General features: G+C 40.5%; 6 protein-coding genes across 16 annotated transcripts; 1 reads left to right on the top strand and 5 right to left on the bottom strand.

The window, feature by feature from the left end:
• Nucleotides 1-15089: 15089 nt before the first annotated feature.
• LOC125309670 (B-cell receptor CD22-like) lies at nt 15090-18037 on the bottom strand. 3 transcript variants are annotated; one of them, XR_007196168.1, is made up of 5 exons: nt 17981-18037; nt 16979-17245; nt 16672-16759; nt 16318-16363; nt 15090-15740 (listed from the first exon to the last, which is right to left on the bottom strand). XR_007196168.1 is itself a non-coding variant. In XM_048266729.1 (5 exons), the coding sequence occupies exons 1-5, from the start codon at nt 17528-17530 to the stop codon at nt 15576-15578; spliced, it is 570 nt and encodes a 189-aa protein (XP_048122686.1). In that variant the 5' UTR covers nt 17531-17542; the 3' UTR covers nt 15090-15575. The 3 variants fall into 3 exon arrangements, 2 of the variants coding, with proteins under 2 accessions (XP_048122686.1, XP_048122687.1); XM_048266729.1 differs by lacking the exon at nt 17981-18037 and adding an exon at nt 17527-17542; XM_048266730.1 differs by lacking the exons at nt 16318-16363; nt 17981-18037 and adding an exon at nt 17527-17542.
• A 3227-nt stretch (nt 18038-21264) lies between these two features.
• Nucleotides 21265-23468, bottom strand: LOC125309629. Its single transcript, XM_048266687.1, has 3 exons — nt 23017-23468; nt 22741-22856; nt 21265-21716 (listed from the first exon to the last, which is right to left on the bottom strand). The coding sequence occupies exons 1-3, from the start codon at nt 23417-23419 to the stop codon at nt 21372-21374; spliced, it is 864 nt and encodes a 287-aa protein (XP_048122644.1). The 5' UTR covers nt 23420-23468; the 3' UTR covers nt 21265-21371.
• A 16126-nt stretch (nt 23469-39594) lies between these two features.
• Nucleotides 39595-77436, top strand: rreb1a (ras responsive element binding protein 1a). Of its 4 annotated transcripts, XM_048266721.1 has the most exons (14): nt 39595-39914; nt 51329-51437; nt 52249-52387; nt 55564-55689; nt 56630-56871; nt 59831-59920; nt 60345-60508; nt 64507-64651; nt 65435-65577; nt 68532-68721; nt 68829-71523; nt 71807-71971; nt 72623-73429; nt 74368-77436. In XM_048266721.1, exons 4-14 carry the CDS (start codon nt 55566-55568, stop codon nt 74967-74969), a joined length of 5367 nt encoding a protein of 1788 aa, XP_048122678.1. In that variant the 5' UTR covers nt 39595-39914; nt 51329-51437; nt 52249-52387; nt 55564-55565; the 3' UTR covers nt 74970-77436. The 4 variants fall into 4 exon arrangements, with proteins under 4 accessions (XP_048122678.1, XP_048122677.1, XP_048122676.1 ...); XM_048266720.1 differs by lacking the exon at nt 52249-52387; XM_048266719.1 differs by lacking the exons at nt 51329-51437; nt 52249-52387.
• A 1704-nt stretch (nt 77437-79140) lies between these two features.
• On the bottom strand, nt 79141-81007 carry LOC125309668 (gap junction delta-4 protein). The gene is made up of 2 exons (XM_048266723.1): nt 80763-81007; nt 79141-80384 (listed from the first exon to the last, which is right to left on the bottom strand). The coding sequence occupies exons 1-2, from the start codon at nt 80824-80826 to the stop codon at nt 79198-79200; spliced, it is 1251 nt and encodes a 416-aa protein (XP_048122680.1). The 5' UTR covers nt 80827-81007; the 3' UTR covers nt 79141-79197.
• Nucleotides 81008-83493: 2486 nt separating this feature from the next.
• On the bottom strand, nt 83494-104203 carry ccny (cyclin Y). 4 transcript variants are annotated; one of them, XM_048266725.1, is made up of 11 exons: nt 104186-104203; nt 95795-95869; nt 93205-93239; nt 92694-92717; nt 92146-92246; nt 91997-92032; nt 91503-91560; nt 91189-91308; nt 87717-87883; nt 86392-86554; nt 83494-86116 (listed from the first exon to the last, which is right to left on the bottom strand). In XM_048266725.1, the coding sequence occupies exons 2-11, from the start codon at nt 95859-95861 to the stop codon at nt 86000-86002; spliced, it is 888 nt and encodes a 295-aa protein (XP_048122682.1). In that variant the 5' UTR covers nt 95862-95869; nt 104186-104203; the 3' UTR covers nt 83494-85999. The 4 variants fall into 4 exon arrangements, with proteins under 4 accessions (XP_048122682.1, XP_048122681.1, XP_048122684.1 ...); XM_048266724.1 differs by lacking the exon at nt 104186-104203 and adding an exon at nt 95481-95501; XM_048266727.1 differs by lacking the exons at nt 92694-92717; nt 104186-104203 and adding an exon at nt 95481-95501.
• A 16391-nt stretch (nt 104204-120594) lies between these two features.
• Nucleotides 120595-138156, bottom strand: LOC125309635 (cAMP-responsive element modulator-like). Of its 3 annotated transcripts, none has more exons than XM_048266693.1 (8): nt 137924-138156; nt 137045-137117; nt 136634-136774; nt 136102-136181; nt 133703-133836; nt 132949-133137; nt 130087-130243; nt 120595-121335 (listed from the first exon to the last, which is right to left on the bottom strand). In XM_048266693.1, exons 2-8 carry the CDS (start codon nt 137102-137104, stop codon nt 121191-121193), a joined length of 906 nt encoding a protein of 301 aa, XP_048122650.1. In that variant the 5' UTR covers nt 137105-137117; nt 137924-138156; the 3' UTR covers nt 120595-121190. The 3 variants fall into 3 exon arrangements, with proteins under 3 accessions (XP_048122650.1, XP_048122649.1, XP_048122651.1); XM_048266692.1 differs by having other exon boundaries at nt 137045-137120; XM_048266694.1 differs by lacking the exon at nt 137924-138156 and having other exon boundaries at nt 136634-136796; nt 137045-137087.
• Nucleotides 138157-144179: the final 6023 nt, after the last annotated feature.

Here is a 144179-nt window from a genome sequence, read left to right on the forward strand (position 1 = left end):
AATAATGTCACATTCGCAATAATACCCACTGACGATGGTGAGCCAGATACCTCAAAGAAAAAGAAGGGGTCATTCAATACGAAATATGACGAGTCATATTTAAAATATGGTTTCGCAGAGACCGGTGACTCGCATGCACCAAGTCCTTTATGTGTGGTATTTGGCGATAAGTTGTCAAACGAAGCAATGAAACCATCACAGCTAATTCGACATCTAGAGTCCAAGCATCCTACACTTAAAGACAAACCCCTTGAGTTCTTTGAGCCGTAAGAAACGCGAGCAAGAAGGACAAAAACTAGTCGCGTAAGCAACCACATCGGTGAACGCGCTGGCTGCTAAAAAGCCTCATAGTGGCTAGTCGGATTGCTAAATCTAAGAAGCCCTTTACTATTAGGGAAGAGTTAATTCTGCCTGCTGGTAAAGGCATGTGCAATGAACTCCTGGGGAGGCTGCAGCTAAAAAATAGCTCAGGTACCGCTTTCTGCAAGCACTGTCCATAGGCTTAATTGATGATATGTCAGAGGATATTGAGGCACAGTTGTTAGAGAGGGTGAATGGGTCACCGTGGGTACGCCATCCAAGTTGGTTGGTTGCAGGTCACTGGCCAGAGTGTTTGAGTTGCGAGAGCCGCTGCAGAGATTTCTTACAGAAAAAAAAGTCACCGTTAGCTGCATATTTTAGTGATGAGGGCTGGGTGTCAAAACTCGCTTACCTGTGTGACATATTCGGGTTGCTTAATGACCTCAACCTGTCACTGCAGGGGAGAATGACGACTGTCTTTAAACTGGCAGATAAAGTCGCTGCATTTAAAGCCTAGCTTGATTTGTGGGTACGACGAAAGGATCGGGTGTATTTGATATGTTCTAAACAGTAGTGGGGGTTTTGGGAGAGACTGAGGCAGGGCCCTTTCTCAGCTGGTGCGCCGATCATCTTGTTGCGCTTTCAAATGAGTTTGAGCGCTACTTCCCATCCTCCAAAGATCCATGGCAAACCAATGAGTGGGTTCGCAACCCATTTGTCAATATCCCGAATAGTCCTAACTTGTCAGCGCAGGAGGAAGAGCAGTTAATCGAAATTGCAAATGACAGTGGTCTTAAGAGTGTGTAGGCTATGAGGAAACCTCTTTGGTGGGTTTTTGGATGAAAACCAAAGCAGAATATCCCGAGATAGCCGTAAAAGCGCTGAAAACATTGCTACCATTTCCCACCACATAGATCTATGCGAGGCCAGGTTTTCGCAATGACTGCAACTAAGACCAAATTAGCTAATCGACTGACATTTCAAACACACTGAGGGTGTCACTGTCTTCCATCACCCCCAGATGGAAACAAGCATAGGGCTCCCACTGATTATATTAGTAATGCACGTTTAGTTCCCATGTTTTGTTACCATATTTTGTTAAGCATGTTCACACATGATAGATGTAGCTTCAAGTTGTTAAATTTTCATAGTTCATATTGTTAAATTTTCACTTCACGTTCACGTTTTTCACATTTTTAAGAGTTTGCTACCTTCACTGTTCATACATAACTACTAGGGCTGTAACGATACATCCACCTCACGATTCGGTTTGTATCACGATTTTTGACCCACGGTTCGATATGAACCTCGATTTTCTTTTCTTTTTTTTTTTTTTTTTTTTTGGCTAGACATTTGCAATATAATATAGTAGGCTATACTATATCTGTATTATTTTATATCCTGATATAAAAATATTTTACTGGATGTCTTATATTTATGACAGCACACTTTATGCTGATTAGCCTATAGCCTAGGCCTACTATTTGTATTACCTCTTCAATTCAGCTGTCTGGTTGAAGCCTGGAAATATTGTAAACAAAGTAGCATAGTTGGCTAGCTTATCATAGTCTACTAACTGTACTGTTCAGTTTCCCCATGTGTGTTTAAGTTTCAAAGTAGCCTAATACTTGTTCTCCTTGGGACAAGGACTTTTGGAAATGTTGGTATTGAGATGATCAGTCAACTTAATTGCAAGAGTTTTAAACAAATATGTGCAGCATGCTAATGATGCTAAGCGGATTTAATAATAATTTAGCTAGTCGTCTTCTATGATAGATAGATAGATAGATAGATACTTTATTGATCCCCAGGGGAAATTCAAGGTCTCAGCAGCATACATACAACACAAACACATTCTTTAACAGCAGAAAGAGTAATTAGGTCAGGTAATCTGTAATCCAGGTTACCAGGTGAGCGTCCACACCCATTTGCAAGAGCTTGTCTCCCAATCTGAGGGGCTGGATGGTATTAAAAACACTTGAGAAATCAAAGAACATGATTCTCACAGCACTTTTCCCCTTGTCCAGGTGGGAATGTGTCCTGTGTAGAAGATAAGTGATGGCGTCGTCCACGCCCACTTTCTCCTGATATGCAAACTGTAGCGGGTCTAGTGCATGGCTAAGACCAATCGCTCCATTGTCTTCATCACATGTGATGTAAGAGCGACAGGTCTGTAGTCATTAAGCTCACTAGGGTGTGGCTTCTTAGGGACAGGATTGAGACATGATGTCTTCCACAGTGTTGGAACTTGTCCAATACTATCGTAGACTCAAATTGAAGATGTGCTTCAGTGGCTCCCCCAGTTCAGCAGCACAGGCCTTGAGTAGCCTTGGGCACAGTCTGTCAGGCCCTGCTGCTTTATGCGTCCTTGCTTTCACGATTGTGACTGTTTTATTTGTATTGTGTTGGCCAAGTCGCGCATGTTCATTGAGCAGGAGAGGGAGGGAGAGTGAGAGGGAGGGAGCGAGCGAGAGAGAGAGCCGGGCAAGGAGATGGGGTTTACACCTACTGTATACTGTTTGGTAAAGTTGAACAGTCTACAATGAAAGCAACGAGAGGTATGAAATTATTTATTTAATTATTTTTGGACAACGTAGGCTACCGGTAAGTAAAGCGGGAGATATGTGTTGTTTATGCAGCCGCGTAAGCATGAAACACTAGGGTGTGTTGCGGTTCTGGCTTTTCACACCGCGACACAGTATCGTGGATATAAGTGTCGCGATTTCGGTTTCAAATCGCATATCGCTACAGCCCTAATAACTACATAACTGGAGCTAGTTCTTTTCAAGTAATGCATGCACAACACTGAACATGGAACCCCCAAACCCCTCCCCACCGGTCCGTGAAAAAAAAATGGGAATCAAACCGGTCCATGGTACATAAAAGGTTGGGGACCCCTGCTCTAATGGACTGGTCAGTTCATAGGTGACACCAACCTCACCCGAGACATCCAAACGTCCTTGCACTCTGTAAGGCCCCTTCCAATGAGGTGCCAACTTGAGACGGCTCTCACAAGGTCTCCGACCTCATACGGACGGTGTCTCATGTGAACGTCATAGTGGGTTTTCTGACGCTCTTGTGCCACAGTCTGATTGTCCATGGCTCTCTTGAACGCTGTTTCTAAACCTGCCCTGAGGGAGGCAGCAAAACTCCCCGGGCAAGTATTTCCCCAACTTGTCGCTGTCTGAGGACCAAGGAGCTTATCAGCTGGGATCCTCGCTTCTCTGCCATGGGTGAGGATGAAAGGGGTGAATCCAGTGCTGGCATGCACACTAGTGTTGTAGGCAAAAGCGACCTGTTTCAGAAAAGAGTCCCACTCCCCTTCACAGGAGAGAAGGGTCTTCGCCAATTGGTCAATTAAAGTTCGATTCAGCCTTTCGACCATGCCATTTGAGCGAGGGTTGTATGGTGTAGTGCGAGTCTTTTTTATACCTAGTAGCTGACACATGTTCCTGACTAGTTCAGACTCAAACTGCCTCCTTATATAATGTCTCCATTACCCCATGTTCCATTACATACTCACTAAACAGACAAGAGGCAACTGTCATTGCTGTCTGGTCAGGTATGGCATACAAGTTGACATATTTGGTATAATAGTCTTCTACAGCCAGCACATATCTGTTTCCCCGAGATGTCACAGGCAGCTCTAAAATGTCAGCAGCCACCCGCTGGAAAGGTCTTACCGCCTGCGAGCTCATCAAAGGTGCCTGGTACTTAGGAACAGGTGACTTCCTCCTCTGGCATGCATAGCACTCCTCACACCACTTCCGTATGTCACGGTGCATGCTGGGCCAAAAGCACATGCGGCGTGCTCGTGCCAGGACCTTTTGAAGGCCAGATGACCTACATTACAAGTGGACCGCCATGCAGCTGGCTCAAGAGCTCTGGGACCAATGCAGCTGGAATAACTGTTTGTGCTATCTGCCCAATTCCAGGTTGCTCCAGCATGCGGCATAGCAGTCCATCGACCAAGGTAAGGGCTGGGAACTCACTCCACAACCGCCTCACAGTTAGAGGGGCCTTTTTCACCTTCCACCTCAGGGGCCTCTGGCCACTTTCCACCCATGACATCACTAAGCTGATATCAGTGTCGTTCCTCTGCATGTCCTTGATTGAAGTACCATCCTGAGACAAAGAGTACAACATAGGCAGGTCTGGTGTGGTGTCAGTCTCTGGCTGGGACTGCTGCTCACCTGCTAGTGGATTGACAGGAACCTGAGGTGGGGTGTCCACTATACACGCAACAGGAAAATCGCTGCCAACATCTGTTTGTGTTGCTGCATGAACGTTAATGGGAGGGGCCTGGCTGGCAGTATCACCACTAGTGGGTTTATTATTTGTTTATCACCCGGAGAGAAGAAATACTCTTTTTCTGATTGGCTGGTGGGGTGGCTATTAATTCTGAATAACAGGACACCGTTCCATATCAATGCTTATGAATGGTAAATATAACAACCATAGTAGGACGACGGTTGCATCTTGGTTGCAGGCTTCGCAACAATGGAATCAACTGTAAACAAGCTAACTGTCTATGCTATCGCTGTTATAGGGCCAACGAAAGTTGTACAACAAGCTGAACTAGTGAGCTTCTTTTTAAACGGAACCGCGTGTTTCCTTTGCTTTACAGTGGCAACCGGGTGATAAGCGGGATAACGCCCTTCGAGGTTTGTCCAGTTATACAGAATTAATAGACTCTGGTGGAGGCAACTCCCCTCCGCTGCACGTCTGGGAGTTTTTTGCCCCTCGCCCTCGTCCATTAATTCTGTATAACAGGACACCTCGGCGGCCGTTATCCCTTACATAGTGGACACCATCTGCTGCCCAGTTCCTAGTCCTGTAAAGAGTTCATTCTAAGCATTCCATTTTACACAGGAATTCCCCTCTAACTAGCTGGCTGCAGCCTTTTTATTAAATATGCATAATTTGGATGAATATTATGGATGTTGCCTTTAAATATAGGCTACATTTAATACAGCATAGGCCTACACACAAACGGATAATGGAGTCATAGGCTACATGTTGTAGGCATCTGCACATTGCCCCTAGATTAGTTCATTTATTTGAGTGATAGTATTAACCCCCTACCCCAACCTGATGTGACCCATCTTGGAAGTTATTAAAGTTATTTACTTCAGGGTTTCAATAAGTAAATGTATGTTTTTGAACTTCTCAAAGTATAAGGCAGAAGGAGAGGAGGAAAGGACTGAGGAGGGAAAGCAGCTTAAGTCAGAGAGAGCAAGCGGATCCAGAGTCAGAGGAGGTGGAGCAAACAGATCTGGAGGGAGAGGGAGACCAAGAAGAGAGGAGAGCCAGAAGAATGCAAACAAGCAGAGAGCAGGAACATGACCAAGCAGCAGAAGCAACTCCTCTGTGTAGTGTGCATGATTTAGGTCATAAAGACACAGGGCCCAAACAAGTATAGCTGAAAAACTACCCACATGATAGCTTTGGTACACAGAAGAGGGCATTTCACAGCAGCTGGTTTGTGAAGCATACATGGTTGGAGTACTCCGTCAACCTGAATGCAGCTTTCTGCTTTCCATGTAGATTGTTTGGTAAAAACATCAACCATGATGCTTTGGGCAGTAGCGGTTGCTATAACTGGAAGAACGCACTGTCCATCTTCAGTAAGCATGAGATGGCACAGTCACATAAAGAAAGTATTATTGCATGGCAAAACTACAAGTTAACCAGCCAAGTAGGAGATGTCGCTCAGATGATGCTGACTGGTAATGCCTGGGAGATATCAAATATGAGAAACTATCTAAAGCGAATTGTGGCAGTCATCTCTATGTTAGGTAGTCAGGGAAGCATGAGGTTTTAGGAGGCAGGTAAAGAAAAGGGACATAAAACAGACACTGATAGATGCTCTGCTATACTCTTTACTGTAATAAATGATGAATTAAAGAAGCACTTTAAAGATGTGATAAAAACGCGCTGTGCGCGCACCTTTTTTGGCTATAGTCTGTGCCTTTTTGTAACCCGACACACCAGCCCATTTTGCCATTTTCTGGGCCGGCTCAGATCTCCCACCGCTTCACGCAGCAGCTACAGGAAGTCCGTCTTCATATCTGTTCCTACTTGCTAAATTTGATTGTAGATGGAAATAGAAAAACACGAAAAGCACACTAGTCAGCAAGTCTGGGCACAGTAGAAGGAGCAACCGTCACATTGGGAACTTTTCCGATGTCTGCCAACTGTCTGGGAACAATAGACAGCACTTAATAGGGATGCACGATATATCAGTGGCCGATATATTATTGGCTGATAAGTGTAAAAAAGAAAATGTTGTTATTGTTGTATTGCCCGACTGGCTACTTTAGCTTGGTTGGCTGCTTCTTCCTCAAAATAATGTCAGCGGTGTGGATGTATTTCACCATTCTAACAAGATTTGTGGATCTGCATTGAATCTGTGCAGCCCAAAATCCAGCCTCATGAATGATCCTCCGCCTTAAGCAGAGCGGAGCTCAGCCTACCTAGAGTGAATTGACTTCTTCTGCTGGTGTGTCTGCACTGTACCTGCATTTGGATCGCTTGGGAATTCCTGCTTAAGTTCCAGGCTGGTCGGGGCTAACCCCTTTAAGGTTGTGCTGGAAGTGTGCCTATGTTCCCACAGCCCTATGTTCCCACATTTCTATGTTCCCACCCTAACCATTTCTAACCCTCACCCTAACCCTAATTTTAAAAATGTCCTAGAAATGTGGGAACATAGTAGCCTGGCTAACATCAGACCTCATCTCATTGAGAACGGAATGCTTCGTGCCCGGAGTAGCTTCCCTGTTACTATACCTCAAGAAAGATTCTTTCCACAGAACCAAAAGGGACTGGAATCCTGCTGCTGGAACCCTGTCAGTTTTCTTGATTCTGCACACCCCCTAACACCCCTCTCTCTCTCTCTCCTTGTTGTTGACAAAAAGACATTCAGATATTATTGTAGTTTCATGAATGTATATATTTAAGTTTTACTTCAAATATGTGGATATACAAGAAAGACATAGAAAACATTTTGAAATAATACAAATACAAATTACATAAATACCTGCACAAATATGCAAACTCCATGGACAACTTGTTAAAGCCTAAGATAATAAAACATTTAGAAAGAAATGTAAATACTTTGTGTTTTGATATTTACATAATCATTGTTCTTACACTATTAAACATTTAAACCTTCTCTCAAGCTAAATAATACGAAAACAGCTGCATGGCAGCCACATTGGCACAATCCAAAACATAAATAAATACAACTTATAAAAAAGGTCCTCAGATGGGATGGTAATGACAACTTCACAAATGAGTCCTACAAAATAAGAGTGAAAAGAGTAGAAAATAAAAAAAATAATGGAAATGTTACCATAGATGAATGAAGACAATTTTATTTACAAATCCCTATATGACCAACAGCGGCACATCAAAGGATAGACAGCATGACTTTGCATAAAGATCCACCAGCTCTAACTAGACAAGGAAATAGTTAGAGATTAAAGGGGAACGTTTAGAAATCATTTGGATGGTTAAATGACCTGTTCCGGTGAAAATGGTGACTTTCCCCGCTGCGCCTAGCGTCCCCAGGCGGAAAACCAACCTTGCAACATTGAGACTACCGTCCCGGAAAGAGAAGTGAGAAACAAGAAACTCGTTTTAAATCGTGTTTCTTACCTTGTAACATCCACATTGTTCTACCAAACTTATGCTAACCGTTCGCTAGCTTGTAAACAAATCCATGTGCTTTATCGTTACCTTTTTCCCACAGTTTGAAATAGCATAATGCACAATTTATCCAGCAGAGGGGGAAATCCTGCCAAGTTTCCCTTTAAGTATCCTTCCAGTTGACTGGAGATGGCGTTGGTCATTCCATTTTACATAGATCACTGAATCAGACAATGATTAGTGCCAACAGGCAATCCATAGCAGATAGCTACTGATGCAAGGGATGCACCCATGCAGAACAGCGAAACACTGCAAAACCATAATAGCCTCTGTTATCTCTAAACACATAGTCACACACAGATATACACAGTGACAGTATAAGAAAATAATTAAATGAAAACAGTCATCTCTTTTTTTTTTGTGCCTCACATTTACACACCGATGGCAGAGGCTCCTCAAGGACACTTCGACAGGGTCAGGAGGAGTTGGGCTCAAACCAGCAAAATGCCCCCCCCCACCAAAGAAAAAACAGCCATCTCATATGTGTAAGAACACATAACAAGAACATCAGGACATAAACTACTTAAGCAATATAGCACAAGTGAGAGTGGGGTTGGTCATGGATATTCCCACGGGTGTTGTTCGGCCTGTAGCCACGAGGCCGGAGATACATGGCTACGGCCGAACAACACCCGTGGAAATATCCATGACCAACCCCTCTCACTCGTGCTATATTGCTTAAATATAAACATTATACGTTCTGATTCCAATACTCTGAAGAATGCTCATCTATTTGCATTTCACTTGGGCATAGAGGTCCTCAGTGTCCATTGTGTTCTGATCTCTGGCCTGGGCGTCTGTGCCGGACAGATGGATTTCTGCATACACTAATTCCTGCCCCTGCTTCTGCCCCGTCATCTTACTGCTGCCCCTGAGGGGGCGTCTGGAGAAGTCAATCTCCCCATACAGGATCTGCTCCTGTAGGTCTTCTGGAGTTTTGGAAGTGCTGGTGTTAACAGACTCATTTGTACACGCACCAGAGTCCTGGGTTTAAAGAAGGACAGGGTTCAACAGTGACTTCATGACTATTTGCTCATATAAATTTAATTGATTGTGTGTGTGTGTGTGTGTGTGTGTGTGTGTGTGTGTGTGTGTGTGCGTGCGTGTGAGTGTGAAAGAGTCAGTAAGTGTGCATGCAAGAGAGAGACTGTTAGAATGTTGCAGTGGAAAGACCCACTTACAAACCTGCTGTTGGGTGCACTGCTCATCTTGTAGCGATGTTTTAGATGTTTTCATTCAGAAAACAGACATATTTAATAAAGTTTAGTCAACTTACAAAATACAACTTACCCATCTTTTTACACCTTATCTTTTATGAGTGTGCAGTTAAATTGCTAGATGCTTTGGATAATAACTAAGTCCAATTAGAGGTTCCTGATTTTAGCAGACACTTTAATCCAAAGAGGACAAACAGACTCACAACTGGTTCTGGAGTCGAACCCTATTATCATGCAGTGACACCAGCACTTTCCACTGGGTCTTGAATCCAGAACCTTATGTGTGCAAAAAAGAAGCAATAACTGTGATGACCACTTCAAATGTTTTTTTGGTCTCCTCTCTTCATCAAGTCTGTCTTTTAGAAAAAGATTGAAAAAAAAGAGGTATTGATAAGCATAGAAAACGACTCACCTCAAAGCAAGCCATATCAGCACACAAAACAGAGGCCCTCCCAGACATCCTCCTACAATCAGTGGGAGTGGGACATGTTCTGACATTTGAGGAGAAGTCCGTTTGGTCAGTCCGTAAGTTTTAGTTAAAATCTGTAAGAGACTTTGTCCTTATATCATTTATATAATGTCTTACCCAAAAACAAAGCCTTTTGGATATCTAAAGCATAGGCTTGTGGTTTCATCTTCATCTGCCTGTTTGATTGTAAGGATTTTAATTTGCAGATCCGCTGTCTAATTTTGACTTATTATTGTTAACCGTTCTATCAGCTTGGACCAACATGATTTATTTGTTTTGGTAGAACACTTATTACAGTCTCACTTGCCTTGGATTGTCTGCCTTCAGATACTCACATTATAAACAAACTATCTGTTGACACTCTGCTACAATTTATGGTAAAGGTTAGGGGTTAGGGATTGGATTTGGTTGAATTGTTTCATCAACTATTTAACGTACTGAACTTGAATTTTAACAGATGATCTGTTAAGTCTCTGTGGTCAGAGCATCCAAGTAAAGTTTTAACCTTACTACCGCCAAAAGTGATAATCAAGCAGCCGACTGGAACACTGAACACTTTCTGACAACGCAATCTTAAAACATATAGCCTAGCCTACCTTTAATCTCTTAATTTAGTCAAAGGGTGGCAATACAGGTTTTACAACATGCAGAAAAAATACAAAGACTCAAGTAATGAGATTCTTTGGACATTGACCAGAAGTCATACCATTAAACATAATTAAGTGAAAAAACATACCTTTAATCTCCAGTCTCACTGCATCCGACTTCTTTCCCCCTTGTGGGTGTTCTGCCCTGCAGTAGTACTGTCCTTATCACGGGAGCTGAGATTGAAGGTGAGGGTTTGTCCAGATCCTATAGGGGTGTGCTGGTCTCCTCTAAACCAGGTGTAGTTCTGCACTGGAGGGTTGGCCTCACTGCTGTTACAGTTCAGAGTCACACTACTGCCCCCTGCTGCTGGACCTGAAGGACTCACAGAGGCCACCACATCTGCAGGAGAAACTGGGGAAGGGTATGGCGTTGAGTTTAGAACAAAAAATACATTAAAATATACACTGAAAGTAATTGAATGCAAAGCCGATGACTTCAGCTTGAGAAATCTTTATACAGCAGAAATACAGCGTTTAGTGTTTGCACAGCACTGGTTTGCGGAGTGTTCAAATTCAGTCTGAGATAAGAGGCTGTGCAGGAGATAGTTTTTCCATGGTGACTAGGGGAAGCAGTGAAGGTCAAAAAAGACGTGAGGGATCTGCTGCCATTCTCCTCATCCTGTATGTGAGTGTGTGTTCCCAGTGGGAGGAGACCAGGTGATGGTAGGAGGCTGAGAGGGACAGGGAGCAGCAGCAGTGTAGGTCAGAGTCACTGATGTCCCCTCTGACACCTCAGACATCTGTTGGGGAGGAGAGCTTTAAATTCAACCTTCATTTTGGCATTAAACCCAGTTTGACACAAAAACATCAGAGTCAACATCAGGTCTCGTATATTGAACACTAAACTAACTTAACAAGGGATGTTTATACTGAAGTTATAATATTGCAGCAATAATTAACATAACCCAAGAGGTTAACCTCCTACCTTCAACAATCAGATTAAATGACTTTTTGAACGTTCCTCTAAAGTTGGTCATCTCAACTCTGAAGTACTGTAGGCTTAAATTGTATATGTTTTGATCAGACAGTCAGGCTGTGTCCCTTTGTGAATGGTTATAGGCGCCTTTTCTCAATAGTCAACTGGGCTTACTTCATGCAGAGGTGTTTGTGTGCATGTGCATGTGTGCGTGTGCTTGTTTGTGTTTGTGTTCGTGCGTGTGTACTTGTGTGCAAGTGTGTGAGTGTGTGTGGGCATATGCGTGTGTTTAGGCGTCTGTATGCATGTGGGTTTGTATGTGTGTGTGTGTGTGTGTGTGTGCAAAGTCGTGTCTTCATGGTGTATTTCAGAGAACACTGGAAAACCTACCAGAATATGTTCAGGCATGGCTAATTGCATATTTGATACTTTTAGTGTGGATATATTTGAAATTGTGGTGAGGCTTGCAGCTGCCTGTTTTTTGATTCCCAAGAGTCAAAGTTTTAAAATGGTGTATAACATTACTATGCTACATAGCAATATGGTGCATACAATTGATTTAGAATGTTGGGGGGAGGTGGGGGAGGGGGAGGGGGGTAACCGTCCCGCCGGCGGGACACTGAAAGTTATTACGTTGATCACAAATATTACAAAAAATAGTTTAAACACCCACCTAATGCTAAAAGCAGGAAATGAAAGAAAAAGAGGGTCTTGAAGAAAATCATTGTGTCTATATGTATCTGTTAAATGGTTAAACACACAATGGTTAAACAAAAGTGTACTGACCAACAACCGCAGACAGAATTAATATAAAAAAGACAATTTAATTATGACATAATTTGCATTTTATTCAAGAATTCCTACATCTGAGCAGCACTCAGCAAAAACAGCAAAATCAGTGAAACACATATTCTCTGGCAAACCACTCCCATTTTAACCGTAAACCGTAGAGATTTCAGCCTAGCTCTACACTACAAAATGTGCCTTACAGACCTCAACACCATCACACACTAGTAAGCATGATCCTGTTTGTTAAGGGTGAGGAGGTGCAGAATTTGTCATTCATTATATTACTGTCACCACATAGTGTCTATCATAGATGAGGGAAATAAAAGTACTAAATGTAAAATGCAAAATTCCTGATAACTGTTAGTCCCCATATATAGTTTCTCAGTTATCAGAAATGCAAAATAATAGAATTTTAATCATATGATAAAATATGTGATTAATTGTGATTAACTATAGGAATTCAGCGATAAATCATGATTAAAAATTGTAATCGTTTGACAGCACTATTAAACACACAATGGTTAAACAAAAGTGTACTGACCAACAACCGCAGACAGAATTAATATAAAAAAGACAATTTAATTATGACATAATTTGCATTTTATTCAAGAATTCCTACATCTGAGCAGCACTCAGCAAAAACAGCAAAATCAGTGAAACACATATTCTCTGGCAAACCACTCCCATTTTAACCGTAGACCATTTTCCCTAGTATTCCCATTCCCAAGTAAATCCCATTCACACAAAAGCCATTAAAGAGATTTCAGCCTAGCTCTACACTACAAAATGTGCCTTACAGACCTCAACACCATCACACACTAGTAAGCATGATCCTGTTTGTTAAGGGTGAGGAGGTGCAGAATTTGTCATTCATTATATTACTGTCACCACATAGTGTCTATCATAGATGAGGGAAATAAAAAGTATCCAATGTAAAATGCAAAATTCCTGATAACTGTTAGTCCCCATATATAGTTTCTCAGTTATACAAATTGTAATGGCCGTAGTTCCTAAATGATTCATGAAATAATTTTGCACAACTCCTTGAATTAAAGCTGAAAGTTCACATTCAAACACATTTTTGAATGCTTTGTTTCATATCCAGTCTGGTGGTGTGCAAATAAGGCCTGAACTCTATTTTAATGACAAGAAATTCATCAGGATTAAAACGTAAAGTTATCTCTGCTTATCTTTTCGATTCCCTTACCTTTTTGCAGCACTGATTGGGTTAACTGTGTTAATCTTGTCAAGATTATTAAAAAAACTGTATCTCCACTAAAGCATCACCTCTGAGTTTACATGCAGAGACGCACCAGGACTGACACGGACTCAAATGTCCTCACAGAAATAACCAGGATAGAGAGTGACTCAGAGAGAGACTGACTATTTCAACAACTGAATGGGATGTACAAGGAACTTTAAAGAAGTGAGATGGAAACACTTGTGCTTTCTTGATGGAAAAAAAAACACAGAGAGTTCAGTACCTTCTCATAGCTGTGAACTGATAAAGCTGATTATCTGAGACCAAAGTTTTCAGCGGAAAAAAATAAACACTAACTTGCACTCTTGGCAGAGAATGTTTGGGGTAGAGTCCCCAGCTTCTGCCTTAACATAGTGGTCAGGGAGTTAATATGAGCTAAAAAATGTAGTTTTTTTATCCAAACAGATGCAACAATATTTATACTCCTGAACTCACAATACCAAGGCCCTATACTATGTAGGTTATTGGTGTCCGTAGTGGATCTGGAGAAGAGCATAAACCTTGTTTGGGCTTTATTTTTATTTGGACTTTATCTCTCCTCTTTTACAGCAGAATGCATCTTTCTACATTTTCAAGATATCGCTTTTTCATATACTTCTTCCAAACCATCTATATTTAATCAGAAATAATGAGCGGCCACTCACCAGAATGCTACTCCTTGTCGCCTTGAGAGAAGCAGCACAAAAAAGACTTGTAGTCTTGTATCGTTTCAGAGGTCACAAGTCACTGTTTATCATAAACTTGTTGAGGTCAGATCTCTGACTGTGATGAGAAAAAGATCTGATGGAAAAAGATCATCAAAATGTAGTTCTCACAGTCTTTCTTCATCATGTAAATGCAAAATATTTATAATAGGGTGATATGGAATATGGTTTGATTAGGCTGGTCATCCAGGTTGGTCTTAAGGGTCCCATTAGAAAGGGGGCATTTTATGCAGTGAGAAGTGTATTTTTTCTGCTGTTTTGTATAGACAGTAAATGTTTGGCACACTGTTTATGTGCCCTGGAGGGTGCCTCACTTTTTGCAACCTGTTAAGCGTGTTCTATCTGATTGGGACCTAAAGTGGCCATACATTAATCATGGCATTATAAACTACAACTACCGGTAGCCTTAAAGAACGAGAGGAGAAGAAGGTCTACAGCTTTTCAGCAGATATTTACAGCGTCACAATGTAGAATTACATAAGCAGCATGTATCAGAGTCAATTGATCACTTACGCAGCTGTAAAATGAGCTGACTTCCTTTAAACACTGAAAGAGACAGCCCACATGCCCCAGTCTCTATGTAAGTTTGGGTTACAGTGAAAGTGTGAGGTATCTTTCACACCAATGATAGACTTATCTCCAGTCCCTTATACATCGCCATTGTTAAATCAACACTCCCCTTAAAAAAGCCAAAAGAAAACCTGTGAGAGAGACTGATCTGAAAGTAAAGAGATTCTTAGGCACCATGTGACTAATTTACCACAAACCATATACTCACACTAATGTATTTTTTTATCTTAACTTGAAGGATATCAGCAAACAGAAGTGGTTAACACATTCTTCCTTTGGTTGTGTGCGTAATGCTCATATTTCAGTGCTCTTCGATGTACTCTATAACAAGTAAGAATTATTTTCTCCACTGGAATTTATATCAAATATTATTTTTGTCCTACTACTGTACATTTTTCTTCTGTATTCTGTATGTAATAGAATTCATCATGTATAGAATTTGTTGGAAAAGAAAAACATACAACTTTTACATGTTTAACTTTATTCATATTGAAATGAGGAGGACAATTGCAATAGAAGCAAATTAAATTAAATGAAATGAATAACCTTACATTTAGCATTAATGCAGTCTGCAGAAAGTCAAAAGAATCATTACGGGCAAATGTAGCCACTACATCATTTGCACTTACACATTTATCCAAAGCAACTTACAAATATAAATGAGTTACGAGTCACCCTGGAACTCAGTGTTAAGTGCCTTGCTCAAGGGTACAACATGGTAGCCGGAAATCGAACCCACACATTTTCCTGCCTACTGCTTTCCCAGGTCCTTAGCAACTAGGCCTACACTACCATTGCTCTAAAGCATTAAAGATAAGTGGCACTGATGCATAGGCTACACTTTTTTCAGGTATGACAGTAGCTGCTACACTCGAATGGTCTAATAAAATCTAGATATACCTGTAAGTGATGACATGACATTATGTTGAGATGCTGGTGATCAGTGGATGATTGTTGTTACATTTTATGATAATTGAATGCTTCATCATTAATCAACAGCCAGGCATATTAGAGCACTTTAAAAGCAGTAGAGATGTCAAACCCAGTCTGACACCAGAGGGCCCGTCTGGATCCTCATAGTCGACCTCATCAGGATCAGCTGGAGGTTGAGGAACTCGGACATGAATGGAGCGACCTTGATCATCTGGGTCAGTGGTCTGTTTGAAGAAAAAACTAAAATATAATTAGGATCCTTATATTAAATGTCATCATTTTTATTGAGAGAGACTTCCAGTTAGGGGGATTGTCACAGTGTTGTGCGTGACGCATGATCACAGAAACATAAAAATGAATAATCTCACTGCAAATCGTAGACCACACTCTTACAGTCATTTGTCCTGAATGCTCCACAACGACGTAATTATGACTATTTTAGAAATAAGCTTTTCTTTTTCATTTTGTAAAAATAATGACCATTTTGTTGTGACACTATTGTAAAGAAGTTAGGGTTACAATTTACTTGAAGGGATCTACATATGAGTGACATGACACTGTCATGAACATGTCATAAACATTATAAACAAGACATAAACGTTTAAGACATAATGCTTCTGTCACACGCTTCTGTCAAGTGTTATTCGGGTTTTGTCATGACAAGTTGGGTTAGGGTTATGTCATGTCACTCTTATGTAGAAACCTAAAGTAAAGTGTTACCGTTTTTGACCGAGTGTACAGGTTAGTGGTAGGGTTATGACAGTGTCATGTCACTCTTATCTGTTACTGAAGTTAATTTACCTGGCGATGCCCACCCGGTTTTATCTTCTGATGGGATTTTTGCCACCTAAAAAACAAAAACAAGCATAAAAGACGAACTGCTAAGTAACTGAATACAGAAGAAAAAACTTTGAACAGTTTTCTCTGCCGTCTTTCCAACTTTGTATTTCAATAGAACATTTTGAATGTTTTAAAATACTTGACAGAGCAACCTAAAAAGATATTGGATGTTTTTCATGAACAATTATTTTCTGTAATTTGCATGGTCAAATTATGAATTCATAAAAAAGGGAAGTGTATAATATTCTGAAAACTTGTCTTAATCATTCCATAATGTGAAAACATTTTTCAAAACAATAAGTGCAAAATATTTACCTCACAACATCAATGACCAAGATGGTTATGATAAATGCAGCCAGACACTTTACCGTGATTCCTATAGCCAGGAAACTTTGGCTTTGTTCTGGGAAATAATGTATGATTCATTGATATGGTGATGTTTCAGATAGAAAGTATATCATCAGATTTGCCTGGGAATTTACTAAGAGAACTTTGATTTAGTCAAAGGGTGGCAATACAGGTTTTACAACATGCAGAAAAAATACAAAGACTCAAATAATGAGATTCTTTGGACGTTGACCTGAAGTCATACCATTAAACATAATTAAGTGAAAAAACATACTTTTAATCACCAGTCTCACTGCATCAGACTCCTTTCCCCCTTGTGAATGTTCTGCCCTGCAGTAGTACTGTCCTTCATCACTGGAGCTGAGATTAAAGGTGAGGGTTTGTCCAGATCCTATAGGGGTGTGCAGGTCTCCTCTAAACCAGGTGTAGTTCTGCACTGGAGTGTTGGCCTCACTTGTGTTACAGGTCAGAGTCACACTACTGCCCCCTGCTGCTGGACCTGAAGGACTCACAACAGAGGCCACGACATCTACAGGAGAGACTGGGGAAGGGTATGGCCTTGAGTTTAAAACAAAAAATACTTAAGCAATATAGCACGAGTGAGAGTGGGGTTGGTCATGGATATTCCCACGGGTGTTGTTAGGCCCTAGCCACGAGGCCGGAGGCCGAGTGGCGCAGGCAACAACAGCCGTGGGAATATCCATGACCAATCCCACGATCACGAGTGCTATATTGCTTTTATACAACAATTCTACCACAATCTAAATAATCTGAAAACACCCCAATATTGTTTAAAAAATTTAATTTCGACATCGTTCTTACGCATCAAAAAACAGTTCCCTTTTCAATAGACAGCGTCTTGGTCGCTAGGTAACCAACAATCCAGATCCCTCTTTACGGGTCTTTGTGGTTTACGTGTCTTCTTGAAAGAAATGTTGAAAGTCGGGCTGAAATCACATTCATATCTAGCTTTGCTGCATGCATGTTACAAGGACAGTGGGCCATGTTATGTAAGGGACATGGTACTGCAAAAAAGCGGAAACATAGCCTACATTGCAGAACCACTCAACTTTATTAATTTATGGTGAATAAATGTTACACTACTGTGCACAGCCCCATATGTTTTTCTGACACGATGCTAGCACGTTAGCAGCGGTTAGCTAACTATGCTAACGTTAGTTATCTACAAGTCTCCTCCAAGTGACAATCATATTATAGGCCCTATATCATGCTGGCAATGCTGAGAACAATTAGCATCCTCGTTTATCTTACTTACATTGAGTTGACTGTGTAGCTTAATCCACAGATGTGGTGAAGCACTGTTTCGTTATGGTTTGCTAAGGAGTAACCCATTGCTTAAAATAGTGGAGAGCTGGGATGAGAACATTGTGTCAAATCTTCGCATTGTATCGCGGAGTGATTTATTATTAGCTGTGCAAAGTCTGAGTTGAAATGTCCAGAGATATTCCAACTCATGGAACGTCTCTCGGCCAATCAGAAACAAATAAATAGTTCCATAGAACCCAATTGTTGTATAAATTAAAATATACACTGAAAGTAATTGAATGCAAAGTCGAGGACTTGAGTTTGAGAAATCTTTATACAGCAGAAATACAGCCATCGATTAGAAATGAAAAGTTATTCTTACACCAGACTCTAAGTGTTTGCAAAGCACTGGTTTGCGGAGTGTTCAAATTCAGTCTGAGATAAGAGGCTGCGCAGGAGATAGTTTTTCCATGGTGACTAGGGGAAGCAGTGAAGGTCAAAAAAGACGTGAGGGATCTGCTGCCATTCTCCTCATCCTGTATGTGAGTGTGTGTTCCCAGTGGGAGGAGACCAGGTGATGGTAGGAGGCTGAGAGGGACAGGGAGCAGCAGCAGTGTAGGTCAGAGTCACTGATGTCCCCTCTGACACCTCAGACATCTGTTGGGGAGGAGAGCTTTAAATTCAACCTTCATTTTGGCATTAAACCCAGTTTGACACAAAAACATCAGAGTCAACATCAGGTCTCGTATATTGAACACTAAACTAACTTAACAAGGGATGTTGCTCTGAAGTTATAATATTGCAGCAATAATTAACATAACCCAAGAGGTTAACCTCCTACCTTCAACAATCAGATTAAATGACTTTTTGAACGTTCCTCTAAAGTTGGTCATCTCAACTCTGAAGTACTGTAGGCTTAAATTGTATATGTTTTGATCAGACGTTCAGGCTGTGTCCCTTTGTGAATGGTTATAGGCGCCTTTTCTCAATAGTCAACTGGGCTTACTTCATGCAGAGGTGTTTGTGTGCATGTGCATGTGTGCGTGTGCTTGTTTGTGTTTGTGTTTGTGCGTGCGTGTGTACTTGTGTGCAAGTGTGTGAGTGTGTGTGGGCATATGCGTGTGTTTAGGCGTCTGTATGCATGTGGGTTTGTATGTGTGTGTGTGTGTGTGTGTGTGCAAAGTCGTGTCTTCATGGTGTATTTCAGAGAACACTGGAAAACCTACCAGAATATGTTCAGGCATGGCTAATTGCATATTTGATACTTTAGTGTGGATATATTTGAAATTGTGGTGAGGCTTGCAGCTGCCTGTTTTTTTAATCAAGGGCCAAGCACACAAAGGCAGAGTGAGCTATTTTAAATATGTTGTCAGACCTCTCCCCATGCAACTATATTAATGACATGGATCTGTTTAACAAATATACTGCTCAAAAACATTAAGGGAACACTTCAATCATACACTGGATCGGTACTCTGACACTGTTTGGTTCTGAGCACAAGTAAAACTTTTGTTTTGAAAGAACTGTCAGACATTCTGTGAATGTAGTTTGAGAATGGAGAAAAGGGTGGAAGGTTTCAAAAAATGTGTTTCACAACAATTGTGGAAAACTGTAAGTGTTGCCTCAATTTTTTTGAGCAGTGTATATTGATAATTTGAACTCTGAACCACTGACATCCAACCAATAATAACGCAGAGGTATATCCCCGAGAGTGCTCAGGGATTGGTGATCAGCGATAGTTGTTGGTGCATGTCACCCATGCCTACAAAAGGCCCAAGGACATCCAGCAGGCTTATTGCATTCTGTGGGGAGTATGCTTAAACTTCCTAGAAAAGTGGTTCTCAAACTTTTCACAATGAGTAGCACCTCAGAAAACAATTGGCTCTCCAAGTCCCACCATTATGATGGACATTAAAATTCAGTAGTGTAGACCAAATAAACTACATATTTTACATTGTACATACTGTTTTAAATCATTTTTCCCCCAAGAAAGAAAAGTTAAACTTCATTGATCAAGGATTTTTTTTTTGTATATATTTTGATATAAGTGATTAATGCATCTTTATGAAAGAAAAAAAACAACAACTCAATGGAATGTCTCTTGGCCAATCAGAAACAAATAATTCCAAAGAATCCAATTGTAGTATAATCTTAGAATACTCAACACCAAAGCTTTATTTACTTGCTTATGCGTTGCAGATGTGTCATCAGTGCAGGACCATCTGTTTTCTTTATCTGAAGAGAAACTGAGCTAAATAAAATTTGAAGGATGAGTACAGACTCCCAAAACCCTCATCCTTGCCTGTGGCACATTTGAGTAGAAACAAAGACTCAACTTGGATCGTGTTAAAACCTTGATCTCCATTATCATGCACACATAAAGCAATATGGCAGTAGAATTTTAAACTTTCAGTTTTGGCTAAACCATGAGACAAGTAGTCAGTAAAACCCTCGACAAGCAGCTTGAACAAATGATCTCGGACAACTAAATTCCAAATACACTTTTTAATATATGCATTAAATGACACATACTGGAATGGTTTTGGAGAGCTGTTGAATTGATTCCACATTGATTCTGTGGAAGCTGTAGAATGTGCTTCCGTAGTTGGTGCAACAGTAGTTTTAGAGAGTTTTCACAGGCATTACAGGGTAGTAGCCTCCAAAGGGGGGCATCCACTGTTGATTCTGTGGAGGAAGCCCGGCAGCTGTGGTAGGTTCAACAGTAGTTTCAGAGGGAGTCTCCACAGGCATTACAGGGTAGTAGCCTCCAAAGAAGGGGGGCATCCACTGTTGATTCTGTGGAGGAAACACGGCAGCTGTGGTAGGTTCAACAGTAGTTTCAGAGGGAGTCTCCACAGGCATTACAGGGTAGTAGCCTCCAAAGGGGGGCATCCACTGTTGATTCTGTGGAGGAAGCCCGGCAGCTGTGGTAGGTGCTTCTGTAGTTGGTGCAACAGTAGTTTCAGAGGGAGTCTCCACAGGCATTACAGGGTAGTAGCCTCCAAAGAAGGGGGGCATCCACTGTTGATTCTGTGGAGGAAGCCCGGCAGCTGTGGTAGGTTCAACAGTAGTTTCAGAGGGAGTCTCCACAGGCATTACAGGGTAGTAGCCTCCAAAGGGGGGCATCCACTGTTGATTCTGTGGAGGAAGCCCAGCAGCTGTGGTAGGTGCTTCTGTAGTTGGTGCAACAGTAGTTTCAGGTGCAACAGTAGCCTCCAAAGAAGGGGGTCATCCACTGTTGATTCTGTGGAGGAAGCCAGGGAGCTGTGGTAGGTTCAACAGTAGCCTCCACAGGCATTACAGGGTAGTAGCCTCCAAAGAAGGGGGGCATCCACTGTTGATTCTGTGGAGGAAGCCCAGCAGCTGTGGTAGGTGCTTCTGTAGTTGGTGCAACAGTAGTTTCAGAGGGAGTCTCCACAGGCATTACAGGGTAGTAGCCTCCAAAGAAGGGGGCATCCACTGTTGATTCTGTGGAGGAAGCCCGCAGCTGTGGTAGGTGCTTCTGTAGTTGGTGCAACAGTAGTTTCAGAGGGAGTCTCCACAGGCATTACAGGGTAGTAGCCTCCAAAGAAGGGGGGCATCCACTGTTGATTCTGTGGAGGAAGCCCGGCAGCTGTGGTAGGTGCTTCTGTAGTTGGAGCTGGAGTAGTGGATAAAGCTGGTGAGACTTGGTCTGAGCTTGATGCAGGGCAGGAGAGTTTTACTGGATTTTTGTGCCACAACATCTGCAGCAAGTGGCTATTTCCCTGGAGGAAGACATAAAATAATGCAGTCATACACTAAGTATAAGTATATATACACTCTTGATCCTGTGAGGGAAATTTGGTTTCTGCATTTATCCCAATCCGTGAATAACACTCTGTATAGTGAGGTAAAGCACACACAAATCCCGGCGCAGTGAGCTGCCTGCAACAGCAGCGCTCGGAGAGCATTGAGGGGTTAGGTGCCTTGCTTAAGGGCACTTCAGCCATGCCTACTGGTCAAGGTTCAAACTGGCAACCCTCCGGTTACCTAGCTCAACAAAACTGACACATGTTCCACATTAATTGAAATGCTAAATAATTGCTTGGGGTCCCTTTGCCTAACTTCAGGAACACTTTTGGTTTAAGAGCCTTACATCTACAACCAGTAAGGCCACTCCTATGCACACATATCTGTTTACAAGGGTCCAAATTGTATGCAATTTTGATCATGTTCACGATTAGCTTCCACCCCTCTGGTGTGTTGATTGGACTTCACCCAGGAAAGTCTAACTGATCAAGCTACTGAAATCTATTCATGAAATGTATGCCAACAAAAAAGGCTGAAGGCAACAGAATACTAAAACAGGATACGTCGAGATCACTGTTAAGTGAGCTTGCCTTTTTAATGTGCGAGTGTGAACCTCCTTAATCTTACATTTAAGGTGTCAAGTCAGGGGGTCCCTATATTTGTGATTAAGGACAATAAGGATCTTAATTTTATTCTCAGGTGTTAATTCAGGGATTCCTTGATTAAGGAGGGGGTTAAGGGGAAATCAGGTAAAGGGGGAAAAAGGGGTAAATTCAGTAGGCTTCTCTCCTTAATTGACCTAAATCTACACATATTTCTACTTAAAACCCTTCTGTAATTAAGTAGTTGTTTTAAAAAGTCAAAAATTAAGCATTAAAGGGAGTGAAAATGAGTTGTTTCATAGTGATTGATGGCATCTCTATGGGCTAATGTTACTCCCACTCTGACAATTTAAAAAAAGAGAAAATCCCCTGACGTGACATGAAAACCATAGCCTACCTGTTTTATAACATCACAACCATTAAATGTGGCAACAAACACAAGGCCCACTGCAGTCCTTTTCACAGAGTAGCCACAGTCTCCTGGTAGCTTGCTTAGTGAGAGAGGCGTGCCACCTGTTGAATAGAAAAAAGAAAAAAACTCTCCAGTTATTGATGCAAACACCGCAAGTGAAAGGGTTGCAAGGAATCAGCTGAATTAGGCTACTAATGTCGACAGACAGTTATCGTGTACACTGCAAAAAAAAAAAAAAAAAAACAACAACACTTTTCTTACCTCTGTCTAACTGGAGTGAAGAACATCCAGGGCCTTGTGCAGATAACTCCATGAGGTCATTAGTACATAATAAAGTTGGTTGCATACGACGCCAAGCCTTAAAGTCTTCAGTGGTGCTTTGTCCACCCACCAGGCCAGAATGTGGATCGTCGGCTTGAAAGTTAACGGAGCCATCGTCTGCAGTGTTTTCTTCAACAGATCGTCCCTCATATTCCAGATTTCGACCCAGTGAAATTTCCCCTGTGCCGAAAGTAATTGTCCCAGTGTGAATGTTCTCGGACCTTTCCTTACGATGCAGCTTGTCTCTTTGCACCATTTCGAGGCTTATACCACATGTTTGGCCAATGTAAAGAAATACAAGACACAAAAACAAACCAACACCCCTTTTTGTTTTATGCATCATTTTTATAAAAGTGGTAACCTACAACCAGGGAGCTGGACTAACCTTGGTCTCACAACCCTTTCAGTAGCCTATAAATAGGCCTACTCAATTACCACCAATTGAAATGAGATCAGTGACCAAGCCTCTGATCAGGTTTTAATTGATGATGCAGCTGAACACTTAAATAATCAAGACCTACTATAGGGCTCTGGGCCTACTCTTTAATTTCATTAACAGCTGAACAGATACAGCTGGCCCATTGGTTTTAGGAAGGCTACATCAATTAGGCTAAGTGGACAAGCTGTCGCAGTAAACTTTTTGTCAAGGAGCATACAGTAGTATTTATCTTTATGACTTTGATTCACGTTGTAGAAGACAGTTGTGCAATTGTTCTGACGTAGATTTCCAGTGATCTCTACTCTCTCAAGCAACCTGGTCGTGTCAGTAGTGCCATTGAAAACCACTGAGTTTTTATCAAATTTAGAACCCCCTTTAATCCACATGGCGTAAATTGATCCAGATTTGGTCAGTTTACTCTCAAAATCAGAGATATCAAATGTGCATGGTATCAGTGTGCAAGATGAAAGCATAAATCTTGTCTGGCAGTGACACTGAGTATACATCATCTTTCTTTTTATTGTTATTCCCTAAAATGACAAAAGCAATGTATCATTATATTGAAAAGCCTTCTTTCACCAGTTTAAAAAAATGAAATGTTGAAGAATTAATTTAATGGCTGTCACTGTAGTAGTGCTTAACAGCATAACTCTCAAAAAGAATTTCAAGTTTTTGCCTGAAATTGCACTGTGCCTATTTACAAGGGCATTGTTCCCACCTCTTCTGGGGCCTACCATCAAATGTTGGACCTCTATAGAAAGCTGAGAACCTCTAGTTTTCATAGGAAACAGTCAATATAAATGTGTGATGTACTCACAAAGAGTTACAGAGGCTAGAATATATTTTTTTTCTTTCTGCCGGATTACAAGCATCTCTGAACTGACCACATTTCAGCCCTCTAGGTCTCTTGATATCCCTTAGAAACACAACTGAGCCCTAGCACCAGGTCTTGTGAAGTTGTGTGCAAAAGTAGATCAATATAGAATGAAAATATGAGTGCTTTAGACTATTATTTGCCAAGGTATGCCCATGCGTTTTGTGAAATGGATACTCCCCATAGGACTTTTTGCTATCCAAAATGCATACTGACAATCAAATGCTTACTGCACATGAACCCCTTTGTGTAGAAGCATAATCCTGGTCTCAAATGAAAGGTAACACTTTGAGGTTTCATGCTTGTATTTGGATTATACTTCAGGGGTTCTGATATGGAATGACTACACTAAATATGGAATGATTACAAAAATGTCTCTATTTTTGCATTTACTTTGTTGGTTCAATGAGTGTGTATAAGATAGACTATACATCTGTACAACTAATATTGGATAACACAACATGAAGATTCAATTTCTATGGATTCTTGTGAATATTTCAGTACCCAATATGTTGCATCTACTTATTGTGCTGCAGCTACACTGCAGCCAGAGTTCAGGGTAGCACCAAAACCGGAAGGGGGGGAGGGGGGCATTTTGGATCAAATTTAATTGAGACATAATAAGATTAATCTAAGAATGTAAAGCACTATACAGATTGTACATGAACATTTTTGGATTCCCAAGAGTCATTTTTGGATTCCCAAGAGTCAAAGTTTTAAAATGGTGTATAACATTACTATGCTACATAGCAATATGGTGCATACAATTGATTTAGAATGTTGGGGGGAGGGGGGGGGGGGGGGGGGTAACCGTCCCGCCGGCGGGACACTGAAAGTTATTACGTTGATCACAAATATTACAAAAAATAGTTTAAACACCCACCTAATGCTAAAAGCAGGAAATGAAAGAAAAAGAGGGTCTTGAAGAAAATCATTGTGTCTATATGTATCTGTTAAATGGTTAAACACACAATGGTTAAACAAAAGTGTACTGACCAACAACCGCAGACAGAATTAATATAAAAAAGACAATTTAATTATGACATAATTTGCATTTTATTCAAGAATTCCTACATCTGAGCAGCACTCAGCAAAAACAGCAAAATCAGTGAAACACATATTCTCTGGCAAACCACTCCCATTTTAACCGTAAACCGTAGAGATTTCAGCCTAGCTCTACACTACAAAATGTGCCTTACAGACCTCAACACCATCACACACTAGTAAGCATGATCCTGTTTGTTAAGGGTGAGGAGGTGCAGAATTTGTCATTCATTATATTACTGTCACCACATAGTGTCTATCATAGATGAGGGAAATAAAAGTATTAAATGTAAAATGCTAAATTCCTGATAACTGTTAGTCCCCATATATAGTATATATACAAATTGTAATGGCCGTAGTTCCTAAATGATTCATGAAATAATTTTGCACAACTCCTTGAATTAAAGCTGAAAGTTCACATTCAAACACATTTTTGAATGCTTTGTTTCATATCCAGTCTGGTGGTGTGCAAATAAGGCCTGAGCTCTATTTTAATGACAAGAAATTCATCAGGATTAAAACGTACAGTTATCTCTGCTTATCTTTTAGATTCCCTTACCTTTTTGCAGCACTGATTGGGTTAATTGTGTTAATCTTGTTGAGATTATTGAAAAGCTGTATCTCCACTAAAGCATCACCTCTGAGTTTACATGCAGAGACGCACCAGGATACTTTATCTGACACGGACTCAAATGTCCTCACAGAAATAACCAGGATAGAGAGTGACTCGGAGAGAGACTGACTATTTCAACAACTGAATGGGATGTACAAGGAACTTTGAAGAAGTGAGATGGAAAAACTTGTGCTTGCTTGATGGAAAAAAACACAGAGAGTTCAGTACCTTCTCATAGCTGTGAACTGATAAAGCTGATTATCTGAGACCAAAGTTTTCAGCGGAAAAATGCACTGACTTGCACTCTTGGCAAAATATCTTCCTCTTTGTTGAGAATGTTTGGGGTAGAGTCCCCAGCTTCTGCCTTAACATAGTGGTCAGGGAGCTAACATGAGTTAAAAATCAAGGTCATGGTAACTTTATTGTCCCCGAGGGGCAATTAATTGCATAGCCAGCAGACAGACATAAAGACAAGACACACAACAATACCTAAAAACATAAATACACACAGGATCTAACATTTTTTGAAGATACAGGCTGTTGGTATACCTGCTGGGCATTGCTGCCTGACGCACCTCCACCAGTGCACTCTATGCAAGTGTGTTCCCCTATACACCTATGGGCAGGAACGGGTCATCAGCTGGGGACCACCAGTCACTGATGTTTCGCTCCTTTAACCCCAGTACATCTCTTGGTGGCGGAGCGATGGCTGGTATCTCTACCTGCCACCCCCTGCTGATGCCCTAGGTGTTCTGCCCCCACCCTCTATCTCTCCTCCTCAGCCACAGCCAGAAGCTGCCCCTCTCTGCCTCCTCCGCCAGTTCCTTGATGGCTTTCCGGCTCCCTGCTCCTGTGCAGCCAATGTCTCGCAGCAGGCGAACTGTTGAGGCGCCCACAAAGCCCCTACACCCCACCTCAACAGGGCGTGTAATGGCTTTCCAGCCAGCCTCCAGACACTCTGCTGCCAGGTCTGCATACTTGGAACGTTTGCGTTCATTGGCAGCCTCTATGCCTTGTTCCCACGGGACAGTAAGTTCCACCATCAGGATGGTCTTGTCTGGAACTGACCACAAGATCAGATCTGGCCGGAGCGATGTTTCCACTATCTCCCTTGGAAAATGGAGCTGTCTCCCCAGGTCAACCCTCATGGTCCACTCGCCACCGGGTGAGAGGAGTCTTGGTGTTGCTGTCTGGTGGGTGGGTTTGGGATCTTCCCCAGCTTTAGCAAAGGAGATGTGCCGTCTCACTGGGGCAGGAGGTAGGCTGTTGGCCTGTTGTCTGCCTGCCTCTGCCACCTCTGCCAGCTTTTTCAGCACCAGGTCATGCCGCCACCTGTAGTGGCCTTGTGACAGTGCCGTCTTGCATCCAGAGAGGATGTGCTGGAGGCTTGCGTTGATGGTGTTGCACAGGGGACAGCTTTCTTCCGCGCCAAACCATAGGTTGAGATTTCGGGGGCAAGGCAGAGTGTCATAGGTGGACTTGATTAAGAAGCTGAGTCTGGCTTGGGGGGTCTTCCACAGATCTGCCCATGACATGGGCCTGCCTGTGACGCCTTCCCAAGACATCCAGCCTCCCTGCCGGCTTTGAGACACCGCTTTGACACGTAGACGGTCTTGTTCTGTAATAAATAAAGTAATAAATAAAAATAAATATAGTTAAAACAGTTCTGGCAGATTGTTTATGATGGAAATGGAAGTCGGGATAAAATAGTTTTCTGAGTCTATTGGACCTGCATCTGGGCATGGAGTACCTACGGCCTGAGGGGAGTAGCTTAAACTGGCAGGACAAAGCATGGCTGGGGTCAGCTGCAATAGATTGGGCCTACTTTGCCACTCTTTTGGTGTAGGTGTGAGAGAGAGTGGGGAAGTTGATGCCTGCAATCTTGCTACATGTCCTGACGATACTCTCCAGTCTATTTTTGTTTTTTTATGGACAGAGAACCAAACCAGCAGATAAAACAGAAGGTTAAAACAGACTCAATAAAACAGGAATAAAACATTCTCATAAAAGTAGGGTCAATGTTAAAATTCCTCAGTTTGCGATAAAAGTACATGCGCTGATGGGCTTTGGCACAAACAGCATCAGTGTATGAATTAAAACATAGCTTTCTGTCAATAATTATGCCAAGGTACTTATACTCTTGTACTACCTCAATCACTATCAATGATAGTGGGGGGAAGAGGGGGGGCATTGCTTCCTGAAATCAATAATTAGTTCCTTGGTCTTTGATACATTTATGTTTAAAAAAGAGCGCTTCATTGCCAGATGAAACGCCGTTAACTTTAACCCTTTGGGATCTGGAGGTTAAAACCCTTTAATGCCTAAACCAAGAAATAGTGGACAGAAAATTCTATTTTTTTAAATCTGAAGTCTCAATTAGGCCCTTTAACAAAATATAAAAAATAAATAACAAAAATAATTTGCAAGTGTGTATCATATTTGATACTTTGGGCATTACACACAATTTTTGTTTGTATCATATTGGATACTTTGGGCATTACACACAATTTGGGCAATAACAAGAACTTTGCAATCTGTAAGATCTTTGGATAACCATAACATTCAAATCTTTTTTTTTTTCTTTAAACAACATTTTCCATCCTTTTCTTTCATTTTTAACTTCAAAAACTCTTTCTTTGTATAACATCTGCATCTTTGAACGTTGAAACGACAGTCTTTTCTTTCCTTTACTTTGCCAAATGGTAAGCAAGGAAACAGTTCCTGTATTTGTTTAGGCAGAGGTGGACATTGCATTTTACACCGAACACATAGGAGAAGTGAGGAGTTTCTTTGCAGTGCTTGCACCTTTGTCGTGCCCAGGATGGGAAGTGGTCAACCCCATCTCTCCTAACATCTGGAGGAACACTGCATAGTGGCCTCTTCCGTGGTGGGGTATGTGTTTGTGATGGTGAGGAGTGTGGCAAAGGGGAATGTGATGGAGAGGACAGTGGCCTACCAAGTACCATCTCCTGGTTTTCAAACTGTATTTGTACAGGGCAGAGAGCATATCCAAAAACACCACCCATAAATTTGTTGTAGGTCTCCACAATGGCTGTTCTGGGAACCATAACGTATACGTCTTCCGATCCCAGTGTTTCACCTGGCCTTGGGGAGTCCAATTTATATCTTCCACTTCATCATCTGTCTCTACAAGGCCCTGTATGTCGCTCAAATTGCCATCAAGGAAATTCAGGACATATTCAGTAGAGAACTTCCTTTTAGCCTTTTCCCTTTTAGCCATCTATAAATTAGCCATAGATATCTATGAATTATGAATAAGAGTTATTAATTATTTGTTGGGAATATCACATTTCAATCTGTAAATTGTGTAATTGATTCATTACACTGTATTATGGACTATGGAAGACATAATATACATCCAGAAAAACATAACTATGCCCATTGAAAGATTTACCACTAAATACCTGCTGCATCAATTGTGATGTCAATTGTGATATCCTGCTGCATCAATTGTGCAAACAATTTCTGCTCGAATTTACACCAAACTACATTTTACAATTTTTGGAAATTTTAAGTTTTTTGAACAAAGTCATTTTTAATCTTAAAATATTGATAAATATGTAAAGGTAAATCACACCATAAAATTATCAAATTACCAATATTCTTGACCTTTACATAATCGGCAGGGTACTAATGAGATTCCACCATTTTGAATTTTAACAAACTACATGTCAGAATTGTTGTAGTGCAAAAGGTATCCAACAGGGGGCAGAGGACAAGTATTAGATTGTATACAACAGGGTTTTATGCAAAGTTTATATCTCATGGTGATGCAATGGGTCTCAGAAATGCATGTCTCAAATTTGATACGCACTGCATTAAAGGGATAAAAAGTCAACTAACCAGGCTATTAGCCCTGGGTGGATGTTGTGTGTCATTAAAAATCTGTCAACTCACAATACCAAGGCCCTATATACTATGTAGGTTATTCATGTCCGTAGTGGATCTGTAGAGAGCATAAACCTTGTTTGGGCTTTATTTTTATTTGGACTTTATCGCTCCTCTTTTACAGCAGAATGCATCTTTCTACATTTTCAAGATATCACTTTTTCATACTTTTCCCATACCATCTATATTTAATCAGAAATAATGAGTAACTCAACAGAATGCTACTCCCTGTCGCCTTGAGAGAAGCAGCGCAAAAAGACTTGTAGTCTTGTATCGTTTCAGAGATCACAAGTCACTGTTCATATCATAAACTTGTTGAGGTCAGATCTCTGACTGTGATGAGAAAAATAACTTCCCCATATCTGAGAATTTGGGTGGACATATTTGGTGAACTACTGTATAGGATGCACATGCACTGAGGAAAAAAGATCATCAAAATGTAGTTCTCAAGCTCTTTCTTCATCATGTAAATGCAAAATATTTATAATAGTCAGAGGGCCAATTCTAAAAAGGGCTTTCGTTAAGACTTTTGCGGACATGTTTTAGTACAAGCTGTCTTTTTTTAGTTAGAAGACACCCATAGGTAAGATATCAGGGAGGGTGGTTGTCAAGCTGATTTTTTTCTGTGTGACTTGTACAAGCAATTTCAGACCAATGTTTTGGTTTTCTGCTCAACACGACATACCAACAATACTGTACATATGGACCCTTTCAACAAGGTAAACAAAAACAATGCTTGAACGTTCTATTTGGGCCCCAATCTACTTCCTCTGCATTAAGATAACATATGGAATGTTAAAACGGAAGTCTTGTGGGGCCAACTATGATGCTGATAATGGAACTCTCTTGAAAGGGTCCATACATACAAATGGTATCAAATGAAAGCTAACACTCATGGGCTGTCTGTAGAAGTGTCAGAATGAACATTGATTGTACAGTGTAAGAGACAACAAAACAAGAACATGAAAAAAAAAACATCTCCGCCTAAAGAGAACCAGTTTTCAAAATGAATATCAGCTTGGAAATATAACATAGTAACTCTATAACTCTATCAATCAATACCCCTATATATGGGAATGAGTCAAGCCAAGTTTAAAGCTTGTACACAGTACAATGCTGCACAACTTATAATACTTTAATGTCAAGGCGGACATGTAGAACTGTAGATGGTGGTCTGTGGTACTACTATTTGACATAACTGCTCTCTCACTTCTTTAGGGTTAGTAGTAATTATGTAAACAAGTTTAGTATGTATATATACTTTTTTGATCCCCTGAGGGAAATTTGGTCTCTGCATTTAACCCAATCGGTGAATTAGTGAAACACAAACAGCACACAGTGAACACACAGTGAGGTGAAGCACACACTAATCCCAGCGCAGTGAGCTGCCTGCTTCAACGGCGGCGCTCGGGGAGCAGTGAGGGGTTAGGTGCCTTGCTCAAGGGCACTTCAGCTGCGGCCCACTGGTCAGGGCTCAAACCGGCAACCCTCCGGTTCCAAGTCCAGAGTGCTAACCAGTGGGCCACGGCTACCCACTAGTCATATGGCAAAGGTATGTTTTTTCCCCATCCAAGCAGTGGCACTCAAGTAGGCAGCCAACAGAAGACACCCAGGGACCATGTCCATGTGCTTAGTCTGAGTCCTGGTCAGGGACACAAAAGAAGTCATAGTCAGAGACCAGAAGTCATCCCATTAAACATAATTAAGTGAAAAAACATAATCACCAATCTCACTGCATCAGACTCCTTTCCCCCTTGTGGATGTTCTGCCCTGCAGTAGTACAGTCTTTCATCACTGGAGCTGAGATTAAAGGTGAGGGTCTGTCCAGATCCTATAGGGGTGTGCTGGTCTACTCCAAACCAGGTGTAGTTCTGCACTGGAGGGTTGGCCTCACTGCTGTTACAGATCAGAGTCACACTACTGCCCCCCTGCTGCTGGACCTGAAGGACTCACAGAGGACACCACATCTGCAGGAGAGACTGGGGGAGGTAGGGTGTTTAGAACTAGAAATACATAAAAATAAACAATACATGTATTACATAGATAATTTTGATAGATATCTTTACAACAGCAATACAGTCATTGATTAGAAATAACAAGTGATTCTTACACCGGACTCTGAGTCTTTGCACAGTACTGTTTTGCAGAGTGCTCTTCTGAAGTAAGAAGCTGTGCAGAGGATATTTCTCCCATGGTGACTACGGGAAGCAGTGAAGGTCAAAAAAGACATGAGAGATCTGTTGCCATTCTCCTCATCCTGTATGTGAGTGTGTGTGTTCCCAGTGGGAGGAGACCAGGTGATGGTAGAAGGCTGAGAGGGACAGGGAGCAGCAGCAGGTCAGAGTCACTGATGTCCCCTCTGACATGTCTGATACCCGTGGATTATGTGGATGGAGTGAATGACATGTGTCTCCAGCAACGCAACGCACGCAGCTGTGTGTAGGAGCCATGACTTGTTCTACAACTACACAATCAACTTTACTCACCTCATTTTCACGCATGTATGATATCATGTCCTCCGAATGCATTACACTAATGTCGAGTAGACATGGACATTTATACCGGGCTAGGATGTGCTGCTTTCACATCTACGGTGTCATTTTCTTAATAAACTAATACGACGTTTTAATGGGCATATCCCATAGCATATTGTTCAAAACATCATCAGAGTAGGCCTAGGCTAGCCTAAGATAAATTGTTCAAACCATATTGTTTCAAAATATTAAAAACTAATAATAGCCAAAAATACTAAATCGCAATGCATGCTGGGAAACAAAACTCAACATGAAATAAAGTACATGAAACATAACTAGAATGCATTGACATTATATCCACTCATTTTCTTGGACCTGTGATCAAACAGGGACAGCCTATAAATGTAAGCCTATCTTCCTGGAACATTGCAGATAAAGAAACATTTTAAGATGAAACTTTAAGATGAAATAAATAGATTCCAGATGTTTCTATTCTATATCATTGTTTTATTAATAAACAGTAAGGCTCTGGTGAGGCAGAGAGCTTCTGCTCCTCGTTAGAAATCTCATCGGATATGTGCACTCTGCTGTTTCCACAAGGAGCTGCTGTAACATCGGGGACAGCTATGCGTGACACTTTTAAACGCGAGCATGCGTCAAATAAATTACAATGACATTTAAACAATATCAACATTTTAGAGCGGACCTCAATCTGTCAAAAAAGTGAGCACAAGGCCAAAGTGATGGCAAATAATAGTTCCTGCCTCAAAACCCAGATTGCTGCTTAAAAGGTGCAGTCTACAATCATTGTGGAGACATGAAGAGGCTTAGTGGGTATTATATGAACCATTTTGAGAGCTGTGGTGGTAAATAAAGATGTGTCCAGTGATTGTTTAAAAAGGGTATGAGAAAATCAATATTTGCCAGGGGTATGAATAATTTTGTTCTTAACTATATGTTAAAAAAAGTCTAAAAAGTGAACATCCGAATGAACTGCTTGTCAAATTAATAGGCTATCCTAAAAAAGTTGCATTATTTGCATGATAAAATGTAATCAGGTAATCCCCAACAATGTAACTGTAATCTGATTACACAATTTTTTTATTGTAATCTGGGCTGATTAGTTACTTGATTTTTGCAATCTGATTACTTAATCCAGATTACATGTAATCCGTTACTACCCAACCCTGGTTATACATTAACGTTAAACTCAAAATGTATGTGCTATATTTATTCTTTATGCAGACATGCTGAATTATGTAGCACATACATTTTGAGTAAAGACATGCTGAATTATGTAGCACATACATTTTGAGTTTAACGTTAACAACCCTTTTCCCAGTCTATAAAGCTGTGCGACGCACAACTTCATAAACTGTATGATATGTTGCCTTAGACTAGGCTAATGCAGCTACTGCTAGAGACTAGATAGATAGATACTTTAGTCATCCCCAGACGTGTAACGTGAAGTCGTGCATGGATGTGATGTCTCCGTCCTGCAGGCGGTAGAGCGCTCTCAACTCCGCTGCCATGTGTGAATAAACAAACGTCCCCCCCATGTCCCCGGTATAACGTTATTGTCAGGTCCTTAGGAGGAATTTGAAATGACCAAATGCAAATGTCATCTGAGGGACCTGACGGTGACGTCCACAGAAAGTTCTGCACCGGACGTCACGCAATAACCAAACGATAACTTGCTCCGGACGTCAATAAGGTCACCGGAACGTCCGCTAGAGAACATGACGTTCGGAACCAATCGGGGACGTCGTGAATGTCGGCATAAGGTCCGGGGGACGTCCTGTGTTTGTCGGGATACTCTATTTCAACACAAACGTTTGATATTTAAACACATAAAGCCATTCAAATGTGTACTGATCACAGACAGAATTGAATTAAAAAAGAGATTTAATCATAACATAATGTGCATTTAATTCAAGAATCCCTACATGTGAATAGGACACTGCTTCAGTAAAAATCAGTAAAACACATAATATTCTCGGACAACTCACCCCCCACTTCAATTGCAGATGAGTTTCCCAAGTCTGCAATAAATCTTGTTTCCACAAAAGACACTGAGGTGAGATTTTAGCGTACCACCACACTACAAAATGTGCCTGGCAAACCTCAACATCATCACCATTGGTAATAAACATGATCCTGTTTGTTAAGTGTGAGGATGTCTGGTGCAGAATGTGTCATTCATATATGTCACCACATAGTGCCTTTTCATAGATGAGATATAAAAGTATTTAAAGCAAAATGCACAATGTCCACATATACAGTGTCTCAGTTAGAAGATATAACGGCTGTAATTTTCCTAAAGGGTTTATAGACAACTCCTTGAATTGAAGCTGAAAGTCTACATTCAAGCACATTTTGAATGCTTTGTTTCATATGCAGTATTTTAGTGTGCAAATATATAATATAATTATATTTTAATAGGAGTTCAACTATAAAACGTATGTTTAACTTTATACATTTCCTGTATCTCCGCTTATGATTGTCTTTTAGATTTCCTTACCTTTTTCCAACACTAATTGGGTTAATTTCTTTAATCTTGTCAAAATGATTGAAAATCTGTATCACCTCTGAGTTTTCACAGAGACCCAGGACTCCAGAATATCTTAACAGAAATCCCCAGGATAGAGACTCGGAGAGACACTGACTCATTCATAAACTCTATGGGATATAGAAGGACCTTCGAAGAGGTGAGATGATAACACTTGTGCTTATTTGATGGAAAAAAGTTCATTACTTTCTTATAGCTTTGAATTGATCAAGCTAATTATCTGAGACCAAAGTAACTCAGCAGAAAAATGCATTGACATGCACTCTTAGCAAAAAATCTTCCTCTTTGTTGAGAATGTTTGGGGTAAGTATCCCAGCTTCTGCCTTAACATACGTGTCAGGGAGTTGATATGATGTTTAAAATTTAGTTTTTCATCCAAACAGATGCCAAGATATTCATACTCCTGAACTCACAATACTGAGGTCCTAAAAAGTGGAGATACTGTAGGTTACTGGTGTCCGTTAGCCTGACATTGTCACACTCAAATTCTAGTCAGAATATGAGTCTGATACTGCTCCATTGGGACGTAATTATGGGGCGTGTTTCAACCGATACAGGGGGGGAATGCCTCTGCACTCAATTGGATAGACCTAACCAATCAGAGCAACAAAATAGCTTACCGTGAGGTGTAGGAAGAAAACACACAAACCATCCTTCTGCTCCTATATCCCCTCCGTTTTTTAAATAATTCTGTTGTGATATGCTACAAACATGTTAAACAGCTGGGAAAGGCTGTCGCAAATCCCTCAAACAGGTGGTCAATCAGAGATTTCAAACGAACGAGGGAACATGTCGCAATGCAACAGCACTGTTTTCCCTTGATGAAAGTGAAACCACCAGTTTTCCCACATCTCAACTTTGGCCAAAGTTTTCAGAAATAATCGTTTTCAGTGATACAAACTAATAATATGAATTTTCCATATTGGGTCTTAAAAGCCATGTATCCTTCTAGCCACAGCGTTTTTGTTTCAAACATAAGCCTAATCTAAGCGTGCTCAGATGACGTGATAGACCAGGCGCTGTTGCTCACCTGTCCATCATCGTAAAGCCTGATTTGATTGGTCCGCCCGATTTAGGGCGAGCATACTTCCACCACAATGGAGCAATGCCAGACCGAACTTCCCGTGGGGTGGGACTAAGTTCGGAATGGCACCCAGGCTAGGTGTCCGTAATGGATCTGGTGAAGAGCATGTTTATCATAGATCAGTTGAGGTCAACTGTAGACTGTTGCTGACAGTGATGAGAAAAACAACTTCCCCATATCTAAGAATTTGGATTGACGTGTTTCCTGAATCTAGGCTGCACAATGATGGAATGAGGTACTCAAAATTCAAAGTCTTTCTTCATCACTTAAATAGTTCTGCAAAATACTCATAATAGGGTGCTAGGAATATGGTTCAATAAGGCTGGTCATCCAGGAGGCTAACCAGAGAATGTTGGAGAACTGTGGAGTCTGTCTTATGGACCCCATCAGACAGGACGTTTCTTTCCAGCTGTTTTGTGTAGACAGTAAATGTTTGGCACTCTGTGTATGTGTCCTTTGTGCCTTGCATTTGGCAACCTGTTGAGCGTGTTCTGTCTGATTGGGCCCTGAAGTGGCCATACATTAGCCATGGCAGTAGCAATACACTGTTTGGACTGATAACAACCCTTTGAGCCATCTGGATACAGCCAAGTTGGGCGTGACCCAGCAGCGATGGGTAGCGTCCCGTCCAACTCAGATCCTAGAAGTGAACTACACCTTCCTGGAGCCTTCCAGAGATGGTAAGGAACAGGTTTTAATTATAACTGATGTGCTTTCTAAGTTCACACAGGCAGTGACCACCCAGGACCAGAGGGCGGCGACAGTGGCCAGAAGTGTTGAGTGCTGCAGTGGTGCTGGTCAAGGCCAAGGCCGCAGTTTCAAGAGTGCTGTTATTTATCAGCTGTGCTGCCTATGGGGTCCAAAAGACCTGGACGACACCCTACCACCCACAGGGCAATGGTCAGTATGAGCGGTTCAACCACACAATGCATGATCATGCAGCAGCTGATCATGAGACTGAAGATGATCACACTGGTCAGTAGGTCGTTGTGAGCGCACCAGGAACCCAGACACAACCTACCCAATTTGACTTTATGAAGGACCTTCCGCACCACCACGGGAAGACATGGAAATCCCCATCGCCTCCCAGTGTCAGTGGTGAGTAGGGCAGACGGGGCTACAAACTCCCAGGTACCTGGTAGGGTGACGGCAGTTTTCAGATCCTGGTGTTAATAGAACTCCTTTTGTTTTTGTTTTGTGTCAGACATTTTGTGCGCTTTATTTTTGTTTATCTGTGGGATACCGATAAAGAATGTGGGGGTAGAATGTAATCAACAGAGTTTTGAAGTCCTTTCTGTAGCCATTCCATGACATACTGAAACTGTGGCTCCCGATCGACTCTTTGCCCCTATGAAGTGCATTGCTCCTCCCTCTTGGCATGGTCTCCGACTCCTGTGCTTGGGGTGACTGCACGGCTTCTCTCTTTGACTCAGTAGGATCCATAGTGTTCCAGTGTTTCTATAGTATCCAGTGTTTTTCAATGTCATTTAACAATTCTTTGCATATTTCAGACATTTTCTTGCATGTACTGACTGACACTAAAAGTAGAATGCCGTCTTTGGCTTCAGCAAGACATCAAGGTTATCCTAACATCAGCCAGCTCCAAACAACCAGCCACAGTATCTTCCGCTATTCAGCACACTTCAGTCTATATTCAGATCCTATGTTCAACTGAACACAATGTGCTCTCGCACTTCTTTGATCTTTACTACTAGCAACACCATTTCATATACTGATATAAGCACTCTACTGCCACCCACTGGACAAACATTATAGGTGTAACAGATTCTAACACTGAATACCATACAGGTCTTACATTAACCAACATGATTACCCTAGCAACCAGCATAGAATCTGCTTTATTTAGCATAGCAACCACCATATCTACCCTAGCAACACCATAGCAACAAACCCAAATCCTAGCTACCACCACCATAATGTCAACCAAGCAACCACCATAGCAACCAACACAATTACCCTAGCAACCGACATAGTAAATGCTTTATTTAACATAGCAATCACCATATCTACCTTGGCAACAATCTAGCAACCACCTCAACTACCCTAGCAACAACCTAATAACCACTCAATAATGTCAACCTGGTAACCACCACAGCAATCAACATGATTACCCTGACAACCAGCATAGCAACCACTTTATTTAACATAGCAACCACCATATCTACACTAGCAACAACCAAACAACCATCTCGATTATCCTAGCAACATCTACAATATTGTCAAGTCAAGTTTATTCATGTAGTGCATTTTATACACAGAGGTCATTCAATGAGTGTTACATAAACAAAACCAAACTGGAATAGCTAATAAAAGCATAGACGGGTAATGCCCAAAGAATAGTTTAAAAAGTAAAGAATAAAAAAGAAAACATAAAACACACAAGGTAATAGTATATAAAAACATAAAAGCGCAAAAGTGTTTAAAAAGTAATAATTAAAAGACATAAAAAACAACATAGCACCCAGTGAACAGCAGCACTCTATGGAGATTCTTCCAACATGATTTCTCTAGCAACCAGCATAGCCATGCAATATGAAATGCATGTAAAACCCAATAAAGAAAAATAGGCTACTGCATGAAAAACTGTTGCTTTTATTTGCCTTGTTAAATGTAAACATGCACTAAAAATACCATGAATGGCACTGTGAAGGGCATTATTATTGCCAATATTATTAGGCTTTGATTTACCCAAGCCATCGCGGCCCTGAATGGCAGATTATGTTAAATTAGTGAGTGGTTGGCAACACTTGTTGTATAGTAATTGTTTTTGTGCGCAGATCTCAGAGGAGGCTGCCTACATAAACGCGTTTTTGACGGCCTGCTTATGCTGGCGGGCAGCTAGCGGATCGTTAGGAAAGAATGGTCTTTGGTCTTTTTGGGGCTACAATGAATCGCTGATACAACCTTTAAAAGTGTGCAATGTTCATGCTACAACAGTTGGGCAGCACACTGCTGTTATTGGCCTTCAGAAGGGACAGGTCTACACCAGCCTGTGTGTGTGTCTGACACGTGCGTGTGTGTTAGGCTACTAGGCTATATGGTTTGCTAAGCAATTTTCATCAAGCCTACCTCTCTCCATCTAACAGCTGTACAACTTTCTATAGCCATACAAAGCAGCCTAACTCTTCACTATTTGTGTAGTTAGACTAGTGGCATAGACTTGCCTAATTGAATAAGAAAGATGCCTGAATAGGCCAGCCTCACGTCCTAAAAACATCGCATCATCGTGTAACGTTAGAGATCTCTCATCCATTCCAACTTGAATTGACGACTGATAAGAAAGCATTGAATAGACCGTTATGGGCAATAATGTCAACAACCCGTGCATTAAAACAGGCCTAAAATGAACTTAAAATTTTAGATAACTTGTACTGACAACGAAGGATGGCGTTCCACTGCACTGTCAGAAACTTTCTTCACGCCCCGCACCCTCTCAACGTCCTAGAGATGCTAATGCCTCGAGTCTACCTACGAGGCAGCCTCAGTTACACGTCCCCTTGGAGACTAGCAGGAGCAACACGTGATGTGGCCACTTACTTATCAGGTTTAGGGGCAGAGAACGGCGCTTTGAGGACGGGCGAGGAAAGTGTCTTCCTCTCTTACGTCGATTAATTTCATTATTTCGGTTTGCAGTATTTGGAAAGGAGAGGAACATTTCAAAGTTGACTAACTTTGCACATCTTTAGTATCGCCATTTTGATTGCTTTCCGGAACAAGTTTGCCTGTTCCTTTTTTCCCCTCAGCCCATCATCTCTATTCACCATCATCAGTATGTCTCGGCGTAAGCAGCCCAACCCCAACAAAGTCAGACGTAAGTCGCTCGCGGATTACTCTTTTAAATCGCTTATTTGTTTATCTGAACATGTATTTTAATTTAAATATAACGGGACAATGAAATGGCAAGATTTTAACTAAGGTACAGTTAAGCGAAGTGGTGGCATTGAGTTTTCTCAACTCCTGTTCGCTCGCTTCCTAGTTTGTTTTTTTCCTCCGAGGGCTTGATGCTCCTTGGTCAAAAAAAAAAAACGAGAGAAAAAAACAAGCATTGGAATTTGACACGTTCTCTTCTCACACGTTATCGCCATTTTTAAGTGACTTTATTGATTTAGTTGATTCAGTCGTAAACACCGATTTAAACTGTTGCGCTTCCTGTAAGTTTGTGATGGGGGCTGCAACTGAAGGTTCAAAGTCTAACAGCTAGCTAACTAGCTGCTAGTGTTGCACGGAGCATCCATATCTTCGTGCACTTTGATCGAATCAACAACTTAGCTGGCTAGTTGACATGCGTAGAGTTTCTGTTTGGCCTTGGCTGGTTTTTAGTAAAAAATCCATCGGGTGGCTAATATTAACTGTTATTTGAACGCATGTTCGAACAGCGTGGGTTACTTATTTTGTCAATCTAACGTCCATCTCTCACCTAGAAAGCCACACTACCCAAGTTAACGTCTGGTACATTGGCATATTAAATGTGGATTTGATTATTGACAATGATTGGCGACAATATGGGACGTAAGTAATTGTAAATTAGCGGATACTACTGATTAGCGTACTGCTACTTGTGTTAGTAAACTTTTATTATGGGTTGTAGCGCATCACAATTTTTTTTAACACTTAACGTTTAAATAGATACGCTTTGAGATTTTTTTTGTGTTTTTCACATTTTACTAGCTGATGAGACATGTAGTGATGGACTGGAGGAATGGATGACTCCTGGTCTCTGGGGTAACGTGAACAGACACATAGCTCGAGCTGTTAGGTAATGGTTGCTAGGCATTTTTCCTCTGTCCCTTGTGCAGCGCCTCTCGCGTTGCCGGTGCTATTCAAGAGCGCAAGAGCAGTGCACGGCAGTAGCCTACTCTGCTTTAGGTAAACGTGGCGAGCCCAACTCGCTCCATGAGTTGCATAAAGCACCATCATGCTTAATTACGTGTAGATGTGTGGGGATTTTGGTTGGTTTTCTACAGTCATTTTCAGTGCAGGTATTAGGTTTTTCAGTTTTTAAATTTAGCTTATTTTGGAGGAGGGCTGCACATGAAAAGATGTCCTGCATACGAACTCCAGTCAATTTAGGATGAGGGAAGAGAACAGATCCGGATGAGCACTTCGCATTCCATTACGAAATTCTACACTGTACATCGGAGGCCTACATCAGCAGCGCTGCTTTGTGCGACCTGTCATTAAAGACCGACTCCTATGTCTCCATTTTATGAGTTAATTTAGTTGCCCATGGAGTAACCAAGTAGACTTTAAGCAACAATAGGCCGCCCTAACTTTCTCTGGAATCCATTTAAACACTTTAAACAAGTTTTGTCTAGTAGGCTATGTTAGTGTAAGTCCACGCTTTCAGGTTTTTGGAGGTTTGGGAGAGAGGTGCTTAGGCACTGGACTCACTAGGCTACTGTGTGCAGGGATGCTAGAAAACCAGAACCAGAAAAAAGGTTTTGCTCATGGCATCTTTTTCCGTTGATAATGAACGAGTGGGCACGATTTAGGAAATTGGGAGACATCATTTGTTTTTTATTTTTGTTTACTATCCATGTAGATAAAATCAGATTTGCAGATATTAGACCACCAGTGGTTTGCGTTAGTGGTGTGTCACAGTGGTTTGCTGTTACAACTGAAAAAACTAAAAACTGTTTGGACTATAAAAAACGGTTGGGTGTTTGTCACCAACCTGCTAGTGGACTCCCAGAAAATTGATGAGCAAAACACCAGCAGACCACCAGATCTGCCCGGAGTGGACAGACAGTGGTCCACCAGTCTCTTGCTATCTGGCAGTGTAAAAATATATACTAATGTTTTAAATAGTTTAAGAAACTACGGTCATCTATGGTCATGGCTTGTTAGTTTTATTGTTTAGATCCAGCCAAATTGCAACCACGGCAGCACCATGGTTCTGGTACTCTATTGTTTGTAATACCCTGGCAACAGAGTGGATGAAATTGTATTGCATTTAAAGCTAATAGAACTTTAGTTTAAGTTGGAACTTTAGTGGAAGTTGGAACTTCAAATAAAGTCAGTCAGTCAGTCAGTCAGTATGAAAGGTTTCATTTCTATAAGACACTAATTACACATGCAGGGGTTAACGGAATCATGTGTTTAGACTCTCACTTATTTCCATTCATCACCTGCAGTCAGCTGCAATATTTTTTGAAAGGCCTGTGTTTGTTTTGAAGTCTTTTAATTGGCTGTAGCAGTTCTTGTCCTGTATATATATATCTATTATTTGAACTATAATGTACAACCATGGCCTATCTCTGCAGTCCAACTTTAAGCTGATGGATAACTTATTTTTAGTTGGGGTCTGCTTAAGGTTTCTGCCTGCTATAGGAATTCACCTTTGACATTTGCCCTTTTTACTGTAGGTTTCATGAGGTGTCATTTTTTTTTGCCTTATGTGAATAACTTATATAAAATGTATTTAAATTTATTTTGGGTGCATGTTATACTAAACTATACTATGTGCAACTAGCTGCATAGTGAACATATAGTGTTTACCATTTTGTGAATTTTATGCATGGATTGCATTTATCCATGAATTATCTATCCTATTTATCCCATGAAATATAGATGCATAGAGCTGTATGGAATATTGCTGAATTTTATTTTTGATAATGGTGTTTTGCCTTTGAGTCCAAGCATGTCTGGGTGTGAGAGTGCCAGGAAATGCTCCTTTGTACTATGAGGAAGAAATAATTGTGTCACTGTTGTGAATGGCAGATTGTTATGGACACTTGTTATGACACTTCTTGGTGACAACTTGTTCACCAGTTCAAAGACAGGGTGTTAAACCTTCTTCCTTCTTCCTCCATTCCTAGCTCACCCCTTCCCAACCCCCTTCCCTGCGACAACCTTCAAATAAAATAGGTGTTTACTAGAGGTTCAAAGTCTAAATCGACTGCTATCTCTAGTGTGAAAGAATGCTGGCTTCAGTGGTAGAGGGCAGAGGAAAAAGGGATGGGAGAGAAGAGGGGGATAAAATGCAATCCTACCTTGTTAAATAGGAGAGAGAGGGGGTTGGAGTGTGTAAGAGTCAGACATTAGACTAGTGAGCAAGCACAAAGGAGGGTGCAAGGAAAGAAAGGAAATGTTACACAGTTCTGGTGGATCGACCTAGGAGCACATGACCTCGAAATATGAAGGGGACAGGAGCACATGGTGTCAGGAAACTGAGCTGAAGGAGGAAGAGACAGAGGATGTGTAGAAACAATAGCCCTGAGTGAAGCCTCACCTTCTTCACGTGTGTCCTAATTTGTTCATTTTCTCTCTACAGTATATGTGGAGAAAGTCCATTCTCTGCTTAGCCTTTAGGGCTACATGCATTGTTTGTATGCCTAGTTTACTCAATTTCAAACCAAAGTGTAGTTCCTGAGTATTACATAAGAGATTATTATTTGTATGCATAATTGTTTCTTTTGGCACTGTGACTGGTTTTTAACCTGTTTTACAGTTTTCTATGAACTCATTGCTTTCAGTAAGTAGGCCAAGTTTATCATTGCCTGGGTAACTCGATGATCTGAGAGACTGATAGAGAGGGAGACTCGGCTGAGTCTGTGACTGCTCTTTTTTTCCTGTTTTGTTCTCTCTGTGCAATTTCTTGTTCTGTCCGTCTCTTCTCTTTCTCCCTCCTTCAAAGTTTGTCTTTGCTGACTAAACAGTTTTGTCAGCTGGCTGTTGTTCATAGGCTGAGGATTTGCAATACCTTCTGGAGTTTAGCCGGGTAGGGGGGAGGGGTGTTATTCACAGACAGCACTTGTTGCTGAGTGGAGCGGTGCAGTGACGTGGAGTGGAGCGGAGCTGTGCAGTGAGGATGGATGGATGGATGGATGGGAGGGTGGGAGGAGAATAGAGAAGAGACAGAGGAAGACTCTTGGACAGTGTTTGGGGGTGCAGAACAGTGTAGCTTCGTCCAACCAGTTTGTTTTTGTACATTCACCCATGATCAGTTGATGGGAATATCCTGGAATGAATTTGCAATGATCTTTCCTAGAAAGATAGTGCCGTTTGTGATGTTTCATTCATATCACAGACAGCACAGTCACTATCCATTGTTGTGGCTTGGATTTTTTGTTCTGTACCATTGGTGGGAATGGGAAAGTGGCAAGTATCAATGAGTGAACAATTTTGTTTTTTTTTGTGAAAAAAATAGATGCCTCTAGACCTGTAGCAGCAGCAGTATTCTGACGGGTAGCCTAAATGTTCACAATTGTTGTTTGTTGCAGGTTGATTCTTAAAAGCTCTGTTGTGTTGTTGGTGGTGTTTGCAAGTCATGTGTGTTGGCTGTTACAGTTTGCTTGCTAGTTTAATACAATGCTTTTTAAATGGCGTATATGTGACCCATTTATTGTAATTAATCATAAATTGACCATCATTTGTCAGCAGAGATTTGAATACTACCCCTTTAGGCCTCAATAGCAGCCAGATACTACCCCTTGCCTATTAGGCACCAGTAGCAGCCAGACTGGCATTCCAATACCCTGGTTGCTAGATTAGCAAGGGGCAAACACAGCAGCTGCAGCCATACGCGACCTGGAGATGTACTTTATACTCCACCAAAACTAGAAGTACTCCAACACACATTCATTTATACATTGTGGTCCATGTGGAGCTGGGTTTTTTTGAAGGCTATTTGAGAAACACAGGTGAGAGGCTAACATTCCTGCTAACCTGAGTTGAACCAGGCTTATAACCACGACAATAGAAAATGACTGAGACAAACTGCAAGTTTGAGTCTAAATTTAGTCAGTATAGCTTCTTTAAAGATGCTTTCAATGTATCACTTAGATTCCTTGTATTGCTGCCACATCTTTGCCACACACATGCTCTCCTTTGGCTGAAAAGGTAGTATTGTTTGCTCCGTAAACATGGGACACCTCATCTCCATGGTAACCATAGTACATGCCCGCAGTCAGGTTGTTCCTCTTTTGGTCAGGATGGAAGGTGATCACACACCTCCCTTACACACACACACACACACACACACACACACATAGTTATTCTCAAGAGCATCGCTTTGCACAGCTGCAGCAGGAGTGGAGGGTGGGGGTTGGGAGAGGATCAGTTAGGAGGGATAGTGTGGCAGCTCTGTAATGGAGTTGTGCACATTTCGGGGATGAGTTTCACAATCACTCCTTTTGTTCTTTCGTGTTGCTTATTAAAGGAAGAGCTTGGTGGTAACAACAACCTAGGGTCTATTTTTAGATGATAAAGAGTGTAAACTCATTGGGTATGTTAACAACGTCAGTCGGAGTAGTTTTGAGTAAGATTAGAATATGCATTTACAACACAAAAGTATATAACACTTGGCTTGGGGAAGTATTTTTAACTTTGTGAGTGTACAGAAAGGTTATAAAAAAAAGAGTGTTTTGTGCAGTCTCAGTTCTTCTTCCGGCCATCTTGCTTGGAGAAGTCTGTACAGTTGATTACCGAATGCTGCAGAAGCTACTATCAAGGAACACAAAAGGACAAAAGATTATTTTTTATAGCTGTGGAACATAGCACTTAACATGCATTGTCTGTATGTTCTTGTCATGACTACTTTTGGCCATTTTTGTGGGATGACTATTTTGGGGTAGCCTAATAGAGATGTGATGATTCCTGAGTCCTTACTCTAACTTTTTTCGTCTGCTACATCTAAACTGCTACATCTAAACATAGTCCATGCTATAGGTTACTGTCTAGGACGTTCTTTCATTGTGGATGTGTGGAGCTGACTCCATTTTAATCCCTGAAGGTACGATGGATGGTCCCAGTAAAAGCCTGCCGGACTTTGTTGCCAATCGGGCAACAGCAAAGAAAAAAAAAAGAAAAAAAGAGTACATAGCATTCTGGATAGGTAGAGGAGGGGGACAGTACTGGGGGGCGTGTTCAAACTTGGGTGGGTGTAAACTTCTGCTGCTCAACATTTGGTTGATGTTTTTGCCTTGAACTTTGGTCTGCATCTTCACTCGTAGTCAAGTAACATGCAGGCACTAGCCCAAGATGGGAGAAGGGTAACCATAGAAAAGAGGAGAATCCAGATTGTTCATGGGTTGTTTTTGTTTTTTGTTTTTCTATTTCTTTTGTATGTGATACAACTACCGGTATAAAGAATGAAGTGTTTAAAATAGCAAAGAGGAGAAAGGTGGGAGACAAGTTTGTGAAAGTATTATGTATTGTACTCTGTCTTAAATAAAAGAACATTGAACACTACTTGCTTCAGCAATTGATGACACTGCGACTGTCCAGTGGTTTTCTGTCTCCCAGCCCCCACAAGTGACTGTCTCCCTTAAGGAAGGAAAAAAAGTTTCACACAAGCACAAATCATGTGTGGTCACTGCATGAAACTGTGTGTGTCTTTCCGAGTGTGTGTCTGACAGAGGGATAGCCTCAGTCTTCATCCTCATGAAGGGTGTATTCTTCTTGGCTTTACAAAGAGCCCTATTATGGGGCTGTGTGAGAGGCGTCTCTGCCTCTTTCTCCATGGATGCTCCCCCATCCCCTCCAGTGATTTCCTCATCTCAAAAACAGGCTTGTTGGAACACAGAGTAGTGGCCCTAGTCAGCATCTTAGTTTAGCCTTCACCTGTCGTAGATAAGGTGATGTTACTCAATAAAATAAAGTTTAGCATACCTAATAGACCTGATATTATAGTAACCAACTGCGGAGTATTGCACAATCATAGGTCATATTAGAATCAGTTCCTATTAGGTAGAAACAACACAGATTTATTGGAGTGATCGTATGCGTCAGTAACCCTTATTAACTTGCAGTGCAGATTATGATATGATGACGTTGACAGTTTGCAGAGCAAATTCAAAGTGGCTGAAGGTTCATCGGATTCTGCCAGACAAACTTTAACCCCTTTAAAGGATGATATTAAGTACAAATGATTTCTCCAAAGTACATCACTGATTTGTTCTGGCAATGCACTGCTTTTTTGGTGTTTGTGTATTTTCGCGCATTTAGACTCGCTGCCAGCGATGTGTCAATTCTCTCAAAGGAAATAGCTAAATGGCTGTCAGTATCAATCAAATACAATTTTAACATTATGGGTTCTGATTTGTATATGATGCAATGTGTTAATACTGACATGCAAGAACTAATGTTGATTTAATGAACTTGGCAAAACGATACACAAGCACCAGTGGCTCAATGCACAGAGGAGTACATGAATTAATTTAAAGTAACACTGTTTCTTTGATCATCCATGATTTCATTATATGTTAAGTTACTGTGCCAATTATTCATATTTTTATGAGTATCTATACTTATTTATCTTATTTTATTGGTTTAATTGAATTATTATTAACTATTATTACTTTTATTTTATCCATTTTATTTATATTCTTCTCCATTTTGTATAGGAGTTGACATGGAGTTGACCAGGTTTACATTTCACTGCTAGTTGTATACTGTTTTAACTGTGGACTGTTTTTACATTTCTCTTAAAATCGTGAATGTACGTGCTAGTTGGCTGTCTGCTGCAGTAGTTTTTTGTTTGAATGAAACTTTTTTTTAGCCCAACACAGGCAATGCAAGGTGACTCAACAGTTAGCCTTCACTACCGCTTGTCATTTTAAGTCTTTCCTAGCTTTAGATGAAACAAGTTTTGGACAGACCTTTTTGCCCCTTTGCTGTGGATAGGGCTGCTGCTTGTTGCCTGGTTGCTGCCTGGGTTTGGGTGGGGGGAGCCCCTGGCCCTTGGCTGGGCCCCCGAATTTATGGAGTTGAGCTGTCACTGCAGCTTCTGAATGAATGTACCATTTGTTGTGCAGACAGACAACTGTCAGAGTAATGGTGGACACTACAGTGAGACCAAATTGTGTCCTACACAGCTATAATAGCCTCCAGAACAGGGAGAGAGAGAGAGAGAGAGAGAGAGAGAGATGTAGGAAGGAGTGGGTGGAGGATTGAGTGAGAGACTTCATTCTGGAGATGGGTAAGAAGGATAGAAGGGAAGCAAGCCTGTATTCTGCTCACTGGGATAAGAGCTACATTGCAGTGCAATGATTGCACATGTTCCAAAGGCCAAGCAAATGGCTGAATCCACCCAATGGTCCTCATAAACTGAAGTCTTCCCAGACAGCATTTCTATCATTTAAGAGATTCTAGCAGATTTGACATAGCAGATGCTTAAAAATTAAGTTTAGGGATGAGTAACTGCAACTAGTGTATAGGTTAAGAGCTAGCTGAATATGGTATTCAGATGGAAAGGAAACTTATTGCATCATCACATAGAGCTTTGGGCAAATTATCTGAATGTTTTAGAAATACTGTGCTGTAGAAACAACAGGATGACCAGTGGCCCTACATTCACCACAACAGGCAGGGAATTGTACTTACACTTAGTTATGCCTTTTGGTCAAAAGAAACTACCCGTTTCTGCCCGTCTCTGAGGTCTTAAAAGGATGAATAAAATGAAATGTCTGTTGAGATCAGTGCACTCATAAGAAAAAAAATTGTATAGCTAATTCTTTGCTCCCGATAGATGACATTATAGATGAGCTGTGCCAGGCATTTCAGCAGGGTGGTTGCATGTGACCAGAGTTCCCTGTTGCAGCCACAGTCTATGACTGTGCATCAGATGACTTCAATTATTGTTAGCAGTTTGTTTCCTGTTTAGATGTCTCATTTCTGCAGCTTTAGAAGGAGAAAAGGAAAAAGTGCTGACTGGCAAGCATGCGCAAGATGTCTCACTTTCAAGAAGGTTTCACGTTTTAGAGAGAATGTGGGTAGGCAAACTGGGAAGTGTATTAGGTTGTTGCACAATGTTCAGTTCAAACAGGCCATTTGCCATTATCAATTCTTGTATTCTGTATACGTTGTGTAGTTTCTTGCTTGAATTTAAAGCAGTGGGGTTGGTTTAGTCATATTTGTGCCTTCTATTAGGTTTCTCGACATGCTCTTTAATTCTGATAAAGATTTCCCTTCCTAGTGTACCTCCTCCCTTTCTCATTGTCCTTGATGAGCTGTGGTTGACAGAGCAGGGGCCAAATGAACAGACGAGTGCAGGCTTCTCCTTGGAATGTAGACAAAGAACCGGCTGATCTTGTCTGTTAGGATTCTCACTGCTAAAGTGTTTCTCTCTCTCTCTCTCTCTCTCTCTCTCTCTCTCTCTCTCCCCCTCCCTCTCACCTACACACACACACACACACACACACACACACACACACACACACACACACACACACACACACACTCCCCCCTTGCTCTCCGTCTTCTGCATTGCTCTTCTCACTCGTACATTTGCACTCCTCTTATCACTCTCAGCAGCTGTGTTTTCCACAAATGCTCTGTCTGCCCTTATAAGCTCTGTAGTAACAGGTCCTGAGACTTGATATGTGTTGAAGGCACACAAGTCATAGGAGTTGATGTACTAAGACATTAGTGTCTGTTTGTTTCTTCTTTAGTTGTTTAGTACTTTTTATCCGAGTTATGTTCATAGTTTATTACAAAGATGCACATTTATTACATTAACAAGTTAATTTATCATTGCTCTTCTCAACTGTAGGGGAATCCGATAGCAAATCTTCAGTGCTGCTTTAAACATGGCATTTTTATGTACGAACAGACCGCACATGAATTAAAAACGCATTTTGCGGGGCACAGGGCAGCCGTTAGGCAAGCTATGAAGAGAAGTGTTAGGCCCAAGAGCAAAGGTGTTCTGGCATATGTGTGAAAACAGTGTATGTCTGTTTTGTGGTCAAATGTTTCCGCAGGTATAATCCAAATTGTGATGAAATGCATTCATAGGAGAAACTTTCAGAAACAACAGTACCAGTATTCAGAGCACCGGTTCTGCTTCTTTGAACCACTCAGAAGCAACTTTGGCTTTCCTTTTAATGTTGTCTTGATCCTTTTAATGTTGTCTCAATTCAACTGTGCCCGTGTTTGAATGAATATTACTGTTCAGTTGTGGGCACCGCAAATTAAATGTTGGAGGGCGGTGACGAGCACTGTTTACCTGATGAAGTGAGTGCTTAGTAAATTCCTCATAATATAGCAAGGCATTTTGTGTGCTTTCTGCTAGTGTCAGCTGTCCTAAAACCACGGTCACCTGTTGTCTTTGCCTATTAAACTGAATGGGAACAGTAAATCAGACATTTTTAAACAAATGTGCTACACAGAGCAGAGAGGCCATGCACTATCACTTCTTGAACATTTTAGTCCCTAACTTGACACACATGCAAAAAGTACTTGAAGGCTGTGTCCTTGAGCAGGGATATTTTGCTACTTTTTGTCATATTGCTAGGGGCTGCCACATACAAGAGGTGCTCCATTTTAGATTAGGACATGAAATGTTTGTCAGCTTCTTTTCCCTGTTTGCTAGTCTTCCTGTGTGTTATGGGTGTTATTTGATTCAATCGCTGCAAGGCCTCTCTTTTACTTGTCAGTGTGAAATCTTTTCTGGAAACATGTCTGCTTTGTTCCAACTTGAAATGCTTCCTCCACATCAACCCACTATAACTCCCCTTGTGACTCTCAATTAGGCAGTCTTACCAGCCACTAATCTGATAATCTGTTTCTCTCTTTGCCTCCCATCCTCCTTCCTCTCTGTCTCTCTCATCCTCTCATCCTTATTCTGTAGTCTTCTGTGCCCCCCAACCCCCCCCACATACATTCTTTGACTCTGTCCCTCATATGATGGTTCTTGACGACTGTTCCTCTTCAACCTGTTTGATCTTTTACTGTTCTCTTTCTCTCTCCCTCACCCCCCCTCCTTTTTATGTGTGAGACACACAAAGACACTTCATCATCCTCTCCTTCTACACTCGCCAGCTTTTCCAGTTCTCACATCCTAAAGACGATAAGCTGTTGTTGGCTTCCTAAGTCTTTCTGTCACTCTCCTCCATGTCTGCTCCCTCCATCCCTGACCTGCTTTCCTCCTGACATGGCCCAAGGTGGACTATTTTATATAACCACATTTAATGAGGCCAGAGATTACATTCTAGGAACATTCTTGCTCTTTCTATTTGTCACCTTCCTGTTCTCTCGCAATCGTAGACAGAGGAGCGACTGTTTCACAATGAAGTGTTTTTATTTAATGTACAGGCATCAAAAACTGATTGATTTGTGGGTGAAAGTTCTCTTATGGCCAATTTATAATAAAGAAGCAGCAACCACTCATTTCTGGGAAACAGCTCAGATACCTGTGTGTGTGTGTGTGTCTTTATTATTGATCTGCGTCTGTGTGTATGCACATTTTTGTTACTAAACTGCATCTCTTGTCATCTCCTTTTTCAGTGTAAGCAGTGTGTGTTTGCTGGGCACGTGAGGTGTGTAGTGAGGTGAGGTGAGGTGACCTGCACCCCGCTCATCTGTGACCATCTTTAGCACCTGTATCTGTGGATGGGTAAATATGTCGCCCGATAACTGCTTATATGCACACCACTGCTCGACACTGTCCCCTGCAGCTGAAACCACCTGCAGCATGCCTGCCCTCAGACCTGTTGTTACATGCACAGACAGCATGGAGCACTTTGCCATATGTGTACATTTGAATATAGTATGCTTATGTACATTTGAATATAGTATGCTTATGTACATTTTAATTTGGATTGTTTTGTCATCCTGCGTTTTCTTCCCTCTGATAGCATTTAACTATACATCCATATCCATCTTGCCAATACTGTCCCATCCTAATTCTTTGACTTGCTTCTTAATAGGCTTGCAATATGCTTTATCACATTTTTCTTTGGCTGCTGTGCTGTCTGACTTAGTCAGTGTGCATGATGCATCCTGTTGTCTAAACACAGTCCTACCGTCTCCTCCAAAGCTTTCAGGATAACACCGCCAGCAGGCCTTTCCCTCCATCTGATTGGCCACAGACTCATGCATACACACACACATACAGAGCCATGCAGAATCTTTCAGACTTGGTGAATGTCCTCAGGGTTACGCAGCCTCTTTCCCCAGGTGTGCCTACACCCTCTCATAACTGTGGAGATAAAGCTTTGTGTGTCAGCTCCACTCCCCATTACTCAGTCAGGTGGTATTACCTGATTTGTGGTACAGACTTTGCACCATACTTTTTTTGTTGTTGTTGCAAAATAAACATATGGTGCCTTTCATAGTCCACCACAATAGACACAAAAGAGCTATAGACTCAAAACCTGGCTACTGATTTGCTTTTTTTGGGTGACTCTTTGACTCTTGTTTGGTAGGTACAGCTAGAGTTTTTGGGGGCCTCACAGCTAGTCAAAACCTGCCCAGTCTCCTTGAGGCGGAGTGCAAGCCAATGCTTGTCTGAGACAACAGCCAGTGTATGTCCATCAGTCAGCAAACTGGTATCCCTGGTGTGAGGTGATTGTAAACACCAATCTTAATATATGTCAGTCTGTCTGGGAAAAGTGTCTTTTAAGTGTGTGGATGCAACTCGAAGCGTGAAGGTGTAGCATTCTTGAATTTGATTCTGCCCAAAACTATACAGGTTAATGCTGTGGGTGCTTATAGTAAGCCTACTGTATATAGAGCACTCCCCTATTTCCACCCATCCCTTTACATGTATGGGCCAATTGATAATAATTTCCCTACTAACCAAGACGGCGGATTCGGGAAAAAAACATAAGCTCCTGTCCGAAAAGGGTATCTTACCTAAATTATGTTTGTGCTGAGAATGACAATGTACAGTCACTCGAAGTACGGTAAACAGTGTTGTAATACTGCCTGTACAAAACCGCATGGAGGTCGGGTTTTGTCCACATCTACACACCTCTCGCTACGGAAACATGTAAGGTTGTTTAATGAAATTATAAATAAAAGAATATATATCTTTTTTAAATTTTCAATCAAAAAGGACAGAAATTGTTCCATTTTGAGAAATAACAACCTGATCAGATGGTTTCAAAAACATGTTGTAATAATACCTACACATACGAAATACATAGACAACAATGGATCTCCTCGAATTAGTTATCTACGTTTTAACAAGAATTAGCTGCACCAGTAGCCTGACGAGCCAGACCCACATTAAAATGTAGGGTCTGGGCACTCACCGTTCGCAGTGCTCAGTCCGAGGGGCGGGATTTCAAATTCCCTCTGCACGCAATAGGACAGCGCTATGAGTCCCATGCGTTTTTCCACCAGCTGAGCTAGTTGGCTAGTTCAAACTTTTGCCAACTTAAAAAAAGCTTAACTCGTGTCACACTGTTGGCCAGCAGCAACATCCATCTTCTTTGTTTTCAAGTAGCAGGGTATTCAAGCCAAATCGTTGCAACTCTGCCATCAATCATTATGTTAAGCCCTCCTAACGACTCTATACACGATTTGATTGGCCTGATAGAAGTTTAATTTTTCGAGCTCACAAGCCAACCGAGAGTTGCTAGACTAGCCGTGGAAAGCAAATGTAATTTGCTGTCGCTAGGGTGCGTCTAGATTTCTAGGCTACTGCACCAGTGGTTCACCATACATTTAAAACAAGCATGTGAGAATACAGGCATAGATGATGCCACTGTGTGTAAAACTGTAGCAACATGTCAGGTTACTTAGATAATGTGCATCTTAGTAGGCTTGTATCATTAGACAGAAGGACGTTTTTTGAACACTACTCAGCAGTCTTTCCTGGGGTTTGAAAGTCCTGTACAGTTTGATAAATGTGTGTGGCTGAACATGATGTGCTGTTGAGTGTGCACAAAGGTAGCATATGTGTGAATGTGCGTGTTTTGCAAGTCAGGACAGGGCCTATTGATTGCATGAGTGGTGGAGACTAGCAAGGGAGTGTTAGGAGAGTAGATGGAAGAAGAGAAGAGGATGGCGGGTGAGGGGGTACATTTAGGGATGGTGAGAAACTTTTTCCTTCCTGGAGGAGGGAGAGATGAACAGGAATAAAAAAAAAAAAAAAAAAAAAAAAAAAGTGGGACAGACAGACACTGAATGCCTCAGAAAAAGTTCACATGGACACACATTCACACCTATGACACAAACTTTTCCTGTTTTCCCAGGGAGAAAAAACTGGTACTGGAAATTCAAGTAGTCAAAGAAGAAAACCTGCATGTTGAAATCCTTTGTGCTGCTTTTCCTTTTCAGTGTAATTTACCCCCCTGGTGTTTAGTCTGTTTTGCACAGGACTATTTGACCTTTTTACCAGCCACCTGTTAACATCAGAATAATTAAAAACTATACAGCTGTGTATGTGTGTGTGTGTTGGAGTGCTTCTTAGGTGGACTGAATAATCACAATCTACTGAACCGTTAAGACAACGGGACAACTGCATTTCAGTTGTGTTCTCCACTCCCTATTTTACAAACAATTGTCAGGGTGTGGCAGTGTGCTAGTGAGAATGATGGAAGCAGGGAGCTGGAAAGAGCTACATCTGTTCCTAGCCATCAATTACACACACACACACACAAAACACAGTATCATAGATCTGATAGAAGAGTAAAGGTTGTTGGAACCTTTGCAATATATGCAACATATTCCCTGGGTAGTGATCTCCATTCTAAAATAATTATTTGCCCTCTGTCTCTCATCTTCCTTCTCATTTACCCAATTGAAATCCAGCGAGTTTTCACATAAATCTCAGTTTCTCAAGGTCAACGAGAGCTCACAGACATGCCCCCAGAGTGCTGCCTGGCTATGTTAACTGCAGGCTTTAGCAACTCCTAAGTAAAACGATTGTTTTTGGGGGGTTTTCAGACCGAGAATAGCCTACTCCGTGACCTTGAGAAAAGGAGATCTATGTGAAAACTCGCAGAATTTCTCCTTTAACTCGACTGAAATGTTGAAAAACATTTAAACATCCAACACTCTTAATAGAAGTGCATTCCTACTACTATTTCTGCCTGCTTCATCTCAGGGCCTCTGCAGGAGGGAGCTCAACAATGTCCTCTCATACTTTCTGTCTCCGTTTTGGTGAGGAAAAAGTGAAGAGAAGAGCTTGTCAGAGAAGAGCTTGTTGTTAGACCGTGAAAAGGAAACAACAATTAGGAGAAGCCTGGAATTACCTCTTTCTTTTCTCTCTCTCTCTCTCTCTCTCTCATGACAAACATAGATATGCATCCAAGATAAACAGGCAAACTGGTGTCAGTGTGTGTGTTTTCGCATGCATGTTTGCTTTATGGTGTGTGTGTGTGCGTGCGTGCATGTGCTTTTGTGTGCCGTGTGTTCATGATTTGTGTGTACATGCATGGTATGAATAAATGTACATGGGTCTGTATAGAGGTGTTGTCTAACTCCTGTCCCTTTTTGTGGGGGCCTGTTGGCTGAGTGAGAATCTGACTACAATCCAACATGGACAATACACACACACACACAGACACAGACACACATACACTTTTGGAATGACAGGTTTGAGCAGTAAAGCATTGGCTGTGCTGATGCTGTTGTGATGTGACAAGGAGGATAGAGGACACAGCTTGTGCCTTTTACAAACTCGTATATGTGTGCGTGTGTGTGTGTGTGTTTTCCAAGTCCATAATTTCTGCGTTTTCAGTCTATTATTTTTCTCTGTTTCCTTCCTACGTCTCCTTTATTTTCTGTAGTGATGGAGAATGGTCCAGAGGACAAGTTGCTAGGGGAGGAAGCTGCTCTCACAATGACCACCAGAGAGGAGGAACCAGAAGAAAAGTGCAATGACCTCCACACAGAAGACCTAGTTGAACACAGAGGTGAGAAAGGACAAAGGAGAACTGGAGTGCAGGTATCCCCTGGTGCTCTTGGAAGGGTCAAGTGTTCATTACCAAGGAGAGGAAACATTTCCATATCCAGGCACTGGGTAGGATTGTAAATGTTGGAAAGGCTTTATTTTTTAGGGCTAAAGTATTAACATACACCAACGTGTATCGGCCTTCCGGCCTTTATCAGGGTGTAGATAACAAGCAGAGCAGAGCCAAGCCATAATTATAGTTGCATTAATGTCAGGTGTGCCACTCTGGCTCATGCAACACATTTCAGAGACACAGACCCTGTTTACACGTACATGGTTATTTTGAAAAATGGAGACATTTTCCTTCGTTTGTGCTATTCGTTTACACGCAAATGGAGAATTCTCGTCTGAAAATAACGGCCAGAGTGGAGATTTCGGAAAACTTTTGTTTGCAAATTTGCATGTAAAATGAGAAAAACTGAGTTTTAGGCAGCTGACGTCACAGTATGTGCCAGAAAAAGTGCGACCTATGTTTATATTTTGTTCCAAAGAGGAAGTGATTTGTTGCTGTTATTTTTGGGATTCTGATTGGCTAATGTGGGCTTGAGCTTCTCGTTACACTGCCACCTAAAGGTTTGGCATGCTCTTTACGGCATATATACTGGGATTAGTGTAAACAAAAACTTTTCTGAAAACTTACTGAAGCTGTGCACAATGTTATTTTTTTTGAAAACGGAGAGGGTGAAATGTCCTTTCATGAAAATAGCCGGCCACATCTAAATGTAGCCACAGAGGTGAGAAACTTGAGAAATGCCGTGGAGTGGTTGTTGTGATTGTCCAGATCTGTGCAATCAGATTGTGCAGACAATACCAACACCTACTAGCATCCACTCCCAGTACATCACAACACTTGTGTTCTGTCCAAAAGTGCATGTGTCACTAATCCACATAACCTTTTCTAGGGAGAAGAGATACAGCAATGAGCACTGAGAATGGGGCAGCGGGTGCTGATGACATGCTGGAGGAGACATATGGGGTGGACCTCTCCTCCATCAACTCAATGATGTCCACTGTGATGAGTGTGTCCACGCTGAACGGGTCGGGGGTGGATTCAGCCTCATGCACCCCCACAAAGAGTCCTGTCCACAGCAAGTCCATTAACAGCAGATCTCCTACCATCAGCCGCGCAGCAAGGAAGAATCCGGTACACACACAAAATATATATGCACGAAGATGATGCTTTTGCATAACACACACATATATGCAGACATGCTGACCTGAAACATTTCATAAACATCATAAAGATTCCATACACTCTGGTCTACACATTCATTCATAGTTTAATCAGACACACACACACACACACACACACACACACACACACACATATATATATATATATATATATATATATATATATATATATAATAAGATATATATATATATATATATATATATATATATATATATATATATATACACGCACACACACACACACACACACTCACGGTAAAGCACTCAGTTTGGTTTTGGTAGTGTACCAGTTACGACATGACAGCAGCGTAAAATGTTATCTTCACACGCTGTGGGTATTTCATGGTCTGTGATAGACAGAATTAGCAAGCTAGTTGGTTATCTGGTCATAGTAAAGCCCATGATTAAATGTTTAATGTGCCAGGAACAACAAGAAAACCTTACAAAGTCCTCCAAGCTGTTGTGTTGTTAATCAAATTAACAAACCAAACAATGCCATGAACCGGCAATTTACCAGCCATCAACACCTGATTGGCAGTCGTTCACAAAATGCACTCCTCATTTGCATAGTATTCAGCTTTGCTTATCATCATCATCACCTGCTCCCAATAGACCTCTGAAGTTTGCCTCCAAAAAGTACCCAAAGCTGCCATCTTAGCCCATAGAGGAGATCCGAGTGTTAATCAAAGATAACTACCTATGGCCATTTGCACTGCAAATTTTGCTGTCTTAACATACTGAAATGTACAGTACCCATTCGAAAGCAGAGGACAAAGGTGTGTAGAGTAAAACATCTGCATTTCAGACTTCTTTGTTCCCACGAGAATTTAACAGGTTCGATAATTCAAAATCCCCATGTTATTTTCCCATAAGAAAAATCACAATATACCAGATCCTTATGGGCAAAGATGGCAGTTTTTTTTTGTAGATGAACTTCAGAAGTCTATAGAAATAAATGAAACTCCAGAAATTGGCTTCCCTCAATTCGCTGGCATGCATCAGTACTATACCATAAGCCTTATCATATCCTCAGATGCATCTTTTTGAATATTTTGCCTGTAAGTGGAATTGGAAGAACCTCCTTGTTTCAGTTTGGTAGGTCAGTCATTAAGCGCTTTCAGATATAACCTCCGGAGTATATGCAGAGGTTTGTCAAACGGAGGTCCTACCCTTCGGATGATTCAGATATGATGCTAACCTGCGGACCTTATACTGACCTTATACGGACCTATGTGTGAACGACAGGACTTTTTACGGGCTTTTCCCAAATCACAAAAGTAACGTCGACGCAGCAGTATAGTAGCAGATAGCATCCATCAGGCAAGTGTTATTTAAATAAACTCCTGGTGTACCTACAACCTTTTCAATCCCTCGTTTTATGAGTAAAGAACATACTGCAGAAGTTTCGTACCATTCAGGGCATTATTAGTGGGGTAATTTACGAGATAAAAGTTGGTTCCATCACGACTGCAGAACATCATTAGTTTCTGACAGGGCTACTCGTCCAGGGTTCGACCAAGGGAAAACAGGTTCTGGGAGGGTGTTTGGCTCGGGGTCATGGTGCAAAGGACCCTAGGGTGAAATTACTCCGAACCATCGCTTTAAGTGGTTCGTTTTTTCATGGTTTATTTTTTCCAAAAGCATCCTCTCCCCATGTGTCTATTGCATTTACGTAAGGAGCTTTGAACAAAGTTAGGTTTTCTTCATTTTCATAACACTGGCATTTAAGTCAGATATAACCACATGGACGCACGAAAGAAACGTCACCGACACGCCCTCTCACTAGGTGTGAATTTTAACCCTCTTCTACGCTTCGTTCAGACACAGCACATTTACATAATGTCCGGAGGAAATACTAGGGGGGGAGTAGTAGAACAAACGGCTAAATTCCATTCCAAATGACCGGTTATGTCGTTCAGATATACGGCCCCACCGTTTAACATCCGCAGAACCTCCGGTCTTACACGTATGTCTGAAAGCGCTTATTGATGTGTGCGTGTGTGTGGCAATCCACTACATGCAGTCATCTAAGAGTTAATGATCACAGCTTTTGTCAACAACCAGTCTGTGCTAGTGCTCAAGGTGTCAGGTTACTCAGATCAGCTACAAGTACATACACACCTTTCCTCTCAGGATACATTGCCTCCCTCTCTTGTACAAAACTCAATACAACTGGTTACCTGACTGTCAGTCTTTTCGATTGCAGTTGCTCATACAAATAGTATTTAGGTGCCCCTTTTTTCATTACTGAACCAAAGCAACAGACAGACAAAAGCTGTGTAGATTAACTTAAGACGTACAAGAAGGGAAAACTATTTTGTGATAGACTTGATGACTGTATTGACATGCCTATTATTTGCAGTGAGACACTACTTAGATTGTACACTGTTGGTGTTAGGGTTAGGATTTGTCTTTTATTGTAACTTTGGCAAAGCTGCATTAAACCATCAAAGTCCTTTTAGGCAAGTCCCCCCACTCGGCGGCCATCTTGGTAATGCACTTTGGGCTTGTAATCGGGCAGCTATTTTCCTAGCTATTTTCCTATTTAAGTGAGGGGAGGCATACGTAAGGAAGAAGGTCATAGGACATAAAAAGTACATCAGGCGAATCTGTGTTTAAATTAAAGCTGAATTGAACGATATAAATATGCCCCCTAAATGGATAGGTAAATGTGGTTGGTTAGGCTACGCTGGATATGTGTAGACAACTGCCATGTTGGTGTTACAAACTAACCCCATGAATTTCTATGGAGGATTCTTTGAGTGCTGTTTCTCCTCACCAGAAAGTCGCTGAAACCATGCTGTCAACACATAACATAGGACATACACATTTAATGTTCATTGTTAATCCATATGCGTGTGCATTTTTCCTTTCCAACTTTGTACAATGGTTCTGTGTGTGTCTTCCAGGAAGCCAAAGAGGAGGGGACATCTTTCATCTGCCCTCTATGTGACAAGGACTGCTTAACCCAGCATCAGCTCACTACACACATCCGCCAGGTACTTGCTCATACAGCAACATACCAGTACATACCACTATATTCCTTAGACATTTTGGCAGTGAAGTGAACAACAACGCTGGGTGCTATTGTTATGTTCAAGATTTCTGTAGCCAATAGTGTGTCATTTCCTAGAAACCTTGCAACAGCAGACACTTCTGCAAATGATTGGCTATGGGAGACAGTTAAATATATAGATCAACAGGTATCTTACGTTTGTATCATCAGCTGTAAAAACATTATAATGGCCAAGATTCTTGGATTTCCCCTTGGGGATCAATATAGTATCTATTTATCTATCTATCTAAGATTGGTACCTCAGAATGCCAGGCTGTTGCTATGGAACCGATGTGATGGTCATGTTAACATCCCTAAGACAGCACTGCATTGCTGACACTGGCTCTGTTTGTCTTCTGCCACTCCAGCACAATCAGGACAATGGTGCAACTGACCACTCATGCAGTATCTGCGGCAAGTCCCTGAGCTCTGCCAGCTCATTGGACCGTCACATGCTGGTTCACAGTGGTGAGCGGCCCTACAAGTGCTCTGTATGTGGACAAACTTTCACCACCAACGGCAATATGCACAGGTCAGAATTTCTAACGCCCGCCTGATTTTTTTTTTTCTAAGTTTTTCTCACATTTGTATCTTGGTCTCATTTTCTTGATCTTATTGTCTCCCTGTCTCAAAAGCCTTGCTCTAAAGCCAATATCAACACAGAGACCAAGTTATTGCCTTTATTTACATTAGCATTACAAAAAGCCCCTAATCACCCATTCTTAAGTAAGAAAATAGTTTTCACGTGTCATTGTTTTAGAGGCTTTGCCAGATACTATACTTTAGCTGTGGCAATATATGTTACCTTTTGCAGAGAGAGATTTCTTTAATGCTCCTTGAATTGAGTGTGTGAAAAGAGATGAGTGTGCCTGATGGAATGACCGTTTGATCGTTTGTCTAGCGCACAGTAGAGATGATATGGCAATCCTTATGCACCTTGTCCATGATTAAAGTAAATGATAATGTACTGTCCCGGTTTATTATTAAAAAATAAGTCCCGACAGGGCGAACAGGACCCTGACATGAAGCGGGTCTTGTTATGTCGTGAAGGGACTTGTTTTCCAAAAATTTCCGGCGGACAATACATTTCCCCGCATATTATAAGGCTACCTGCCAAAATGAGAAAAGAAACCTCACACATTTCTTTTATAATTATTTTGTTCTCGTTTTATGGCTTCCACTGAGAAAACAAATTGTTCCCCACACATACAGAACGGGAAAGCTTCAGATTACGTATTACTTGCTGATATTCACTTTCAATTAAGTCATATTGCATGAACTACTCCCGGCATGATATGAAAGACAGGAATCAGAAGCACAAAACCTGTTGCCTTTCACAATGCTCATTATATTTTTGCAGCAGTTTTGTACGGATTTTGTGGACCTCCGAACATTGGGAAGGCCCGTTCATGTTAGTGGAGCTTTCTGCAGCATTCTGATGAGCCATATTAAAATACTATTTAACAATCTCAACTGAAGCACTATGAGCAGTAGTGTAACATTAAGTGGTTTCTTTAACTTTTTTTCTTGACTCATTGAATGCCAAGCTGTTTTTGGAAGCTTTGTCCTAGAGTGCCAGCAATCTAGACCATTGTTGATGCTTTTTGTACAGCCACAGCATATTCTGTGTTATAGCTATGAACACATACAATGGCTCGTTTGAAAGGTGAGACTTCTACATGCCTCTGTTCCTGAGAAAATTTTTTTTCTAGAAATGGAGATATTGCGTCTTTTATGACCTGAGAAGTGTTGCCTGCAAAGTTTCTGGGAAGAGATCTAACGAGACCTGCCACCTAGTGATAAACCCACGAAAATAAATGACCTGATTTTGACCTGGCGTGCATGTCACTGATAGGCTAATCAGTGACTGATTCGAAACAAAGCGGCAACCATCAAAAGCCGAGTTAAGATCAAACATCCAGATAAAATGTCCAGATCTTGCGTTTTCATGAGTTTCCGATAGTCGTATATTTAATTTCCATTCATCACAGAGTTCCCAAAATCACATATAAGGTGTGTTAGAGTGGCTAGTTTCGTAATGAAAAAAAAAAGCTAAAAACGTAATATTACGTTTTTGGCACTCAACGCATGGGAAGGAAAAACGTAATATTACATTTTTGGCACTCAATGAGTTAAGTGGGCAGGATGTGGGCCATTCTGTGTGCGTGATACAGATAAACCAGCGGGTGTTGATTAGGTGTGTGTGTGTGTGTGTGTGTTGGGATTGGTTGGGATTGGTTACCCCAACAGGGTTTGGGTGTGGTTCTGCAATAATAGCAGGGTTTGGGTTTTGTTAAGGATAAGGTCTGCCCTCAAGGAGAGCCCATAGTGTGAAGCAGGAAGGAGAAAGATGATTCTGGCCCTTCCTCCATCACCACATCACCGGTCAGCAGCTCTGTCTCTGGAGCTCTGGTATCTGCTTTCAGCAGGCTGGTCAGTCATGGGGGATGAACAGCACACTTCCTCAGTTTGTAGAGCTTGATCAGAGACTTTATTAACATAGAATTCTCCATGTAAAATGTATAGGGACAGTTTGTAAAGCTAATATGGCAGTTGTCTACACATATCCAACCGCATTGTTGGAAATGGCATGATGTACATTTTGTCTTCAGTTTACTTCCCCGTCACCATGATAATAGCATGTTGTTGCATGTGTGGTGAGCAAGTTAACATAAAAAATAATGTCTTTTTTTTAAGCCATATTTTAGCGATTTGGAGGGAGATATTTATACAGAATCTGATTTAAACACAGATTCACCTGGCTTTTTATGTCGATATGACCTCCCTATTTGGAGTTATCTATGCCTCCCCATTCATTTGAATAGGAACCTGATCTTGTTAGTCCGAAATAGCTGCCCAGAGACGTTACCAAGATGGCCGCCAAGTGGCATGGCTTGCCTTAAAAGATTTTGGCTTGATGGATTGCACAAATGTACCATACTCAAATGTGCTTAAACCAACTGACAGCCTATGGTTAAGGGTCTAGAGGAGGTTGTACAGGGGGGTGTTGTAGTTGGTGGTTGTGTGTGTGAGTGCATGTAGATTACTATATTCCCGTACATGACCTCTGTATTCTGTCTGGTTTAGAGAGCTTTGTTAGGGATGTGGAGGCAACGATGCATGAGGATACCCAGTCTGTGGTGTTGGTAAAGTGGCAGCCATTTTGTGGCAAAACATCACATTAGTCCCTTTCGCACCAGAGGAATTTTTGCAGTTCCTAGAACCCCTTTTTTTTTGCTTTCGCACCAGACAAATTTGGGGATTATTAAGTTCTGACCGCAGTTCCTTTAACTCTTTCAACTCCTGCCTCTGGGCAGGGTCTTTTCCCTTTGCATAGGAACCCTTAGTGACCTAGGTCTGCGTTGATTGGTCCAACTCATAAGCGAGAGAGTCTTGCCAAAAAGCCAATTTCCATTCCAAGGGTCCTCATCTGTGACTACTGTCAAAAGATGAAGAATGCTGTCATCTTGGGTTATGTTTACTAACAGTCTAAACAGGACAAGAGTGTGTGAATAGTAATGGACCTGATTGGTTGTGGGTGTGTGGACTGTTTGGATGTGGGCTCTTCAGATCTGGGCTGGGCCTCATTCATTTATTGTACTACTTTGGATATAGATTAGATATCTACTCATGTGTAAATCATTTTATTTACACCAGTGTCTAATTAAATGTTTCCCCCTTGGGCCAGTCCGTCTTTATTTTAGTGGCCTCCTATGCTTATCATCAACCAGCATTACAGGTGAGCTGAGCTGACTCATAATGGTGACTGGTGGAAAAATTGTCACTGACCTTTATGTATTACTGGGGCCCTGAGCTATCCAGATGTTGGTGTATACAGATTTGCAGGGTGTTTTTTTGACAATGATTGTTAAAGGAGCTATCGTATACAAATCTATTCTCTGATGCATGCAACTACACAGTTGAAGTTTTAAGATATAGGCAAAAATTCAGACCTGTGTATCAAAATCATGAGTGTAAAAATAGCCTACATTTCCTTGATGTGTTCATGTTGCTCAGTGGGGAGTAACAACTAGCCTAAATGCTTAGCTTACTGTATGTTTGTGTAGACTTTGTGTAGATGACAACTTGTAAAATTGACTTACTGTATTTTCCGGACTATAAGTCGCACTTTTTTTCATAGTTTGGCTGGTCCTGCGACTCAGGTGCAACATATATATATATTTATATATATGTTTTTTTTCTCTTTATGACACATTTTTTGACTGGTGCGACTTATAGTCCGAAAAATACGGTAATAGTAAAGTTGGTTTATTATTTGGTCATGGGCAATGTTATGAATATAAAATGTGGGGTTTACATAAGTCAGGTGACTGCAAAATCTGTTTGTCATGGCTGACCCATCAAATAGAAACAAGCAAAGCGTGGTCATGAGAAGTTGGCATACCACCTCTCTAGATCAAATCTAGATTGTTGTTCTAGATTTGTGTTAGAAAATGTCAGTCCTTACTCGTCCCATTCCTGTTTTGTTTTTCAATTGATTTTCCTTATTGTCCTATTCCTTTGCTACAGACATATGAAGATCCATGTCAAGGAGCCAGCCGGCTCCATTCCCATTAGTCCACCCTCTCCCACAAAGCGCAGACGGGCCTCAGCCAAGAGGAAGGGTAGCCAGGATGAGGATGGAGAGCAAACAGAGGAAGCCAACAACAAGATGGTATGTTTTTGTGTGTGTGTGTGTGTGTGTGTGTGTGTGTGTGTGTGTGTGTGTGTGTGTGTGTGTGTGTGTGTGTGTGTGTGTGTGTGTGTGTGTGTGTGTGTGTGTGTGGAGACCCAGGGGTATATGTGTATACTGTATGTGGGTGTGTAAGTATCTATGATCATGATCTCCATTATGATTTATAGTCTTGTCTTCATCGTCGGAACTCTGCACATTACCCAGGTGGCAGGGACATTTACAGGAACGGCCCCAAAATCTGCCCTTTCATCCTGTGGTATTCGCGGAAATAAGTACAATGGAGTGAATTGAAGTCTGAATACAGAGCTTACCTAAGAATAGCTGTTCCAAATTTTAAGAAAGATAACTTTATGCTGGTTTCATTTCGTAATTGAAATGTGAAGTGAATACACCATCAAAACTCTGATTAGTTAAAGCTGATATTTCAGCATATGTTAGTTTGTTAATTCAGGGTGTGTAACCACAGCAAGATAAATACAAGGTGAGATTAAGTATAGCTTTATCTGTGTAACCACTGGTAAGTCTTTGTGAGTTGCAAAAAAATGGCGCTTCTTGGCATTGTGGAATCTGACCTGCGGTGTTCCCACCCCACCTCTCTCCACTTCCTATCACTCTTACAGGGGTAGGTTCTGTGGGAGGAACATGCACAATGTGTGAGACCCCTAAAACTACCCCTGAGTTCCTGAAGTGGAAATGGGCCTTTTGTGTGTCTGTCTGTCTGTACTATGTGCTTGTCTGAGTCCTTATCCATCCGTCCTACAGGTATCTGAGGAAAGGGATACTGATAATGCACCTCAGGGCAAAGGTGAAGATGACAAGCTGCCCTGCTCTATTTGCTTCAAAGCATTCAGATGTAAGAGCGATCTAGAGACCCACATGGAAACACACCCTGACTCTAGCCTAAGGTACTGGTACTCTGACATTTGAAAATTAAGAATGAACACATACACAATGAAGATGCTAAGCACTAGTGGCTCCACAACAAACCAAACAAGCACTGGTTGCATCAGGGCAAAGTATTTAAGTAAGGGAGCCATAGATTCCCTAACCTCAAATCAGTGCACTAAACTCAAAGACCTCCATCATAACACATAAGTCAACAGTTAAGAAATAATGGTACAGTCATTAATGAATGATGATGCAGTCATTTTTAGCAATATGGAATGTTTAAGGTAAAGAAAGAGCATTGTGTTCTTTTGATATTTCATAATTTTAGTACATTTTAATGAATGTCATGACAGTGTTGAGTGAGTTTAACATGATGAGTGAGTCAGTCTTGATGGGCGTAAACCCCAGCAAAGCACCTGGGTTCTGACAACATATCAGGTTGCACTTGTTACAGGCAACTCTCAGGGGTTTTCGGCAAGCTCTTTATGCATGTATTTATTCTTGTGTATTTATTGTTGGAAGAAGTATGTTGGGTATGACTGCATGATCACAAATTAAGTTCCCTCACAGAAATAAATAAATAAATAATTTTGGAATTGAAATTTGAACCCACAAGTCATTAGGTGTCACAAAAGTGTAGTAATGACTGACTAAATAAAATTCAACTTATTTTGTGTGAAATACATTCTATTATTAATCCTTAATAACATTACAAATAAAACATATGTTTTCATTTCATTATAAACCTGATCGCCATTGCATTTGGTGGACATGCTCTGTCCAATGTCTCAAGAATGACTATACAGTATTATGTAAACATAGTTTTATAGATTTATGTGAATTATTGTGATGCATTATGCATATTTAATAACAATTGATTTGTTATAAAATTTCCAAAGACTGGTTTACACAAAGTAGGTTTTACTTCATTGTGGTGGAGGACTAAAGGTACATTTAGCAGGCAGGTGGTGTTTCTGCTGCTGCTCTGCTCAGATGTGTTAAAGTTATGTCTGCTTGAACACAAAGCATGCCTTCATAATCTCCCAGCAACTGCTGTTTACCCCAAACCCCCACTGCACGGCCTTCAGCAATGTCAAACATGCAGCCTTTGCACATATTGGAGGGACAAGGATCTGCTATGGAGCAATTACAGATGGGACATCCGAGTATACCTACATTATATTGTGCAAAAGTGTCCTTGCTAAGTTTGTGATCATTGAAAGTCATTGTAACATAGGCCAGACCAGACTTTTTACTCTGTGGATCAGTGTAGCATAACACAGCAACAGATATCTTGTAGCAGGATATCATCAGGTTGTGGACCTTTTGTGCAGACTGTGGACCCTTTGGTCACTGGCAAGCTTTTGAACTGTTGAAATGTTGAAAATGAACTTCTTTGATTTGTCTAGATGTACAAGGCACATACTGTTGTCCAAGTCCCACTATTAGTCCAACCCCTTAGTCCCAGTTCTTGCTCCCTTCTACTGACCTTAGTTTTTCTGGCTATGCTCTGGGGAGGGTATTGCTCAGAGGAGGAAAAAGAGGGGAGGAAGGGATAGATAAAAGTGGTGGTGAGGGTGGTGGTAGTTAGTGGTGGGGTCAAGTCTTAATGAATCACAGAAGGAGGGCCTCAGGATGTTGTCCACTGTTGGTGGGGTTGGTGACTGTGGGACTGGTTTCCTAGGAAACCGAATTTCCAGACCACTGCTCTGAAAATCCCAAGTAAATCACTGCACATCCCAGCTTCAGTTGACGGGAGGCTGTTTAGGATGGCTATGAAAAGGGGAAGATATACAGGCAGAAATTAGAATGAGACACAACAGGCCAGTCTTTAAAATGTGAGTAAACACACAGACTCTGTATTGTGGTCTTGCTTTAGGCAAGGACTGCAAATTTAGCTCTAATCCTGGGTAATCGCTGGAACCGAGAGGGCCAGTTAAGAGGATATTAGCAGCAGTATTGCCGGTTCCATGGTCAACGGCTTTTGTGAAGCAGCAGAACTGTACTTGCACACATGAGCTATGTACACATGCACATACTTACATGTGCACACTTTCCTATTATGTGCAACTCCAAACATGGTTGCTTGCTACAACTCAAATGTACTCTGCTCTTTCACATGTCACAGTTCCTATGGTAGTGGGGGGAAGGGCAGAATTGGCTGTTTGAGGCAGCTCCAATGGGATTAAAGATGACTGCACACAGGCCTGTCACACATACTGTTGCACATAATCTGTCGGTGCATCGCTGCAGATATTCAACATCACATATATGTCAATACACACTCACAGTTGTATACACACACTGCATTTGTCTACTGTCTAGGTTGCATTTCTAAAACTAGAAGACACTAAGTACCATATACTCCAAAGTTACACCAGGAAAGTGTACAAGTTTTCAGACAGCAGTGTGAGAAGCCTCTTAAATTGCAAGGCTACTTGGACTGTGTTTGTAGTCATCTGTGTGCCCGTATCTGCGTTTGTGTGTGAGAGTGCCCGTGTCTGTGTGTACAGTGTATGTATGATAAAGCAGCTTACGTCATCCATGGGCACATTGTCACAGTGTGATAAGACCACAGGGTGGTGCCACAGACACCTCCCAGTTGCCTCATTATGTGCCAGTGACGGTGCCATAGCAATAGCTTATCACACAAACACACACACACACACACACACACACACACACTTGACACTTGACACACATTCACACCCATACAAAACAGACCACATGTTAGTGGCAACACCTAACTAAAAAGGTTATGTGATCAGTCTCTCAGTGACTCAGTTTCTTGTAATATTATGTGCTAGACTGCATTCAAATAATCACAGAAACTAGTTGTGTTAACTGCATCTGCATATCTGCAGATTTGTTTTTCATGCTTAATAACTAAGGTGCACACCCTTCAAATTGTCTGCATTTAGTGGGTCTTTGATGAATGTACAATCATGCAAATTCATGCCATTTCTTTCAGATGTGATCTCTGCTGTCTCTCATTCCGCACTCACCGAGGTGTTCTACGTCACAATGCCGCCACCCACCACCAACTTCCCACAGATCCCAGCGGCCAGCCTTTTATCCAGAACAACCCATCCATTCCCCTCGGTTTCAATGACATGGCCTTCATTGACTTTTCTTGCCACAAGTTCCCTCAGATCGCACAGGTGATTGTACTAGACTATTTAAATTGTTTGATTAATATATTATAATTCCGTGTCTTTTTGTTCATGTTAATATTTTAATAATTCATTAATCATTTATATATTTTTAGGTTTGGTGTGAAACCAATTTGCGTCGGTGCACCAGCAAAATCCACCGCTTTGTGTGTGATGTGTGTGACAAGGCTTTCCCTCTCCAATCTGCTCTTGACCTGCATAAAGACACTCACCAACAAAAAGATGGCTCACCTGACCCTCCCCACTCTCTTGGAGCTGAAAAAGCCGAGACCCCATCACCTGATCAGTTCTCTTTTATGGGTGGTCTGGGTCTGCAGCACATTTCCAAGGTCAAGCCTACCCCTTCTGAGGAAGAAGTTTACCAGGCGAAGTTGGACAGCATACGCGTCATCCATGTGGAGCAGCCCACGCACTCCTTGCCACAAGAGGGCGGTGTCGTGACAGGGCTGAGTGGGATGGGTCTTCACCTCGTGGACCCATTGTCACTCCAGAGTCTCTCACAACGCGAGGCTCTAAGCATCCTCTCCCTCAAGCCGTTCCAGGGAGGGTTTGTTCTTCAGCCAGACGGGGGTGCTGTGGCCAAGCCTGTCTGTGGAGAAGGTGGTCTAGAGCTGGCTGACATCCAACAGATCCTGAAGGTGGCATCTGCAGCACCTAACCAGATTGCACTGCCCACCTTGTCCAAGGCACCGTGTAGCGCTACGCAGGCAGCTGGCCACAAGCAGATGCCGCCACTCAAGCCCAAGCCGCTGGTGACTCCGTGGACCAATATGAGTACTTCTACCCCTCCCTCACTGATCACTACACAACAGGCTTCGCTAGGCTGCATCAGTCCCAATCTGCCCCCAAATAGCCAGCTACTCCGTAACTCTAGGGAAATGTCCTCAGCTTTGTCTTCCTCCTCCGTTGTCTCTGGCTGTCAGGTGTCTTCAGAGAGAATGCAGATGGAGGCGGACTGCATGGGCGATGCTGAAATGCCGCAGGAATCGGATCAACTTAAGAGTGAGGCAGGCCAGGGTGCGGAGGGTGGTGAAAAGAAGGCCTCAGGCTCAGGGGCCCAGAAGGCATCCTATCCTTGCAGGTTCTGTAACCAGGTCTTTGCCTTCTCTGGTTTGCTGCAGGCCCACATGCGCTACCACTTGGGCATCCAGCCCCGCCAGTGTAACATTTGTGACTATGTGGCACCTGACAAAGCCACGCTAATTCGCCACCTGCGCACACACACTGGTGAGCGGCCCTATGTTTGTCGTGTCTGCCACTATCCCTTCACTGTCAAGGCCAACTGTGAGCGCCATTTGCGCAAGAAGCATATGAAGAACACACGGAAAGAGATTGAGAAGAATATCAAGTATGTCACCTCCACCACTACAGCCTCCTCACCGGTCTCTACCCAAGAGGCCATCCTGGAGCAGGTGGGGGCCGGCGAGACCCTTTGTCGCTTCTGCGGGGAGGATCTGAAAACCTACCGAGCCCTGCAGATCCACCTCCGTACCCACAGTGGTTGCCAGCGCAAGCCTTATGAGTGCCGCCGCTGTGGGGCGGCTTTCCTGACCAAGAGAAACTGCATCCACCACCTACTGAAAGGGCACCCTGAGATCCAGGAGCAGATTGAGGAGCATATAGCTGTAATGCCAGCTGGAACTGCCTTGCAACCAAGACTTAACTCCCAGCCTGTCAATGGCCTGCCTGCCTCCTCCACATCACCTAATGTGAAGATGGAAGATCTGAGCTTCTACAGTGGGGAGCTCGAACAGCCCCTGGACTTTTCAAACAAACATGTTGGAGGAAGCAGTGCTGGATTGCCACAGATTAAAGTAGAGGGTAGCATCTCCTCTCTATTAAGCGATGACTGTGACATGGAGCCTATTGACCTTTCCATACCAAAGAACCCAGAGAAGCGAATGAAGATGGAGATGACTGTTTCAGCACTGGAACATAAAGAAATCAAGAAGGAGACCTCATTCATCACCCCCCTTGACCACAGTGTGAACCAGACCGTACAGAGAGAGAAGGATGAGAAGTTGTTGCAGCAAGGGGGCTACCAGATGCCTTTGGCTGTTGCCTCAGCCCTCAGTGCAGGGGGGCCTGCTGGTCGGGCCCTACGACTAAAACCTCTCCTACCCAAACCAGTCTCCTCATCCACTTCCTCCTCCACCCTGAAAGAGTTGCCACCGCTAGCCTCCATAGCCCAGATCATCTCCTCGGTGTCCGGAGCTCCGGATCTTCTGAAGCGAGACTCTCTCATGGAGAACAATGGCAGCCCTAACATGCAAAGAGAGAGAGACTCTACTGGCAAAGTAGACTCAGCCTCCCAGGATGGTTTGTTAGATGAGCTTCCCTTGGAGAGAGCAGCTAAGAGGGGCAGGAAAAGACCTGTGAAATGTATGAAGGGTGCAGACATAAACAAAGGAAACACAGGCAGTGGTATTGATCTTGAGTCCAGTGGTGAGTTTGCCAGTATTGAAAAGATGCTAGCCACAACCAACACCAACAAGTTTAGTCCCTACCTGCAGTCAGAAGATTTAGAAATTGGTCAGAAGGAGGGAGACGTTTCACTTGAGAAAAGTGAGAAGAACGAAGAGAAAGAGCAGCTGCACCCTCAGAAAGGACCCTCAGAAAAGCTGCACCCTCAGGTGCGCAAGCACAACCCAGCTCCAGGCCAGCTGCAGCAACCACCAAAGGGGAAGAAGAATGCCTACTCAAACTCAGTGCAGAAGATGACCTGTCCTTTTTGTCCAAGAGTTTTCCCCTGGGCCAGCTCCCTGCAGAGGCATATGCTTACACATACAGGTAGGACACTCACACTCACTCACTCACTCACTCACTCACTCACTCACTCACTCACTCACACACACACTCACACACTCACACACTCACACACACACACACTCACACACACACACACTCAACTCACTCACTCACTCACTCACTCTCATTCACTCACACACACACTTAGTCCAGGTGCTTAAGAGCCCAAAGTCCAAATTTGCCAAATTATTAGTTGTACATTTACCGGTAGTATTAGAAAATGAACAACTATTCTAAGACTTCTGTAATTGTGTGTGTCTTGCAGGTCAAAAGCCATATCCATGTCCCAAATGCGACGCTTTTTTTTCCACAAAGTCTAACTGTGAGCGTCACCTGTTGCGTAAACATGGTGTGACCAATAGAGTGCTGCGTCGCAATGGTGTCATGCCAAAGGTCAAAGAAACCGAAGAGGGTTCACCTGAGAGTGCAGGTACATGCTAAATCCTGAACCATACATTTATACTTATATATTTACATTTATATACATATACATTTATACTTTTACATTTCTATACATATACATTTATACTTCTACATTTCTATACATATACATTTATACTTGACATTTATATACAGGGTTCCCACGGGTCATGGCATTTCTGGAATACCATGGAATTTTGACAAAGTCTATTCCAGACATGGAAAGTCAGGGAATTTTATCATATTTGGGGCAAAGTCATGGAATATCAGGGAATTTTGTAGCAGTTTAGAATATACTTGCCTTACTTACAGTAATACAAATATATTTCCACACAGAATTGGTGTATATTTGGTTATTAGCTTTATTGCTCGTTTGAGTGGTGATGGTTAGCCCAACTTTGCTTATTCAATGGCCATTTATTCATATTCCACTCTAAAAAAGTCAAAGATTCTTGAACGCTATGAGGCTGCTCTGAAATCTTATCTCATTATAGGTCATGGAAATTCAGGGTTTTTGTCAGGGAAAGTTAGGGAAAAGTCATGGAATTTTACACATGACCTAAAGTGGAAACCCTGTATATAGAAGGAATATCTCTTCAAAGTATTTCACTCTGATGTAATTTTTTTTTTTTATTAACTATGGTTCTATCTGTGTGTTCAGAGAGTATGTCTGAAACAGAGCTCCCCACAGCAGAAGCTATGGATGAGAGTGGTACTGACCACTGTTCCCAGTCCACCATCTCTGGAACTCAGAAGCCTTCCCTTCCGACAGACGTTTCTAATGATGCTACCACCCCCAGTACTGACAAAGACTGCACAAAGCAGGAGGAGACTGAGATCCTGACAGACCTTGCACAGGATAGCACAAACCTCCCTACCACCCATGACAACGACGATGATGCCCACAGCAGCAAGAGCCTAGACTTCAATTTTGCCAGCAAACTGATGGACTTCAAGCTGTCGGAGCATGGACCGCAGTCCCAAACATACTCCCCGGATGGAGGCAGTGGGAAGAATGTAGCAGTACAGATAGAGGATTCAGCACCACCCCCAGAGGACACCAAGCACACCTGCAAGACCTGTGGGAAAAGTTTCCGCTACGCTGCTACACTGGCCCGACACGAGAAGGCTCACATCTGTGAGAGCATTACTGAGAGCCAGTGCAAGGAAGATAAGAACAGTTGCACAAAAATAAAAAGGGAGGAGGAGGAGGAGGAGGAGGAGGAAGAAATGGAAACTGAGGGGGAGAAGAAAAGAGCAGCAGAGAGCAGCATGGAGAGTGGCTCAGAGGAAGATGAGGAGGTGGACCAGAGTGATGAGGAAGGAGGCTCAGAACCAAAGGACAATGAGGGTGATGCTGGAGGGGGACTGGAGATCAAGACAGACAAGAGGAAGAAGGTCTGCAATGTGTGCAGCAAGCGCTTCTGGAGTCTACAGGACCTAACCAGACACATGCGTTCTCATACAGGTAACACACACACACACACACACACACACACACAATGCATATTTGTTAATACCATATTTGTTAATACCATGACCGTTGTTTCCTCATCATCATCAGTGTATTCAGCACTCACACACATGTACAGTTTTAATATGTCAGTGCTGAAATTCTGTACTATAATGCAAATTAATCGCGGCCCACGCAAATGACTATGTTTCATACCATATTCCAGTCTTATTCGTAATAATGACAATATTCTGATTGTGTGTGAGTCGTGTAAACACCTTATTTCAACTGCCATAACACAATTAAGCTCATATTCTGTTTACTAAAAACCTGAATAACACCACTGGCATATGCCTCTTTTAACCGGAATATCGTGGCATATAAACTGATTAGTCAGAAAATGCCCTTTTGGGAATATTAAATTTACATTACATTTATTAATTTGGCAGACACGTTTATCCAAAGTAATTGGAATCATGCAAGGAATTTTGGTAGCTTGGTTTGATGCTCTGAACCTTGGCAAATCAAAAGTGTGCGTTTGATTACCAAACATGACGTCAAAGGACTGTGCATGTTTAGAAACAGTGAGCCAGCATGCTCCTGTTTGTGATATACTTTTTTACAGTCAAGCTTTAGTTCAATATTCACTGTGTAATGCATTTAAAACTTGTGATGGAACATTACCAAGTGAGACTGTCCAGGGCCCACCTCCTTTAAATTCTAACGTCTAAAAGGGAGTTTTTCAATGTCACCATCACCAGCTCCCCAAAAGCCCCTCAAGACAATTGTTAATGTGTCCTACATAAATGAATTCAATTGATTTGAATTAAATTGTGATGTTGAGTTTGGGACAAGTTGGACTGCCTTTTGGAATGGATTTTGGATTGATTTTGATTGAGTGATTTTGGATTGATTTTGATTGAGTGATTTTGGATTGATTTTTTTACGTACAGGAGAACGGCCTTACCGGTGCACTACTTGCGAGCGCACCTTCACCCTGAAGCACAGTCTGGTTCGCCACCAGCGCATCCACCAAAAACCTCAGAGCGAGGTGACCAATGGTGGGGGGTCGGAATCGTTAGGGGGCTCCGCTAGTGAAGGAGAGAGCTCTCAACCTGGCACCAACCCTCATTCTGAGAATGAGCATGAGAGTGAGGCGACGGAGAAAGTGAGTGAGGCGCACAGTGGTCAGTCGAGCCCACAGCTCACAGACAGGCTAAGTATTGAAGGCCTCGCACAAGTCATTACTGCAGAGGACCCTCGAGAAGCCCCCGAAGTGGAGGACCCATCAGAGACCTCGAGAACTGAGGCTGAGCCCGGATCAGGGGTTGGAGTTGATCCTGAGCCAGATACAGTTTCTCAAATGCCTGAGGAAGCAGTGCGAAAAGTAGGTGTTCTCCCCTCTAAGACCCCCCTCCCTCAGCCAGAGCCAGAGGATTCAGTGGATACCCCCAGTAATGGTTTCATCCAGGGACTACTTGAGATCCACACTGCTAAGCCTTCCCTTGAGCACATGCAGCCATCTGCTGAGCATCCTTCTGTGGGGGTGGATTAAGGGAAGAGCCCCCAATTTATTTTGAGGTGCTCTTTTTTTTCTATGCAGTGAAACATTTGCGGATTTGCTGGACACTGTGCCATACAATGAAGTGTTGCGGAAACTAAATATAAAGGGACACATCAGATGACCGCGTGGACTTTCAGAGCATAATGGTGTTTCCAAGTGCCTTGCTACTTCTTTGGGCTCTGTCTGTATCAGTATGTGCTGAATGGGTTTTTTAAGCTCAGTATTTTATGATTATCTTTTTAAATGACTTTACAGACGCAATAAACAGAATACCTATATTAATGTTAGAGAGGGTGTGAATGACATTTTTGTGTGTGTGTGATCCAGCTTGGCTGGAACTGAAGAGGCTGATCAATGAGAATGCAAGCCTGTGTCAGGTTTTGTCAAGGGTTTTCGTAACTGGAAGATGGGGGAGGGGGGGGGGAGTCTTAATAAAGAGCTCAACAACAACATACAGCTCTGGAAAACAATTAGAGATCACTGCACATTTTTTCTGATGTCATCCTACTGTTGCTGAGTGACGTTTGAATGAGTTGACGGTCATATTCAAAATTACAAATGACTTCGAATGTCACTCAGCAACCGTAGGATGTGCAGTGATCTCAATTTTTCCCATAGCTGTGTATATAATATGTTGGTCACATGGGGCATCAAAATTACTTCTTTCCTGCCTCTTTTATGCCTACAGAATACATAAAACTTCCACTAACAGAATGACTCCAATGACCTCTGTTGGAGTGCAATGAATGAATAGAGTAACTGAATAATGTTGTCAGTGTTTTTCTTGTTTTGTTTCATCATTGAAGAAATTATATTTACAACAGTAAATATGGGCAATATTTGCCTAGGAAGATTAGATTCCCTGCTTGGTTTTGTTCTATACACTTTCCTGTTTGAAAACGTCTTCCAAAAACAATAACACCTTCACTTTAAGCCTTACCTGTGATCCTGTTGTTTCCTTTAAATTTTTACTACAGATATCTCTCTTTTTTATCTGTCAGAACACTACCCTTACGTATTCACTGTGAACTTGAACAGTGTCGTACTGCTGCCTCTCATCACCCTAGTCCATCATAATTTTACATTTTTAAAGTATTTTTCCTGATGTGTAAGTCTCATTTCTCTTCATAAAGGAACCTCAAACTGCAAAAACCTCAAAACAGCTTGTGTTTTTTGTTTTTCAAAACCCTATTGACATACGGGACCATGGAAAAGAGTGTTTAAGAACACACAAGATTATATATATGACAGAATAATTTCAGATAATTTCAAAGATACTACAAAAGGTTATTCTTCTTGGTGCTCTTGAAATGATAGTCTGTAATGAGATTCCTCTTTGTGGTTGGTCCATCCATGATTAGGGTGTAAATACACACATTGTAAAGGCACTGGGTTCGTATGCATTGCGGTATGGTAAAGCTTCGGTCTGTGTGTGTGTGTGTGTGTTGATGGGGGTGGGGTGTGGGGTGTATAAGAGAGAGAGAGGGCGAGCAACTGGAGAGAGACCAACAGTGTGCATGTATCATAACCCAAGAATGCACACAAATTCATTTAAGTATATTTATTATAACTTGGGTTAACTCCTTAATGGAGCTAATACAACCTGGAGAAAAGCCATGTGTTAATACATATATGCTGCAGAAAAGGATTCAAACGCAATTGTCTTAGAGCCTTGATCTGAGACTTTTTCCTAGCAATAATCACTATTGATCTAAAGCTTTACTTTGGTTTTCATGTATTGATAGAGTGTATGGTTTGGGGTTTTTCTTGTTATTTTATGTCTTTCTAGTGGATTTCTTATATAAAACTGTGAAAGTTATTGTGTTCAGCTGTTCTTGGTGAATCTGTAGGGTAGAGTGTTTTGTTTTGATTTTGTATGTTAAATCTTCATTTTGATTTATGAATGATTTCATATTATTTCCCTCCTCTTCAGCTCTCAGGGTCTTTACTAAAATGTGTATGTCAATAGAAGTGTTGATAAATTAATGTTGAGTACATTAGTTCTTTAATGAAAGACTGTCAATCACTACAATCAGCACTTGACTGTGAATTCATATCACTTGTGCAGAGAAAAGGAACATGATTTATCTGTCTAAGAGCACATTTTACAATTGTGTCTTCACTGTGCAAATTTGCTGGACAGGGCTGGGTCTGTTTTTTTTTTTTTTTTTTTTTTTTTTTTATCCTTTTCTTCTGAAGAGAGCTCAACCGTCAAAACATTGCCTGCTGCCAGTCATTGTTTACCTTTAGATCCACCATGTAAAAGGGAACTGTGTGGTTGCTGCGCTCATCACTGAACGACACTATGGGAGCCAGGTTCTCTCTAACTCCAGTAAAAAAAAAAGAACTAACACTAAAATTGCTATGACCTTTGTTCATGATCATGCTTCAGAAATCAAATCAATAAGCTGTCTTGTATCAGTATAATAATGAAAGCAATAAAAATGTCAGAATGGTGTGTGTGTGTGTCATCATTGAATACTACTGTATTACATTTTGCAGGATGATGCAGATGAGTACTATAATGTAAAATGTAGTTTTTCCACATACTGGTAGATTTTACAGTACTTCAGGATTTGTAGATATGATACTACTGAAGTTAGTAAATGACCAAATAGCTCTTGGTTGCGTTGGTTGATATGGAAGAGAAATAGAAGAATCAACCTAGGATAAATAGTAGATCATTGTAATATTGTGAACACATGGCATTTCCAGAAGCTGTTGGGATTCAACATTCAGAATTGCCAATTAAACAGACTGGCTTTCAGTGTTACTGTGTAAAAGTAATACTATGCTACTGTAACTGGCTTGACTCTACTTCTTGCTTTGGAATTTCACCCAGTGTAGTTTTAAATAACAAAGGGAAGGAGAAACTTTGAGGAAGAAGTAAACTTTTGATTTTGCAGATTTGCAAAGAGGGGATGCTACATTTTTATATAGCAATATTCAAACAATAACAATACCAAAATGCCCAAAATAGACTTACCTTAACCACCTTTTAAAACTTTATCCATCTTGCACATATATTTTTCTTATTGTTTTTGATATGTGTTCATGCCTTGATATGTGGTCTGCTCATTGTTCTTTAGTTGCTGTGGTAGTACATATGCAGAGTTGTATTAACTTAAAAACTTGCTTTTAAAATAAAAAATATAACCCTATGATACCACTGACAAAATACATTTAATCATATCGATGATTGATTATGGTACAAATGTTAGCATGTGTCAAATACCTTCTTTTTTTTAGCTCATTTGTACTCTAGCCTAAATGCACATCCTCAGTCCTAACGCTAATGTGATGTAGTACACCACTAGAGGGAGGCCTTTCCCTATCCTCAAAGGGAGAGTTGCACATGTGCCATTGCTTCCAGAGCATTCAGATGAGTTTTCATTATATTTTAATACACCAGAACACCAATCAAAATCACATTCTTGAATTGTTAGGTCTACTTTTCTGTGATATTGGGCTGCCAAGGTCAATAGAGAGAGGCTGAGATTGACAGTGGATAGCATGGCAGAGGGGTTAAAGTGGTGATGGGGGAAGGTTGGACATCACAGAGGTTTCACATTACACAGTTATACAAGGCTCTATTTTAAGGGTTTGAATATATCTCCAAAGCTCAGACTGAAGCCCCAAGCACCTTGAAATAGTGTGACAAGTCGTTTCCATAAATACCGTTCATAAGTCTGCCTTGTAATTGTTTTGCTAATCTTCAGCTTCAGGTCTGACTTCCTTGGGTATGAAGTTCTTGTAGGATGTTAAAAGTGGTAAAAAGTCTGTCATGACAGCCAGCTAGATTGTCAATAGTAAGAATGAATAACAATGTCAATGGTGATAAATGGTAGATGCAGTGACAGACAACTGAGCCAAGCGCTTTTCTCAGCCTTACAGCTGTGTAACTCCAGCACAATGTTAGAATGATTGTTGACCTCTGAGTGGGGTAAAGACAGGTCAAGGTATGCCTTTGTTGAGACAAAACGGGATGGTGATGCAAACAAAACCAGGTGGGCTGCGCAGGGGGAAAAAACATTTGGAGAAGAGCTGTACCAAGGATCTTGTGTACAAGCACTTTGTGATGACAGTATTGCGCTTTAACCTTTGAATACATAAACCAATAGTTAATATACAATTTACCTTCACAGAGAATACAAGCTTGTGACAGAGAACACAGAGAATGGGTTTGCATTCTGATTTGTTTTGTATTTATGTCTCTCTGTCAGACCCACTCCGACTTCTTCTCCTGGTTGTCACTACTGTTTGAGGGCATGTCGGGGCCACTCATCTCTACCAATGTGTAGTGTCCTACTCTTCTGGTACAGACTGCAGTAGCTGCTGTTACCACATCGACAGAATCCCGTCTGGGTGGTGGGGGTGGTTTAAGACGGCTCCGTTTACTGACCCGGATGGGCCTGGGCGTACCAATTTGCTCTGTAGGACACAGTGCCACATCACTGCCCTCTCTCTCAGGGCATTCTCCCTGAGTGGGTGTTAGGTAGTCATTTTCCCCACTGTTAGCATTCACAGGACCCAGCATGGGAACAAGAGGTGTTCCTCGACCACAAGGAGGATCCTCCAGATGTGCTGACACACCATCATCCCTGCTGGACCTACTCATCCCTCTTTTCCTGAAACTTCCATTTGCTACTGAAGCCACCATTTCCTCCACTGTGGACACATTAGCATCAATGGCTCCGTGGCTTTCTGCCGGTGAGAGGTAAAACTGCTGCTCCTCATACATATTCCGCACTAGCATCCTCCTTTTGGACTTCTGCCTCACTGAGCGCTTAATGGCACAGATCATGTCCAAAATATTGAGAAGAAGGGAAAGGGCAGTTGTCCCCAACATGAAGTTCAGCATGACAGTTTTCTCTGTGGGTCTGGAGACATAGCAGTCCACTGTAGTTGTACAAGGTGATTGCTGGCACAAGAAGCGCTTGGGAATGTAAAAACCGAATAGATAGTAGTGGGCTGCCCCAAATCCTGCCTCCAAAAAAATCCGCAGGAGCAGCTGGAGGATGTAAGCTCCATTGAAGTTCCTCAACATGCTGAGCTCTGCTTGAATGTGACTTGCCTTGCGCAGGGCTCCTTTCTGGGTAGATCCCTGCTGGATTTCAATGGATTTCATCTTGTGTGAAGTAGTGTCAGAGAAAACAACATAATCTGATAGCACTTTGTGAATGATGTAGGCAACAAATGTCACATATGGCAGACAGAGGATGGTAAACTGAAACAGCCAGAAACGGAAGAGAGAGAATGGAGCAAAAAGATCATAACACACATTTGAGCAGCCTGGTTGAATTGTGTTGCAAACAAATCTGTCCTGCTCATCCAGATAGAGTGGGTATCCAGCAAAGATGAGGATGACAACACGCAGGAAAACCATAATGAGCAGCCATAATTTTCCTGTAAGAGAAGTACACCACATGTTACAGTGAGTTTCAGGATTATTCAAATGGCAAGGCTTCACATGTAGCATATATGAAGTCATGTTTCCATCAAAAGCCATGCCAAGTTTTGGGATGTTACTTCCATTTAAATCATATAGTCTGATCATTTGGTGAACCCATAAACATAGCGTGAGGAGTCATTGTGACTCACCTTGCCTTTGTATTTAAATATAGCCTACAGACCAATTGACCTAGAAACATTTGATGTTTGATGACTGTTTTCAGCAAAAGCCCACATACATTTGACAACTCAAAGTTCAGCTGCCACACTGTACCCTACTCCTTTTAAAATGTCTCATCACAGATGTCTCAATGAGTTCCTACTTCTACTCACCTACAACAGTGATGTTGTGGTTGACTGTAACAACAATAGCTTCATATGCAGATTGGCTCCCCATATTGACTGGGGGTTGGACCCAGTCTTGCAGGCCTTTTGTCTTATGGCTCACACTTCTCAGCTCAACAGGGTGATGGAATCCTGCTTCCAGTGAATTCACTCATGTTGAGGTGATACAAATCTAGGTCTGTGTAGAATTCACGGTAGCCAGTTACCTCTCACAGTCTACTGCTGGGCTTTGTCTTGACTCCTCGTCTTACCTCTCTTTCTCCCCCTGTCCTAGTAACAACTGTTCTCAGACAACAGAAGAAGAGGGCAGTGAGCCCCATTGTGGAGCTATTCTTACCCACCAAAGGCACGTCACCCTCCTGACATTGCGGAGATATTTGTGGAGTTGTTTGTCCTTAGAGAAGAATAACGAGGCCTCTGGATTAGCCATTAAATAACCAGTATTAAGTTCTCATTTAAAATGGAAAGCATGTCAGTGTCAACATTAAGAATGCACTCCAAGGTCGAGATGTAGCCTCTTGGTCAGAGAGGCAAGATCATCTACTGACCACAGTATATATTTCTTAATTGTTTATAACCAGTTATAAATCGCTCAAAACAAAATTTGAGTGCTATGTCTCATTGATTTAATGTCATTTGTCACTCATTGATTCAGCTCAGTTCACAGTTTACTCAGGTTTACAGTTACAATAATGTAGTAGTTACCATATTTGAATGACAACTTTAAAATAATCTGGTCAATTCTGACACCAGCCATATCTGGTCCTCATGCCTTAAAAATCCATCGGGCAACTCATGGGTATGACCAGTTATTGCTGTATCAACAAAAGTAGCAGCAGCATGAACAGAAATCTGTTATTGAAGTAATCTCAGTAGCCGTCTCAGTAAGGTACAAACAAAGGACAGAACAGTAGTGTGGAGGTAAATATGTCTTTTTACTTTGTCCTAAAAATAATGTCATTGTGGAAATCATTGGATGTCTTCTAGTTAAGTAATAGTTATTTAATTGCTATGACCTGTGACCCTAGTCTAATTGGGTGTTTGAAGGCTGTTGAGTTCTGGCGTCCTTTACTTCACAATATATTTGACAAAACATAAAATATGTGGATTATAGCCCGGCAAGAGCAAGTCTGGTGTCAACTTATTCATTAACTTCTGCATTTGGAGTCAGACCATAGACAGACACATTGTGCGAGGGTCATGTGATATTACTGTAACTTCCTGTTGGAATTTTTATGTTTTATTCTCAGCTAGGTCTTTAAGAACTGGCTACAGAAAACAGATGAAAATTAGACCATACAGGTAATTTACAATATTGTTTCTGTTTATCAATGAGCGCTGTCCCAATCAAACAGTAAACAAAGTATCATGCAGATACATGCCGATATATGTATTGTACATTATAGGTTTTTCTTTGGTAAACTTAATGAACTAGACCTATCAGTGAAACATTCATCATATTAAGCACTGGTGGATTAAATGGTCCTCTGCTTCAGAAATGTCTGAATTATGTCCATGATTTAAAAAAAAAAAAAAATCTAGTTGCCCTCATCATCACTACTTGTCTGTAACTTAATTACAGGCCCAGCTGTTCCATATTTAGACAGAGTGTTAATCCTGCATCTTGATCAGGCATGCCATGGCCAACTCCTTTTAACATGTTAAGAATCACAGTCCTCAGAACCCTGACCCGTCGTTATTTGACCTTTAGTCTGTAATCAGGGTACATGACCCTTAATCTCATCACTACATTCTGAATCACTGCTCTTCAAATAGTCCAGGTTTGGTGAAGAAGCTCCCTCTGCATCCTGCAGAACCTGATTTAGAGTAGCACAATTTTAGTGTGTTTCAACTGAAAATGTCTGGGTACTCAGATATTAAGGAGGTCTGAGGCAGGTGGGTTTTTTATTGCAAGTTTTAAAAGTTTATTTTTCTTGTGCAGGTTCCTAAACATTGCTTCTGAACTGGGATCATCATTTAAAAACCATGGTTGAAGAGTCAGCATGCAGCGTTTAAACCTATTGGCCCCAGGGGCGCTTGAGGTTGAAGAGACCTCACTAAAAAGAAAGACTGATGATGAACTAAGAGAATATCCAAACAGATAGCGCTTTAGCTTTTGGCAAACTGCGCACAGATAATGGGGTTGACCTACAGAACATAAAAAAAAAAAAAAAAAATCAACAATAACAACAATAATTCATTAACTGTTACCAGTCATTTGACCAATATTCAAAAAAGGAAAATAACAGGAGAATTCACATACAGTTTACAGCAGTTCTCTTTATGTTAACACAGGAAACCACCAATAGTACAAAGACAAATTGGAAAGATTAATTTGTAAATCCTAAAAATGAAATAAAAAGAAATTGAAGAGCGACAAACAAGAGAGGGACTGAGAGACAGATAGGGCAATTTTATATATATATATATATATATATATATATATATATATATATATATATATATATATATATATATATAGTCTGGGGGAGAAGGGGAGAAAAGGAAACAACAAACCATGTCTAAACAGAGGTAGAGTTGAGTGCACAAGGCTATCAGACAATTCAGACAGCTGCCATGGGTCAGTGATGGCAGCAGGCTCTGAATTAACACACACTCACACATACAATAAATAGGATAATACAATCTTTGAATACTTTTTCCAATGCCTCCCCAGGGACGACACCAACCTCCAACCCAAATTAGACACTTGTGTTTAATTCTCTCCCTGGCAACTATTCCCTTCTCTCTCTTGCTTGCTCCTCTAACTCCTGCCATTCAAACACAATGTGCAAAGGGCCTCTAAAGCACTAGTACTCCTCATAGGAGAGTCCTTCATTGTTTGTTTGTTTTTACTTTGGTAAAGATCCATCCCTTTTTGAATCACTACAAAATGTCTAACCATGAACAACTGATCAAAATGAAATATGGGACTACCGTCACAATACAGTTTGTAACCATGTAAACAATAAAATTAAGAGTGGACAATGTACAGCTGATATTTTGGAGAAATCTGATACTTGATTACGGATAGGCAGAAATAGCACAAACTGAATTAATCATTGCAAAAATAAAGTTCTCACAATAGAAAGCAAGAAACAATGAAAACTACTCCAATTTCATTCAAATTTCAGATGCCGTGTCAACACTCAATTTATGAAAAGCTTTTGAAATCAGAAGAATATACCGCCCTTTCCGTATTGTATTTGATAATGCCAAATCAGTGGCTCCTTATTTCATGGTGTTGTTATATTACACTCTGATAGATTACTTCTTACATATCAATACTGATCTGTTACATATACATCATTTTCATTTTTTTTTAAATCACGGTCTGAGCGCATAGGGTCTTGTATATACATTGTACAAACCAATCTTAATGTAACATTTATTATTCTATAATGCTTTTGAGATTAGGTGTATGTCAGAAATTCAATAAAAAATAACAGCTACCAGTATGAATCTTCACGAAAATTTCTTTTATACCATATTTTAGAAAATAAATATTCTAAGTCCATTTACACGGTGATGCATGGACCATCTCTGTTTAGTGTACGAACTCCAGTTTATTTTGAAATGAAAATGGTGACATTAAAGTTTTTTTTAAGACCTCATGTGCCAACTCATCATTTTCATAACATGTTTTCAATCTCAATTGTTTCTTTTGAAAATAAAAAAAGAACAGAAATTCAGTCAACTCAGGACTTTTGAGTTTAAGGACATTACATGGCAGAGCAGACAAATGCTACACAGCCCATCTCTTCAGCCACTTTCGGCCTTATCCCGGCCCTAGTCCAAATAGTTGGTTAGCAGCACAGGACTTCACCAGTAATGAAGACTAAAGTCCTCTACCGAAGGCTACATCTCACTAATCTTTAACATTAAAAGAAAAAAAAATCTAAATGTACAAGTCTTTTCCTGATGGCCTTGGTTTAAGTCACTGCATGTAGATTCACTGAAAGAATATCTAAATATCTTAAAATGTAATGTAATCTCAAAATGAACAATGATAATATGTGTAGGTCTTTCCACTTGGTGGCATCTGTGTTTGCCAATAGTAATGTGACTTTTTACTTTCTTTACCTTCCATACTTCCATCCTTCTTTGCTTCAAAGATGACTCTTTCTGAAAATGGTTCCCAGGGCCTCACCACTATGCTGATGACTGCTGATCAGAGAGAGGGGCAAGCCTTGGGAAAGATCTGCAGCAGTAAACCTCGCAGACCTAATAAAGCACCTTAAAAGCCTACAGCATACACAACTGCAATCTGTATGAAGGAGAGGAATGATTCCGCTCAGCCTTTCTGTGCTTCACATGTTGTTTTGCCATTCAAAGACTAGAATAGGTCCCTTCACCAAAATGTTGACGCTCGTGTAGATGAGAAAGTCCCGTGCTCCTGCTCATACAGCTGACCTTAGTTGGGTTTCTGGGGCATACTTTAAGCTTGATGAAACATTTGCACCTTGACTGACATCTGACCAAGAATAGGATTAGAATCGTAGAAAAATAAAACAAGAAGGATCTTCTAAATGGTGGGAATTCTGGGAAGGAGCATAGACCACTATGTCCACACTTAATGACTTCAAACATGAAGGCAGTCTTTGATGCACATCTCATGCTGAGTCAATGTTACTCAAAAGCCACTAGAATCAAAAGGAATGTAAAATTATAGGTAGCTATTAAATATCAAATCAAAGCAACAGCAGGAAGCCATTAATGATTGAACTGCACTGTTGGAATGGTGCTCTTAGTGGTAGGTGGCTGCTCCGATTACTTGGTGGGTGACTTTGCAAAAATTGGTCTTTTTACGAGTCCTCTTCAAATGTCCTTGACCTTGACCTTCGTGGCAACTGACTAGTGGTGATGTCCTTCCCAACTTGGGATGCCTTCTTCAAAATCAAACTTTATGCTGTCCAGATGGAGGAGGATAAAGAGGAGGAACAGGAAGAAAAAGCAAATGGAGGAGGGGGAAGTGATGGACCATCTCTTATGTACAGTGAGACACAAACTGTAATACTTATGGTAGGAAAAACCTTAGAGTAAGAGGGGGGAGGAGTCCCCACTCTGTGAGAGCCTCACAGGCTCTGATCAAGAGTGGTGTATCTAAGCAGGAGAGGCATCCCTTTAAACGAGAGACCTGCCCGTGCCTGTGAGGAGTCTGATGCCTCTTGTAGCCCCTGGCCCCCCTCACATGTTCTGGCTATCTGTCCCAAGGTCTCTGGTTGTTAGGAGATGATGGCAGGGGACCATCTGACCACCGTTAGGTTATCGGCACTGACTGATCGCTTCTTGGAGCCTTTTCTCAAGTCCTTGTATTTGTCATCACACAATCTAGAGATGGCCTGAGAAGAGATGAGAGAGAGAAAGATAAATGACAAATTAGTTACATTATGGATGCACGTTTTTCCATATAAAAATCAACCTGGGGTTGGTTTCCCAAAACCATAGTTGCTAACCTGTTAAACTAATTCAACAAGTGTCCTCAGTGTGGTATAAATTACACTAACAGCTGCATGAAGGATGTCCCTGTCTTATCAGGGGAGATGGTTAAGCTAAGACAAAACAGTCTGAATCAAGTTCTAGGGTCAGCTCAGTCCAGGCCAAAGAGGCGGCTCACCTCAAGCTTCTGTGCCTTGTCTCTGCTAAGGGGCTCCAGAGGGAAGCTTAGGTTGTTGGCCTCCGACAGTGAGCGCAGGTCAAAGTAGTACTTGGCATAGACACTTGACGGCACATTGATGTTGAACTGAAGCAGCTCCAAAAACTGCCTCTCCAGCTCATTCCTGGTGGTTAACAAAACAACATAAAACAGAATACATACACAGATAATATACATACAGTATAAGCAAACAACCTCAGAGTCTGACCATAGAGAATGAGAATGCATGCAGGTCTACATCTTAAATCAATACAGTGATGGGAAACATTTTTCCGAGACATGACTTCCAAAAGTTTGCCCAATTAGTTTTGCTGTTTAACAAACGGAGCAAGCACACTATATTTACCGCAGGGTGGAGGCTAACGAAAAAGGAAAGCAGAAATGTTGAGAAATATAATGACCACTGGTATTTGATATGTGACTGACATCTGCCTTAAAGCTGCAGTTGGCAAGACTTTTTTGATCATATTCACTGAAACCGACACTATGCTCCAACAGAACAACATAAATCAGCCGGTTTTAGGAAAAAACCCACACTTCTTCCTCCACCTAGAGCCTGTTATTTATTTTGCAAAAATCCACAGCTCCCGGTTCTTCTGGTCCAATCAGAGCAGGGCTGTGTGAGATCTGTCAATCACAGTCTGGTGCAGTCTGGTGTGCACTGACGAGCACAAACTCGATGAGAGGGTGCTCGGTGTTAGTGGGGGAGGGGCATGATAGTTGTAAACATTCAAGATTTTGGCTACTGTAAGTCCCCTCAATCTGTCAGACTTGCCAACTGCAGCTTTAATCTATGCAAAATAACAAAGTGTATATCCACACAGGTCAGATATCTGAGATATCAACATGCTCACAGAGTAAGGAATCACCAAGCACTGCGTTGTGTGTTTTATGTGGGATTATATTAATAATAGACTGAAAAAATCTGAGAGTATTATTGTTCAAGCACTGGAAATTCCAATGGAAATACCCAGACAGAGACAGAGTCGTATACACTTCCAACAATCCAAAGGGTGATATACTGCCTGTCAGCTCAAATAACCCCCCCCCCCCCACCAACCCCATGATGGCAGACTACACCTTTACCAGAGCTATTTCTAGTCTGCATCAAAATAGCTTGTCGTTGAAAAAAACATTACAATTATTCACTCTTCGATTTTCTTCATCTCTTGTTCTTCAAAGCATAAACTTGTACCTTGGTACATACATAGCATGTTTCAATATGTATCAACCCAGAAATACTATAGATAGTCCTGTGGATATTTGGCAATCTCACAAACACTCACATGTCTTCAACGGTGATGTCCTTTAGAATCTGGCAATAGTCCACGTTCCAGACTGCCTGGTCATCCCATACCTTGGAGGCCAGAAGTATGGCACCCAAAACAATCCTCTTCCAGTTAGCAGGACATATGTCAATCTCTGCATATGTCAGCAGCCTTTCAAGGTAGACCTGCAGGCCAGATAAAGCACTTCAGAAAAATCACTTTTAAAGTCATTATCCTGCTGCTAATCAGCCTAATTCCTAGCCTAGAAATCTAGACGCACCCTAGCGGCAGCAAATATAATTTGCTGCCAGGGTAGTCTAGCAACTCTCCGTTGGCTTGCGAGCTGGAAAAATTAAACTTCGATAAGGCCAATCACATCGTGTGTAGAGTCGGTAGGCGGGCTTAACATAATGATTGATGGCAGAGTTGCAACGGTTAGGCATGAATTCCCTGCTACTTGAAAACAAAGATGATGGATGTTGCTGTTGGCGAACAGCGTGACACGAACAGTGTGACGCGTTTTGCCAACTTTTTTTTAAGTTGGCAAAAGTTTGAACTAGCCAACTAGCTCCGCTGGAGGGAAAACGCATGGGACTCATGAGTTGTAGTGCTGTCCTATTGCGTGCAGAGGGAATTTGAAAGACAACCGATTATCCCGCCCCTCGGACTGAGCACTGCAAATGGTGAGTCCCCAGATGTGGGTCTGGCTCGTCAGGCTACCCTAATTCCACCATATTTCATAGAACTAAAGATTGCATCAGGAATGAAAATAAATCTCAATTCAATGAGACATTTTCAAAAGATTTTCCTCTGACTTGTTCATTCTGAATTAAACAATATTCCTTCAACTTCAGGGGGAAAGTGTAAGTGCATACAACACTACATACAGTACATATCAGTCATGCTACCTTGAAAATATAAAGCAACACAGCATATTACATTTGGTTTGTAGTGCTATAGCTTTGAAGTGTGATCAAAGTGAACAGTCATACAATAGCGTGAGTCAAATTGAATCACAATTCACCACACATACACACACACAACTTTGCTCGGCTGAATTTGTGGAACCATACACACCAAGATTTGGCAGACTGGTAGGAATGCTGTTGTGGTCAACCCTTTGACACCCAAGAGTCCCATTAATGATGACATACTGTAGGCTATATAGACTGTAGGCTGAAAGCAGTACATTTTCAAAGTACACACTTAGAGAGCTCTTTCAGACACCTCCATGTCACAACAGAGGAAAAGCTGTTATTATTTTACACAGTGGAATGACCTGCTCATATAGCGTGTAAAAGAACTTGGGTCATGGTACAAAATTAAATTGCTTAAATGGTTGGTTTTACAGTACTACTGTACAATAAAGCAACGTTTGGTCTGAAGGCCACACTACACATAAAAATGAAAACATTAAAGGGCTTATATTACAGGGCAGAATAAATTCTGCAAAGCCACATTTCATTCTACAGAACCATCTCTTAATATACAGTGTTTCAATCAATCTATTCAGCGTTGGTCTCTTTGGCTCTAAGTTCTATGACTAATATTAAAGATAGAACTTAATCACTGGTATCAGAACAGTACTCACAATCAGCCGATACTTGGGTATCGTTATTGGTGTCAGGACTGAAAAAGTCAGATCGATGCATCCATAGTTACAATAAAATGGTCATGATGACTGCCCATGAAAATTGTATGTATTTTAGAAAAATAAATAAAAGAATGAATCAGCAATTTGGAAATAAGGCTGGAACCAAATCTTACCAGTTACCTGGGTAGTTACAGCTCTATAGAGAATGCCAAACGCTCAACAGCATTATGTCACCATCACAAATAACTGACGTCAAAAGCAGCATGAGGAGTCACACGTTACACATGAGATGCTTGTGCTTTGTGGAAAACAGACTACCAGACTTCACGAGGAAAGAGGAAGGCATCACATGCTCACCCCTGTGGGTAACAACAAGGGTGTTGAGCATCAGGAGGTGTGCAATGTGATGGGAGGATATAGCACAGACTCACCAGCAGGTAAAATAGTGCAACTGATAATTAACTGCAATGCAGACAGACATGTAGAAGCTAAAAACCAAAAACTAAAATTCCAGAAGTGCCTCTCCTATGTCGGTGTGTTTGTTACAGAGGTAAAGACTAACCCTGCTGAGTCTCCTTTCCTCACACAGATCCTGTGGCTATTTTTAGCAGATAGCCATCAGGTCCTGGGCCTCCCTCAATTACTCCCGGAATCCATCCATAAGCTCCCGTAGGATCACTGCTTTGTGGCATTCACACCGACTCTTACGGCGGTACAGGCGAGAGGCACACACACGCACACACACTAACACGAACTGTCCTCCAACTGTGTCCTTCCGGAAATGACTACCTGATAAGCCTGGACCACACCTTAAAACCGCAACATAAACAGTTATATTTCATTCCTAATAAAGCCCAGCTGCTATATGCACTGAACTTCCCAGCAGGGGAGTGGCTACACCAGCAGCTGTTGCTTGTCTATTTTTTTTTATTCTGTTCGTGCCAAGTATATATACTTTTTGATCCCGTGAGGGAAATTTGGTCTCTGCATTTATCCCAATCCGTGAATTAGTGAAACACACAGCACACAGTGAACACACAGTGAGGTGAAGCACACACTAATCCCGACGCAGTGAGCTGCCTGCTACAGCGGCGCTCGGGGAGCAGTGAGGGGTTAGGTGTCTTGCTCAAGGGCACTTCAGCCGTTCCTACTGGTCAGGGTTCAAACCCTCCGCTTACAGGTCCGAAGTGCTAACCAGTAGGCCACGGCTGCCCCTGAGATGCCAAAGACCACTGCATTACATGCTTCCACAGAGTAGCAACATCATACATACAATGCCACCCAAAACCAGCATGAAGTTTGTGATATAGAGAAACATTTGCATGCACATTGTGGTGAAAACATTGGAGGTGTCATAACATAAACTTGTCCTGAATCAAGTGCACCTGTTCCTGCTTCTAATATCTGCTTACAAAGACAATCTAAGTATGGTCAATGGTATTACTATTTACCAATATACCAATAATTACCATCATTACAAAATGGCTAGCTGTTGAGTAGCTTAATTTTATACTCCACAATCTAAACAAATTGGGGGCAGTGTAACACCAGAGAGCACCTTCTCTCCTCTCTTTTGCCAGCAATTATATCACAGTACCCCACACCATCACCATACAGACATTGTCAGACACTAAATCTACTTCAGCTTTCAGAATTATTTATTCGCATATGTAATGTTGTACTTTGTTACAAATAATAAACAGTGAAGTTTCAGCAGTTGAGTTCCTGAGATCCTGAGCAACATCAGCTTTAAAAAAAATAACTATTCAAGGATTTTGTTCTGCATTTTTATAATCTTATTTTTTTGTTGTTTTATAATCATTGCCATACATTTTCGGAACATATGGTATTGTGCATTGCCATATGGGGTAACGCTCCAAAGGCTGTTTCACTTACCAGTGTGACGATGGCGCACTCAGCAGTGAGTTGAGCTGCACTGAAGAGTGTCCGCACAAACCGGTAGATTTGCTTCTGCTCTGGGTCATGCTTCTCATAATCTGACGGCACCTCCGATTTCTGTGGAGAAAGGTAGAAGCATAGGTGAACAATGAGTAAAGCCTTTCAAATACATAAACATTTACTCTATACTACATGCTCATTCGTAGAGATTTAATTCTGCACACAGAAGTGTTGACATTATATCATAATTTGAACCAATATTGGTACCATTTTAAGATAAGTGTAAGACAATTACAAAAGGTAAAACTCACTGAAAGAGGATGGAGTTTTTCATCAAAAATATCTAATACCATCCTACCATCCACATCTCTGCAAAGAAAAAGTGGGAGAGAAAGTCAGACAATAAGGAGACGATAAGGAAAAGATCAAATTAATCTAAACATTGATTTTCATTTATTTCCAATTACAAATATGCAGGAGGAGCTATGAAAACCACAGTGAAATTCTAACAAAGTGCCCTGTCTTTAGATATTTAGTTGATTATGCTTGAATTTCACATATGCATACACACATGAATAAAACACAATATCACTGCAAGGGCATACACAACCATACAGAATATGCACAAACCATACTAACAATACTCACTCACACATGAACAATCTTCCCTCTTACACAATTTAAAAACAAATGTTGGAGTTTCTACTGTGTGGCTTTTGCATCTTTTGAATAAGGGGAAATGTACGAAACCTTTGAAGAGTGAACCTCTAAGAAGGTTCTGCTATTTGGCAATTACAATACTTACCTGTTCTTTATATGGTAGTATATTGCAAGAGCTACACTGTAAGAGAAACAGTTAGTGTAAGTGTAAGTGACTTTTTGTATATTTTTTGTATGAATATTTAAAAATGTAGCATTGACATTTGTTCTTCAAGACTGTCAAAAGTAACTTACCATTTGATGGTGTATTTGAGGTTGGGCTGGCTGACGGTACTATCATCCAAGAAAATGGTTGAACAAGAGCTGTACTTGCGTCTCAAGGGGGCAGCCGCATGCTTAAACGCAGACAGACAGACACACAGGATACATGGGTCAATGTCAGCAGTGATGACAGAACCTTGCCAAAGGACTTGCAGAATAGGCCACCTGGAGCCTTAATTTAAAGCCTTTCTCCTCCAGGCGGAAGTTCTGCTTCCTGTCGAGGGAGGGAAAGGGGAAGAGCCTACAGACAGCAGCTGCCCCATATCTCCACTACAATAATTCTGTGTTTGTCACATCTGCTAATGCTGGTCTAACGTGGTGCTTCTGTTTACCAGAAGAGGGAAGGGGAGCATCCATGCATTATATTAATCTAATTTCCTGTACTGTATGTAATATAGTAAGTACATTCCACACACCCTATTTGCAGTCAAAGTGTTAAAGGCACTTGAAATTAAACACATTGCAACAGGCAAGCACAAATTAAAAAGACAGAAATGTGAAGGTGTGCAGTCATACTGTACCTTGGACTCCGAGATGTGTGTTAACTTGCAAAGCAATAGGGGGAGATCAACATTTTAACAACATTTTCAGATGCTAATTCAATCTAATCTCCATTGACATAAGTGGAGGGCCAGGCTACAGTAAGGCCTTGGCTAGACTTGCAAAGCATTCTAACTGAATGAATAATTAATGTAATTCACATATTAATTTATCAGCCTTTATGTCCACCATAACTAACTAGTGAAGACATTAGCATGTATTTTTAAGTAAGGCATTTTAAAAAAAAAAAAAAAAAAACTAAAATTAGCAATGCAAATGAGGCACTGAATAATAGCATGCAGAGTTAATTGTGTCATGCCTTCCTTTTCCTTTCACTTGTCATTAGTGTGCACAAAGACAAACAAGCAAATATTACACTAAAACAGTAACTGAAACTGTGAATGTACATATATGTTTCACATTTTCTGTAAACATTTTCATAGTTGTGCAGCACTGAAATCCATTTAGCAGAAAAATGATTGTTATACTCACATGGTTAATGTATAGGCTTTTCCGCTTTTCCCGTACTGAAAAAAGGAGGACAGAATTAACCAAAGCACATATTCTGTGCAGAGTATGAAAGAATTATATTACACAGCCCCTATTTTAGGTATTTCAAAGATGGTGTAACTTGTTGTGTACTATTGACAGTAGAGTCATTAAAAGTAAAACTATTTTCTCAAAAGAAGACACGTAACTGAGCAACACAGTGCTATTCAATACTATTTTGCACACACTGCATCAAAATGACATGTTTTAGAAATTCTGTATTTGGTCAGAACAAGTTATTCTAATAAATGATAAAACATTATCGTGACAGCAATCACATACATCAAGTTAAAAACTGAAGAGACACTTCACTGACGACAACAACAACAACAGCAGCAGCAGCAAAAATGGCAGCAGCATTACCAAAGGGGAACAGAATATTTCCCAGAGACAATGGTCACAGCAAATCTCAGTCACTCCCTCTGCCTGAATTATCTCTATCGAAGTAGATCATGGATAGCAGCAACATATTTGAATAATCACTGTACAGGGTGAAGCTGGCATATTGTCCTCTGTGACTGAACCTTTGTTTGCGAGGTTGATTACTATGGTGAATCTTAATCAAACATCATTGTTTTTACACTGGTGTGGTGAAACACAAAAACAAAAAAATAAAAAAAATAACTTGAAATAAAAAGTGCTGTTCTCAAGAGAGCCATAGTTTGATGGGCTCAAGTTTGATGGGCTCAGTGTCTGTAGCGCCATGCTGCTTGGGAAATGATAAGTGATTAAATTTACTAAGTCACAAAAGTAGGCTAGAGTTTTGAGGTGACATCCATCATTATGTTGACAAACAATGAAAAGAAAGTGCAATTTCCTGGGAAGATGTGTTTGAGCAGCAGGATCATACTGTAGCAGGGTACAGATGTTGTTCTCAGGCAACATGAAACCCCTCCACATCAATGGCCCCATCTCTCTCACACATACACTAACTTAACGTCTTAAATATGCCCCATATGCCATTGGTCCCACACTTTGGAAAAAATATGAACAAATATTACAGTTGAAAATCATTGAACACACTGATTATTCTCATGGTCAACGCTGTCTGAAAATCAACAATATACAATGACAGCAGGAGGCCTATGTCCCAGTCTTGATTCAGACCTATAAGGACATTTCAGACCCATGTAACATTGCAAGAGTATAATCAGCACTAAAGATTTGCTCTCAGGGTCCCCTTTCAGTTGAGAAGCGCAAGAATAAATTAACTTGTTAATATAATAAATATGCATCTTTGTAACAAACTATAAACATAACTCCGATACCATATAAGGGGAATGCATGGACAGCAGTCTGCAAAGAAAGAGCTCCAAATTCATGTAAGTAGCCTATCTATTTACTCTACAGTCTATAGCATAGCAGCTCTTTTCCATTTCGATTTTTGCTGAAGATTCAAATGGAAGGCTTCTACTCAATTCATCTGTTTGCCACTCAGTGATAGTAACCAAGATGACTTATGCTGTGATGTGTGCATAGTGAACATTACAGTATATCTTCAGAAGTTGTTGCCATGGAAGTAAATTACATTCACATCAGACTTCTGTTGTGGGTTGGCAGTCATCCTTTTTGCAAACACTCCAATTAGGAGTGTAGCAAGTAGCATGCTAGCTGTCGAAGCCAGTAGGCATAACATTAGCTAACCCACTGGTTAAACCGCTGACTACTTGAATAACTTGGCTTAGGAACATAAACTGATAAATAGGCAACTTTTTACGACCTGACATTTGTTGTTATCTTTGTAGGATATCAAAGTATGTATCAATGAACATCGCTATCTGGCTAACTCCACCTACGAGCCTACTAGTGGTGGGAGAGTTTCAGTGTTCCGGACCCGCTAGAGCAACTTGCTTAGTCTATATTACAAGTAATGTGACCAGCTCAGAGTGCTGCAGAAGTGTTGTTCGCCCTATTAACATGCCATCAAAATGATTTTGGAAACATTTTAAGGTAAAATAAAAACTCTGCTTTAACTGCCCATGGAAATTACTTTTGACTGGCTTCAAGTCTCATGGGCTGTTTAACAAATTGACTTCTTTATGAATAAAGAGTTACATCAAAACCTCATAGTCTAGAAATGAGGATCATACTGTATAAAGCAATGAGCCCACAACACACTACAACAGAGACACACTGCATATGAACACTCACAAATTCAAGCACACTGCCAATGTGCACCCAGACACTTGAGACACACACAGCTATCCACTCAAGCTTACCTTTCTTATTGGGGGCAGCAACTGAAAAGAGAGAGTGCTGGTCTAAGTTTTAAATTTGTTTTGGCAGTCACTTGATAACCACAGCCTGGAGTGTGCGGAACCGAGCAAAGACATTTTTCACATCGATGGCTTATAGTGTTCATATACCTATGAGGACAGGATATTGGTAATATCATGTAAATGAACATAAGTTTTCCGCACATTGTTTACGTTATGTGCTTAACAGATTCTCTCCTTCCGGGCTAATGTGAAGGTCAGGCAGGTGTAGGAATGTCCAGGAGTTCTTGCAAGGGATGGATTAGATGTTTACTCACCATCTGTCTGAGACTTGCTGAGAAAGATCGTGCTGGCACGTGGATGGTCCGAGGGGTTGTACTCCATGTTTGGATCTAAGTGAAAAATGTAGGAGGAGGAGGAGGAGGATGAGAAATAGAGTTTGTAGGCAATTCATAGATGTACACTGCTATTACCAACTATTGATCATTAAGGGTGTGTGTGTATGGTTTTGGCACAGCCACAATGAAGAATATTGATCTGTGTGGCACAGCACAGTAACAAGATAAAGAAAGCCATTTGGCATTATGACAATAAACCAATGTGTTCAGAGAGTCTTGCTTTTAAACATAAAGAGGCCATTATAAATCAGCAGACTAGAGGTAATTCCCCTAACTGCAATATCGCTCATTCAACACCAGGTGGCACATAACTGATCCTACAGTTAAATGTTCAGTGTGGTTCCCTCAACGTCCTTGAGGGAGTGGAGAACCCTAAAAAAAAAAAAAAAATTAATCGGATCTTAGAAATTAGCTAATAAATGTCACAGACAAAAGGGACAAATGACCACAAACACTGATATGGCTGAAACAGAGACACTCTTTAAAAAGGGCACTGTTAAGGATGCAGCCCACGTAAACATGTCATATCTTTTGTGTGCACACTCTTTTGAAGTATCAGCCTTTTGTATGCACGAGCCGCTCAAAGCTCAAAGGAAAGAGAGCAGCATGAGCACATTCAGCCCAGCCCCCTGAAATGCAAAGGTAGAAAATGTAAAACTGTGTTCATAGTGGGTGTTTTATGAGAATATATTCAACGCTAGTGTCAAAGAAATGTTATGAATTAAGTGCCTTAAACCCATATCAGGGCTCTACAGTGCGCCCATTTAAAAATGATGCCGTGCGAGTGCAAAAAAATATTTAGGCGCACTGGTGCGAATGACTTCTAACCATGTCAATGTTTGTCTACAAAATACACCGCAACATCGAGAAGCATTACTGGTGCAGACCATAGAATCACGCGTGAATGCAGCATAAAAACTACACCTCCATCAACGTTAAGCGTTGTGACTCGCTAGTAGTCGCTTCTATCAAATCAAGAGTCGCAGAAAAAGCGGAAAGTTAGACTAGCCAGCCAAGATCCAAAGATTGAAGAAATTAGTTCTATCCTTCTTCTATCCACCCCTCTCCGAATTTGGATATAGGAGGAACAGGATGATATTCTGAGAATGCAGCGAGAGAAGGAAAGGTAACCTAACATGCCTTTTAAGCCCAGTTGACGTATTGGCTGCAATATGCAAAATATAGCTGTAGCGAACCGGGACAAAAGTAGCCTCCCGTAATACTCCATTTTATTCAAGGTAGAACGCTACTGACAACTCCAGGCTTCCACGCATGCTTGTTTGTTTACACCGAGTGTGTGTAAGTGCAAAACGAAAGTAGGCCTAACGTTTGCCTACTGCCCCCATCAATGCAGATATTTCAAATAAAAACTGAAAGTATAAAACATATATCCTTGATTAGCCTATGTTGCGTTTTTGTGGAAGAAAATGGACTGTTTTAGTAGTAGTATTAGGCAGTATGCAGTCAGATAGGTCACCATGGGCATATTTGGATTAGCTACAGATGGATTCACAAATAAATAAATTAGCCTACATTTGGCAGGATACTTAATATACAGGCTAAATGCAAATATGGCAATGTATTATATTATTTTACATTAACAAAATGTAGGAAAATAGAACAGACTGAAAATAAAGTAGGCACTGATCTTTAAAATCCTGTTTCCTGTAGCCTAAATGTTGTCAGTCATTCTTAATATTCGCAATTGGTGCACTGGCATGTTTAACTGTTAGCTGCAGTATAATGTTAGATTATGTGTAAGTTAAGTACAGAACTGACTGTGCGCCCAAATTTTTGTCTGTGCTCCTACATTTTTTAACTTGGGCGCACAAGTGCTCCTGGAAAAAAAAATGTTAGTGTAGAGCCCTGCATATACAGAGAATGGAATGGACGTCACAGAAAACTTCCTTTCCAGCAGGAAACTGCAGGAAAAGAAATCAGCAGGCAACCACACAAGCTCCCTCCTCCCAAACTACAGGACACACACACACACACACACACACACAATAAGAGGTAACTAGCCAAGTTGCTCAGCTCTTGGTGAAAACACATACACACAAGCCTGAGCACAGAAGAATGATAAGTAGTGACTGTAAACACACCAGTAAACATACCAAAGGGTATTTGTCCTTGAAAGACAGTTCCTTTCCTTTGAATGGTGTCCCTTATCATTAACTAGTAGATCCTGTCCATAGGGAAACCAGACCACTCAGTCCAAACAAGATCCACACACAACTAATATTAATGTAGTCTAATACTTATACTGGGATACATCATGGCTGATTAGCAATAACTCAAGCAGTACTTGTAGTGTACCACCAACTCTGAAGCTACAATATGAAGTTGTAGATAGTAAAGTTATCTGCCCACAACAGAGGGCAGGTCAGGAAACAGAAACAGATGGTTAAGAAGTGTGTGTGCTTCTTTGTGTGTGTGTGTGTGTGTGTGTGTGTGTGTGTGCGCGCACACACTGTTCTGAGTCCTATAGAGATTTTTTGTAATCTTACTCATCCATTGAGCCAACACTGGATGAAAGCACCCTAAACTGGACATACTTTACATTACATTACATTTGGCTGATGCATTAGCCAAAGCGACTAACAACATGGTAAACAGTTTAAGTTTTAAAGCAATTCTCAACAATTTTAGGACAATTTAAAAAACGGTAGAGTACAGTAAGAATCAGTGAGTGCTGTTTGTAACAGTTACGTGTCAGTTCAAGACGGCTGGTAAGTGCTAGGATCAGCAAGACTTGTTGTAAGTGGTGCTATGAGGAGATGTTCTCTAAAGAGCTGGGTCTTCAGGAGTTTTTTGAAAATGGAGAGTGATGTCCCTGCCCTTGTAGGAACTGGCAGTGTGTTCCACCAACGAGGAACAACAGATGAGAAAAGTTTGGATTGGACTGAGCGTACCTGTGGTAAAGCTAGACGTCGTTCGTCTGAGGAGCGCAGCGGTCTAGAGGTAGCGTATGTCTGTATGAGGGCATTCAAGTAGGCGGGAGCAGAACCGGAGACTACTTTGTAGGCAAGAGCCTTGAATTTGATACTGCATACATACTGCAAAGCACTGCGTAATATGACCACCACAAAGTGAGAGAATGAGAATTAAAAACATTTTTTACATCCAGGAAAGGTCTATTATTTTGAATGGCTGACTAATGTATGTAAATGTATACTCAAATAGACTAATGCTATGGTACACCATTCTCTATGCTTGACCTTCACTCACCCACTGACTTCTCATGAGCTATTTCTTTGTTTGTAATACTGTTATTTATGTTTGATGTGAATTATTGGACCAAAACATTTTTGCATGGGAAAATAAAGTAGCTTATCTTATCTTCTTATTGATGATTTGATAACAATTGGTTAAATAGCTTCTATATTGCTTTATTGGGGGCAGCCGTGGCTTACTGGTTAGCGCTTTGGACTTGTAACCGGAGGGTTGCCCCGCAATTGGGATAAATGCAGATGTCATCCTACGATTGCAGAGTGACATTCGATTGAGTTGATGGTCATATTAAAATTTGCAGTGGTCTCTTAATTTTGGAATTTTTTAGGACCGTCTTTACCTCATTCCCTGTGTGTGTGTGTATATGTCACTCAGCCATTAATGATATGATGACATCAGAAAAATGCAGTGGTCTCTTCATTTTTTTTTAGGACCCCTCATTGCTGTATAGAGACATCAGCATGCATGCATGCATATATATATATATATATATATATATATATATATATATATATATATATATACACACACACAGTGGGGAGAATAAGTATTTGAACCCATGCTAAAGTTGACTAAAAAGAGGAATATAAAATCATCTGTTAGAAATGTATCTTAATGCCTTCATTAAAAAAATGAGTAAAAATCCAACCTTTAAGGACACCAATTTTCTTAGTGAATGTAGAATGTATCGTAAATAAATAAATGTTCTTCCTTAAAATACAGGGGTAATATTTTTTTTTTCCAGTTAGCCTATTAGATGGTTTGATGCTCATTGAGTTCAATGCAAATCGAACCAGCTAATAGGCTAACTGAAAAACACACCATATCAATCTCTAGGTATGATGAAGGGTATGTGGTAATGTGGGGCTATATTATCAGGATGCATAGTATCCTGGATCCATGAAATAAGTGGCATATCTTAATGGTGGATCCATGGAACTGTAGGCCTACTTTGTGAGAATGCCCCAGGACATGTGCCACATTTGTGCTGAGCATGATTCAGCACACTAGACAAGATGATTATGGGAAAAGTAGCTCTACGGAGCTGGGCCCTGCCTTGTGACTGAATATATCTAGTTCATATGAAATACTGTGAAATATCAGGATTTTCATTTCATTGTCAACTTAGCCTTGGTAAGGACTACTATGAACAGAGGTTAGCAAAAAACCAATCATTATTTTTTGATAATTAATAAATCATTGAGAACAAAGAGTACAAGAGCAAGAGGGCCTGTAAGGAAATTGGCACGATCTGAAAATGAGAGCTTTAATTTCATTTCACTAAGAACTCAGTGTCATCAGGAATTCCTGCATGACCATTATTTTACAAATTCAGAGACGTTTAAATATCCAAGTCCACGATCAGGAGTCCACAAGGAGAAAATTGTAATAACCGTGTGGTGGGCAAAACCAGTGAAATCTGGACCTCTCCTGGAGTACGCTAGGCTAGTTGAGTTTAGATTTAAATACCACCGATGCGAAAGCTTAGGACACATGTACCTCATGCAGCAATATTCTCTTAAATTCCATCTTAATTTTCTTTTGAGAGAGAAAAAAAATAGAGAACTCAACTTTGGATGCAACAAACACTGTTACCACTCAAATTTGCTAACCCTGGTGTACAGAACGACGAATCTCACTTGGTCATACATTGGAAGTGCACGGCCCGGCAAGAGCATTTCAACTTGTGGTGCGCGCTTTCGTATGTAGCTTTGTAGTTGCATACTGTAGCATTAGGTCCTCTAGCCTACATGTGCAATCAGTCAGTTTTAAGTAAATATCATTAATCTATAGCAGTTCTTTTTAATGGTCTAGAGATTTGTCAGACACTTTAACAGCGTTCAGTCTTTTAAATATGAACACTATCTACCTTAAAATACTCTTGCTGGTAATCTGTAATCTAATTACCTATGATTCCCTGAAGCATGGAATAAACTAAATTAGCAGGTCTCATGATCTTTTCTTACTAAATTCATGCATTTGCTTCCTTATATTGGTCAGCCAATTAATAGAATGTGAAAATTCGACATTTTCTCAACCGTGCGTAAAATTCTCTTAGCCAAGAGAAAGGCAGAAATAAGAAAATATTGGTGAATCCCAGAAATGAATGGGTACTAAGACACAGATACAAACAAAAATAAAAATCCATTTGCATATCATTAGCATGACTCCCAATGTGTTGGCGCATACCATCTGAAACAGAAGAAAATAGAACAGCTATGTTTCACCAACACCAGGGTATTGAGAGTGACCTTGAAGGGCTTTTACTTTAATATAATGTTCTTTCACTGAGAGTAAAGCTCATATAGCAATCATCTACAGCAAAGCAGACAATAAAAGGACCAGCCACAAAAGTGGCCATATTATGATAAGCTATCGGTTTGTGCTTGGGACTTTCTCTCTCTTAAACTTTGCATTAGATAAGTGTAAGGTGCGTGAAAAATAATTGAAGCCTATCCAATACCAGCAGAATCATGGAATAAAAATGATGACTCATAATGCCTACACCTAAAAACACTGATTATATGCAATTCTAAGACGAGTCTTTTGAATATATGTTTGATTGATGATTTTCTGGTGGTGGGGTTTGAAAAGGTTGTTAAGTAAAGATGGAGATGATGAAGAAAGGGGCGATTTGAGCACTTGTTTTAATGGTGCAAGCCTTGGGGGTTGGAAATGATGCAATACTGTATGTGTTTATTGTTGTAATCAAATAATAAATTATAACAATTACTGAATGAAATATGTTTAAAGCTCACTATTCTTGGTAGCACTGAGTAAATGGTCTGCATCAGTTTATTCAGTTCCAAGTCCTGTGTGTGCTTTCACAGCTGACCTGATTATCTCAAATAAGGCCAACCCAGGACAGAGTACCAGGACAAACCTAAGTGCTTGTAAATAATCATGGTAATAGTCAAGGGCATAGGTTTGGTCTCAGCTTTGGTGGGGACATACACCATACCCGTCAATTTTGTGTCGACGTGGCCTCAGTGGGCTAGTTTACACAGTGGGTTATTTTATGACAAATGCTTGATGTACGCTCCAATAACTTGGCAGGAGTTGATTAACCGGATAGTCTGGGCAGTTCAACTGATCTGACGCACAAAAAACTTAGAAGTACTGATCTTCATGATCAACCCACCACTACGTTGGTACACAGCATTGATGTCCAATGTGACAAAAACAGTGATTAATGAGTGGTCATAAAATGGATCGTGGTTGACAAGTTTCAGAATGTTGTTTGTATGGATTTTGTAGTGGTCAAACAGCAACTCCTCCTGACAGAAGAATGTGTTAGTCACCCACTGCATACATAAAGGGTTTTTGTATGTCAAAAGTTGCACTGAAACCTACAATGACCTAAGTGTAAGTGCCCAGTTTATCAGGTGGCCCAATCAGTTGCTGTTGTTATGGCATTATGACTACATATACAAATAGCACTGTCAATCTGAGGAGCAACAATAAAAAGGAGTAAAGCAACACATAAGGGTTTGTGAAACTCATTTTTATATGGACTTAAAGCCACATGCATAATATCATTAAAAAAAAAACCCCCAAACCCCTAATAGAACAAATCAAATGTTTCGTTTCAGCTTTTCTTGTTTTAGCTCACCCGATCGCCCTCCCTCCTCTCCCCTCCTGCTTTCCTTTAAGGGCAACTAAATGAATAGATTCATTGTGTGTGGGGTGTTGGTGGCGTGAGGCGTCTGGTGTGTGTGTGTGTGTGTGTGTGTGTGTGTGTGTGTGTGTGTGTGTGTGTGTTGGGTGGGTTCCATTGTGTTGTAAATGCTGGGCAGATTGGCACAGACACAGATAAGGGGATGGGGAAAAGGACGGGGAATGCTGATGGGGTGGCGCTGCTTGCCCAAGTCACATAGGAGGTGCAACAGGAGCAAGAGGATTTTGTGAAAATACAGATATTTTCCACAGAATTAATATTCCCTTTTAAGACGGGAATATGCCGTTACAACTACATGGCTTTCCCCGTCCCACCCCATCTCTCTCCCGCTCGCTTCTGGGTCACTCTCTCTACTGTCCTGGGATGCGTTTCCCAAAACCATAGTTGCTAACTATGTGATGTGAGATTGTATTGCAACCAACAAAGTTGCTAACTTAGTTGACTAAAGGCATACAAAGCCCAAAAAAAAAAAAAAAAAACATGCCAGTGACCGGAACAATAGTAAGATAATGCACTGACTGAACAGACTGTCTCTTTTTATACCCTCTTCACACTTAAGGTTAAAATACTTCAGTTTGTCTGTAGAGACCTTCACTATGGCAAGATAGATGTGTCAGAGCCTTGTTGATGGTTGAAAAAAGTGATTTCCTTTGACGTAACAAAGCTGCCCCCAAAGGCTATTCTATATGTAATTTATTTGTAAATGCATATCCCAGTAAATTAAGGTATTTTGTTATGGCGTGGTGTTTGCATGAAGAGACTGGCATTTGGCCAACTGAGTTGGCTTTGCGTAACATGCCAACGAGCAAACATGCTGCAAATCATGAAATATAGCGATTTTGTGCTTCAGGTAACTCAAGCATACTTGCCTGGTACCTGACATCACAAAATACTATCCTGAGTAGACGACATCTATCATCTGAAATCTGAAGGCATGACAATTTTCCACTACGCTCCAATGGTAACTCAGAGAATTCAACAAACCTAGGGAATAAAAAAAACCTTTGTTTCTTTTGACTCATCCGTTTAGCTTGTCTATGTGTAAAGAATGATTGCTATAACGCCATGGTTGCTAGTAACTTCTATCCATCCCGCCATCATCTAGTATTACTAGTGCTGGACATGACCAACATACAATAAGCTATTGCAACTTCAAAGTATCCAGTAGTACATCAACATGTTGGTTATGGAGCAGGGAGGGAAGGACAGTAATTTAATTGGCTTTTGAGTAAGAATATCGACTATCTAGCCTACATAATACCTGTGTGTGTTTTACTTTTACTAATAGCTCCACCTATCAGTGTGTGTGTGTGTGTGTGTGTGTGTCTGTGTGTGAAATGGGCAGGAAGGATAGCTGTAATTAGGTAAAGTTTAAGTGCTACCCCACCCGGACACCAAACCTTTGAGATCTGCTAGCCTCCCGAGCGGTGCCATAGCAACGCATCAGAAGGCACGTCAAAGCCCATTCTCTCTCACTGATGTTACTGCATCGGAGCTAAAAAACAGGAGACATTATAAGAGACTAAGATATTAGCTAAAATTAAAAATGAACTACATTAAATTACAAACGCACAGAATCATTGTAGTATTTTCTCAAGAAGGGGGATCTTAAATTACAGCGGTCATGAGCTCTATTAATTACATTTCTGAATGCCTGAAAAAAGTGTTGGATGCATGCACTCAGGAAACAAAACTGGCCAGAACCCTGTCGGCTCTGAGATCATCTGAGAATGAGTGTGAGTAAGGGAGGACTATTCTGCATGCTTAAAAAGAGTGTTGGATGCATGTTCTCAGGAAACAAAACTGCTACTGCGCCCATCTCATAATTGAAGCAGCCTTTAACCAACAGGGTAAGGCACACCATCTCTCCAATCAGAGGCCAGGTAAAAAAACATTTAAAGCAACACCAAAGAGTTTTTTGTACCTTAAAATAATGTTTCCAAAATCGTAACAGGGTGAACGGCACTTCTGCATTCGCTTTGCGGCCCTCTATCTGCTATAACCGCACTATGTAAGTTTGCCAGATCGGGTAGCGGATCTGTAGTTCGATGGAATGAGACATAAGAAACTACAAATTTGACTTCTGATGACGCAATACATCGTACTTTCATAAACTCATGCAACATATTCTACCTTGTCTGTGGACATTGTTATTTGCAAAGCCAGAGCTGGATAAACAAATAGCGTGCATGCGACAGAGGAAAAGTTCTTTGGTGTTGCTTTAAGCAAGTGACCGTGGATAAAACCAGGAAGAAAATGGAAGTAAACAAAGAAAAATAGAAGGAATAAAAGCAATATTAGTGATGGACTGACCTGTATATAGTGATATAATACAATGCAGATAGCACAGGGTTCAGTGTGTGAAGCTGACTCGGGTTACTGGGAGTTTCAGCTTACGTGGCTGCCGAAGCGACACATAACTCCCACCTTAACTGTGATGTCAAATAATAATAATAATAATAATAATAACAAGTGTTTCCCACTGACTTGTTTGTTATTGTCTATGTTGTACTACTTAAATTAGATAAAATATTTTCATTGTAGAGCTATGTCCACCTTGACGCTAAATCACGATCAAAACGGTTTTATCCAAGTTAACTCTGCTAAGTTCTTATCACAACATAGACCAAACTCTTCAATTAAAGGAACACACCAACATTTTGCCATCTCCACCTGAGTTAGATACGATGATGGAAACCATTCTCGCCTCTGTACATGCAGTAAGCCTGATGCACCAACCATTAGCCTAGCTTAGAATAGTTCAATGAGGTGATTGAAACCAACTAGCCTATAGCTCCCAAAAGTGACAAAAGAACTCCCAACATTTTCAAATTTCAAAAACATTTTCAAAATTGGTACAAATACCAATGATTTTCTAAGCATACAAACTTGGAACTACAGTGATGGCCAAAAGCATTGGCACCCATGCTAAAGTTGACTGAAAAGAGGAATATAAAATCCTCTTTTGGAAATTGATCTTAATGCCTTAAGTGAAAAATGAGGAAATATCTAACCTTTAAGGACACCAATTTTCTTAGTGAATGAATAATGTATCATAAATAAATAAATGTTCTTCCTTAAAATACAGGGGTCATAAGTATTCCCACCCCTATGTTAAATTCCCATAGAGACAGGCAGATTTTTATTTTTAAAGGCCAGTTATTTCATGGATCCAGAATACTGTGCATCCTGATAAAGTTACCTTGGCCTTTGGAATTAAAATAGCCCCACATCATCACATACCCTTCACCATACCTAGAGATTGGCATGGGTGTTATTTCAGTTAGCCTATTAGCTGGTTTGATTTGCATTGAGCTCAATGAGCATCAAACCAGCTAATAGGACACCCATGTCAATCTCTAGGTATGGTGAAGGGTATGTGATGATGTGGGGCTATTTTAATTCCAAAGGCCAAGGTAACTTTATCAGGATGCACAGTATTCTGGATCCATGAAATAACTGGCCTTTAAAAATAAAAATCTGCCTGTCTTCACTTAAGGCATTAAGATCAATTTCCAAAAGATGATTTTATATTCCTCTTTTCAGTCAACTTTAGCATGGGTGCCAATACTTTTGGCCATCACTGTATCTTCTCATTCAGGCAAAGCACTGCTACTTGGGTGGAGTGATATGCACACAGCACCTGAATAGCTTGGGTGTTACTTTGCACAACACATCCCATGTAGCGTTGCCTGAATGAGAATATAGTTCCATGAATATAGTCGGTCCGTCCGTCCATCCGTCCCCCGGCCCAACAGCCACCACCTTAACTAACAAATTAACTAGCAAATTCATGTGGGAAACATCACATTATAACCAGCTGGTTAACATCAGAGGCTGGGCACAGAAGGTATTACCAAAACCGCCCCTCCCTTCACCAATCCAGCTGTGCCCACCCCTTCACCCAACCCCCTCCTCAACTCTCACTCAAAATACTGTTGCTAGGCAACGGAGACATGAAAAGGCTCAGTTGCTCCAGACAGTTAAAGGCAGATAGATGAGATCTCATGCTCACTCCCTCACACACAAAAACCTACCAACTAGCTGCTAATGAGAGACTAAGCATGAGTCGACACTGAACTCTAAAACTCCATATGGAAGAGCCTAAATTATGGCACTACATAATGTTTTAGGGCACAAAATGTGACCGATTGAAGGACAGATCCCTCAAGAGTATCAATGAGCAAGGGAGAAATCAGCAGTGTCAGAGCCAATTATTTGTGCTGAGTAACCCTACAGTCACACTAGCTACAAGAGACAGTGACAAAGTGACAGGCAGCCATTCATTTTCAATGGGAGTGGGTGCTTCACAGCGACAGATACAAGTGGCCATTATGACGCCAGCTAAGCAGGGCCAAAATAGACAAGAAGTCTATTTTATGCAAATGCTGAGTGTTGAGCTAACTCATAGATGGCAGTATTTCATAGTTGAGCCCTTATATTTTGTAAAAGTTAGCAAGAAATAAGCACTATTAAATCTGAAAACTCTGGTTTTGTAGCCAAGAATTCCATCTGAGTTGATGAACGATCCATCTGCCAGCCACTAACTTTGTGCTGTTAGCAAGCAACTAACCTGCGAAGCCCAGCCTTGTTTACAAGTCTGTAATGCCAACTCAGCTGCAGGTTGCAGAGTTGTCGCTGCCTCCTGTAGCTAATGTGACTGTAGGGTAAGGAAGGTCTCCATGTACAAAGTCACTCCCAGAAGAGGAGACCGATACCAAGGGACATTGGTAGAGCTGACAACAGGTGGTGAGACAATCGAAGAGCATCCCTTTTGGTGATTTGCTGATTCTTCAGCCAGACAAGACTCCACATAGCCTGCTCTAGAAGCATAATCACATAGCCAAAGAGACCAAATCTAGCTCTAGTAGTTCAAGGTCTATAAGTAACCTAAGTGGTTGTCTTGTCATAAATGTTGTCCCTCAAGTCTGCATGTCTGTCTGTCAGTCTATTACCTGCATAATGTTACAGAATAGAAATGAAATAGATAAATCAACAATATCATTCTGACCCAGGAATGAACAGAGGTGGATTAAAAGAGGAAGATAGATAGCATAGCAATCATAGTAGTTTTTCCATCGAAAACAGTCATCAAGCTTTAACTTGGGTCATGTGCATCACTGAGCCAATCACATCAGTTATCCGACATAACAGATGTTACCAAACATTCTCCAAACCTTAGCTTACCATGTACTACTCTCAATTACTTAAACTAACTCCAAACTCTTATTGTTTAATGTAATTGTGCTCCCAAACAAAAGTTTGAACTCGTTAGCATTCATAAATAGACCAGAGGTTGTTTTAACTCCAGTCTCTTGTTTTTATCAGCTGGTAACCTATTATCAGAACAGCCAAAGTTATTTGTTAAATCAGTGCATCAGTAAGATTATAGAAACTGCTATTACAAAGAGCAAATCATATACAGTCACTATGTAGGTATAGTCAAAGATCCTTGAACAAGATGGAGCAACGCATTTCATTTCTATGGAAGCAGAAGGGGAACAGTTCCAGTCTGCAGAGGGAGTGTCACCTTGCGTCACAAAATGTCTCTTTTTCTCTTTACACGCAATAGGAGCAGATAAACATAATTGTGTGTAAAGTATTACTGTCTATAATCATGAATGATACTAATGAATCACCATTTGGAAGGTATGGAATGAACAATTAGTCTGTGAACCGAGCTAGCTAGCTAACGCTACCTTAAAAAGCTATACAAGTGGTTGGCAGTAGCTATGGCAATATAGCTAGCCTATGCGCTAAATAGTGGCTAACAGTTAAGGGACTGCTTAAAATTAAAATACTGTTGTAAGTTCACTAGAGTTCGAGTCCACTTTCACTAATGTCAGTAATGTTATTTAACTAGTTGTAATTTCAAATACAGTAAAAATCTGGGCAGTAACTGGCAACTTCATGGACTGATATAAAGTTATTTTTTTCTAAATCCGAACACTAATAAATTGCACTATTAGGCTGGAAATGATCACAAACATTTGCGGTTTATGATAAACTGTACCAAAAAAACCTCAGCAAATCCAGAAAGACATAATCATTCATTGATTAGTCATTGCAAGCGCCTCTGATTGATTAATCACCACTATGTGGATACTGTTTTTAGAATTGATTTAGATTAAGTGTTAGTTATAATTTGTATTTTAGTATATTCTTTATCTTCTACTGTCCTTATTGCTTAGTTGTGTTTTTATATTATATACTTTAATTACTTTTTCTGCTGTTAAAGAATGTGTATGTGTTGTCTGTATGCTGCTGAGACCTTGAATTTCCCCTGGGGATCAATAAAGTATCTATCTATCTATCTATCTAATGATACATTTATTGGAGAAATTCCATCCACTTATGTCTCAAATTGACATTAGTGCAGCATGGGCCTACTCTGGTCTGCATAAAGGGGGGATCTCCATTGGCAGAGTGTCAGAGACCCAATTTGCATGCGAAAATCTGACCTTGTCACAAATTTGCGGCAACTGTTTGCCAGAAGTCGGAAATTTCTGTAAGGGTTTGCGCAGTCATGTGCCTGAAACCTTATCAGGGTTCATATAATAATGCATGATTTTTGGGCTCATCTGGTCATAACTGATAGGCCTATAGAAGATGGGCTCCTGGCCTCTAGCATATGCCAATTTATCATGGTCTCAACTGAGAAGAGAGCCCCTTCTGGAGATAATTACTCGCACCTGCTCTCTCAAGTGCTTATTTTTTCAGATCCCCTTCTCTCCTGTGGTTAACCCAACAGGGATAACTGGCTGAGGTCATCAGGAAAATCATGCAAATGTTATCTGAATTTTATCAACATCTCACAGAATGAACATTAACATAACAACCATTTACTGACTCATTCTATATGCCAAGTTTTAGCTAGTACACAAACTACCCTGGGCTGAATGGACGTCTAGCTGGTGGGAACATTTAAGGGAAAAGGGTAAGAACCCTCGGCTTTGAGAATGAGTGAGTAAGTGGGCTGGGAAGGCAGAGTCTGCTCAAACATGCAAATGAATCAAGATATTATTCATCTACTCCCCATGTAGAAGAGAGATGAGTTGAGAAAATGGTCATATAGTATGTCTTCTCATTTAAGACATATGTCCCTTTAATGAAGAATATGGGGACTGTTGCATTTTGGTGGGAATCCCATTTCAAGGGATGTGATTAGGGATGTGTTTAGGGGGAAATACAGCAATATGGTGATGGACACCACTGTGCCAGGAATAAAAGCAAAGAAACAAAACCTTGGGTTTTGGAAAGGTGCTATATTATTATAGAGGTATACAGAACACAAAAGATTCAGAGATAAAAGAAACCCACAACATTAAACAGAGAATGAAAGAGCACTGTTAAGAGAGGACCACTTGGCAGAGATGGCTGTTGGCTTTTAGTTCCAGGGGCTTCAGATGAAAGGTCAGGGATATTTGTGTTTCTGAACAATGCACTCTTTCAGCACCTGATGTCAGCCCTCTCCATTTCTGAGCAATGCTCAGCAATGACTCACAGGGGCTCTAAAGATGCCAGTTATCAAACATGGTTTCAAAAAACACCTTATAGCCTATGGCCACCATATTATTCCTAATCTCAATCCCATTTTAAACATGGATGTCTTCATGCCTCAGAGACTGTCTAACAAACAAGCTTTAAATGCGACATGGATATGGAGTTTCTATGTTCATTCATGTGTGACGTTTTGTAGTCCATAAAGCTGCATGGATTGGCAAATTGTCCAGGGCTGTGTATTGAGTTAAAGCTCTGTTTTGTGTTTTTACTTTATTTTATTATTATTTTAATATGATACACTACTTGGACAAGGCATTCTATGGGGTCTTCTTATCTGGCAGATAGAGAATATATGTGAAAAAACGCCGGAATTACCCTTTAATATGCTTGACCTGAGTTCAAGTGGATCCTTTAATTTATTGCTCTTCTATCAATCTAATGTTTCCATGTGCCTGTATAGCACCAAACAAATGCAGAATGCTTGTTAGTGTTAATTTTGTCACCTATTTTTAATTTAGTCTTAGTCTTAGTCTTGTGACGAAATGTCCTTTTTAGTCTTTGTCATATTTAGTCATTAAAATATCATTTTTGTTAGTCAAGTTTTAGTTAGACTAAAAAGTCTCGTCATTTTAGTCTAGTTTTAGTCAAAAAGAAAACTAAAGGTATGTTAGTCTTAGTCAGTTTTAGTCAACACATTTTAGTCTTTTTTTTTTATAACAAATTATTTCTGATTACCATTTGAGTCATCTCACACATCTCAATTTTCCAACAATATTGTGTGTCCACAGGGCTACTTGTCTGTTTCTGATTTTTTGTCAGTCAGTATGTTTACATGCACAGGTAAGTCGAGCTACAGTTATAGCTCGGCTGGGATTTGACCATAGACAGTAAAAGATTTGACTGGACCACTGTCATATTCGTAGACCAGTGTTTCTCAAAGTGTGGTCCGGGGATCACTGGTGGTCCATAAGCTATCCCAAGTAGTCCGCGAGCAGATGTAGTAAAATATAATATAGATGAGTTGTTTGCAATATTGAACCAACTTGTATGTAAAAACAGTTCTGCAACACTATCTATGTAAGATATGCCAGTTTAAATCATACAGTATGAATCCACACAATAAGCAAAGTCCAAAGACAATAAGCAAGGTGGTTCAGTGAGTAGGCCTATTGTGTAGACTAATTACAGGCTACTGTTGAAGTAGGTCTAATCTTTTTTTTTTTTTAGCTAGGGTTAGTTTGTGGTCCTGAAACTGAAAAAGTTTGAGAAACACTGTCATAGGCCAAAGTATTAATGTTTTACTCCTCTAGATAGATGGCTATATGCTCAAACAACACATTCCCCAAACACTCTCCATCTTAGCCATAGCTAACTTGCTAGCTTAACTTTCCATATTAGCTTATTTGCTAGCAAACTTTGCATCATCAGTCTAACTAGTTAAATAGTTGACATTACATGATGAACATTTTCAGATGGTCATTCTGGGGATGTTAATTTGTATGAGAGAAGCTTCAACTTCTGGGTATGTGGCATAAAGCTTAGGTAGTTAGCTTTAACTCTGGCAGAAATCTCCAATGTTCTTGTTCCATGTAGTTTCGTGTTGCAGCCACAGGGTTGCAACAACAGCACATAGACTAGCCTACAGGAAAGCTTGCTACAGTATGAACTCATTATCAACGAAATATTTTGAAAACATAACGGCTAGATATTCTGTCTTCTCATTTTGTAGACGAAAAAGAAGAGAGATTTTATCTTAGTTTTATTTCATGCAAAACATTTTAGTCTCTGCCTTTTTTTTCGGCCAACAATAATGCATCTTAAGATAGTCTTAGTCAGTGTTTCAGGACATTACTGCCGCCTCATCATCGCCTCGCCTTAGTCATGAAAAAAAGGTCGCTTGATCTAACATATTTCCTCGCCTCGCCTGGACCTAAATTAACACTAATGCTTGTCTATTTGCCTCTCTTCATCTCCCTTCAGGATGCACTTAAAGAAAAAATAGGTGAGTATGGTGTGCCTGAGTTGGTAGAGGTGGTACATAAGTTGCACTGGGTTAGCAGGCCTGTCGATGAACTTGGTGGGGGTGGGGTCTGTGAACCAGTCTGGAATGAGGTTAAATATGGCTAGGGGGAGGTTGGGGAGTGAGGAGGAAGAGACGAGAGGAGCAGGAGAGGAGGGCAGTACTGAAACCGTTCACTATCCCCAGTCAGCAATTCCCCTGTCACACTTGCACACACATAAACAGAGAGAGGGTGGGGGGCTCCTTTTTATACAGAGATCCCGTTATAATGGTGTTACAAAAACCCTCATTATGCTGCCTTTGCCCCACCATCTTTGCTTTTAGATGGCATGCTGCCATCCTTGAACCAGATGTGTGACGATCGCTATTAAGTTATTCGCTATGTTGAACTACAATGATGCAATCAAGATCAATCGAGGAAAAAAGTGAGGAGCATCATTAAATCAATGTGATTTGTAGCTGGAAACTAGAAATGTTCAGAAATTAGTAGGGCTGTCAGTATTAACGCGTTAATCGCAACGCAATTAAAGTGTAACTCTGCCGAAAATTGATCCCAAGGTTTAACAAATAAGCCATGGAGACAGTATTTTTCGTTGATCAACCACTACAGAGCTTGCCCCGCTATAGCCCCAACTCACAGGGGATTAGCTAATGGCGATGAGCCAAACGCTTCCCAAATAGCATTTTTTTAACCAGTAATATTGTTCAAAACAGCACCAGCAACTTCGTCAGTAGCTTGCTCAGGGTTCCTAAACATAAAACGAAGCACCAACAACGTAGTTAGTGAACCCGGAGTTTATTACAGAAGACTGTTAAGAACACTTACCAACTTACCCCCTTCCAGCTACTCCAACCCTCGCAAGGATTCGTTGTATCGTCACGTTTGGTTAATCTATTATTGGTGCTGGGGTTGGAGGAGCTGGTAGGGGGACAGTTGTTCAACAGCAACACAACTGTGTGCATCTAGAAGACAAGATGGAAGACAAGTGTTTGGGGGGACTCGGATGATACTGGAAAGAATTCTACACACGTTTTTTGCAGCTCAGTAATTAAGATAATCAAACGGTAATTGTTATAGTCAAGATTTTTTTATCTTGGTTTAAACCGGTAACCGTTACATCCCTAACCCCAAAATATGTAAGGGATAATAACAACGGACGACACAGCGGTCAGTTAACAGAAAAATAATGCACGTTCGAGGTACGTTAATGCGGCCCCAATGAGCAGTGGAGTGACATTTCTCCTTCTCCACCTCTGCATTTTATATTTTTTCTCCAGTGTAAGTTGCTTGCTTGTTTACATGTCCTGACCCTTTGTATAGCAACCTTGAAATGTTTTATATTTTTTGTATATTTTACAATAATGCTCTTTATTGGGACAAGCTTCTTTATTGAAGTTGTCCATTGCTACTCAAAGTGAATTCTGCTTCTGTGACTTAACAAGAACACCCTTAATACTAGAAGAATCCGTTCAGGAGCAGCAGCAGCAGCAGCAGCACCTTGTGTGGATGTGATTTTGCCTTGAAAGCTGTTATACACATCTCCCAATATTGTAAAATGCTTTCTAACAGTAACTGTAACAGTCTCTTGTTCAGTCAATATTGAAATTAATCATCTCCATTTTGGTTCCTTGTTTAGTTTCCTTGTATGTCCTGGCAGTCTGATCCTTATAAATAGAATGGATCTTATGGCGAACAACTAGTTCCTTACAGCAACGGACTTCGATTTTGTAACACTTTTGTTGACTGCTGTACCATTGAGGACTGAGTTCTGTCCATCCTTGGTGGTAGGTAAAATTACTGCAATTACATGATGCTTATTAAATGCTGTCCCCAATTCACTTTTCACATTTTTTTCCAAAGGTAATATTATTGGCCACAACAGACCGATAAATATTGGTAATCGTTATCGGCCCTAAAATTCCATTTTGGTGCATCTCTACCAAGTAGGGTAGCTTATCATAGTCTATTGGTTTGACTGTTCAGAGAAGTGTAAAGGACAGAACAAAGACTGAACTATTTGGCCACAATTCCCAATGGAAGAAACCAGGCACTGAGCTGCACTGATTTTTGTCCTTCTTTATGCTTCTCTCATCTTCTCAAAGGAACTCTAGATCTCATTCATAGTGATCATTGGGTCCTTGGTTACCTGTCTGATCAAGGCCATTCGTCCCAGATTACTCAGTTAGGCTGAGCGGCCAGATCTAGGAAGACTGTTGTTCCAAACTTTTCCATTTGAGAATGATGTAGGCTACCGCGCTCTTGGACACTTCCAATGCTGCAGAAATGTTCTTATACCCTTCCCAAGATCTGTCTTCACACAACCTTGTCTCGCAGGTCTACAGACAATTCTCTCAACCTCGTGGCTTGGCTTTCACTCTGACATACAGTCAACTGTCAGACCTTATATAAAGAAATGTGTGCCTGTCCGAATAATGTCCAGTGAATTCATTTAGGCATAGGTGAACTCCAATCAAGTTGTAGAAGCATTCCAAGGACCACTGATAGAAGTAGGATGCACCAGAGTTCAATGGCAAGTGTCATAACAAAATGTGTGAATACTTATGTAAATAGAATATTTCAGTCTTTTATTTTTTATACATTTACAAAACAATTTGTCGGGTGTTGGAGTATTGTGTGTACATTGATGAGAAAAAGTAAATAATTGCTAAATAATATCAATAATCCATTGTAAGATGAGTGAAACATAACAAAATGTGGAAGAAGTGAAGCGCTGTGAATACTTTCCGTATGCACTGTATCGAGTAGGCATCATAAGTTCAATGTGCCTTCCCAAACTGTGCTTGTACTTAAGCATTTATCCAAAAGTCATTGTTATGTACTTTTGATATGCAACGCCTGTTTTCAGAGTTTATCATTGTTATGTTTCCGTACAATGTGGGCAACCCACATCTGACCCAATTCATCAGATCAGGTCTGGAGTGTACAGGAAACCAGGGACTTCCCTGCCTATTTAAGGATACATTTGTGCACACTGTCAGGACAGCTTTATTGCATGCCTCTTTTTCACTACCCTGGAGGAGAACGGGAGATGAGAATACATATCTTTGAGAGAAACATGGTGGCAGACAAAAGGACGCACACAAGCACATAACAAATGCATCCTCCTCAATATCCATAATTTTCACTATAGCTTCTTTGTTTTTGCTAACAGAGCTAACATTGTTCAGCTTCATTACTTTAACTGGGAGCTGTGCACAGGCAGGAGACACTAATGCACTCTAATGCCACACATTTTTTTCTTTTTGAGGGAAGACACTGCTGGTGTGCTTGGACTTCACAGTTAGTAAGCACAACACAGTTCTTCGTGACTTAAATAAACACCCTTTCCAGGACCGGTCATCTGACTGAGAAAGTTGAAGATAATCTTACTTGATTCAGTGGCTTATAGCAAAAACATAGGCACACAGCCCATGCCAAGTGAATAGACTGTTCTCTTACAGTGACTCACATGTTGTCTTGCTCACAGTGCCACATTTTAAATCAGCGGGATTCATAGACAGGGATTCTTTCTCTGCATATCAGAACAGACCCCTCAGATGGTGCTGATCTTCCTCAGTCTATCCACCCACAAAGACAGCTAAAGTAGTTCTCTAAAACAGAATCCAACCACACCACACACTAGGGACTGGTCTACTGCAGAAAGACTGATTAAAGCTACCAACAATAATGTTCTTCTGCAATCACATGACTCATTGAAACCTGGCTAACCCTGCTTCTGGCTTTTAGTCTTGAAATTGTATTAAGAGAAAAGCCACCTAGAGGTGACACAAGCACAAAAACAATATGAAAAGCCGTCAGCTAACCAAAATCTAGGGCTCTATTCATATCAATTAGAAGTGCAGAACTTTAGTGTCCTGACAAAACCACCAGTGTGCATCTTGCTGTTCATTGTGTTGTTATCAGACAAACATGCAAAAAGAAAATGCATGCAAACAGAAGATACGTCTTTCTTTTTCAGTCTTGGCATACACCTGAAAGCCTAGTAGTGTCTGACCTCAGAGCATATTTGAGACAAGAATGAGTGTGCTAACTACTTCAACAGATGTACCATACGTCCAACAAACTTGTTTGCAGACATGTTTGTTGTTTTCATTTGGCATACTTGCATGTCTGTCTGATACTTTGCAAATAAATCTATAACGATATCAATAATTACAAGAGAAAGGAAATACTACAAATTGTAGGCCTACACTTAAATGAAACTGCAGAAAGAAGTAATGAATTCACATTACAGTACATTACAGTAGGCCAACTATGCACAGATGCCAAGTGTGAAATGGTTAAAGGCCTGTCAAATCCTTGCAGTCCTCAACTCAGACCATCACTGACAAAAATTAGGACAAGTAATGAGTGAATGTCACAGTAGATCATTATAGCACAATAACACGTTAAGTAGCCTGATATGACTAAATATTATATTTGTAAGAATTCCAGTCGATGAACACCTTGCTTTAAGAGTATGAAAAGAGGTGTAACCTGATTGATCAACAATCGCTTGCCAAAATTATAGACTGTAGACCGTTAAATACACCTACAATTCTCTTTATGTGGATACACACTCCTAAAATCTGATCAATTTGTTAATCATAGCACAATCCTATTAATATCACCACATGAGACAAGAGCGGGCTTGAATACTTGTAATTACCTTGCTCTCAACCAACAGGGAACACTAACACAGATATGTTTAAATAAAGGAATGTGGAAAAAAAAGGAAAATAATTCAGTGGAAATGCATGGATTCAGTTGCTTCCAGTAGCAGCAACTGGAATCCATGCATTTCCACTGAATTATTTTTGGAATCTGATGATGATGACGGTGATTGAGGCATTTGACAAGAAGGATATTTTGGCTGTTCTCCTACAGGTTTCCATAAGTCATAAACAATTCCAGTCGATGAACACCTTGCTTTAAGAGTATGAAAAGAGGTGTAACCTGATTGATCAACAATCGCTTGCCAAAATTATAGACTGTAGACCGTTAAATACACCTACAATTCTCTTTATGTGGATACACACTCCCTAAAATCTGATCAATTTGTTAATCATAGCACAATCCTATTAATATCACCACATGAGACAAGAGCGGGCTTGAATACTTGTAATTACCTTGCTCTCAACCAACAGGGAACACTAACACAGACATGTTTAAATAAAGGAATGTGGAAAAAAAAGGAAAATAATTCAGTGGAAATGCATGGATTCCAGTTTCTTCCAGCAGCAACTGGAATCCATGCATTTCCACTGAATTATTTTTGGAATCTGATGATGATGACGGTGATTGAGGCATTTGACAAGAAGGATATTTTGGCTGTTCTCCTACAGGTTTCCATAAGTCATAAACAATTCCAGTCGATGAACACCTTGCTTTAAGAGTATGAAAAGAGGTGTAACCTGATTGATCAACAATCGCTTGCCAAAATTATAGACTGTAGACCGTTAAATACACCTACAATTCTCTTTATGTGGATACACACTCCTAAAATCTGATCAATTTGTTAATCATAGCACAATCCTATTAATATCACCACATGAGACAAGAGCGGGCTTGAATACTTGTAATTACCTTGCTCTCAACCAACAGGGAACACTAACACAGATATGTTTAAATAAAGGAATGTGGAAAAAAAAGGAAAATAATTCAGTGGAAATGCATGGATTCCAGTTTCTTCCAGCAGCAACTGGAATCCATGCATTTCCACTGAATTATTTTTGGAATCTGATGATGATGACGGTGATTGAGGCATTTGACAAGAAGGATATTTTGGCTGTTCTCCTACAGGTTTCCATAAGTCATAAACAATTCCAGTCGATGAACACCTTGCTTTAAGAGTATGAAAAGAGGTGTAACCTGATTGATCAACAATCGCTTGCCAAAATTATAGACTGTAGACCGTTAAATACACCTACAATTCTCTTTATGTGGATACACACTCCTAAAATCTGATCAATTTGTTAATCATAGCACAATCCTATTAATATCACCACATGAGACAAGAGCGGGCTTGAATACTTGTAATTACCTTGCTCTCAACCAACAGGGAACACTAACACAGATATGTTTAAATAAAGGAATGTGGAAAAAAAAGGAAAATAATTCAGTGGAAATGCATGGATTCCAGTTTCTTCCAGCAGCAACTGGAATCCATGCATTTCCACTGAATTATTTTTGGAATCTGATGATGATGACGGTGATTGAGGCATTTGACAAGAAGGATATTTTGGCTGTTCTCCTACAGGTTTCCATAAGTCATAAACAATTCCAGTCGATGAACACCTTGCTTTAAGAGTATGAAAAGAGGTGTAACCTGATTGATCAACAATCGCTTGCCAAAATTATAGACTGTAGACCGTTAAATACACCTACAATTCTCTTTATGTGGATACACACTCCTAAAATCTGATCAATTTGTTAATCATAGCACAATAAAATAATTCAGTGGAAATGCATGGATTCAGTTGCTTCCAGTAGCAGCAACTGGAATCCATGCATTTCCACTGAATTATTTTTGGAATCTGATGATGATGACGGTGATTGAGGCATTTGACAAGAAGGATATTTTTGGCTGTTCTCCCTACAGGTTTCCATAAGTCATAAACAATTCCAGTCGATGAACACCTTGCTTTAAGAGTATGAAAAAGAGGTGTAACCTGATTGATCAACAATCGTTTGCCAAAATTATAGACTGTAGACCGTTAAATACACCTACAATTCTCTTTATGTGGATACACACTCCCTAAAATCTGATCAATTTGTTAATCATAGCACAATCCTATTAATATCACCACATGAGACAAGAGCGGGCTTGAATACTTGTAATTACCTTGCTCTCAACCAACAGGGAACACTAACACAGATATGTTTAAATAAAGGAATGTGGAAAAAAAAGGAAAATAATTCAGTGGAAATGCATGGATTCCAGTCTCTTCCAGCTTCTTCCAGCAGCAACTGGAATCCAGGCATTTCCACTGAATTATTTTTGGAATCTGATCCCTTATCATACCTGTTCATTCTTACTCGTTGCTCGACTTATCGTGACTAAATTCAAGATGGCTGCAAACGCTAAACTTCGTGAAGATACTGTCTGTATAAATCGTCTTGTAAGTAAACTACCAGTGCTTACCAGTGCAAAGTTCTCAATGTCTCGTTTTAAATGTCAGGGCCCTCGGAAGTCTACCAATGAAATGTGGAGATACATTGAGCCTCGTAAATGGGTGTAAAACAGTGATTTATTTGCATGGCTAGCCCGATGCGAAGCACCACTATTGAAAAAAGCTGTTGGTAGCATCGGCTAACTAAGCTGCCAGATTTTTTGGAGTGCAGGGGACAAGCCAAGATGGGCTATGAGACATACGTTCACACTCGGTATCATGTTTCAATACACTTTAGGTCAATATCACACCGGAATTCTCCTTTAAAGTCCATAAGTAGAGTTATGTGTATTAAAGTTGATTGACACATGAACTGGCATTTCTTAAATACTGTACTTTGTGGAAAAGCCTTTCATTTGTAATGACAGCTTCAAGACATTTCCTGTATGATGAAACTAATCAGTTGCAGTATTCAGGTGTGATTTTGGCCCATTATGAAAATTAATTAACACTCCCCTCAATGTCAACACTTATTTCTTTGCATTGATGTGCGACTATAGAGTTGATGAACTCCGGTGATATGCAAATTCCTTGCTGCAGACATTGCAGAGGACTTTATTTTCAACACTTTATTTTTTATCAACACCATCAGGCCATTTTTTAAAAGTAAATGTTCCAATCAATGATCCAGGCAGCACATATTTCTTCTCTCTCCTTCATTTTAGTCTAATTTTTACTGACTAGAACGGCTCGGGGTCAAAGGTCATACGGAATCGATTAATCTGCACTAATTTTTTGAATCAGTTATTTTTTCTCAAATTAATTAATCGAAATTAATCAGTTATTTTGACAGCCCTATTTAGAACAAAATAAAAGTAATCACAATCATAATCACTGTTACAAAATCTTCACACATAACAGTGGCAATCAAACTAAAATAGACTGAATCAACAACTGAAAAGTATTAAAATCAACAGGCGGACATTAACAAAACAATAAGGGAAAAAGTGAAAAGAGGAAATGTTTCCTGTGCTTATGTATGCTTAAATAGCAATGTTTTTTTCACACAGGCCCATTGTAGTGCATTATGCACTATTATGACAATAAATAACGGTCTATCATCATATACTGTTCAAAGTGTTATTTCAAGTTTAGAAAGCTGTACAGTTGTAGTAGATTTAAGACCATTTAATATAAATACAATTAAAGCACAAAACAAACAAAATCACATGTATGGTCGGAATTACATGAAAGGTCAAAAGGTCAGAATTACATGAAAAGGAAATAATACCAAATGGTTGGAAATACCTTTTACAGAGATTGACTTGTTCAAAACATACCATAATACAGACCAAAACAGCTGTATATTTTTATTTTACAATCATGAGCAGCCAATCTTTTCCATTTATGTTTAAGGATGGAAAGTTTTAGAAAATTTGAAACATAACAGCCCTTTATTATGCTCATTCTTGTGCCTTTGAAAACTGGTGTGTGTGTGGGGGGGGATTAAATGTTTCTGAAACCCTCATAGAAAACAGCATAAATAGTAATACATATTTGTGCTGAGCACCATGGCAGAGGAAAATATTTTGCAATAGCAGTGAAGCAAATGATGCTGTGTAGAAAAGTTAAACCTTTGAGACCTTTTAAATAACAGCCATTTTGAAGGAATGTAACAGTGAAAGGGGGAAAAAGGCAGAACAGTCAAGGCAGCATTGTGATTTTCCTCTGTTCCCTGTTGCTGGAAGGAGTCGGCCCTAAAGAACGTCTTAGCTTGACTTGACATTGTATATGTCCTTCAAGTACTGGAGCTCTTCCAGCAGCTTCTTGTTCTGCACCTCCAGCACAGACAGCCTGGTCTCCAGGCAGCGAACATATTCCCTCTTCCTCCGCCTGCACTCCTTGGCAGCCTCCCTGCACAAAGCATAAGCAACAGAAAGGGCAGCACTGTGCCACACTCCACAGGTGTCTTGATAAGGAGGCTATGGTGCAAAGATGTCATGACTAGCCCAAGCATATAGACAAAGCTGTCTTCATGACAGAAACTGCTTATCAGACAATGTTCAGTAATGCTATTTGTGTGTGGGGGGGTGTGTGTGAGTGTGTTTGTGTCTTCGTGGTTATACAAACAAAAGCTGAATATCACATTGTTTTTTTGTTGTTTTTTCTAGTTGGGTTTGTTGTTTGTTATACCCAAAATTTTACATAGCATCCTGTAAAAATTGCAGTCCCTTTTCACATCACCCCCTGATGCTAGTTGGCTTTGTGGCAGTATAGGTGTTTCAGCGCTTTGAGTTCTTCTATGAGTGTCTTGTTTTGGTTTTCAAGAACAGCCACACGGTTTTCCATACATTTGACATATTCCTTTTTCTTCCGGCGGCATTCCCGTGCCGCCTCCCTAGAAGTCACACAAGGCAGCCCAATGAGAGCTAATACTAGAAAACCAATATGACGGAAATACCTTCTCAACAACATGGGCCCACATAAACAAACAACAAACAACCTTTTGACACAAGGATAAGGAGCGGGAGGAGTGCCAGTGCAGAGGTAATACAGAGTGCTAAAGCTGAAAGAAACGCAAGAACTGCAAGGAGAAAAAAACAATACCAAGGACAGCCTGGGTAGATGCCTGCACTGATGGGAAAAGGGGGCGGCTGAGGAGGTGGAGACTGAGAAGCGGTAGCTGAGGAAGGCCAACGTGCCATTACATGTAGTTGCTGAGCTAATTTGGTGTCTTCAGCCATTCATGTTTTTTGAAGTCAAGTCTTTAAAGTGGAAATGAAGCAATGAGAACTGTGACAATTTTTTGGTAGCTTTTTCATTTTTGGAAATACATGGATTTTCATTAAACCTGAAATTCAAGTAGTTTCACTGGAAAATGACATGTCGTTAATGACTTTTCGCCACTAGGGCGCGGCCATGTTTTAAAAATGCAGGCGCTATGTCATCAGAATGGTTAGCTTTTGTTTGTGGATGTTTTAGCCATTAGCGGACGTTCACTTTATTTCAATATGCCTATGCAAATTCTGTTGATGTTTGTTTTTGTGTTTGTACAAGAACAAGGGCCGCTGTAATGCAGCCTGTAGGCCTATCAGAGACAGTACTTTATTCGATTTAACTTCCTGTTCAGTTGCGTGTTTGGATGTTCTCACACAACTTGTGGATTACTGCGACCTGAAAATGCAGTTGCATCGCTGATAAATTGGTGAATAAACTCGGTGGAGCGAACTTCTAATGTGTGAGTAAGAGGTTTCTTTTTGTGATGGAGTAAAATCAATGATTGCATTTGTTTCGCCAGTAGTTTCGCTAGTACTAATGGAAACTATTAGCAGACTTGCGAACCTCTGACGTCTGACTTGTGTAGGCTACTCAATCTGTAGTAGCCTAGTGGGGTATACTACGAAGCACGTTAGACATATCTAGGCTATGTAGACATATCGAGGCTTGACAAAGCCTTGACTCAGGGGTATACGTTAAGTGATACTACGATTGCAGTTATGTGATATATTTGTCAAACTAGGCTTTCAGCTCAGATCTGTGCACGTTCTCGGTGTTGGGATGACTTTGGCCAATCGTGTAACGTGGAGACGCACAAGACCGCCTCTATTTAAAAACATTTAATCTACACTGCGGTCATTTTTTGTGTCTAACCTATAACATCAAATAAATCAATTGTCATCAGTTGTATGGTATGCACGTCCATAGTGGGATATTTGCACGCACAGCACTATTAAAGCGCATTCGAGATCCAAAATGTTAGTAGAGGCAGAGCTCCACCTGTAAGATATATGACAGAATCCTACACGTGAGAACTTCGTTTTTAAGACAATTGATTGGTCAGTGTGTGGTAGATTCCACGATTTGAGCTATAACTTAGCACATAACCTCCTCTCGACCAGGTTTGGTTGACAGCATGAGATACCATGGTGATATAGCGACACTAAAACAGATCCACTTTCGTGTCACAGCATAGCCTGGCTTTGAGCGCAACATACCTCGCTAACCCACTAATCGAGATTCGTAGTACACCCCATTGGTCTGTGATTGTGACAGGCATGGTTTTGTGGGTAAACGTTATTTATGGACTGTAGGCCAGGCGTCTGAGTTTAGATTTGTTTATGTAAGCTGACAAAAAATAACATGCTGTTCACTTTAAGTAAATAAATGCACTAATGTGCCGCTTGTAGCAACCATAGATTGTAGGGTTCATGCTATGTTATGCTATGCCAGTCACAGTATGTGCTTGTTATGTTATGCTACATAATGCAGTACTGTAGCGCAGCTTCTACCATGATAATACACAGAGGTGGAAAGTAACGAAATACATTTACTCACGTTACTGTATTGAGTAGTTTTTGTGTGTATTTTGTACTTTTTAAGTAGTTTATAAAATCGGTATTTTAAATTTTACTTGATTACATTTTGAGTGAAGTATTGTACCGGCTACATCAAAAATCCCATCCGTTACTTGAGTAAAAAAAAAAAAAAAAAGTTAAGACTGACGCCAACGGAAAGGGAGAGAAAAAAATCGCTACCTAAACCACTAGCCTAGTGATAATGATCAGCGTGTAGCCTACAACAGGACATGAATCAAGCTGCCTTTGCAGTCTTTCTGAAAGTGATGTAGCTGGATCACGAGATGCATCAGATTAGCCTAACCTATGAAAGTGTATTTTCCGCTATTCCAATCGGTTGTCTCAGTTCATTTTAGCACTAATGATTATGGAGATATTTAAGCAAACACCATGGGATTTCGTGGTTTTGACGTTTGTGCTCACCTTTCTTTGGAAAGAAGTTTATTAGCAGTTGTTGTTTCCCCTCATTTTGATGTCTCTCTTTTTCTGTTTTGGCCTTTGTTTTTAGTAACCTGACTTGGCTTTCTTGGAAAGACATTGCACCAGCAGCAAAACAATTAGCAGTCCACTACTAGCGATGCTCAACTAAATAAACAAAAGATAGACTACCTTATGAATCGTGCAAGCGGACTAAACCATTTAGCTCTTTAGCAAGGGAGAGTGAGAGTGACCTTACACAGTTTTCACTATGTTTTGTATACAAAATCCAGTCAGTCAAACTTTAAATTTCATCTGACATTCATTTTGACATTTAATTTTGAAGTTAAAATATTATGGTGGAAATAAGTTTTTTTTTTTCAGTAACTAGCCTAAACTTCCAGTGAGTCTATTCAAATTTTTTACCACACATTATATTAACACACATATAAAAAATCCAAACATAAGAGTTTTATGTATTAAAGTGGAATGACACAGGAAAAAAGTATTCGTGCCTACTGAAATTTCTTCAATACTTTGTGGAAAAGCCTTTGTTTGTAAAGAAAGCTTCAAGACATTTCCTATATGACAAACCTTATTAGTGATTTTGGCCCATTGTTCTAAACAGATTCCAGGGGTCCCTCTTGTGAATCCTGATCTTTAGTTACTTCCAGAACTATTGAATTTAATTGGCTGCCTTCAAGTCTTTCTGGAGCTTTCTCCGAGTGGTTCTTGGCTCTTGGAATTGACTATCCTTCTGACTCCCTGGTCAGAAATATTATTGAGGAGATCCTGTGCATGGCGGTTGATGATGCAGTGATGTTTCTTCCACTTGCAGATAATGGCTCCCATGCTGCTTACTGGAAGATTCTGATGTTTTGAAATGCATCTGTAACCAGTTTCATTGATATGTTTTGTAACAATAAGGTTGCAAAGGTCTTGGGAGAGCTTTTTGCTTTTATCCATCATGAAATGTTTCTTGTGTGACACCTTGGTAATGAAAAACCTAGCCCATTAATATGTAGGCTACTAACCAAGCTTATATTAATTTGCACAGATAGAAAGGATAACTACTCTCTATACAGATTCCAGCTCGTTCCTTCCCTTTCCTTGCCTTAGTGCTTTTTCTTAGCGTGTTCAATACTTTCCCCCTTTGTTATTCCACTTCATTACATGACTCTACTTATGGAGTTGTTTGGATTTTTTATGTGTGGATTACCTGAGTTATTACTAATGCCTGGTGAAAATGTTGTGCCCCCTGTATTCCACTTTTCACGGGCCCTCTCCTCCATTGGGGCCCTATACTTCCCACTTCCCCCCCCAGTACGACGCCCTTTAATCTGCTGAACCTTCTGCTCGTTTCCAAATATAAAAAAAACTCTCTGCAACTCAATATTGGCCTGCCTGCCTCAGCTGCCTGTGAGGGGCTTTTCAGTTGTGCTGGATAACTGTTCACTGCAAAGCGACCCAAGGATGAGTGTAACTAACTTTGAAAATCAACTACTGCTCAAACTTAAAGGAGAACTCTGGTGATTTTTCACATAGATCTCCATTTCTCAACGTCCTTTTCAGGCAAGTTACCTCCACTTTCGGCGGCCATATTGCAACACTTTTTGGGCACTTATCGTTGCATCTATTTCAGCAGAAATGCGTGTGCGTAAGGCTTCCGACACCAATCTTGCTCCAGCAGCGAGATCACAACAGATGATTGGCACAATGTCTTCACAGCACACCACATGATTGGCTCAATGTATTTTACAACACACCACATGATTGGCTCAATGTCACATGTCGGCGTTTTGCCTTGAAGGGTTGTGATATGTGTAGACATATGATGTGTAGACAACTGCCATATTGGCGTTTGGCCCCATACATTACTATGACCCCATACATTACTATGGAGGATTTTTTTTGAGTGCTGTATCTCCTCATTAGAAAGTCTTTGGTAAAACTGGTTGTTCTGGTACCCCGCCCCCCCCCAAAAAAAAAGTACTTGAGTACATTTTCAGATCGGTATTTTAACTTGTACTTGAGTAATATTTCATCAAGGTATTGGTACTTTTACTTGAGTACAATATTTTCATACTTTTTCCACCTCTGATAATACATTGCAGAACAACTGAGTATGGGTGTAAAAATGAGTGTAGTCTCAGGTGATCAGTGTAGTCCCCTAGCCTACTCCCTCAACCCACAACCTATCAAGAGTGTGTTAGCTGGATAACTGCTGTTTTTTTGGGCGCTCCAGTGTTTCGGCTCAGATATCCCTCAGCGCTCTAATGACAGCATTTGACACGTCGGATTGGACGTGATACATCTTTTATTTTGGATGAAATGTCCCAGGTTCATTTCCTGGCAGCAGACACTCTCCATGTCAGTGGACATAGGGACACAAACCCCACATAAGCACCACCGATTGTTTCCTGTGCGCTCAGATACATCTCTCTCAATCATTTATTTCTCCTCCATAGTCAGGCTCTGTGGGGGGCACTAAAACTCCCACTGCTCTTACTGGCTCAAAAGCATAGGCAATTGGATGCCTGCCCTCATTGGTGGGTCTATCCCATTCGTCCATATCCATTTTGTTGAGGCAGTAAGCTAACTGTGAGGCTATGACAGCCACTATGTAAACAACCTAGAATGTTGTATAAGTATAAGTATATATACTTTTTTGATCCCGTGAGGGAAATTTGGTCTCTGCATTTAACCCAATCGGTGAATTAGTGAAACACAAACAGCACACAGTGAACACAAGCACACACTAATCCTCACCGCCCAGTGAGCTGCCTGCTACAATGGCGGTGCTCGGGGAGCAGTGAGGGGTTAGGTGCCTTGCTCAAGGGCACTTCAGCCGCGGCCCACTGGTCGGGGCTCGAACCAGCAACCCTCCGGTTACAAGTCCAGACTGCTAACCAGTGGGCCACGGCTGTACCAATCATTCTTCTGAAAACAAAGACGGCTGCGCACAGGCTGAAATTAATGCAACTTGTGCTTTATTCTGAATAACGGGTCATATTTCCGACGTTATTTGTATTTATGGTATATTAAATATTTAACTAGTGCTATAGACATCTGTTTTATTTGACTGCTTCATTTCCACTTTAAAAGAACACGGCAACATTTTGGGACATTAGCTTATTTACCGTATCTCCAAGAGTTAGGTAAGTCGATACCGTTCTTGTCTCCGTGCGTGCAGTAACTCATTCTAACACACCCACCGCTGGCCTAGCTTAGCACAGTGCCTCAAAGTGAGCGGCTCCAAAAGCCTGAGAGCTCCCAATAGTGACAAAAGAACTGCAATTTCCTATTTACATGTTGTAATTTGTATAGTTATAATGTGCAAATAACAATGTCAAATGAGACACAGCCATTTACTAAGCATATATACAGAACTATGTTCTCTTTCTCAAAATATGTTGGCGTATTCCTTTAAGTTTCAAAACTACATTTTCTCTTGTCAGATGTCAGATATAAAGATTGTCTAGCTAGCAAGCTGAAAGAAATCCTAGCTCAGCTACAACACAACTTTTACTGTCCAAAAGCAAAAGCAAAAAGTAACAGAATCGGTTGGCTTCATTTACAGGGTTCCCCCCATTTTCACTGATAACATTTCAAAACCTTTTTGACGTTTCAAAATCTACAAGTATATCAAATTGTGTACTTTACGCCACAAGTTGGGGCTAATTAGTAATAATATGTTTTAAAGGTCAGGAGGTAAGAAAACAATTTAATTAAACTGACATGAAATTAAAATGTGTTACAGTTTTCTGCCTATGCCCCAAATTCAAATTGCATGACTTTTCCAAAACTTTCAATGAATATACTGAATTCCATAATTTGTCCAGGTCAGGAAAATGGGATTTCACAATTCCATGACTTCACAATTCCATGAGGTTTTCCATGACCGTGGGGACACATGGGCTGGCATGGTGGTAAGCGACGTTGGTAATCGTAATGTTTGGAGATTTCTTGAACTCTTCCTGGATATCTTGGTTACATTGTTAATCTGATTAGTTTAGGGCTGAAACGATTCATCGAGTTACTCGAATAACTCGATTACAAAAATTAGTCGAGGCAAAAACCCTGCCTCAAAGCCTCGTTAAATTCCTATGACCGCACTATATACCAAGCGGGGATCTGATTGTTCCACACGGACCGTTGTTCAGGAAGCACACCACTAGCGCGTGAATCGTGATACATTCTGAATTTAGCTGGCGCGATGGCGGAGTCAAGATGGCCATAAATGGCAGAAAATGTCTACATTTTTTAAGTAAAGTTTTGTGATCATTACATACTCAAAAAGGAAAAGAACAAGCATCTGAACCGAAAACATCCACTCCATGCTGTTTCACCAAGCGTCAATAAAGTAGGCTATCTATCAATCTTTCTAGCCCATCTATCATCTATTAGGGGTTTGCACGGCGTGTCATCAGATCTGGACGTCGCCATATTGGAGATACTCGCCTCATTAGAAAGCATTAGGCACTGAAGTAAATCCCAAACATTGTCAAGGAAAATGGTTAATTATTGCGGTGTTTTAGGTTGTACCAATAGGTCCGACTGAGAAAAACATCTGGTGTAGGTATCAACTTCCAAAAGTTATTAAAAAACCAGGGAGAAAGGAGAATAATGTCAGAAGTTATCAGAGGAAGGGGGGCGCTTGTGGTTGAACTTGGTACTTCGTCTCCCTCACCCAACTCATATGGATCTGCGCTGCCAATAAACCGTAATTTCTCAAAATACCGCACATTTTCTTGTGGTCCAAGTCCTGTCCTATATGCCTTTGCAACTTAGACGCATTTTGATGAGCTTTTCTGTTGTTTAGACATGGCTACAATCATGTAAGATATCCAAAGTGCATAATACTCCATTGTACTTCATTCACTGAGTATCGCCAATATGGCCGCGCGTGCTGGGTTACCATGGTTACCGGCCAGAACGTGACGTCCGTGCAAACCCCTAATCTACGTAGCCTATAGCCTACACTGATGTTGGCTGATTTTAATCACATACCGTATTTGTAGCGATGTCGTGATATAATGTTTAGCTTTGATGTTTTTAAGTAGTAAACTTATTCACGTTCAATTGCAAGACAGTATGCCTAAAAAAGAACCCCTTCTTATACACACATGCATGCACCCTCATCTTCCCTCACGCACTGCACGCATACACACACACACACACACACACACACACACAGGTTGCTAGGTTACCATAGCAAATAGGCTCACCCCAGAAATTATTTTTAGTAGCCTAATGGTAAAATTATTTGTTAGTGGCCTAATGGTAAATGCTGCAGGTGTAGAAATCTACATAAAACAGATATTTACTTTGATGTCAGGTCTAGATTACAGCATGAAACTTGTTGTGCATATTAATACATTAAATTGCTTTCCCTCTTCTCCCTCCCAGCACTTCACAACATAGTATGGACAGCTTTGTTCGCCCAGCTAAGTCATGCACAAGAGGCTGCAATTTTACAGAGAGCATTTTGAACATTATTATATTGTTGGCACTGGCACTTATAAACACTAAATGGGTAAATTGCAATAAAAGGGCTTAGTTTTGGAGCCAAATGTTGGAGTTAGAATAAATACCTCAGTGCCAATTGCTTGATCATTTTACAGCCATGTCATTTTCGTTATGCATTATTTGTTTTGGTTGTTTAAAAATGCAAAAAATGTTTTTAAAAAAATCCGATTAATCGATCGATAAAGTGCTAGATTAATCGATTACAAAAATAATCGATAGCTGCAGCGCTAGATTAGTTACAGTTTCAGAAAGTAGCAACCAAGTGCCATAAAGCAGAAAAGTGTTGAGCCAACCTGTAAAATTGAAGTGGATGGGAAAGCCTTGTGTAGATGATATATGTGCATGTCTGTAAACTTATGCTTACCTATTCTTTAACAAGCGCAGCTCCCTTTTGCGAGTGGCCTCTTCAGTGTGCTGCTGGGGTCTATGCATGGAGCTGGAGGACCCAGACATCATCACCCCCTGAGGCAGACTGGGTGCGGAGGTGCGAATTTGGTATGCTGATATATCACCAGTGGCAGCTGCGATGGGAAAAGAGAATCATGAAGAGGTTATTATGTGTGTATGTGTGTTATTATGTGAGAGCCAGAGAGACTAGAACTAAATACATTCATGGAGCTTTGAATGCATGTGTGAGAGAGGGAGAGAAAGCCACACCCTGCACTATTGCTGGATATAGTGAATTTAGTGTGGTACACAAATGAGAACAGCTGTGAGACAGCCTACTGATAATGTGTTGTTGCAATGGTAAACCTGCTCAGTACGAGGAACTGCAGGTTCAGAATGTAAAGACTGTAAAGTACAGTCTTTGGGTTACAGACATGCACACAAAAACATTTACATTTTTTCAATTAGCTGATGGTTAAATCCAAAGTGTCAAAAAAAGCGTCAGCTAAATGAACAAGAAACCAACACTGCAGTAAATCAAATATGTCCTACTGACCACCTAGGGTTATGATATGAGCATAACAGTGAGACAGTGTGAACCTTCAATATCAATGTAGGCATGGTGTTAAGTCCTGACATCAGCCATATTGACTAGTACAAGTCCAGATATGTCCAGACCAAAGTAAGCCAGGATGACTGGTGTTATATTGGTGAATGCCTAACATCATTCTCTTATGTTAGTTTGATTTAGGACAACAGGCATCCGTCAACATATGAATATCTATTATGCAAATACATCTAGCAATCAAAAATAATATGTAAACTATACATTCTAAAACACTCCTAGGATGAATTTATTTCAATAGTGAAGGAAAATGAAAGAACAAAAAAAAAATCAGCATACCAGATGACAAGCATGTTCTGCCTTCATATTCTTGTATTTAGAACCCATTCTGAATCTTCACTGAGACATAAGAAGCATATTATCTAACAAATGATTAATCTCCTATCGTCTTGCTTGCGTGAAAGGAACTGGCTGTAATCACAGTGTGACTCTGAAACCCTGGACTGACGTCAATGTACATGTTATTTGTGCTTGAGCATTTACATTTCCCTGCTGGTGTTCAATTCCAGGAAACGTGATGACGTCAATCAGAGATGTGAATGGGCTGAGCATTCAAGCGTTCAGAAAGGGTAGGGAGAGGGAAGAGCGAAAACAGCAAGAGAAGGAGACCATGCCAGTGAGAGGAAGGGAGAAGGACATGCAATGAAAAGGCACAGAAGACTTTGCCACGAAAACACTGAGCAGAGTTCAACTTGTTGATTTGCATGGACCTTTACAGATCTGTTTCCAGTGAAGCTTGTGAAAATGAAACAACATTGCTTAACATGGCTAGTAATGGATACATTCAAATTAATCTTGCAACCTAATCTCAATGGTTATTTGATGGAAATGGTCATGGACCAAAACTTTTCCTCTCTTCGCCTTTCCTGTACGTGGTAAGTTTTTAATTCCAACCGTTTGTATGTGTACTTTCAAATATAGACAATAGTGTTTATAAATAGTGTGACACCATACATAGCCAATGATCTGAATGTTAAATAAATAACTAAATAAAAAAAAAAATATATATATAAAGAAATATATTAAATGACGAACATACCTGATTCCGTTTCATCCCCTGTATCAGCCATGTGTACTGCATAGAGCTCCAGGATGCACTCTCATCCTGCCCATACGGAGTGTACCTAGTAGCTCCTAGTAGCTATGTAAGCATTTACAATTAAAGCCATTGACATCACTATGACATCACTAGACAACTGATGTCAATAGCATGGTGTCAAACAAATCATGCCCCCCACCTCTTTCATTCAGAGCACATATGAAACAGTAGGTCTCAAATAAAGGATATTTAAGAGCTTTAAGTTTGTCACTTCATTTAAAAGACCTTCCCAGCCCAGCCAGAGTGAACTTGCCCGGTGCTCTTGTTGCAAAATACCATAACCATAATATGTATTCCTTGAGGGCCCTACTCTTTATTGACCATTTTACCTTTCAGCTATTTCAGCTGATACAATATTTGTATCATTACAGTAGTAGTAAAATTAGTAATTAGTAAAAGTTAAGATAATGTATGATTATTGTTGGTAATGTTGAATATTATTGAAAAAGTGATGTGATGTTGTGTCCATGTGATGAAATGGTGAAGGATTCAGCTGCATAGCAAAGAGTTTTCTCCCTGCTTTCTCCCCGCCTTCCCTGAAGATATCTCCTCACCAATCAATCATGGGATTTGACTATGCTAATTGGTGGCTTTATTAACTACTAATTAGCAATTTAACATGATTAATTAAGTATGAGCTCAGAGAACTTGCCATTTTGAACGGAAACAAAGGTAATGTTTGGTGCCAAGCAGACACTGTTTCAACAATCAATGTTTCAACTCCAGTCCAATCCAAGTGAATTTCTGGCATATCAGAATTTTCAGTAATTTGCCTTGCAGTGTGAGCATTAGAGCGTACAGTGTGAATACAAAAATCCTGTTCGATTGAAATGTGTCGGGTTACCATATCGTATGCAACTGAAAAAAATTGTACTGTGAACACGGTATGTCATATTTTAATCATATAGCCCATAGTTGATGTGATTCATGTCTAAATATAATGCTGCCTGATAAGACTTGTCCATTTCTTTTGCAACATCCTTTTTCTGTTCAATTTTCTCATAATAAATAATGCCAGAATGAATGATTGAGCCCTTCTGGAAAAACTACTGATTATTTCCATCACTAAATGCAGTAGACCATAATCCTTTGTTAGTTAAATAATGGTTGTTTACCTTGTACCATCATCTTGCTGCCTGGCATGTAGTACTGCTGGGTCCCATCCCCTGACTGTGTGCCATATGGTACCATGGGTGGCCCAGACTGAGGTGCGCCTGAAGGGGGCATGGTCAGAGTCTGCAGTCCCTGCAATCCCTCTCCTGCAGCATTTGTGATTTGGATGGCACCTCCCTGTGTGAAAGCAACTAGACAGATAAAACAGCTTTGAGTAAATACACCTGGACCGAGAAAACAGTAAATCGTAAAAAAATACTGCTCTGTTTTGGTGTACTGTTGCATGAGCAACAATTTACTTGAGAAACGTTAAAATTGTGTTTTGTACATCCTTGTGCATTGTAGACAAAAAAAATGTTGTGTTGTTCAATACCAGGAGAGTCACCAATGCCCATGACTTATTATTTTTTTGTGTTTTGTGAATTGTCTCTATTTTTAAATTTGATTTGTGAAGTGACTTTGGGTGTGTTGAAAGGTACTTTAAAAATAAAATGTTTTATTATTATTTACACAAATCCATTCAATGGCACATACTGTTTAATTATATTTTATACTGTTATAACATTACATGACCTCACACACTTTCACAATTCACAATCCAAGGTCAAGTTATTTTTACAGCACATTAAAAGCATAATTTGACCAAAAGTATTTTACAGCTGACGATAGAAAATACATGAACAAGAGAAATAAGGCATTAAATTATGTTGTAGAAAAAAAATAAAAGAAACAGTGAGTTAAAAAAAGAAGCCTTACTGTACTGGCCAGTGCTCGTCTGAAAGATAGATGTCTGCAAAGGAATTGCTGGTACACCAGAATTATCCCCGTCTTCTGCCTTGTCTTCAATTCTAGGTACCGAGGGGCTGTCGGATGCCAAGTTGTTGACTTTTCTGAGGGACAAATGAAAATATCAATTTCCTAGAAGATTTTGGTAGTACTATAAAAGCTATGGCAGTCATGACTGTAAAGGATATCTCCACCTGCGGTTATTACATTATTCATTTGTTAGATCTGTTAATATCTGATTGGAGGACAGGCATTCCATGAGTGGGGATATCCCAAGACATCCCCACTTGTACCCTTCACAGCTAGTAATCACTCCACATTTTGCAGTGAATTGTCGCAACATCCTATTCCATCCATTCAAAGCAAGAGGGAAGCGATTTCATTAAGTCACATTTGACAGTTATTGAGTAAGAAAATGGGGTAAATGCAGTAGGATGAATGTTTCAAATTAACATGTAACGTGAAGACAAGTAAGTATACACACATTATTGTGTGCACTGTTGAAAGCTAAGAGTGATATTTTTGTGTTACTTGGCAACAGTAGATGCCAAGATCAATGGAACTATTTTTGGGGGTGAAGGATTAATGAACAAAAATCTAAATAACGACACAAAACATAGTTAAATATCTTTGAACTTGATTATTCTTTATTCTTTATCTAATCCACATTAGCTTAAACTAAGTGGTTGCCTATTAGGGCTGGGGCGGTAACGCATTACGGCAATACAGCATTCACGTGACGCCTCCCACGGGTCTGAACTAGGCGTGTCATGGATTCGATTTTCGATCTTTTTTAATTATATTACTATTAATGCAATTCTCATGTTTACTTTTGCCTTATATCCAGTTCTATTTTGGGGGGATTTTATTTTGAAACCGCATTTTTATTGAAAAGACTAAATGTGTTATATGAACACACCGGTCATTTCAGGGAAACAAGAGGGGGTTCTAGTTAGGTTGAAGTCTTCTTTTTAGTGGCTGTAGCTTCAAGTTTGGGGATATAGGCTAATGTTCACATCCCGCACGTCAACACCCGTGTGTGTGTGTTTTTCCCCCCTCTTGGCATGCATGCTGGACATTGGGGGTGTGGCTGCATTGTCGATTCTACTTTTGAATTAGAAGTTTGAGATCGGGGTGTCATTTCGATCAATTTTCGACTTAAAACCAAAATCGTGACAGCCCTACATGACGCATAATAACATTTCATTTTGAATTTAATAGGCTGCACACTATACAAAATTTAATGAAAAGTGTAAGGTTACACAATCCTGTACAATCGAAGCCAACAGATTTACATGCGGTATGTTGTTCAAGGTGTTCTATTAGCCTAAATGTAAAATAATAAACTTATTCCTTATTATGTTCAATGAAACATTTTAAGAAAAATACATACTGTTCCAGCCCTATTGCTACTGTAATCTTCCTGGGGTCCACAGAAGAACACTCACGTAAAAACGTGATAAAAAGATATAGATAGGCGCTTTCTTTTGGAAATTTTTGGGCTTAATGCCATTGAGGGAGGAGGAAAAAACTGCTTTTCGTGGTAACAGAGTTACAGTAACGGAGTTACTGAACAGCATATTTTAAAAGTTTCCTAAAAACCCTTTAGATATATTTTTTCTTAATTTTCATGCCAAACCATAAAAAGGGAAATGTGTATAACATAAAAAAAACAATAGAATAATAAAAAAAGTTATAGAATATCTCTCACAATTACTTTCAGGTATGCTCTTCAAGAGCAGAAACCCCTAATGCCTGACAGTCCACTTGTTATTATATTCAAAATGCTGTAACTTTTGATCTAGGGCACATAGAAACAAACCTTAACCGGTTTTGTGAACTTTAACCGATTGGTAGTCATACCAGATGTTTAGTAGAGATGTATAAAGTTTTATTTTTTTAACCTAGACCTAACCTAACCTAACATGCGCGTGATCTTCCCCTTTTGCATTGTGAGGTGATGTTCCCTCGTTTGTTTGAAATCTCTATGATTGGCCACCTGTTTGCTCGACGTGTTTGCAACAGCCTTCCCCAGCTGTTTTTAGCATTGGTGTGAAGGGAATTATTTTTAAAAACAAGTTATTTGAAGTTTTTTAAGATATTTCTCCAGAGCACTTGACCCAACAACTGGTACTCGGAAATCACAGTGTGACAAATTCCATGCATAAAACCCATGGTAAACCTGACAAGCCTTAGCAAACACTTGAGTAATATGGCACGAGTGAGAGTGGGGTTGGTAAAGGGTATACCCACATATCCTTTACCAACCCACTCTCACTCATGCCATATTACTCAAGTGTTTGCTAAGGCTTGTCAGGTTTACCATGGGTTTTATGCATGGAATTTGTCACACTGTGATTTTTATATACCTGTATGGAGCTCTACGGGAGACGTTTTCTCGTCGCGTCTTAGAACCTGGAGCATCTTTTCCATGATGTGCATCTTCGAGCTTCAAAAAGAGAAAACAGAGCAACATCTGTTATAGACCCAATCTCTATGTAATTTTAGGCTGGTCAGCCATAGTTGGTGTAAAAACAATCTAACATTACAGAAATGTACCTGGGCCTTGGGAGACTAATGAAGGACAAAAGATATACAGGCCTAATAAATATACGAACACAACTGAACATTAGTATTACTGTTCTATTAATACCCTTGTCTTTGTGGTGTTTTTAATTGTTACTCAATATTGTAAACTGGAAAAATCCTTTAAAGTGTTAGAATTATGTTCCTTGTTTACACTTTTTAGTTCCACTTCAAATTCATGATTATGATGCTTGTTTTAACAATGTTAAGGGTATTGTTGCTGTTTAAATTGTTTAGATATGTGTAAATCCTTTCTGAAAAATATTACATTTAGCCATTACACATATTTTTTGTTGCATGGCCTTAACTCTTTACCTGAGGTTTCTGGACCTGTGGGGACTGGATGACAGTTGATTGAGGTGTCTGAATAACTCTTTGTACTTGCATTATCTGGCCATTGGGCAACTTCACCATTGTCGCTGCCTGTGACTCTCCTTTACTGCCACATGCAGGCCCCTACAAATAAGAAATCTCAATACTACATGAAATTACATAATGTGAAATTACTCATATAGTCTGAGCCATGTGCAGTGTAGGCCTACTAATTCCTCAGCTGTACTGTTTAAAATGATATCACATAATCTGACATTATAAAATACTGAGAGTAAGTTTTCCTGCTATTCCCATACACTTATCCTTGATTCTCCTATTACAGTGCCACAAATAATAGCCTGCATCTAGTAAAATGGGTCATTAATATTCCATAATGAATGCCTGCACTTATACCTGAGGATGAAGAGAGGAACATTTGGAGCTAGTTGATTTCTTCAGAGAAGCCTCCTCCATGCTGTTCTTATAACTACTATTAACAAAATACAAATTATAAACCATCTTCACGCTAGGCCAGTAGCAAAACTGGACATTCCAACTTTCATTTGTCTGTATGAACCTGTTTGCACCATTTAGGCTAAATTACATTAGTCTACTAACGTTACACTAAGATGTTTCAATTGGCAAACAATTGTAAATTGTGAAGATGCAATTTCTAACAAAGCCTATTGACATAAAAATCAATAAACAAAGCAAGTGGGGGGGGTCGAACTTATGTCATACAACCCTGATGACAGAAAATATCAAAAGGTAAATGATAATAACACTAGTTTCTATCAGATAATTTGTTCAGAAAGGCTATCCAAGGCTAACTATCCAAAACAGCTGATAATTTGTTAGAACTGGTTTCGGAGTCGCAGCCTGGTGACAAGAAACAGTAGAAAGTTGTTGGCAGCACCTATGGAAGCTACTAGCGAGCAAGCTAACGTTTATCTAACGCTTTATGGATTTAAGTTATTTAGTTATGCTCTTCGGTTAACGGAAGGTATACTTTTGATCTTTTAAATTATTGTATATCTTCTTTGGCGCTTACTTGTATTCTTCACACACTTTTCGATTCATTTTTTAAAACAGGTGAAACTTCACCTGAGTATATCTTAGCCAGGATCTATGGTTGTCATGTTGCTGCTAATCGTCACTATTACGTTCCTACTGAGGTAACTTATCACTACTATGTGATGAGTGTTCACATCAGCCCTAATGCCTTTTTTCATACACTGATAGTAACTGTGTCAAAACTAAAGGAATCAAATGCAAATGAAACTTGCTACTTACCAATGTAAATAAAAAGTGAGAGTCAATGCAGTCCACTTGTTAAAATAAATAACAGGAACGTTAACGTTAGCCAGTGATTTCAAAATGTTTCAAGAATGGTTGGCACGTGAGAATTTCGGCAGAATCTTCCGTTTTGATTGGACCAGAGCCTTATAGATATGGCTCTGGATTGGACAACCAATAATTAATGACCAACTGACTTGGAACATTTGGTTAAACGTTCTTCTGAAACAGTTTTCAACACTAAACAGCTTTGTCCTTTTTAAGGTGTCCTAGAAACGTTGTGACTTCTCAGTGGACACATACCGGTTCTGGACATTCCTACTTTGTTGGCGACATCTAGTGGAGACCGAAGAATGGCATGTAGAACTAGGCCTATGACCTGACTGACCTCAGCAAGTAAAGTGAGCAGTGCTCATCGCTTCCAACTGTCACAATGCCAGTGTGTGTGTGTGTGTGTGTGTGTGTCAACATGTTTCATACAGTCCTTGCAACTGCATTTTAGAACTTCCAAAACTCCAAATTTGCCAATTATTATGAACAACACTGAATAATAGTTTATGTTATGTGTTAATCACTAGAGTGTATTCCATACACAATCTGGCAATCTGGGAAATGTCAGACTAACAGAAAAAATGGATGGTTCATTTTCAAATTAAGTTTGATGGTCATGCAAATTCCGGGAGTTTTCCGGGAGAAATAACAAAACGGAAGGGCGACGGGAGATGACCTTGAAATACGGGAGAAACCCGAAAATGGGAGTGTTGGCAGGTAGGAATTAACCTACTACTACTAGTCTACTACTACTAGCCTATTGATAATGATGTGGAAGTGGAGTGTCCTCGTTGCTGTTAGCGGGTGTCATGACATTAATTATTAAAGGTGCATTCTACGATTGTAGGATCTCCTCACAATCTGCTATGCCCATCCTGTGATATAGGCCTAGGCTAGCCTACAGGCCTAATCCTATCACTGTTAAGAAAAGAGAGCCACCTCTGTGTTTTGTTTGGTCCTTGGTTAAAATATAATATAGACCCTATGTTGCTTGGGACTGTCTGCTAAGAAATTTAAATATAGAACCAAAACTTAAACATTAAATGCTGCAGCATGTGCAGTTGCTGACTGCACCTTTAATATGAATATCATGATGCCAATGTGTAAACCATTGCTTTAACCAGTAGGCTATGTGAAGATGGAGCTTCTCTCATTTAGGGTACCCTGGAAATCCAGAGTTCAGGGCAGGCCAAGATCAGAATAGTCCATATAGGCTATATGATCTGATATGGTGAGTCACAGTTGTTTTCCAGGGACACTATGTCTTGTCTCTGGTCAAAATACATTCAAACCAGTTCTGTCTGAAGATAAAAATATATATATATATTTTAATGATAGGCCTTGGCAGCTGAACTGGAAATGTTCTAACTACTATTCAAATGCAAATTCCGGGAGTTTTATGGGAGAAATAACAAAACGGAAGGGCGACAGGAGATGACCTTGAAATACGAGAGAAACCCGCGAAAATGGGAGTGTTGGCAATGTTACACTAAGATGTTTCAATTGGCAAACTAAATTGTGAAGATGCATTTATGATGTGTTGTAGGCAGGTACCTAAACGTATTGACATTAATATCAATGATCACAGAGTCTCTGCCATTTTTACTCCTGAAATCCAAAGGTGACTGTGCCTTTTCTGTTTGAAGTGATGACCTAAGTGACCGGGGATCAGAGTAAGGTGAGAGCGGATCGTAAATGTATAGAGGGCTAAACCATTTAGAGCTTTAAAAACAATAACATTTTAAAATCAATTCTGGTAGTGCAGCAGGGGAAGGACTGGGGTGATGTGTTGATGTTTCTTTGTACCAGTTAAAATAGCAGCTGCGTTTTGGACCATTTGTAGCCTAATCATGGGAGTGTTGAATGGGGCAGTCCCAAATAAAGTAGGCCTACATTGCAGTAATCTAGTCTTGATGTAATAAAAACATGGATTACGATCTCCAGGTCTTTGGGGGTTAAAAATTACTTTACTTTTGCAATATTTCTAAGAAGACAAAAGCTGCCACTCACCACATTACTCAATTGTTTGTTAAAGCTGCAGTTGGCAAGTCAGACAGATTGAGGGGATCAAGACTTTTTCAAAATTTTGAATGTTTACAACTCTCATGCCCCTCCCCCACTACCACCGAGCACCCTCTCATCGAGTTTGTGCTCGTCAGTGCGCACCAGACTGCACCAGACTGTGATTGACAGTCAGATCTCACACAGCCTTGCTCTGATTGGACCAGAAGAACCGGGAGCTGTGGATTTTTGCAAAACAAATAACAGGCTCTAGGTGGAGGTAGAAGTGCAGGGTTTTTTTTTTATAAAACCGGCAGATTTATGTTCTTCTGTCGGTGCATAGTGTCGGTTTCAGTGAATATGATCAAAGAAAATCTTGCCAACTGCAGCTTTAAAATTCAAAGAGCTGTCCATAAAAACATCCAGGATGTTTAACCTCACTGTGCAAATAAGCAGAAAGGGGACCAAGAGAGGAGTTTATGCTAGAGGCTGAGAGGGACCAAAGATGAACACCTCTGTTTTGGTGTCGTGTCGTTCAACTGAAGGAAATTGCTAGCCATCTAACATTTAATGTCTTCCATACAGCTGACCAGATTAAAAATAGACAGTGAGGATGATATTGTTGTGAATTTTCAAAAAGAGTGGATTCTGTGCTGTGCTTGGCTAAAACTGGCTAAGACTAAAACTTTTCAAAAATATTAAAAGTATTTAAATAAGATGAGACTGGGTAAAAAACACTTTTTCTGAAATATTTGAGATAAAAGGTAACTTAGAGATAGGCGTGGTCAAAAATCTCCAGGCACACTCAGGTGTGAGAAAACACTGCAGGCTTATTCACAATACCGAGCAGGTTACCAGCAACAGCACGTTAAAAATAATTGTAATATTAATTCTGTGTCTACTAAGGGTGAGCTAGAAGTAATTATACTTTAGTTTCGTAGAATTTCATCCATGGGGGGAAGGGTTACTGGAAGAGGATATTGTCTCACATGCACTCTTTCTCGCAAACACACATACACTGTTGCACTGTTGCACTGTTGGACTAATGTTGGACTACTTTTTGCACCTTCAACATGACACTCACTCTCTTGAGCACCTTGCCAGGCACACATAATTAAGGACTATGGTTGGACTAATGTTTGCACCTGCACCATGACACTCACTCACCTTAGCACCTCACCAGTCCCGGCCCTGTCACTACAAGTGTCTTATGCTTGTTCACCCTCAAGCACATTGGACTTTCTTAATTTAACTTATATAGTGTATTTAGTATTTAGTTTTGTTAGTTTTCTTATCTGTCTTATCTTCTACTGTCTTTATTGTACAGTGGAGTTTAGTTATATGTGATACTTATACTTATGTTTACCATTTCTGCTGTAAGTGCATGCTGTGTGTTTTGTCTGTATGCTACTGAGACCCTTGAATTTCCCCTTGAGGATCAATAAAGTATCTATCTATCTATCTATCTATACACACACGCACGCATGCACACACACTCACATCCACAGGTACAGACACACACATCCACATGCACAGACACACACACACACACACATGTACGGACGCACACTTACACACACAGACTGAAACACACATGCACACACACAAACACACACACGCACGCACGCACACATACACGCATGCACACACACACAGGCATGCACATACTATCCTTATCGGCAATTATAACGGCCGATACATAATTACAAATTCAGTAGGCCTAGGAAAACCGAATATTCATCATCATTTAGGCTGCATTTCCAGTATTGGCGTTACATAGTAGATGGTGCAGCTTTGCAGAAAGACGTAACTTTGTTGGAAGTTAATCTAAAGTGGATTGGAAAAACAATAGACACTTCCTACAAGGACAACACTGTAGTTTACTGCAGAGAATGTCTAATAAGGGTAGGATGATTTTCAAATGAAATGTAATTCCCATTTCTTCTTGAAGCCGAAATAAACCTGAGAATGTTTATCGAATGGTTGGCTTCTTGGTATCGAATCTTATACAGGCTAAATGTTGATGTTACCGTTAGCATTGGTTGAGTGATGAAGGCCAGTTTGATTGTTGGTGTATTTATGAAAAAACATAAATGCGGTTATACCAAGCAAATTGATAACAGCACTGTAATTGTATCTTTCGACTGTCATCTCATTCTTTTCTGACCATAGCCTACTAACAGGAGCTAAGTATCTAAGTTTACCACAACACGCTTGCTAACGCGATGGTTTTCTAATGGAAAATATAGCTGAAAGTATGGCTGTCAAAATAACACGTTCATTTTGATTAATTAATTACAGAAATAATAACGTGTTAAAAAATGTAATGCTGATTAATCGCATTTCATAGTGACATTTGACCCAGTCTGGCTATTGTGACTGAAGGAGACAGCCAAGAAAGCACTGCTTTGAATGAAACATTTAGCCTAGGCCTACAGGAGCATCAATCTATTTCTGCAGTAAGGAATTTCCGTTGCCTATAGTAGGAGTTCGTCAAGTCTGAGCACCTCAATGCAAAACAATCCGGAGTTAGGCCTACAAGTTAGCACACCTCTTGATGATAATAATGCTAGCCGCCAGCCTTGTCAAAGTTAACTTTACTAACGTTTTGCTGAGCCTACCCTATGACCGACTAACTGGCAAACTCCCTTAATAAATTGACTACATTTGTTGCACACTTCAAACACAAATGTCTTCAAAAGTATGTAGATGGTGGTTACATTTATTTCCATTCCTATAACTTCACACATTACATTTCCGTTTGCACTTGTAGACTATGCTGCATTAATTTCTTTGTTCCTACTATTTAGTTTATTTTCTTGAACTGCTATTTCTAATCCTGGACTGCCACCTACCTGATAGAAAAGGCAACAATCTAGTAATTATGTGAATAAAAATCTACATGTTTGATTGGCCAAAAAAGGGAAAATTATAATAAAAAAGAGACACATTGAATTTTAAAGTCTATAATGTTGGTTTGACTGTTCATTGATTCACTCATCTGCCAAACTTGTTTTTAAGATATGTTCATAGCAAAAATGGATGCATGTGATTCATTTAGATTAATTATTCACAGAGTATGTAGTTAATTAGATAAAAAAAAATGTTATTGATTGACAGCCCTACCTGAAAGATAACTGTCTATGATGCATTCTAACCACCGGGCTGGGACATTTCTGCTTGCTAAATAGGTTTTTCTGATGCTGTTGATTAACTCACAGTCCTTGGTGGCCCTGTCAGTGCTTTGTAAAATGTTGCATTAAGACCACAAAAAGACTCAAAAAGCATCTGAGCTATTAATTCCCAAACACCCACTACTTCAATCTTCTATTTTCAAAGGTGTTTCAAGTAAGGAAGAGCATGGCTCAAAGTAAAGTAACTAGGGCTGAGACGATTAGTCAGCGTAATCGACTACATAAATTCGTTAAAGTGAATAATTTGTGTCAACTCGCTGCAATGTAGATTTATTAATGCACCCGTGATGATCTACATCTCCATTTAAACCAAATATTTTGGAGCGCACTTTGAGAGATGTATCCAAGGCAGGGCTGTAGGTACACATATTTGTTGCACGTGCTACAAAAATCATTCTGTGCGATGGATGATTTACCAACGTTACACCGGTCTGATTCAGTTTTGCCTATTGCTATACAGTACATGCGTGAGACTGAGACACTTGCTTGTTTGTTTGAAGTATGTGTGTAGGGTGTGAGAGGGGAATTGATGTGCTTTGATTCCAGCTTGGTAGTTGTAGTCTACGCGATTAAAAAGCATCTCCGTGTGTGTGTGAAGTATCCAAACAATTATAACACTTTTATTATCGCTGCTTTAGCCACAGACCTTCAGCTACTGTATGTTTGTGTATGGAACAGTCTAGCGACGCATTTCATGAAGGCCCTTTTGGACATCTCAGCACCACTGGTTAGATGTAAAACTGCATTTCGTTTTAGACTACTGGTATTTCATTTGTGCATTGAAAATAAAGTTGAATATCATATGAACTAAATATGACTAAAATCTTACATATGTAGAAGAAGAAACATTCAAAAATCCATGGCATGACCTCTCTTCTTGATGGCTGTTGAAAACTGCATGGAACTGACAGGGATTGTTTTGTTTTATTTATTTATTTATAAATAAAAATAAATAAATAACATTATGCTCATACCTTCTGCTTTTCCTAAATACAATGTAGCCCACA

Source organism: Alosa alosa, chromosome 16 (genome assembly GCF_017589495.1).
Source record: "Alosa alosa isolate M-15738 ecotype Scorff River chromosome 16, AALO_Geno_1.1, whole genome shotgun sequence".
In the NCBI taxonomy this organism is placed as follows: Eukaryota; Metazoa; Chordata; class Actinopteri; order Clupeiformes; family Clupeidae; genus Alosa; species Alosa alosa.

Bases quoted from the DNA above. Each gene is read 5' to 3' on its own strand.
- LOC125309670 (XM_048266729.1), bottom strand. The intron at 16,364-16,671 runs GTAAATATTTTG...TTTGTTTTTTAG, and splicing joins TTGGTCATTGATGTTGTGAG to GTGGCAAAAATCCCATCAGA. The intron at 15,741-16,317 runs GTAAATTAACTT...TTCTTCAAACAG, and splicing joins AACCGGGTGGGCATCGCCAG to ACCACTGACCCAGATGATCA.
- LOC125309629 (XM_048266687.1), bottom strand. From the start codon at position 23,419: ATGATGCATAAAACAAAAAGGGGTGTTGGTTTGTTTTTGTGTCTTGTA. The intron at 22,857-23,016 runs GTAAGAAAAGTG...TCTATTCAACAG, and splicing joins TTCACTCCAGTTAGACAGAG to GTGGCACGCCTCTCTCACTA. The intron at 21,717-22,740 runs GTAGGCTATGGT...GTCTTCCTCCAG, and splicing joins GTTGTGATGTTATAAAACAG to GGAAATAGCCACTTGCTGCA.
- rreb1a (XM_048266719.1), top strand. From the start codon at position 39,875: ATGTCTCGGCGTAAGCAGCCCAACCCCAACAAAGTCAGAC. The intron at 56,872-59,830 runs GTACACACACAA...TGTGTCTTCCAG, and splicing joins GCGCAGCAAGGAAGAATCCG to GAAGCCAAAGAGGAGGGGAC. The intron at 65,578-68,531 runs GTACTGGTACTC...CATTTCTTTCAG, and splicing joins CACCCTGACTCTAGCCTAAG to ATGTGATCTCTGCTGTCTCT.
- LOC125309668 (XM_048266723.1), bottom strand. From the start codon at position 80,826: ATGGGGAGCCAATCTGCATATGAAGCTATTGTTGTTACAGTCAACCAC. The intron at 80,385-80,762 runs GTGAGTAGAAGT...CTTCTCTTACAG, and splicing joins CCACAACATCACTGTTGTAG to GAAAATTATGGCTGCTCATT.
- ccny (XM_048266724.1), bottom strand. From the start codon at position 95,861: ATGGAGTACAACCCCTCGGACCATCCACGTGCCAGCACGATCTTTCTC. The intron at 95,502-95,794 runs GTGAGTAAACAT...CTCTCTTTTCAG, and splicing joins CAGCAAGTCTCAGACAGATG to TTGCTGCCCCCAATAAGAAA. The intron at 91,309-91,502 runs GTGAGTTTTACC...CTTTCTCCACAG, and splicing joins AAAAACTCCATCCTCTTTCA to AAATCGGAGGTGCCGTCAGA.
- LOC125309635 (XM_048266693.1), bottom strand. From the start codon at position 137,104: ATGGAGGAGGCTTCTCTGAAGAAATCAACTAGCTCCAAATGTTCCTCT. The intron at 136,775-137,044 runs GTATAAGTGCAG...TCTTATTTGTAG, and splicing joins GTTCCTCTCTTCATCCTCAG to GGGCCTGCATGTGGCAGTAA. The intron at 130,244-132,948 runs GTAAACAACCAT...TTCCCATCGCAG, and splicing joins CAGCAAGATGATGGTACAAG to CTGCCACTGGTGATATATCA.